At 47.9% G+C, this 132,362-nt stretch overlaps 6 protein-coding genes across 11 annotated transcripts; 4 read left to right on the plus strand and 2 right to left on the minus strand.

Moving 5' to 3' along the window:
* Window positions 1–10,726: 10,726 nt before the first annotated feature.
* Window positions 10,727–45,320, plus strand: SYS1 (SYS1 golgi trafficking protein). Of its 3 annotated transcripts, none has more exons than XM_060284344.2 (4): window positions 10,727–10,966; window positions 11,163–11,425; window positions 12,766–12,833; window positions 45,182–45,320. In XM_060284344.2, the coding sequence occupies exons 1-4, from the start codon at window positions 10,765–10,767 to the stop codon at window positions 45,186–45,188; spliced, it is 540 nt and encodes a 179-aa protein (XP_060140327.2). In that variant the 5' UTR covers window positions 10,727–10,764; the 3' UTR covers window positions 45,189–45,320. The 3 variants fall into 3 exon arrangements, with proteins under 3 accessions (XP_060140327.2, XP_030699412.2, XP_030699413.2); XM_030843552.3 differs by lacking the exon at window positions 45,182–45,320 and adding an exon at window positions 13,987–15,202 and having other exon boundaries at window positions 10,750–10,966; XM_030843553.3 differs by lacking the exon at window positions 45,182–45,320 and adding an exon at window positions 13,987–15,202 and having other exon boundaries at window positions 10,750–10,966; window positions 11,184–11,425.
* Window positions 20,146–23,675, minus strand: TP53TG5 (TP53 target 5). Its single transcript, XM_060284346.1, has 5 exons — window positions 23,628–23,675; window positions 23,264–23,338; window positions 22,933–23,063; window positions 20,904–21,435; window positions 20,146–20,208 (listed from the first exon to the last, which is right to left on the minus strand). Exons 1-4 carry the CDS (start codon window positions 23,673–23,675, stop codon window positions 20,925–20,927), a joined length of 765 nt encoding a protein of 254 aa, XP_060140329.1. The 3' UTR covers window positions 20,146–20,208; window positions 20,904–20,924.
* On the plus strand, window positions 45,190–47,681 carry DBNDD2 (dysbindin domain containing 2). The gene is made up of 3 exons (XM_030843559.2): window positions 45,190–45,328; window positions 45,521–45,658; window positions 47,010–47,681. Exons 1-3 carry the CDS (start codon window positions 45,190–45,192, stop codon window positions 47,213–47,215), a joined length of 483 nt encoding a protein of 160 aa, XP_030699419.1. The 3' UTR covers window positions 47,216–47,681.
* A 212-nt stretch (window positions 47,682–47,893) lies between these two features.
* Window positions 47,894–77,620, plus strand: PIGT (phosphatidylinositol glycan anchor biosynthesis class T). 3 transcript variants are annotated; one of them, XM_060284343.1, is made up of 13 exons: window positions 47,894–53,624; window positions 54,177–54,354; window positions 56,021–56,148; window positions 56,451–56,551; window positions 56,706–56,792; window positions 57,320–57,407; window positions 57,497–57,594; window positions 57,697–57,952; window positions 58,538–58,738; window positions 63,390–63,555; window positions 63,671–63,754; window positions 64,406–64,699; window positions 76,250–77,620. In XM_060284343.1, the coding sequence occupies exons 1-12, from the start codon at window positions 53,438–53,440 to the stop codon at window positions 64,656–64,658; spliced, it is 1,827 nt and encodes a 608-aa protein (XP_060140326.1). In that variant the 5' UTR covers window positions 47,894–53,437; the 3' UTR covers window positions 64,659–64,699; window positions 76,250–77,620. The 3 variants fall into 3 exon arrangements, with proteins under 3 accessions (XP_060140326.1, XP_030699410.1, XP_030699411.1); XM_030843550.2 differs by lacking the exon at window positions 76,250–77,620 and having other exon boundaries at window positions 64,406–65,077; XM_030843551.2 differs by lacking the exon at window positions 76,250–77,620 and having other exon boundaries at window positions 53,178–53,624; window positions 57,697–57,862; window positions 64,406–65,077.
* LOC115845519 (early lactation protein-like) lies at window positions 68,069–72,477 on the minus strand. Its single transcript, XM_060284347.2, is given in 5 exon segments — window positions 68,069–69,392; window positions 69,900–70,072; window positions 70,074–70,113; window positions 71,952–72,115; window positions 72,200–72,477. Coding segments are annotated over 5 exon segments (438 nt in total). The 5' UTR covers window positions 72,238–72,477; the 3' UTR covers window positions 68,069–69,369.
* A 4,725-nt stretch (window positions 77,621–82,345) lies between the features above and the next one.
* On the plus strand, window positions 82,346–87,941 carry LOC115845488 (serum basic protease inhibitor-like). 2 transcript variants are annotated; one of them, XM_030843482.2, is made up of 3 exons: window positions 82,346–83,246; window positions 86,733–86,924; window positions 87,382–87,941. In XM_030843482.2, exons 1-3 carry the CDS (start codon window positions 83,153–83,155, stop codon window positions 87,390–87,392), a joined length of 297 nt encoding a protein of 98 aa, XP_030699342.1. In that variant the 5' UTR covers window positions 82,346–83,152; the 3' UTR covers window positions 87,393–87,941. The 2 variants fall into 2 exon arrangements, with proteins under 2 accessions (XP_030699342.1, XP_069899640.1); XM_070043539.1 differs by having other exon boundaries at window positions 87,611–87,941.
* Window positions 87,942–132,362: the final 44,421 nt, after the last annotated feature.

Below are 132,362 nucleotides of genomic sequence, written 5' to 3' on the forward strand. Positions count from 1 at the left end.
GAGATGAGCAGTATTTCTACCGCACAGACACAATAGTTGCAGATAATATCAAGAGCATAGATAACAGTAAAATGTAGGGAAATAATTAGTAAGTGATGAGTTTTGGGTACTTATTTCCTTTGTTTTAAATACAGTTCATTTAACTGTAAGTTTATATAATTTAATTTTTTGTAATCATTATGTGTTACAACTACCCACAAAATTTCCCTAAATTGAACCAGTACAAGCTGGCTTTGGCACACCACTGTTTGACCGCAAGAAAAAAAGAAAAATGGGCATAAAATTTTTGCTAAAAACCTATCTCATTCTAGCACAAGCAATATTCATTCAGGGATATGTGACTCATGGAGCAGGGAACCTCACTTTTTCTGCTTAATAATTATCTAAGTTTGTAAGACAGGTTTCCCAAGTGTATACAGATGTCAAACGGTATGCTTTAAATACACGTCATTTATTTTATGTCAATTATATCTCTATAAACAGTTAAAATTTTTGTAAAACCTTTTTTTGAATTGTATTTTATTTATTTTTTATACAGCAGGTTCTTATTAGTTATCCATTTTATACATATTAGTGTATACATGTCAATCCCAATCTCCCAATTCATCACACCACCACCACCCCCCCCTCCCCCACCACTTTTCCCCCTTGGTGTCCATACGTTTGTTCCCTACATCTGTGTCTCAATTTCTGCCCTGCACACTGGTTCATCTGTACCATTTTCTAGGTTCCACATATATGCATTAATATACAATATTTGTTTTTCTCTTTCTGACTTACTTCACTCTGTATGACAGTCTCTAGATCCATCCATGTCTCTACAAATGACCCAATTTCGTTCCTTTTTATGGCTGAGCAATATTCCATTGTATATATGTACCACATCTTCTTTATCCATTAGTCTGTCAATGGGCATTTAGGTTGCTTCCATGACCTAGCTATTGTAAATAGTGCTGCAATGAACATTGTGGTGCCTGTGTCTTTTTAAATTATGGTTTTCTCAGGGTAGTATGCCCAGTAGTGGGATTGCTGGGTCATATGGTAATTCTGTTTTTAGTTTTTTAAGGAACCTCCATATTATTCTCCATAGTGGCTGTATCAATTTACATTCCCACCAACAGTGCAAGAGGGTTCCCTTTTCTCCACATCCTTTCCAGCATTTGTTGTTTGTAGATTTTCTGATGATGCCCATTCTACATAGTTTTTCAATAATCATTAGCGAGTAACTAGCAGAAAGGATTGAGGAGTGCTAAGTTGAGACAGTTAGTGAAAGCTCTTCTATAAATCTATCCTAACCTGAAATTAAGAAATTAATCTCAGCTAACCATCAAAAAAAAAAAAAAAACGAAAGAAAGAAATTAATCTCTGCTTGTCCAAGTTCTGAGAATCTCTCTGAAGCCATCCAACATGTTTGAACGTAGTTATTTGTGAATTTGTGGGATTTTAAACTGTGCTCCTTGGATTGGGGATAAAAGTATGTGGATGGTCCCTACTTCTGTTGGGTATGTGTCTCTATGTAAAGTTTTCTGGGGCATAAAATTTGAGTCTCTCTTCAGAGCCACAAAGTCCTGACCCCGGAAGAGTTAAAAACAATTTGACCGGACCCTGGGCCCCTTTAAAAAGTTCTAATCGGTTTTTTCTTGGCTCTCACAAAACAAAATGCAGTAGTCCAAGGTTTGTAGAACTGAACTGAAGTCCCCAATTCCCTGCACCAGACTGAGACACCAAGCTCAAGAAGCTACAACCAATCCTGTGCTTAATGACCCACCTCCAAGGCCTCCTCCTCCAGGAAGCCTTTGAAAATCCCTCATTCTTTCCTTCTACCTCTCATCTCTCCTTCCCCTGAGATAACTTGTATTTCATTTGTCCCTCTCCTTTGGCATACATCCCTTTCTCACTCGTGTTAGAGTTAGAAATTAAGATGCCAGTCTTCAGGGTCAGAAAGATCTGGGCTGTAATCATGGCTGTGTGACCTGGGGCAGGATACTTTACCTCTCTGTGTCACAGTTTCCTCATTTGTAACTTGGGAGTTGTCATAGTTCCCATATCATGAGTGTTGAGAGTATGGTTCTTAGCACATACCTTGCACATAGATGTTACCCGTTGTTATGATAACAGAGGTCTACCTGTGACAGTCTCGAGTTGGGGAGCTCCCTCCGCAACAGGTCTCCACACACAGTAAACAACAGGGAATCATGTCACTATTTTCAGAACATCTGAGAGAGTGAGTCCTGGGGCCTTCTCTCTCCCAGCATGGCACCAGCCCTCTCTGGTCTTCTTTGCTCCATGCAAATCTCTCTTCAGCTCCAGATAATGACAACCTGGGGTTTCCAGAGGCTGTGGAATGTCCAGCCGCTGCCTTGCATAGCCACAGAAACTGGGAACACTGGGCTCAGAAGGATTCTCCCAGCCCATTCAATCCAACAGCACTCCCATTGAGACAGGCAAACCAAGGCCCACACAGTGAGTCAGCATCCACAAGGTATGTTCTCCAAACAGCCCTCCCCTCTTTCAGTCACTCTTTTTCCTTGCTTTGCTTTACTTTTTTTGTCATAACACTTCTCTTACCTGACATCATATATTGATCCTTTTTCTTGTTTATCATCCACTTCAACTTCAGACATAAGCTTCACGAGAGCAGGGATATTGTCTTGTCCACGGAGAGATTCCTGGCACCTGGTCCAAGATCTGGCGCAAGTGGATATTCGGTGACTCTTTGCTCTTTGCTCTGTGGATAAATGGATAAATGCCATTTGAATGTTTTTCCATAGGGGCTCAGACATAGAAATTCACTCATTTGGTCATTTATGTAATAAACTTTTTTTTCTTCTTTTCTTTTTTTGGCTGCGTTGGGTCCTCGTTGCTGCGCGCAGGCGTTCTCTAGTTGTGGCGAGCGGGGGCTATTCTTCGCTGTGGTGCGTGGCCTTCTCATTGAGGTGGCTTCTCTTGTTGTGGAGCACAGGCTCTAGGGGCGTGGGCTTCAGTAGTTGTGGCACGCAGGCTTAGCTGCTCCATGGCGTGTGGGATCTTCCCGGACCAGAGCTCGAACCCCTGTCCCCTGCATTGGCAGGCAGATTCTTAACCACTGCGCCACCAGAGAAGTCCTGTAATAAACATTTGATGAACATCTTCCATGTGAGAGGCCTTTTGAAAAACCATGGTGGATGAGACCCCATCCCTGCTCTTAAGCAGCTCCTTGATTAGTGAACAGTAGCTACCAGGGGCCAAGAACATACTATATGCCAAGCTCAGGGCTGGCAACTTTATATGCATCTTCTCCGTGTTAGTGCAATGCTTCCAAGTGCAGGGAGCAATGTCTCACTCAGGACTCTTTAAGAAAAAAGGGCTTGGGGGTTATTAGAGGGATATAGGGGGGCCAAAGACTGAAACTGAAAGGAAGATATCAATAGCTGAGGTGATTCCAGGGGCTGGCAGACTTATCTTCAGCTCTTGAAGCCTGCCTGATCTTTATTTGAGGGTATCTCCTCTTCCTGGATGTGTGCCTCTGTCTCTTTTACTGACTTACTGGATCTCTATTCTAGTCTGAATTTGGGGGACAGCCAGTCTGATTGGCTTGGCCAGTAGCCTTCATTGTCTCCTAGAGTGAGAGCTTTCAGGTCAGACCACTTCTTGGATTACTAGTGGGTCTAGAGGGTGAACGTCATCTAGCTTCTAACATATCCTGAACAGAGGGTTTGTTTAGTTAAAAGGGAAGGTTGAACATCATCCTCACTCTGACCCTGTAAAGTAGTACTACTTCTATTTTACAGATGAGAAAACAGGCTCAGAGAGGAGAAATGACAGCAAAGCTGTAACAAAGCTGCCCTTGCTGACCTACAAACCCACCATTGAGAAATACATGCTGATTGCCCCTGAGATTTGGGGGTTGTTTGTTATGCAGCAACAGCTGACTAATACAGGATTGAAATCAGGTTTCATTGATTCTGTCTCACTGTGTTGTCCCACTGAGTTCGCAGCTCTCATTCCTGTTCTCCCCTCAAAAACATCTTTGAAGTATACTGTCCCCAAGGGAGCAGAGAGGAAGATGCTAGAAAAGAGGTTGAGAGATTGGTCCCTGAGAACCTTCTGCATACTGCTTCCCCTGCAGTCCCCTACTCTGACAGCTAGAGAAAGGCATAGATATTAGTAATTCCAACCATTCACAGAGTACTATGTAGTTCTACAAAGAGATTTCATCTAGGTTATTGCATCTATACACCCCAAACAGTCCTAGAGGGTAGCCAGGGCTGGTGTTACTATAACCATTTAAAAACGAAAGCTCGGAGAGATGAAGTGAGTTTCCCAGGTTACGAAGCTTTCATCTAAACCCAGATCCCTTGGTTTCTAGCCCTGGGCTCTTTCCACAACACCCTATTGCTTCTGAGTCCCTGATAGAGAGCATCCTCTGAGCACTTAGATGTGGTTGGCTTAGTGCCATGTGATTCACACCCGGCAGCACGAAGGGCTGGAGTGCAGCGCACAGAGCAGGGCACTTCCATCCTCAGCCCATCACCTCCCTTCACCAATCATTCAGCTCAACGTACAATTTTCTCCCATCTTTCCTTGTTTCCATGAGGTCTTTTTCCCCTGCCTCTAGCCACATCTAGTCAAGGCAGAGATAGCACAATTATTTTCTAGATGCCACAGCCATCAGAATCTGCTCTTCGCAAACAGCAAAAGCTATTGGTGCAACAGAAGGTAACAGGGCAGGGAGGTAAAGAACCTCGGTGGAAGCCTGGCTTGGCCATTTGATTTATCACATGGGCGACTGACATCCCATGTCTCAAGTCTGTTTTCTCCTTTAATAAACGAGAATCATTGTGTGATGACATAGGGGCTGGTATAAATGCGCTGACACATCCTTGTCCTGGCTAACTCCACTCATCTTTCAGGGCTCTCCTTTCATACTACTTCCTCAAACAGACCTTCCCCTGAGGCCAATTATGTTCCTGCCCAAATTCTTTTACATGGTTTCTTTTATCACATTCACTGCGATTTATCTTTATTCAATTATTTCTTGATTTTCCTGCTTTATTGTGTATCTCCCCCGCTAGATCAGAAGATCCCTGAAGGGAGGAGCTATGTCTGTTTTGGATACCTATAGGCTAACACAGCGCTTGCTACCTAGTAAGCACTCAATAAATATTTGCGGGGACTTCCCTGGCAGTCCAGTGGTTAGGACTCCACGCTTCTACTGCAGGGGGCCTGGGTTTGATCCCTGGTCAGCAAACTAAGTTCCCGCAAGCTGTGCGGCACGGCCCACCCCCCCAATTTTTTTGTTATTAAAAAAATAATAAATAAATAAATATTTGTGAACGAGTGAATCTGCCCCCTCTTCCCATCCCTCCCACCTACCCCCACCCAGCTACCCCACTCACCTCCCAGGGGTGTTGTAAGTTGAAAATAAACTGTAAGCTGTCCATTCTTGGTCAAGGGTGATGGGGTAACCTCCGTTCCTCCCTCTGTTCACTCAGATCCTGCCACACTGGCCTCCTTGCTCTCCCGTGAATATGCCAATCTCATTCCTGCCTGAGGGCTTTGCCCTTGAGTTCCCTCTATCTGGAATATTCTCCCCAGATATCCAGTTGGCTTCATCCTTTGCTTCAGTCAGATCTCTGCTTCAATGCCACCTCTTCCGGGAAGGCTTTGCTGACTGCCATTTCTGAAGTGACAGCTCTCACCCTCCATCCTCTACTGCCTCTGTCCCCTGACCCTCATTTTTACTCATAGTGCTTCTCTCTGCTTGATGTTCAATTTTACATTGTTGGTTGACTTGTTTACTGTCTCTCTCCTCCATGAGAAAATAAATTCTACGAGGGCAGAGATTTTTCTCTTTATTCTTTTTTGGCTGCGCCGCACGGCTTGCGAGATCTTAGTTCCCCAACCAGGGATTGAACACACGCCCTCAGCAGTGAAATGGCAGAGTCCTAACTGCTGGACCGCCAGGGAGGTCCCCATTTTATTCATCTCTATCTGTATACTCAGACCGGTTCTTGGCACATAGTAAATGCTGAATGAATATTTATCAAATGAATGATTGAATGACTGACTGAGTGAATGAAGACGAAAAGGAAAGTGAAGAAAACATCTTTTCTTCTTAAAATAAAGCCCTGAATCCTTCAACATCAGAGTAAGGAGTAATTTCTAGGGAGGGGCAGAGTACAGTACACGGTGGGGTCAGAAAACCTGAGGGGCTGGGGTAACTGTTTCAGAAAATCTCACTTATCTCCAGGGTGTCTTTGGCCTGGGTAACCAATCCCTGGAAAAGAGTTCTTGATTCAAGAGAAACACCCTCTGCTCGGAGGCCCAGCCACCCACTGGAATGCTTGGCATCGTCCATCCTCCACAGAGAGGTGATTTGTAGAAACCACTGACCACTGAGCACAGAACACAGAAAACCAGTTCCTCGACCCCCTCTGGTGTAAGGAAGTGGGAGGCTGGAGTGGAAAGATTAAAGCTCCAGAGGCTTCTTAACCCTGATCATTCCAACCGACAAGACCAACCACACCTCAGCTGTATACTGAGCTGAGTCACTTCTTTCTCTGAGCCTCAGTTTCTTCATCTGTAAAATGGGGAAAATGTATATACCCACCTCCCCAGAGCTGTTGGGATGATAAGATCATGTAGTTGAAAGCTCTATGTAAACTGTAAAGTCCAGTGCACTTTCTATTGTGCGCTGGGAAGAGGTATGTGTGGAGTCAGGCTGACCTGGGTTGGAGTTCAAGCTCTACCAGTGTGGTCTTGGGTAAACTGTCCTTTTCCTCAGCCGAGGTTCTTCATCTGTTAAGTAGCACCATTCGTTGTACCTACAATTCACAGGCTCGTTTTGGAAATTAAATAAAGATTAAATGGGGACTTCCCTGGCGGTCCAGTGTTTAAGACGCAGGCTCCCAATGCAGGGGGCATGGGTTCCACCCCTGGTCGGGCTGCGCAGCGTGGCCAAAAAAAAAAAAAGAAAAGATTCAATGTGATAATATGTGTCTGGCACACAGTAGGTGCTCAGCAAATATCCTTCCCCAGAAACAGAGGCACACGCAGCCCTTAAAACAGTGGAGGTAACAAAGGGTTCTCAGTCCAGAGGAAAAAACAAGCAGGCAATGAATGAACTCTCTCTGGTTTTCCTTCTAAGAGAGTGACTCACTGGCCAGAGCCCAGGATGATCACCAATGCAGAGGACAGGCAGCCAAACGCTAGCCTCCCACGTGGAGTTTCCAAAAAATGTAAGCACAGAGTTGCATAACCTGAGACATGTGTCTCCCTTAAGTGTTTTCCTGCAAACCTTCCCTGAAAAAGATCACGGAGCGGAGGCTGTAGGGCAGCCTTGGGAGGGAAGAAGGGAGAAGTGGGGGGGTGGGGGTTGGAGAACTCAGGGGTGGGATGGGATTAGGAAGAGAAGGTACCACATTTACTGAGCTCCTATTATGTGCCAGGTAATAGGAGCTCACTCTGCCTGTTATCTACTTAGATCCTTGCCATAAATCTGAGAGAACAGCTATTACCACTCCCACATTCCAAGGGAAGAAATAATAACAGTAATTAATTTGCTAATGTTTACATAATGCTGACCACATATCTGGCAGTGAGACAATGCCCGACACACATTTGATTCTCAGGAAAGCCCAGGACATGGGTAATATTCTGACCCCCATTTCATAGAGGAGGAAACTGAGACTCAGATAAAGTAACTTCCCTAAGGTCACCCAGTAAGACAGTAGTAGAGCCAGTGTTCAAAGACAAGAAGGGTTCCAAAGTCCATAGACCTCTAAGAGGGCATTTCCCAAGGGATTTACAGCGGTGGATCTAGAAAGTGCCCCTAGCAGGAGTTGTCTTTATGTGCTCACAGTGGGAGCCCAATGTGAGAGTGACGTCAATGTCAATGACCAAGTGACCAGAGGCAGTCTCTTCTTCTGCGCCCAGAGGACAGTTTGTCCCAGCTTGTGGCTTTTTGTCATTCTGCCTCTGACCCAAAGTTTAAAGTTTCATTCATAAGTTTGAAAACTACAAACTTGGCAGCGTGGGAAAGGCCCTTGGAGATCAGCTATTTTAGTCCAACCCACTCATATTACAGACAGGGGAAGAAAACCCTGAGGCCCAAAGAGAGCCGTGGACATGGCAAGGTCACAGCACAATTTTCTGTTAGCAGCAGAGTTAGTTTGAGGTCAATTACAGATCATCTTGTTCTGTAATTATCAAAGGCGGATGTTCCTCTGAATCACTTGAGCTCTTTACAGATTTCTGTACTCTGCTCCTGGAGATTCAGACTTCGGTTTGCAGCAAGGCTTGAGAATCTGACTGTATATGTTCCTCAGGTGACTCAGATAGCTCAGGGCCATGGACTGCGTTTGGAAGTTGGAGTCCAACGAACCTCTTTGATTTTATAGTTTGGGATACTAAGATCCAGCGTGGGACTTGCCCAAGGTCACATGGCAAGTTGGCGGGGCCCTAGCACAGGCTTTGTGGTCTGAACCCAAAGTTCATTTTCCTTTTCCAGGCCACCTGTAGTCAAATTCTCAAAATGGGTCACGAAGACTGGCCAAGAGTATTACCGTGGTTTTCCTCAGCTTAGTTTCCTTCTCGTAGCCAAATTAAGACTTGGGACACTGTCCATTTCCGGGGCTTGGAAAGGTAGGAATTCAAGAGCTGAAATTCTACAGGGAAAAGGAAACTGCTGTCTGGCAGGTCCATGGGGGTTTCCCAAAGGCAAGCTCCAGGATCCAGGGATGACTCAGACACCAGCTATCCACCAGTCCCAACGCCTCAGGGCTACCTGCATTTTCCAGGAAGGAAGGTGTTCCCTCCCCTTTCTTCTGTGGGAGAGATGGGGTGAAGAAGGCCCAGATGTGACTTGAGGGGGCCCAACTCAGGAAGAGACACACCATCTAGCACCTGGAAGAAAGGAAGCTGCCTGCCGAAACTAAGTTGAACCTCTCAAGCACTTTTCCTGAGCCTCTCTTCCAACCTCTCCGTAAACCCTCACCCTGAACCACTTAAGCCTAGGGATTCACTGCTCCTTTCCCACTTCCCACTATCCCACACATATTTCACTGTCTTCTTCCTTTCTTTCTTTTTTCTTTTTTAAAATTCTGGAATAGTATCTTGGTGTTTGGAGTCAGGTGTCCTGGGTTTGAATCCCAGCTCAGCTTCCTATGAGCTCTCTGACCTAGGTAGAGTCACGCCCCACTCTCAGAGCCTCAGTTTCCTCACCTTTAAAGTGGGGGATAATATCTAACTTCTCTGATGATTTTGGCCATCGTGGGATCTTAGTTCCCCGACCAGGGATCGAACCCAGGTCCTCGGCAGTGAAAGTGCAGAGTCCTAACCATTGGACCGCCAGGGAGTTCCCATACCTTCTCTGATTATGAGGATGAAACAAGATCACATAGATACTTAATAAACAGAAGATGTTTTCTCAGAAGCACTAGATCATGTAAGTCATTAATACACCAGAGAGATTTGGTGAGCTGAAATGAGGTGCCTAAAAGAATAGTTGAACTGGAAATCACCTCAGAAATCTTTGAGCCTTAATGACTTCCAAGCTGGAGTCCAAGTGAACTGTTTACAATATTTCCAAACGATAAGGGAAATCACACACTTACTCTTGATAGCGTCTCAGGTTTCTTTACCTTTGTCTGGAATTGTAACAACTCAAGGTGATAACATGGTTAACACATGCTGTTCAGAAGTTCTGACTGGCAAGTTACATAGATCTTTGATAAGCTTTTTTTAATGGGAAAATAATTAGTGGAGGGCAGATTAAATGATGGAAAACATTAATCTTGTCTAACTCCTCATTTCATAAACAGGGAAGCTGAGGTTTAAAGAAGAAAGTGGCTTGCTAATCACACAGCTAGTAGAGCAGGCTAGAAAACCTGGACTCTTCCTGGAACCAGTTACTTCCCTTCTTTCCATTCCGGAGAAGGAGAACCTAGGATCAAGGAAATCGATGGGTTTCGGTCGGCTGAGGCAGGAGTGAAATGACTCATCAATTTGCTGTTGCCCTTTCTCTATTCTTGACTCATTCAGCACGTATTTACTGACTGTCCACACTATTTGGACTCAGAAGAGAAGGCAGAGAAAAATAGCTATGGCGGCAGGCAGCATCGGGATCTGCTTCCAGGTATGACTTCAGAACCTGGGCTTTTTCCCCCCATTTTAAATATATATATATATATATGGATATCCACATTATAAAACACCCACTACTCTGCCTTCTAATACAGTTAGGTTGTGTCTGAGGGCAGGGGCTGTCTCATTCGAACGTGTGCAAATTTTCCTGGCACTCAGTAGGGCACGAAATCAGTGCTGTGGTATTGGAAATACTTGAACTCTAATTCTGACTGCCACTAATTCTATGTCTTTGAGACAGTATATTCCTTTCCTTCTCTGGCCCTTAGTTTTACCATCTGTAACCCAGAAACAGTGGCAAAATCATGTGTGGAATTGCTGGCAAGTTCAAGTTATCCCAGGATATAACTAGGAGGAAGAAAACGTCGGGAATCTAGGCTGAAAACAGGGTCGACGTTATCACCTCGTTAATTCCCAAACATCTTTCCCTCGCCCTTGACCCCTCCTCTTACCTTCTACCCTAGCCGTCCTCCTTTTCTTCAAGATTTCCCTCTAGAGGGCACGCTAGCTCTACCGTTCTGGTGCCCCACTTCCGTTCGCCTTCATTTTTTCTTCTGCGCATGTGCACACTTCGCTTCCGGGCTTCCCTACTCTCGTTTAGGTGGCTCAACCGAAGACTGCACCCGCTACGCCTGCGCAATGTCAGCCCCGCCCCTCCACCGCTGTCCCCGGAAACGCTTCCTTCCTACGCAGCGACTACAGTCGCAGCAGCAGCTGGAGCTTTGCCTCTCTAGGCCGGTAGGGCCTCTCCTCCATGGTCCTGCCTGTCAGCACCGTTCCGGGGGCCAGTCGTTGAGGCTGGGCTGCGCTCGGAAGCTTCGATCCTCGAGTCCGTCACCCGGTGAGTGAACCCCACAGGAGCTCGAGTACGAGCGGGGCCCGAGCAGCTGCTGGAACGGGCAGGATTTCCCCTCACTCCGGGAATGGGTCTGTCCGCCCCGGCCTCCCCCCCAACTCCCGGAATGGGCTCGCCCCCTCGGTCCCAGTCCCTCCTCCCGACTGGGCGACTTTGCCATGGTGACGGCCGGCGGGCTGAGGCCCGGCGTGTGTCCTCTCAGGTGCCGGGGCGGCCCGGGGCCCATGGCGCGGCGGTGGCGCTGACCCAGGCCCGGGCGGCGGCCGGGCCCCGCGGGCCGGCATGGCGGGCCAGTTCCGCAGCTACGTGTGGGACCCGTTGCTGATCCTGTCGCAGATCGTCCTCATGCAGACCGTGTATTACGGCTCGCTGGGCCTGTGGCTGGCGCTGGTGGACGGGCTGGTGCGCAGCAGCCCCTCGCTGGACCAGATGTTCGACGCCGAGGTATGGTCCCCGGGCCGGCGCGGGCGGCGTCTTGGCCTCACCGGGTGGTCTGACACTACTGGGCTCTAGACCTGGCTGGGCCACCTTTTCGTTTTGTGGCCCTGGGAAAGGGATATCACCTTTCTGAGCCTCGGCTGCCCTATCCATAAAATGGAATGACAGAGAGGCAGATTAGTACAAAGGAAGGGGCCTGCGTTCCAGGCAACCTGATACATCTCCTTTCTGACACTGAAAAAGTGACTTCACTTCTCTAAGCCCCAGATTCTCGGGTGCCAAATTGGGGACGGGAGGATGGATAAAAGAGCATTCACGGAGTATAATGGGAACTTCCTGGACTTTGGAGTCAGGTCTCTAAGTTCCATGTACTAGCTGTGTGACCTGGGGCGAGTGTTGTCATCTCTCTGAACCTGTTTTCCTGTCTGCAAAATCATGAGACCGCTGGCATAGAGGTCGTGGACTGCAGTACAAAGAGCCTGGCTTTGGATTCAGAAATGCTTAGTGTCCAATGTAGGCTGAAACATACCAGCTGTGGGATTTGGGGCAAGTTGCTTTATCTTTCTGAGCCTGTTTCCTCTTCTGGAATAGAATAATCCTCAGCAAAATGTTATGAGGGCCAGAGGGGCCTAGGAGTAAGAAAGTGCCTTATAAAGTGTAATGGGAGGGTGGAGAGGTGTTTTGCTTCAGAGAGGCAGCTGTGGTATATGGTAATAAGCACAGTTCTTGGAGCCAGGAGATCTGGGATGGAATCTTTCCTTCTGTTGCTTATTCTCTATGTAGCCCTTGGGCAAGTTATTATCCAAAAAAAGGTAATAATAAGCAAGTTATTATCCAAAAAGAGGTAACAGTAACAACAATAACAACTTTATGAGGTTGTTGTGAGGATGATATGAGATAATGAATGTCAAGGCCTTTGAAAGCTGAAAGTGTGCAGATGTTTGGTATTGGATAGTACCGTATGGACAGTGGTGGAGGTCACTCACCCACCAGGTGCCTAGTAGTACCTTCTTAGGAGTCTTGCTGAACCCCATTCTAACTCTTTTGCTGTTTATTTACCCTGTCACTTTGGGCAAGTGACTTAACTTCTTTGAATTTTCATTCCTCCTTTGTAAAATGAGGATAATGATCCCTTCCCGGCTGCTGTGAGGGGTCAGATGAGATACAGTGGTGGACGTCTGTAAAAGCAGCTTGGTGGAAGTAGGCTGCCATACAGATGAAGAGGCCTGTTGGCTTCTGTGGTCCTGGAATGATGTTTGTTCCTGAGCGGGGCTGCTGGGGTCCTGGAGCCTGGGGCTCTGCCAGGCCACTTCTCCAGCATATTTCCATTTGTGATTCCCCCTCAGATCCTGGGCTTTTCCACCCCTCCAGGCCGGCTCTCCACGATGTCCTTCGTCCTCAACGCCCTCACCTGGTGAGTATCACCAGTTTTGCTATCCAGCTTTTGGGGTCTTAGCACTGGAACTAACTTCCTAAATTCGGACGTGAAACAGGCTGGCACTTGTTCCTGGGCAGTGGTGGACTAAAATGGGTGGCAGAGGCCAGTTCTGGGACTGGCTCCACTGTAGGGTTTCTTTGATCGCTGTTTTGACTTAGCTGGAAAGCTCTTATGTCACTCTGTGCATGCTGCCTTGGGACAGCTTTCATCTCAGACCACTTCCCTGATGTGGAATCAGATGAGGAAAGGATTGCACCGGGAGTCAGTCTATTCTTGGCCCATGTGCCATTGGCCAAGTTCCTTCCCTTCTCTCTAGGCCTTGGGTCCTCATCTGTACCCTGAGGGCTTTGACTGAGAGGTGGTTTAGGGAAGTGATTAAGAGCTTAGGCTCGGGAAGCCGACTCACTTGGCTTTGACTCTCAGCTTTACCACTAGTCTAGTGACTGTGGACAAGTTAATCTGTCTAAGCCCCAGTTTCCTCATCAGTAAAATCAGGCTAATAATATTACCCACCTCATAGTGGTAAGGGTTCCATGAGTTAATTCACAGGAGGTACTTAGAACGATGCCTTTCACATTACTGTTCTTGACCTTACACTGGAGGTTGAAAACTGGTGGGGTGACTTTGACCTGAATTTGGCTCCCAGATATGTTCTGTTTGGCTTACACAGTTGTCAACCCATGCAGGGTGTTTAAGACTTTTTTCACTTAGTTGAAAATCAGGATATCTTATGTTAAAAATACAGATTTCTGGCTTCTCTTAAAAAATGGGATGATCGATTGATTCCAGGCCAGCATTCTAGCATGGTGACTTGCCTAGCTGCAGGCCGCACTTTAGATGAAACAGGTATGCTTCATGCTGCCACAGTCCCCACCAATCGCTGGGATCCCTTTGAGTGGCAGCTGCATTGATCATCAAGCTCGTACTTTTTCCTTCTCCCCAGCCTGATCCACTCTCAGCATCACCTGCCAGGTTCCTCTGGGCATCTGATAATGTAACCCCTGCCTCCCACTTCTCTCGCTTGCTTCTGACCACTGTGCTGTCATCCTAATTGTCCCTGCTCCCCCAAATAACCTAATCTAAGGCCAGGACAACCCAGTGACAACTCACTGCTGTCCTCTCCCCACAGTGCCCTGGGCTTGCTGTACTTCATCCGGCGAGGGAAGCAGTGTCTGGATTTCACTGTCACTGTCCATTTCTTTCACCTCCTGGGCTGCTGGTTCTACAGCTCCCGTTTCCCCTCGGCGCTGACCTGGTGGCTGGTCCAGGCCGTGTGCATTGCACTCATGGCTGTCATCGGGGAGTACCTGTGTATGCGGTCGGAGCTCAAGGAGATCCCCCTCAACTCAGCCCCGAAGTCCAGTGTCTAGAGTCAGGTCCTTTGGACACTTGACACCTTGGGCTGCTCCGACTGTCCAGATGAGGTCCAGCCCAGGCCTGAGAGGAACCCGGGAAATGTGAAGTCTCTGTTGGTGTGGGAGAGAGAGTGAGGCCCCGTCAAGAAGGCAGGTAGCAGGCAGGATCACAGCTGCAAGAACGGCCTCCGTTCACTGAAGCCTTGGTATCTGGGAGGTCGGCAAGGGGGACCTCTTTCAGGGTAATAACAGAATCAGAACCATGCCACTCTTGAGCCACCATACCTGTCACCAGCCTGTTATTTTAAAAAGGAAAAAAAAAAATAATCAAGGGTATCTGATCACAGCGAACCACTCTTCTAGCCACCTGTCTTACCTCCCTGGGACAGCTGTTAGCTTTGCCATGCTGCTGGACTGCAGCTGTTCTGTTTGGAGCAACACTGGGTTTCTGGATCCAGAGCCACAGAAAGATGTAGGCGCAAAGTAGCAGGCTGCTGTCGGTGAGAGGATGGCAGGTGGAGGCATCAAGCAGAAAGAAAACGCACAACCTGTGTCCTGCTGCACACGTGTGTGTACACCAGTGAACCCATGACTGACTTTCTTCCGGTTCTCTCTACTGGGCCTCCACCCTGCTGCCAGCTTTCAACATTGCAGGCCGTAGGACCCAGAGAAGAATCTTAGCGTCGCTCCCCATCTAACCCTCGAACTAGAGTCACTGCCTGTTCTCTAGGAATGACCGGGCATCCCAGCTCCCACGGACCTCCGTTCTGGCAATAGTTCCCTTTTCCCGCCTTGTTTGGAATTACACAGTGGGAAGGGTACAGTGGGCGCCCAGACACAGGAAGCCCAGCCTTCCAGCTTGAGGTGCACTTGATAGTGCCGAGGGAGATAGGAATTTGCTACTAAGATTTTTCTTCGGGGTGGAGTGTCCTCTGTGAGGGGCTTACAGCTGCCCTTCCCGTGTACATAAATACAGTATTTTCCACGGTTCTGCCTGTGCTTATTTTGTAATACTGTGCTCGGGAGCTATACAGAATGATTAGGCCACCTTCTTTTTTTCCTGAACCCAAGTATTCCTCCACCTGGTTAAAACACTAAGTGCCGGGGACACCTGTGTCCCACCCCCGCCTGCAGCCTTCTCCGCCACGCCTTGGGTGAACTGCCATGACGCTCAGGGTACCTTTGCCATTTGCCAGTGACTTCTGAACGTGCCCAGTGGAATGCACTGGTCTAGACCCATTTCTGCCTGGAAACCATTGCTGCTCCCCTTTGGGTCCTCCAGAGCCTGCCTGAGAGAGCTGTCAGTGCTCAGCTTTCAGTGTTAGGGCTACACGGCTGGGGACTTTTGCCATCTCCCCAGGAAGCCTTTCTAGCCTCCTGGCTCCCAGCCCTGCAGAATAGGAAGTTGAGGCCGACAGGATGAAGGTTTAAGAGTGAACATGCCTGGGCAGAGGCTGGGAAAATGCTCGGGTGAGGCACCTCAGTAACTCAGGGAACTCTAGCCAAGCTGGGAGGAAGCAGGTTGTTAATGAGATTCTAATCCTGACTGCGGGGTCCAGGAGGTATGACCAGCTGAAATGGCTTCCCCTGGGTGGATGGATTTCCCCCCAGACTCTAAAGGCAGGTGACTAACTATTTTGAGGCAAGCCTCAGAGCACTCACATCGTGTGGCCACAGGCTCCCGTGGCCAGCTCTGGTGGTGGTAGCTCCAGCTGTTGGCACACCTCTTTGGGAGTTTCCCACAAAGGCTGGTGCTGTCCTGCACATCGTCGATGACAGATCTCTGCCCCTTGAGTGTCAGTTGGATTTATGAAAACTACCAAAGGTCAGGGGAGCCAAGGTGGGTTTTTTTTGTTTTTTAACAATATCATGACTAAGCTGAATGACAGTTGGGGGTCAAACATATGTGAGTTTCCTGAGATTTTTATGAATTCTAAAGTGACAAAGCAGTGTCTAGAGGCAAGTTCCAGAGAGGACTGGGCAATGGAAGTAATAAATAACATGCATTGAGTGCTTCCTAAAGAGATGTCCAGCAGTAGACTAAGTGCTCTGCACCTCCCTGCTCACTTAATCTTCACAACAACCCTCTGAAGTAGGAAACAGCATCATCTGTATCTTGCAGATGAGGAAACTGTAAGGAACTTGCCCAAGGTTACATGTTAGGAGCTGGCAGAGCCAGGATTTGGGTTCCGGTAGTGACATTAATAAGCTCATTCTGAAGAGATTAATAGTTAAAGATGTTTAAGTTCTTAGTGGTTAAACAGTCTGCACCTTATAATCATACTTTCTCATCCTACTGTATTGTTTTAAATACTAAGGATGTAAACTGTGTGAATATTACTTGCTTTCCAAGAAAACGGATAGGCAGTACATTAAATATGGCCACAGATTTCCAAGTGAACATAGGAATGTTGGAAATATTTTTATTTCCAAAGGATAAAGGAAAGTACCTAGATTCGAAAGTTACCGCCACCCTACCACTGAGTTGGTGTAGCTCTTGACTTTCTAGGGGTCTGACGTCTAGACGCCCCCCCCGCCCCGCCCCATCCCATCCACTACCATTTGGAGAGACAAGTGAAGACTAGTGCATAGCTGGTACTCAGAATAGTTTATAACCCACAAGAAGGACGGGAAAGGAGAAAGGGATGTCTAGCTCAGAGGGTGCCTCTAACCCCTAGCTCTAGGCAGGCCTGCCCAGATCAGAGCCACATGGGGGTCAGAAGGGCAGCCAGCAGGCACCAGTGAGGCGGGAAGCTCCAGGTCCCCGTGAGTCTTATGTGAGGCACAGCTCAAACAGGTTAGGCTCCCCTGGAAGCAGAGTCTTAGACTCTCTTCAACAACTCCCAGATCAGGGTAGCTTCCTTCTCGCAGTCCCTGGGGGCAGTCAGCCTCTAACCCAGGGACTACAGCCTCAGGGGCAGGGGAAGGAGAGGCCAGTTCTGGGCACAAGAGAGGTTCTTTGTGGAGAGGGAATTAAGAGCTACTGCGTGCTTGAGGTTTTCTGTAGGAAAGTAGCAAAGGATGGTAGAACAACATTGAAGCAAGGGGAGTAGAGGGAGCTGAGAGTTTTAATCCCTGACCTGCCTACCTGGCCAAGGCAGGGAGACTTCTAGGGGCCCAATGTTAGAAGGCTTTAGAGAGCTGCAATGGAGTGCAAGGTTAAGTCCTGGAGTCCCATTACCAGCTCTGAGACCTTGGATAAGCTACTTAACCTTCCCTGGGTTGAACTTCCCTGAGTTTTTGTGAGGATTCAGTGAGATGTCATAATGTAAAGCATTTAGTGCTGTGCCTGACCTATAAGAAAGTGATCCATGAATCTAAGCAGTTAGAATTATGGGACCGCTGCCCCCTTCCCATTTTACAGAGGAGATATCTTTCTTCAAAGCCTCAACTGTTAGGTGGGGGGCAGGCTTGCCCATGACCTAGGTACAGCCACCAAGTATTGAGCTCCTATGTGCCATGCACTGTAAAGTGATTTATGTTTCTAACTTAACCCAATGAGATAGGCACCACCGTTTTCCCCATTTTGCAGACAATGAAACTGAGGCTTAGGAGTAAACAGCTTTCCCCAGCATCAAACAGCTGATAAGAAGCTAGGCCTGTCTGCCTCAGCAACCTCATCCCCATTCATCCACCAATCATGTTTAAGTGGTACATGGCCCAGATTGGGAGAGGGACAGTCTCCGGGATCCAGATGCTATTTTGTGAATGTGAACATAAGATTGGCTTTTTAAACAAGCAGCTAGTTCCCTAAAGGTGGGCAGTTAGGCAGCCGCTCATAAGTGAGAAACAGGGCCAGTACTGGCTTTATTACAGCAAGGAGGCCTGGAAAACAGGCCGAATGTTCAACGTCCCACAAACTGGTTTCAACTACAACAAGCCTGATTTGCGCAAAGCCCTCTGGAATGGCTACTAGTATCCCTCTTTTAATAAACAGATGGAATAGGCTCTGAGAGATCGTGTGACTTGTTAAAATTCAAACATTAAAAAATTTCCCCCAGTTAACTGTTAGGGAGCCATTTCTCCTGCGGTCTCTTATCCCTGAGATTATGGGTTGCAGCAGCCTGCCCAAATCAGGATCTGACTGAGCCCTGAAGAGGGGCCTCAGGTTGAAGTGGTTAAACAATGGGAGAATGGTAGTGGGGAGACCCTAGTCCTGGGATTATGGGAGGCAGGTTGCCTGAGCCTAATGCCAGCAGGTGGAAGGGATGAGGCTGGAAGGAGTGCACTGCTGGAAGTCATTCACATACATGAGGCCTGCATCCTTGCTTCCCCAGCGGCACCCTGGCCACGCTGGGTCCCAGCCTAGGCACACAGGCTTCTGTCTGCTCACTTGATGGCATTGCCCATGGGAAGCTGGGGCCCAGCTCTGGCTCCCAATTGGGCAAAGCAGAAGTTGCCAACCTCGCCTAGGCTCAGGCCATTCGGGCCCCCACTTGGGGCTCCCCGGGGAAGGTTCCCATGAAGACTAGTGCATGCCCCACCCCACCCCGCCACACACACAGGGTTTGGCTTTTTGTTTGGGAGTGCGCTGCCCTAATCGCCCGCTGATAGAGCACGCTGGACAGAAGTTTACTTGAAGGTTGATGGAACGGAAGGTGCTTGGGAGGAAAGATCGAATAGAGGGTTGATGTGATGATGTGATTGTTGATGCCCAGCAAGGGAACCGAAATGGAGACTACCCAGGAAATGGGCTGGATTGCAAGCTTAGCGGGAAGACAGCTTGAAGTGAAGGTTACGGGAGTGGAGGTTGCGCGGAGGGGGTGGGGCGGGGTGCTCGGGAAGGGAGCGCCGCGCCTGGGTGGCCGCAGGTAGGGAGCGCGCTGCGGGGGGCGTTAGGTCGCCATTCCTGAGGCTGAGCAGTGCGGTGCAGAGCGGTCCAGCGCCAGGCCCCGCTCAGGCTGTTCTCGCGGCCCGGTTTCCGCTGGCGGCCTCCTGGCGGATGCTCAGTCAGGGTGCTGAGCCCCAGTGGAGAGGAGGGGTGCGAGCCGGCCGGTTTAGCGGGAGCCTTTCCCATCCTTCTCTCTCCCTCCCAATCTGAGGATCTCCATCAGTGTCCTGGCTCCCTGGGAGTGAGGGTGGAGGGCTCTGCGCCCCTCGATGGCTCTGCTGCTCTCCCGAGGGCGCCCGCTGCACACAGCCTGTCTCCAGGGGAATACGGAGGACCAGGATCATAGTCTTTGTGCAGAGAAAGCCTGGGCCCCCTCTGTTTTCCTCTCCCCAACTGCATATTCAGGGCCCTGTGGCTCCTACCGGACTCGGGGTTGGAGGATGGACGCGCTGTGTCCCACGGGAGCAGTAGGACGAAGTACCAGTTCCCCGCCTGACTCGGTGCTTTCCGTGACCCAGGCGGGGCACATTTCACATTTCCGGCTGGCATTTATTGACACCCGGAGCCGTGATAATCAGGGCGCAATGCACGTGCGTGACGGGCTGGATGCTGCGTTGCACCTTTTCCCCTTCTTCGGGAAATGGAACGGGGAGCAGCCAGGAGACCTAGATTAGAGTTCTTGCTGTGCCACTTCCCAGCGGCGTGAGCTTCTCGGCGCCGCGGTGGTTTCCTCCTCTCCTTGGCCTGCAGGGCCATTGTGAGGCACCTGGCACCCAGGAAGCGCACAACCAACGCCCCCCTTCTATGACTTCATGGAGAGCACCGCTCAGGAGGCCAGCTTGCAGAGGCGGGGGAGGGGAGCAGCCCGCTTGCTTCTTTGTTACGGCTTCTACACTGACCGTAGGGACCTGGGGATGGAGTGGAATTAACCTGAAGTCGTGATTCACACTCTTCCCCACTCCCCCGCCTTACCTCCGCGGAGGGCCTCTTTCCTCCAGCCTTTCCAGCCCCAGATAAAGAGGCAGAGCCAGCGGCAGTATTCTTCAGCGGCATATGGGAGATTTTATTTGTAGACTCGCGAATTTTCCCGCCCATCCCTCCCGTTGAGATGGTTGCGCGATCTCCGCCCTCTCCGCACACCTCTGGCTCCCATCCAAGGTCACACCTGCGAGCAGAGACCTCAGCGTCAGTTAGGAGCTAAGACCGCCCCCAGAGGGCGCTGGCGTCCAGGGAGAGGGCTCAGGGACCAGGGCGCTGCGGTGTCTGGCAGATTGGCGATGCCCGGTTTGCTGAAGGGGCAGCTTCCCATTCAGCTGGACCCCCAGGCCCATCACCCCCTTCCTTTCTTGGGACCTCAGTGGAGGGGCTGGAGTATTTCTACTTTTTCTTTTGCTAAGGAACTTTTGTTCAGAGTAGGTCTTATTTGAGGCACGAATAAATAAAACAAATGCAGAGTTTATCTAAGAGGGGATGAGATGCAGAAGAGCCTTACTTGACCACGCCCCCTCCCCTTAGCCCCACATTTGGAAATCCCTAAACTCACTTACTCAGACTTCTGTGAGATTCTGAGCCATAGCAGATGGCCCCTCCTGAGGCCTCCAGGCAGTGGATGACCCACCTCAGAACCACACTCCCAGTGCCCTCCTTCCCCGGAGCCCCTACTTGGGTCCTGAGAGGACCCAGCCTGGCCACTGCCCTGCTGTGTGGACTTGGTCAATGGCTTCCGCCTCTCTGGGCTTCCCTCTCTGGGCATGAAGGTAGGGCCTCCCAGCACCGCCAGCCACAGCCCCCAAGACTCTGGATCCTAAGCCCTCTGACTCTGGGCCCAGCTCAGGGCCTGGCTTGGGGCTTGTGTCTCACCCTAGCCTGGCAGTGGCATTGTCACATCTTGTATGGACGGACCATTGGCAGCTCAAGTGATGCCGAGCAGAGGCGGGTGCAGCAGCGCTTGACCGAGCGCAGGGCGGATGGTCTGCACATCACTCGGGGCCCTGGGAGGTGGACTCGTGTGGGCAGCCCCTCACACCAGATCCACTGGTCTGCTGTGTCCAGCTGTTTCATGTCCTCCATGGGAGTTCTGTACTGGTGGGTCTTCAGGAAGACGACCCGGGGGTCCACAGTGGGTGATTGCCTCTCCTGGGCTCCAGGGCCAGTGGGCAGGCCACGACCCTTTGACGTCACGGGGACCTCAGGCTCCGGCCACTCCTCCTCGTGCGGCACTGCTTGCTCTGCCGTGTGCCCCTTCCGCAGTGCCGCCTTGGGCCTTGACTGCTCCGGGTCCTCAGGCTCCCTCAGGGGCTCTGATTTCTTGGAGTCCAGTTTCTTGTTGGGACACCCAGCCTCCTGAAGATCTTTGTTATTTTGTTCTACTGTATCCCAGACGTCTTCGTGGCTGGCAGGGAGAGGAGCGGCAGTCAGCAGAGCAAGACCAAGGTCCTGGGCCTCCAGCTAGACCGAGACAACGGTTCTGCAGTCAGCTCAGGGAGCCTGTCAGGAAAGCTAGAGAGGGCCTGAGAAGAAGCTTCTCTACCACTCAGAGGTCTTGTTCCTGGGGGCAGGGGGTGTGGTGATGAGGGCCGGCGGGCAGAAGGGATGTGAGAGGTTGGGAAGGCCTGAGGCAATGGCTAGTAGTTCGGGTGCCTAGAAATATGTGTTGCCTGCGCCGGCCACTCGGTTAGCGTTCTGCCTCTTTGCGTTTCAGCTGATGGACTGGACTGGTCCAGTGTTTTGCTTTTGGGTTTTTTTTTTCATATTGTGTTCCAAGAAATCTTAGAAAATATCTCAAATGACCACCCCCCACCCCTGGAGGGGCAGGGTGAGGGGCAGGATAGCTTCCCTCCAACGACACAGTTGGGGCTTGGGGACAGAAATTTGAAGAGTGGCTCTGCTGCTTTAAAAAGGCTTGGAAATCTCTGGGACTAGATGATCCTGACCCTTCTGGCTCAGTGTTTCCTGAGCACCTGCATCGAGGAGGACGCCAACTCAGAGGGAGGAGCCAGAGGGGTGGAGTTACCTAGAGGGGTTAGGAGACTTTCCCCAGGGGTGTCTGTCGTAGACTGAGTCCCCTGCAATGTGGCAGCCCCTGTCCTAGCTGAGTGTGTGTGGAGAGAGAGAGGCCTCAGGTTCAGGATAATGACAATACAGAGGATAATAATGGCCACTGCCGATTGGGTGCCCACTGGGTGTCAGGCCCAGGACCCTCACAACAGTCCTGCAAAGCAGGAGGCAGGGAAGAGGCAGAGCGGCTTGGAGAGCACAGGCTTTGGAGACAAACTGGGATTCACATTTGCTTCTGCCTCTTACCATCTGTGTGATTTGGGGCAAGAAAGGTAACCTGTCAGAGCCTTAGTTTCCTCATCTGTAAAACTGGGGTAATTCCTTCTACCTAACAGGATTTTTGTGAAGAATAAACTAAGTGGGAAAATGCTTTGCATGGTACCTGGCACTTAGCGGGTGCCTCATGTCAGCTTTCTTAGCATCCTGATGTGACTTGTGAGGAAACTGAGCCTCAGCAGAATGACTAGTTTGCAGGTGAATCTCTGCGTGGTGTTGACTTGGGAGAGGCAGAAGGGGTGGCCCCTCGTGCTCAGAGCACCAGGTGGTGGTTAGTCCCGTGGTTGTATGATTATGACCAGGGTTATGACAACAGCTCTGATATCAGCTGGGAACGGCTTCAAATCCTAGCTCTGCCACTTACCAGTCCAGTTAACGGGATAAGTTACAACATCTCTTGAGCCTCAGCTCCTCAGTAAAATAGGGCTAATAAATAACTACCTTTCTGCCAGAGCCTAGTCAAAATGCAGGTTGCGAAATTCCTTAGCATAGTGCCCGTTCCTAGTAAAGGTGGCTATTGGGCCCATGATGGGGGCCGCGGGTGGGCCATGCTCACCCAGAGGAGACCCTGCGGATCTTCGGAACTCTGAGCAGGGAATTCCAACACCTTTTGGCCAGGTTATGCAGTTCTTGGGTCCGAGGGTTCGAGCTCTCAAGCAGCTTCAAGAGCGCCAAGTTTTTTAGCACCTGCCAGGGGCGAGGAGCCAGAAAAACTGAAGCTTCAGCTTTCCTGGGCTAGCGTCCCACCCCGCTACCCGGACTTTGGCTCAGCTCAGCTCAGGGCAGGGCCACGTGACTCCTCCCGGGTCACTCGGCCTGGCAGCCAGGAGCAACACTGCATGGGGGCTCAGGCTCTCCTAAGCAGACACCAAAACGGGGCGCCTCACCGCTTTAAGTCGGTTCCGCGCAATTACTTTGCTGACAGGCTGCTGTATCTTGTCCCGTGGTTCCTCATCTTGCATCTGACAGAGAGAGAGAGAGAGAGAGAGAGAGAGAGGGAATGCTAACACAGTAGGAACCCCCCGAACGCCTCCATAATGCCTCTCCATTGGGCTGGGCTTGGTGTGACCAACCCTAGACTGGGAGTTTTGTCACCTTGGTTTGGGGGTGGAAACAGGGAGCCCATTCTAACTCTCCTGACCTCCCTTCACCCTTCACCTCTCCCTCTTCCCCCCAGGCTGGAAGGTCCCCATCCTGGGCATGGTTGGACTCTTTGTTGAGACCCCCACTGGGTCTGGTCCCAAATCCAACCTTGGAAACCACTGTATTCTTGAGCCTCTTCTTTGCTGATGGACTCATGCTGGAGCTGTGAGGCCTCAGAGACAGATGGAGCAAGGCACCGCCTGCCCCCCGCCTCTCTCAGCTCAGCCAGCGCTCAGGCTGGGCATGGGGATGATTGTGCTGGGGCTCCCAGGGAGGGGGCTGTGACATCACTGAAATGTGTGACAGTGGCAGGGCTGTCTCCGAGGAGTATGTGGATGACAGGGGTGGAGGGTGAGGAGGAAACTCCTGTCTGTGGAGAAACCTGGTAGGTGCCAGGCAGAGGCATATATTGTCACCATCTCCCTGTGAGGTAGGAAGATTCCCCCGTCTTTTTGTTTGTTTGTTTGTTTGTTTTAATAAAGAAGCCAGAGTTCAAAGAAATTAAATAATTTATCCACGCAGCTGGATAATGTTGGAGCTGGAAACGTAAGGTCTGACCGTCAACCCATGAAACGTGGGTTCCCAACTATGCTCATATGTCCATTCATGTCACATGTGTTGACTGTGTATCTGCTATGTGTTAGGTGTGTTCTAAGCGCTGGATTAAAAAAAAAAAATTCCTACCATCAAGGAACTTACATTCTAGTGGAGCGTGTGTGTGCTTGTAAGGGTTTAACAATAGGCTCTCTGAAACAAAGTGTGTATATGTGTGTGTGAATGTGTGTTTATCATAAATTTTACTGAAAGAAACCTAATAAAATTCTACAATACTCTTTATTGTGAATTCGGTATAGCCAGTTTATTCTTACAGTATACTTTTCTTGAATTTTGCCTAACTCTGGCATCCATAGTCAACCTATGGTTATAACTGATGAACAAGTGTAGTTCCAACATGAATGTTGATGTAAGAAAATGAAAAAGTGAAAGAACAAAGATGTTGGAATTCAACTCATTTCTCAATGAACTGATCGACTTCTTTGCTGTATTAGATCACAGTTTTCAGATACCGGGAGTATATTTGCTCAGCTTTTTTTGCGTGTGTGTGGCTATTTTCAATGTACAGGCATACCTCAGAGATATGGCAGGTTCGGTTCCAGACCACTGCAATACAGCGAGCTACCTGAATCTTTTGGTTTCCCAGTGCATATGAAAGTTATGTTTACACTATACTGTAGTCTGTTAAGTGTGCAATAATAGCATTATGTCTAAAAAAATGTACATACCTTAATTTAAAAATACTTAATTGCTAAAAAACACTGATCATCATCTGAGCCTTCAGCAAGTCGTAGCAGCAACATCAAAGGTCACAGATCACTGTAACAAGTATAATAGTGAAAAAGTTTGAAATATTGTGAAAATTACCAAAATGTGACACAGTGACATGAAGCAAGCAAATGCTGTTGAAAAAATGGTGCCTATGGACTTGTTCAACTAGGGTTTCCACAAACCTTCAATTTGTAAATACCGCACTATCTGTGAAGTGCAGTAAAGCGAAATAAAATGAGATCTGCCTGTAGCAGCTATAGACAGAACATATTTACATATAATCTACATTATTAACATTTCCTCCGTTACTTTCTTAAGGCTAGACCGGGGGTAGGCAAATTTCTTCTGTAAGGAATAAGATAGTAAATATGTTAGACTTTGCAGGCCATGTAGTTGCAACTACTCAACTGCTCTTGGGATGTGAAAGCAGCCACAGATATGGAAATGAGTGGGCCTGGCTGTGTTGCAATAAAGTTTATTTACAGAAATAGTTGGTGGGCTGGATTTGGCCCGTGGCCAACTGCTGGTCTAGACAATCAACAGAACAATAAATCAAAACCTGATCTATCACACTTACCTGTTTCTGTGGTGTAAATACTCCTACCAGGGCCGATTTCAAGCTACCAGTGTGATGTCAATGAATGCAGAGTTGAAAAGAAATGCGCAGTAGCATGCCATTATACATTATATACGTTATATACATTATATACATTATATACATTATATATTTCCACCATATTTCTACAGCTGTAAAGATTCTCAAGGTCATAGATAATAGCAAAAGGCAGTAAAAATTAGAAAGTGATGAGTTTGAGCATTTTTCACCTTTGTTTTTATTTTTTTTAATTAATTTATTTTTTATTTATTTATTTTTGGCTGTGTTGGGTCTGCGTTGCTGCACGCGGGCTTTCTCTAGTTGCGGTGAGCGGGGACTGCTCTTCGTTGCAGTGCGTGGGCTTCTCATTGCGGTGGCTTCTCTTGTGGAGCACGGGCTCTAGGTGCTCGGGCTTTGGTAGTTGTGGCACGTGGGCTCAGTAGTTGCGGTGCATGGACTTAGTTGCTCTGTGGTATGTGGGATCTTCCCGGACCAGGGCTCGAACCCGTGTCCCCTACGTTGGCAGGTGGATTCTTAACCACTGCGCCACCAGGGAAGCCCCTCACCTTTGTTTTTAATATCGTTAACTTGATGAAGTTGGTATAATTTAATTTTTAGTGATGGCATTGCTTAACAACCAGCCAACCAAGTTCCTAAAAATGTCATAGGCTTTTGTAAGCCCTCAGAGTCGGTTCCAGCACGCTTCTGTTAACGTTGGTTGGGAGTAAGTGTGTGGAGAAAAGTAAACAGTGTGGTCCGGAAAGGGAGAACAAAAGTAGAAGCTTTGCTGTATTAAAAAGGATGGAATGGGGCCATTTCACCGACAAGATGAGATGTGAGGAGAGACCTGGAGGAGGTGAGGGAAGGGGGAAGGAGTGGCGTCAGGAGATGAGGGCAGAGGCGGAGTCGTGGTGAAGGGCTGGGGACAGATCATGGGAGATTTTAACAGCTTAGGCTGCTCTGAGTAATCTGCCCAGCTGGCAGCATCTGAATAATCAGAAGAGCTGGTGAGATCCAGCCTCTCGGGCACCACCTCACTCAGTCAGCCAATCTGGTACCACATCCACACCATACCCGGGCGGAGGGGTGTGCGTGCATCTGGGGTGCTTAGCTCTGCCTTTTAGGGGTGATGGACCAAGACCAGACTACCGAACAGCTTCTTACATGTACATGCCCTTTATTATTAGGGCAAAGATAAGCGGGTGGTAAAACACTCTGTGCACCAGGGAAGAAACCCAGGAGGTGACTTGGCAGGGAAGGCGCGGAGCACAGCCCCGCCCCTCTCCCTCTGCCTCAGCACTCTCCATGGCTCCTCTGCTTCCCTCTCCCTGCGCGATTTCAGCTCTTCCTGGACCCTGCTGGGCTCTGGTGGGCTGCATCAGGGTCGTCTACCCCCGCCACTCAGCACCTGGGCACCAAGGGCTGGGGCCCCGCTGTGCGCTCCCCACTGAAGATGGCACACAGGCCCAGGGGGGAGGTCCTTCTAGAATATGCGTTCCTCAGGGGCAGGGACTTCTGGCTGTTCTCTTCGTTGCTATCCCCTCAGAGCCTAGAATAGTACCTGGCCGACAATAGGTGCCCACTAAGTATTCCATGAAAAAGTGAAATCAATGGCGTTACCTATGGTAAGGGCTGGGGGCGGGCGCCGCTGGAACACAGAGGAGCGGTGTGGGGAGGCCAGGGAGTCCTCGCAGAGATGGTGACGAGGAACAAAGGCGGAGTATGGCCTCCAGGCAGAGGGCTGTGGGCCGGGCAGGGCACTCTCAAAAGAGGGGATTTTAAAAGTGCAGGTGTGGGAGGGAATTATGAACTGGTGTATGTGCTGGAGTGGAAAGTAGGAGCCCAGAGCGGCAGTGACCAAACCCGGAGGAGTGAGCAAGGCACAGACTGCTAAGGGCTTGATCACAGGCTCAGGGGCTGGGAGTTTGTCCTGAGGGTCAGAGCATCCTGGGAGCGTTCCAGCAACCGAGGCAACGGGGCTTGATTGAGCTCCAGGGGCTGGCGCCCGCCTCTGCCATTCTGTTCTAGTCTGTTCTTTTCATCGTCACTCACTTCCCTCCCTTTGGAAGCTTAGGGAGTTCATCCCCAAGGGGGCAGGGCATTCTCCCTGACCAGACATTGTACCCCAGCAATGGCTCCTAAAGCAAATTCCCATATTCTGTCTTGTTTGTCTCTTCCGTTTACACAGGAAAAACCATTTATGGGAATAGTGACACCCAAGGACACACAGCTGGTCAGCCTTTTGGACCAAATCCAAGGCACTTGAGTGAGAAACTTCCAGTCTGTTTTTCTTAGTTGTGGTAAATACACATAACAAAATTTACCACCTTAAACATTTTAAGTGGGCAGTTCAGTAGTGTTCAGTACATTCACACTGTTGCGTAACCATCACCGCCATCCATCTCCAGAACTCTTTTCATCTTGCAAAACTGAAACTCAATACTAAATAACAACTCCCCATTCCCAACTCCCCCTCAGCCCTGGCAACCACCCTGCTACCTTCTGTCTCTATGAATTTGACTGCTCTAGGGACCTCATGTGAATGGAATCATACAATATTTGTTTTGCTGTGATGGCTTATTTCACTTAGCATAATATCCTCAAGGTTCATCACGTTATAGCAGAATTCCCTTCCTTTAAGGCTGAATAATATTCTGTTGTACGTATAGACCATATTTTGCTTATCTACTAATCCATTGGTAGGCACTTGGGTTGCTTCCACCTTTTTGGCTACTATGAATAATGCTGCTATGAACATGGGTGTACAAATATCTCTCTTTTTAAAAAAATTTATTTATTTTTGGTTGTGTTGGGTCTTCGTTGCTACACGCGGGCTTTCTCTAGTTGCAGCGAGCAGGGGCTACTCTTCATTGCAGTGTGTGGGCTTCACATGCGGTGGCTTCTCTTGTTGTGGACCATGGGCTCTAGGTGCACAGGCTTCAGTAGTTGTGGCACATGGGCTTAGTTGCTCTGCGGCATGTGGGATCTTCCCGGGCCAGGGCTCGAACCCGTGTCCCCTGCTTGGCAGGCGGATTCTTAACTGTGCCACCAGGGGAGCCCCAATATCTCTCTTTAAGACCCTACTTTAAATTCTTTTGAGTGTACACTCACAAGTGGAATTTCTGGGCCATATGGTAATTCTATTTTTAATTTCTTTTAATATTTATTTATTTAGCCTGCGCTGGGTCTTAGTTGCGGCATGTGGACTTCTTAGTTGTGGCATGCAGACTCTTAGTTGAGGCATGAGGGATCTAATTCCCTGACCAGGGATCAAACCTGGGCCTCCTGCATTGGGAGCTCGGAGTCTTACCCACTGGACTACCAGGGAAGTCCCTCTATTTTTAATTTTTTGAGGAACCACCATTCTGTTTTCTATAGTGGCTGCACTATTTTACATTCCCACCAACAGTGCAGAGGGTTTCAGTTTGCCACATCCTCACCAACACTTGTTATTTTTCCTCCCTCCCTCCTTTCTTTCTTTCTTTCTTTCTTTCTTTCTTTCTTTCTTTCTTTCTTTCTATAGTAGCTATCCTGATGGCTGTGAGGGTCTACCCTTTTTTCGTCATTGTTTTGTTTCATCTCATAGTTTGTACTTTACTTTCTTTAAAGTTAGGTTTATTGGGGTATATACATATATATATATTTCAAAGCGGGATACATATTTAATTTTTTTCTTTTGATTTTCTTTTTTTTAAAATAAATTTATTTATTTATTTTTGGCTGCATTGGGTCTTTGTGGCTGCACGTGAGCTTTCTCTAGTTGCGGTGAGCGGGGGGCTACTCTTCGTTGGGTTGCACGGCCATCTCATTGCCCCGTGGCTTCTCTTGTTGTGGCACGGGCTCTAGGCACGCGGGGTTCAGTAGTTGTGGCTCATGGGCTCTAGAGCGCAGGCTCAGTAACTGTGGCACACGGGTTTAGCTGCTCCACGGCATGTGGGATCTTCCCGGGCCAGGGCTTGAACCCGTGTCCCCTGCATTGGCAGGCAGATTCTTAACCACTGAGCCACCAGGGAAGTCCCCCATCTCTATTTCTATATTTTTATTATTTCAGGAATGTTACATGTATGAAATCATACAGTATGTAACATTGCAGGCTTGGCTTTTTTTGTACTCAGAATAATGCCCTTGATATCCATCCAGTTGTGTGTATCACTAATTTGTTCCTCTTTTGCCAACTATTATTACACAGTATGGATGTACCACAATTTGTTTAACCATTCACCCACTGAAGAACATTTGGGTTGTTTCTCATTTAGGGCTATTACAAATAAAGCTGACATGAACACTCATATACAGGTTTCACATGGACATAGTTTTAATTTCTCTGTAATCAATGCCAAGGAGTATGATTGCTAGATTTTGTGGTAAGTATATGTTTAGTTTTCTAAGAAACTGCCGAACTTTTTCCAGAGTGACTGTATCATTTTACATTCCACCAGCAATGTTTGGATGATCTAGCTTCTTTGCATCCTGACCTGCTTTTAGTATGGTCACTAATTTTTAATTAACTGGTATAAAATAGATGTGTAGTGATACCTCATCATGCTTTTAGTTTGCATTTCCCTACTGCCTATCGATGTTGAGCATATTTTAATGTGTTTATTTGCCATCTCTATGTCCTCTTTGGTGAAATATCTGTTCAAATCTTTTGCTTATTTTCTAATTGGATTGTTTTTTTACTGTTGAGTTTTGAGAGTTCTTTATATATTCTAGATATGAGTCCTTTGTAAGATGTGTGACTTGCAAATATTTTCTTCCCACATCTGTATACCTTTAATTTCCTTTTCTTATTTTATTGTTCTGGCTATGACTTCCAGTACCATTTTGAATAAAAGTGGTGAAAGCAGACATCCTTGCCTTGTTCTTGATGCTAAGGGGAAAGCATCTTATCTTTCACCATTAAGTATGACGTTAGCTGTAGATCTTCTGTAGGTGGTCTTTATCCAGTTCAAAGTTACCCTCTATTCTTAGTTTCTTGAGTTTTTATCATGAATAGCCATTGAATTTTATGATTTTTCTGCGTCAGTTGATATGATCGTGTGATTTTTTTCTTTTGTTAATTACTATGGTTGATTACATTAACTGACTTGAATATTGAACTAGGCTTGCATCTCTGAATAAACCTCACTTAGTTTTGGTGTTTAATTCTTTTTATATTTGCTAGACTCAATTTGCTCATACTTTGTTCAAGTTTTTTTTTGTGTTTTTTTTTTTCGGTACGCGGGCCTCTCACTGTTGTGGCCTCTCCCGTTGCGGAGCACAGGCTCCGGACGCGCAGGCTCAGCGACCATGACTCACGGGCCCAGCCGCTCCGCGGCATGTGGGATCTTCCCGGACCGGGGCACGAACCCGTGTCCCCTGCATCGGCAGGCGGACTCTCAACCACTGCGCCACCAGGGAAGCCCTGTTGAAGATTTTTATGTCGATTTTTATGATGGATATAGGTCCTTTTCTATGGTACCTGTACTACCCTTGAACTGCTATAGTTTGAGAGTGGACTTAAATTAGTTGTAAACATATGTTACAAACTAGGGAAACAGCTAAAAATTTTTAAAAAGAAGTACCATTTATAAGCTAAGGAAGGAGAGGAAAATAGAATTTTATAAAATACTTAATTAAAACAAAAGAAGCAGAAAAAGAGGGAAAGAAAGAAAAAGAAACAAAGAACAAGTGCAACAAATAGAAAAGTTATAAACATGATAGATGTTTATACTAAGTATATCAGTAATCACTTTGTGACTGGCCTAAATATTAAATATTGAAGGACTGAGACTGTCAGAGTAGATAAAAAAAATAAGACCCAACTATATACTGTCTTTAAAAAAATCCCACTTTAAATAGAAAGACACAAGATAGTTTAAAAGCAAAGGGATGGAGAAAGATGTGCCATGCTAACACCAATCAAAAAAAAAAAAAAAGCTGGAGCAGCTATATCTTAACTTCAGTCAAAGCAGACTTCAGAACAAGGAACATTATCGGGGATGAAGGGCATTAAATAATAATAAAGGAGTCCATTCTCCATGAAGTCAAACAATCTTTAATGTGTGTGTCCCTAACAACAGAGTGTCAAAATATGTGAGGTAAAAACTGGTGGAACTCCGGAGACTTCCCTGGTGGTCCAGCGGCTAAGACTCCGTGCTCCCAATGCAGGGAGCCCAGGTTCGATCCCTGCTCAGGGAACTGGATCCCACATGTCACAACCAAGATTTCCCATGCTGCAACTAAAAGATCCCACATGCTGCAACGAAGATCCTGCACGTGGCAACGAAGATCCCGCGAGCCGCAACTAAGACCCGGTGCAGACAAATAAATAAATAAATAGTTTTAAAAAAAATCCCCCAAAAGTGGTGGAACGCCATAGAGAAATAAACAAATCCACTACTACAGTTGGAGACTTCAACACCATTCTTTCAATACTTGATAAATCAAGCAGGCAGAAAATCAGTGAGGATATAGTTGAACACCACCATCAGTCAACTTGATCTAGTTGGCTTTTATACTATAAAATTCTATAAAATTTATAGAATACTTCATCCAAGAACAGCAGAATACCCATTCTTTTCAAGCTCATATGGAACGTTCAAGATAAACCACATTCTGGGCCATAAATCCTACCTGATCAGATTTTTAAAAGTAGGAATCATACAAAGTGTGTTCTCAAGCCAAAATGGAAACAAACTAGAGACCAATAACAGATAGCTGGAAATTCCAAGATATTTGGAGATTAAACAACACACTACTAAATAACACATGGATCAAAGAAGAAATCTCAAGAGGAATTTAAAAATATTTTGAACAATATGAACATACAGCTTCTCAAAATTTGTGGGATGCAGTGAAAACAGTGCGTAGAGGGAAATTTATAGCACTAAATGTGTATATTAGAAAAGAAGAAAGATCAGAAATCAATCTAAGCTTTCACCTTATAAAACTAGAGAAAGAAGAGCAATTTAAGCCTAAAGCAAGCAAAATAAAAGAAGTAATAAAAATTAGAGGAGAAGTCAATGAAATTGAAAATAGGAAAACAATAGAGAAAATCAATGAAACCAAAAACGGATCCTTTGGAAAAATAAATAAAATTGACAGACCTCTGGCCGGACTAACCAAGAAAAAAAAGAAGACACAAATTACCAATATTAGAAATTTAAGGGAGTTCCCTCGTACCCCAGTGGTTAAGAATCCACCTTCCAATGCAGGGGACCCAGGTTCGATTCCTGGTCGGGGAACTAAGATCCCACGTGCCACGGGGCAACTAAGCCAGCGTGCTCTAGAGCCAGCGCACATGGCAGCAAAGATCCCGAGTGTGGCAGCTAAGACCCGATGCAGTCAAATAAGTAAATAAATACATACATATATATTTTTTAAAGAAATTCTTTTAAATTTTATTTTATTTTAAATAAATTTTTTATTTTATTTATTTTTTAAATAAATATTTTAAAAAAACGAAATTTAAGAGGGGCCGTCACTACTGATCTCAGGGACATCTAAAGGATAATAAAGGAACGTCATGAATAACTCTATGCCCTCAAATCTGTCAGCTTAGATGAAATGTGTCTATTGTGTTTTATTTTATTTCAGTACTGTCTTTGTCTGGTTTTGGTATCAAGATAATACTAGCTTTATAAAACAAGTGGAGAGATGTTCCCTTCTATTCCATTTTCTGAAAAAGATTGTATAAAATTGGTATTAATTCTTCTAAAAATGTTGTGTAGATTTCTCCAGTGAAACTCTCTGGGCCTGGGGATTTCTTTTTCAAGAATTTTGTGGTTTTTTGGTGTTTTGTTTTTAATTAACTACAAATTCAATTTCTGTAATAGTTATAGAGTTATTTAAATTATCTGTTTCATGTTGGATGAATTTTGGCAGTTTGTACTTTTTGAGGAATTGGTCCTTTTCATCTAAGTTGTCGAATTTATGTGTGTAGAGCTGTTCCTATTGGTCCCTTATTATCTTTACAACATCTGCAGAGTCTGTAGGGATATTTTCTGTTGCACTCATGATATTGAGAGTTTAGGTCACTCTCTCTCTTCTTTTTTCTTTGTTAGTATTGTCAGAGGTTTGTCAATTTTATTGATCTTTTCAAAAGGGAGAATTCAAAAATAGGGAGGGGGTGTAGTTCTTTGTTAAATTTTGGGAAATTTCAGCCATTATTTCTTTGAATGCTTTTTCAGTTCCACTTCTTTTCCCTCCACTTGAGACTCCAGTGACACAAATGTTAAATCTTTTGTTATTGTCTCACAGGTTGCTGAGGCTCTGTCCTTCCTTTTTCCCTTCCTCCCTCCCTCCCTTCTTTCCTTCCTTCCTTCTTCTTTAAAATCTAATTTTCTTTGTTTTTCAGATTGGGTAATTTCTACTGTTCTATCTTGAAATTCACCAATCCTTTCATATGTTATTTTCATTCTTCTATTGAGCCTATAGAAGCCTATAGAATTTTTGGAGGACACTGTTCAACCCAGTACAGTTACTTTTTCTTCAGTGCTAATATTTCTATGTGGTTCTTCTTTGTATCTGCTATTTGCTTCCCTGAGATTTTTATTTTTTCATTTATTGAGTTGGCCAAAAAGTTCACTTGTGTTTTTCCATAACATCTTTTTGGCCAATCCAGTATTTCAAAAAGTTTGCAATTGCTTGTTTTTTTTTTTTTTGTTTTAAATAAATAAATTTATTATTTATTTATTTTTGGCTGCGTTGGGTCTTTGTTGCCGTGCGCGGGCTTTCTCTAGTTGCGGCGAGCGGCGGCTACTCTTCGTTGCAGTGCGCAGGCTTCTCATTGCGGTGGCTTCTCTTGTTGCGGAGCACGGGCTCTAGGCTCACGGGCTTCAGTAGTTGTGTGTCGTGGGCTCTAGAGCACAGGCTCAGTAGTTGTGGTGCACGGGCTAAGCTGCTCTGCAGCATGTGGGATCTTCCCGGACCAGGGCTTGAACCCGTGTCCCCTGTATTGGCAGACGGACTCTTAACCACTGTGCCACCAGGGAAGTCCTGCAATTGCTTGATGAAGCATTTTTATAATGACTGTTTTTAAATCCCTGTCAGGTCATTCCAACAGCACTGTGATCCACTAGCACCTGTTGATTGTCTTTACTTGTTGAAGTTCAGATTTTCCTGGCTCTTGGTATGGTGAATTATTTTCATTTATGACCTGGATTTCAGAAGTTATGTGGTGAGACTCTGGATCTCATTTAACTCTTCTGTGTTGGTAGGCCTCTATTGTCCTGGGCCAGTGAGATAGGGGCACCAACTTTTTACCACCAGGTGGGAGTGCAGAAAGTCCAGGCTGCCCACATGGCCCCCACTGACACCACCCTGTAGGGGGAGGGGAGGGTTGGAAGGTTGGTTCCCTCATTACTGCTGGGCGGAGGTGAACATCTAGGCTCCACTCTTGGCCACCTTTATGTTGAGGGGAGGGAGCGGTGCCTCCTTACTGTTGGATGGGGAGGGCAGCCTACCTCCCCACATGCCCTCCACTGACATCATGGAAATTGTGGGGAGGGGTACTTGCTACTGCTGAGCACTGATGAAGCCCAGGCTCCCCATTCCGCCTCCTCTCACATAACACCATCTGGAGGTGAGAGGGAGAGGTGCCTTGTTACCATGAGACAAAGACTGGGAGTGAGGTTTCTCCTCTAGTATTTTGCTGGAGGGGTCACTTCATGTCAAAAGCTTTCTGTCTTGCTAGGGTGCCTCTTTCCCAATCCTTTGACAAGAGAGAGCAGGCTTTTCATGGGGGTGATTTTTGTCTGTGCCTGTTTGGCTTCTCCAGAGCTCTAGCAAAAAGAAAACCCAGGGACTCACTGCTATGTCATTTGTGTTCTTGGGTTCCTAGCTCGTCTGCCAACTATGTTTACGTTTGTTTTATATATATAATGCCCAGCATGTTAAGCTGCACTTAGTGGGAGGGAAAGAGAGGAAGGCATCTAATCCATCTTGTTCAGAACTAGAAATCCTTTTTTTTCATTTTATACTCTCTTTATCCCTCTAAGTCCAAGTGGAGGTGTTTCTGGATATAGAATCCTTTTAAGAACTTGTGGGTCACTCTGAATCTTATTCAGATCCACACTATTAGACAAAAGCCATGCCCCCAATTTCTCTGAGATAAGCCCTTCTCTCTATTAGGCTTCTGCTGAATTAGCTAAGGGGCAACACCCTTAAGCTTTCTAGAATCCTTCTTGCTTGATTCAAAGGATCTGTGAGGCACACCCATCATTTCTTTAGGGGTCTTTTATCTGACAGAAGACTACTCGGATGCATTGTCTTGAATCTTCCTGAGATGCAAACAAAAGATTTGATAGTCACATTCTCGGACCATGTTCTTCTGGTAATGCTCTGGATTTGAGCTTTGCTAGGAAACCTTTTTTTTTTTTTAATTAATTTTTATTGGAGTAGAGTTGCTTTACAATGTTGTGTTAGTTTCTACTGTACAGCAAAGTGAATCAGCTCTACATATACATATATCCCCTCTTTTTTCAATTTAGGAAACCATTTTTTAACTTTACTATCATTTGCCATTCAGAGAGAGTGAGAATTTTCTACCATGAAGTCCTGGCTCCTTCATATTTAACAGTCCTTCCTCTTAGTTCAGGATTTCTCAACCTCAGCACTACTGACATTTCAGGCAGGATAATTCTTTTTTGTGGAGGGAGGAGGTGGTGGGTGGTAAGAGGGTTTTGTCTTGTGCATTATAAAATGTTTAGCAGCATCCCCGGCCTCTACTAATTAGATGCCAGTAGCAACCTCTCCAGATTTTTTTTTTTTTGGCCTTGCCATGCGACATGTAGGATCTTAGTTCCCTGACCAGGGATCTAACCCACGCCCCCTGAATTGGAACCACGGAGTCTTAACCACTGGACCGGCCAGGGAAGTCCCCTCTCCACCCGCGCTCCCCCGCCCCCACCCCCGCCCCCCGCCGCCTCCCCGCCCCAGGCGCCATCACTCATTTGAGAGCTGCTGCTTTAGTTTCTCTCTCCCCTCTTGCGTTTTACTATAAGGAGCAAGAAGACACCAGGTGGCACCTTCAACACTTGATTTGGAAATATCCTTAGCCAGATCCCAACTCATTGGGCACATTTTCTGCTTTCCGCTTTACCACAGGCAACAGGGTTGCTAAACTGTGCCACAGCATAACAGGAATTCCTCTTTCCCCAGTTCCCAATAGTGTTTACCTGACTTTCCTGTATACCCTGGCTGCAATCTTATCAAAGGCACGAGGCTTCTTTTAAGAGCTTTCTCAAGGCATTTTGGGCTTTGAGTACACTCTTCCCAAGTCTATGGCCAGTCCACTGCCGGCCCCATATTTCAGAGTGCTGTGATAGTGGCCCCCTGTTCAATACCAAAATCCCTATGTGTTACTTATTGCTGCATTAGCAAATCATCCCCAAATTTAGCAGTTTAAAAAAAAGAAGTATTATCATCTCAAAGGTTTTGAGCATCAGGAATCCAGGACTGCTCTAGCTGGATGGTTCTGCCGTAGTCTCTCCAGAGGTGGCACTCAAGCTGCTGGCCTGGGCTGCAGTCATTCCAAAGGCTCTACTGGGGCCAGTGAATCTGTTTCCATAATCACTCGTGGGGTTGCTGGCCGGCCTCTGTTCTTCACTGGCTGTTGGCTGGAACCTTCAGTTCCTAGGTACGTGGGCCTCTCTGTAGGGCTGTAGACAACATAATAGCCTGCTTCCCCCAGAGTGAGTGATCCAAGCAATAGAGAGAACACACACCCAAGATGGAAGCTCTGGGTTTTCCAATTTTTTTAATCCTAATTTTGGACGTGATGTACCATCATCTGCCATGTCTTATTGACCACATAAAGTAACCTTGATACAGTGCAGAAGAGGACGACACAAAAGTATGAATAAACAGAAGGCAAGGAACATTGGGAGCTTTTTTGGTGGCTGGTTGCTACATTTCACTTTTATTCAGTCAAGATATTTCTCTAATTTCCTTTTGGACTTCATCTTTGACTCATGGGTTATTTGGAAGTGTTGTGTTTTATTTCCAAGTATTGGGGTGTTTTCCAGATCTCTTTCTGTTTTTATTTATATTTTCATTCTTTTATAGTCATAAAACATATTTTGTATGATTTAAGTTCTTTTAAATTTGTTGAGGTTTGTTTCATGACCCAGAAGATGTATCTTGGTGAATGTTTTATGTGCAGTTGAAAAGAATGCTTATTCTGCTGGTAAAAGTGCTATAAAAGTGTCAGTCAGAACAAGCTAGTTGGTAGTGTTCAGGTTTTCTGTATCCTTACTTTTTTTTCCTACTTGTTTTATTGATTACTGAGAGAGAAGCGCTGAATCCTCTAACTGTATTATGGATTTTTCTCTTTCTTATTTTAGGTCTATTTTTATCTCGTGTTTTTGAAGCTCTGTTAACAGATGTACACATACACATTTATGATTGTTAAGTCTTCTTGGTGAAATGAACAACCTTTTATCATTATGTAATGTCCCTCTTCATCCCTGGTAATAGTCCTTCTTTTGAAGTCTACTTTTTCTGATATTAATATCTCTACTCCAATTTACTATGATTAGTGTTTGCATGGTGTATCTTATTCCATCTATTTACCTTTGACTCATATATATCCTTATAGTTAAACTGGGTTTCTTGTAGACAGCATATTATTGCCTCTTGCTTTATTTTTCCCCAGTCTACTAACCTGTCTTTTAATTGGTTGCTGTTCATTCACACAATTGGATGAAAATCTTCCATCGCACTATTTGTTTTCTATTTTTTCACCTGTGCTTTTTTTTTGTTTTTCCTCTTTTTCCCCCCTTACTTTGGATTAATTGATTATGCTTTGTCAGAGAAAAACCTCATGGGTACCAAAAAGAGACAATAAGACTTACTGCATCCAATCAAGACAGTTTGTTACTCATAGAACATCAAACAACATGAACATCAGCATAGTTTTGTGTTGATTCCTTCAGCCCGAAGTTCAACAAGTGATACAGCGGTCCCAGATGCACGGTACACACACAGTGGCTTTGCATCATGGCTGAGGAACCCAGGCCCAGCACTTTTATAGCGAGCAGTCAGCAAGCCTGCCTTTGTCTGAGAAAGACCCGGTCTTATTTCTCAGAGCTGCCAGCTGTATTAATACTGAGCAAGGGCCCAGGTGAAAGAGAAGTCAGATCCTTGCAATCTTGACATGTTGAACACAAAGAGGCCCAGGGAGGATGCCTCCCAATACTTTTATGACTCTATTTTGTCTCCACTATTGGCTTGTTATCTATACCTCTTTAAACATTTTTTTAGTGGGTTGCCCTTGCATTTACAATATATATCTTCAGTTAGTCATAGTCAATCTTCAAATAATATTATACCACTTCTTATATAGCAGAAGGACTCTTTCACAGTGTGTTTCCAATTCCCATCATTTTTACTACTGTGATTGTCATACATTTACTTTAATATGTGCTCTACATCCACCACGTATTGCTACTCTTTTGCTTTAGACACTTATCTTTTTTTAATAAATTTATTTATTTTTAAAATTTATTATATTTTTGTCTGCGTTGGGTCTTCGTTGCTGCGTGCGGGCTTTCTCTAGTTGCGGCAAGTGGGGGCCACTCTTTGTTGCGGTGCGCAGGCTTCTCATTGCGGTGGCTTCTCTTGTTGCAGAGCATGGGCTCTAGGCACGCGGGCTTCAGTAGCTGTGGCAAGCAGGCTTCAGTAGTTGTGGCTCGCAGGCTCAGTAGTTGTGGCACACGGGCTTAGTTGCTCCACGGCATGTGGTATCTTCCGGGACCAGGGCTCAAACCTGTGTCCCCTGCATTGGCAGGCAGATTCCTAACCACTGTGCCACCAGGGAAGCCCAGTTATCTTTTAAGATGATTAAAAAACAAAAGTCTCATATTTACCTTTATTCCATCCATTTCTGGAGATCTTCATTTCTTTATGTAGGTCCAGGTTTTTCTCTGGTATCATATTCTTTCTGCCTTGAGAACTTCTACCATTTTTTGTAATGCTGATCTGCTGGTAATGAATTTTCTGTTTCTGATCATCTGAAAAGAATTATTATATCACCTTCATGTTTGAGAGAGTTTCTTGCTGAGTATAGAATTGCAAGTTGACAGTCTTTTTTTTCTTCCAGCATTTTAAAGATATCATTCTATTATCTTCTAGTCATATAATTTCTTCTCGAATGAGAAATCTGCTGTAATTCTTATCTTTGTTCCTCTGTAGGTACTCTGTCGTTTTCCTCTTGATGCCTTCAAGATTTTCTCTTTATCTTGGGTTTTCAGCAGTTTGAATATGATAGATCATATTGTGTGTGTGTGTGTTTGTCTGTTGGTATTTAATGGTTTTTTTTTTGATTCTATGATTTTCTTCGCTCTGTGGTTCTTTCATTATTTTTGGAAAATTGTTGACCATTATTTCTACAAATGTGTGTGTGTGTGTGTGTGTGTGTGTGTGTGTGTGTGTGTTCCTATCTCTATCTCTTCTCTTTCTGGGATTCAAATTATGCACATGTTAGCTTTGGATCTTCTGGGGGTTTTGTTCTGTTTTGTTTCACTCTTTTTTTTCTCTTTCTGTTTCAGTTTGGGTAGTCTCTGTTGACCTATCTTCAAGTTCACTGATTCTTTCCTCAGCTGTGTTGAGTTTACTGATGAGGCTGTCAAAGGCATTCTTCATCTCTGTTACAGGTTTTTAAAATTTCTAGCATTTTCCATATGACTCCTTTTTATAGTCCCCATCTCCCTGCTAAAACTCCCCTTCTGTTTATGCATGTTGTCCATATTTTCCAACAGAGCCTTTCACATATTGTTATAGTTGTTTTAAATTTTCTGGCAGGTAACTCCAGAGAGTTATCTGGTTCTGTTGATTGCTTTGTCTCTTGACAATAGGGGTTTTTTTTTTGTTTTGTTTTTCTTAAACTGCTTTTGATGTGCGTGTTGTAATTTTTGATTCCTGGACATAATGTGTAGAACAGTAGAGGCTGAGGTCAATATGATTTTTGCCTGGAAATTGTCATATCTCTTCTCTTCTTAGGCCATTAGTGTTGAGAATTGAGCCAATCTTGTCAGGAGTTGAACAAAGTTTGGTTTTGTTGTTTCTATGATTACTTTTAGTGTCTGTGACTCCCAAGGATTCTATACTCTCATGCTAGCCACACCTGGCCTTTAGCAATAAAAAGTGTAGCTGAACTCTCCTTACCTGTTTGCACGGAAACCTTGCCTTCCTCCTACTTCAGAGGTGTGCCGTGCCTACATCCTATTTCTTCTTGGAGGTGCCTGTCCTTCTTTGGAATTCAGGTTAATTGGTTGCTCTGCAGCCTTAGCTCACTGCTGGGTTTGACGAAAGTAATACTTTTATAATTACCTAACAGTTTAAAAAAATTATTAGTGTGGTAATGATGCTCTTCCCAGCTTTGGCATCCTAGATGGAACCCAGAAGTCTAAGCCATCTACTTTTTCACTGATCCTTTCAACTCCTTTTGCCATCCACCCTTGGGTCTGCTGCCTGGGCCTCTCTCTTGGCTAATACCCTTCCAGCTTAGCCCTGTGAATTATTTCTAACTTGGATGCTTTTTCCTCTTCCACCCTTGTATGTGGCAAATATCTGGCAAAGGGACAGAGAGGTTCCTGATCTGTCACCATCTTGGGGACGGCTCAAAATAATCCATGCAGTTCTGTTCCCAGGGATAGGCCTGAAAAGGGGGGAGGTGACTTTGGGAGCTGAGCTCTCATCCACTGTACTTTTGACTTGGCCTCATTCCTCTGTGCTAGAAAACGGGACCAAGTATCTACTCCATCCATTAATGAGGAATAAGAATCAGACTGAGCAAAACATTTCTCGGAAGATGAAAGCTGCAACGGGATAAAAGCGGAGCAGGCTGGGAGCCATGGTTATAAGCACAGTCTCTGGAAGCAGCCTACTTGGGTTTGAATTTCCGCTCCATCACTTAGTTGCTGTAAGGCCTTGGACAAGTTCCTTCACCTCTCTATATCTCAGTTTCTGTATCTGTAAAATGGAAGTAAAAATAGTATTTACCTCACAGGATTATTAAGAGGATTAGAAGAGTTAATACATGCAAAGCACTTAGAACAGTGACAGGCACATAATAAGCTCTGTAGAAGGTTAGAGCCTACTTCCTATAATTTCAGAAATTCATGGAAGAAAGCAGTTTCCTCCCTTTCTCAGAATCGATTACAGTCAAAACAACTAGTGTTTATTGTTTACTGAGCATCTCCAGAGTGCCCAAGTCCTGTACTAAGCATTTTATATGAATTATCTCATAGGAGGTGGGGATTAATTATTCCTACCTAATAGGCAAAGAAATCAAGGATCAGAGAAATTGTTTACACAGCTGGCTAGACACCAGAGCTAGGTTTATCACCCAAGGAATTCAGGTACAAAGCCCACATCCTTAACCTATAAGATAGATATTCTCTTACTTAAAACTGCTAGGAGACTCCCAGGCCTGTGCTCCTAACCACTGCACTTTTTGCCTCCCACAAACTGGTTTCCTTGCTTGTAAAATAATGGGAAAGCTGCTTGCTGTACTTATCTCACAGGATTGTTTAGGGATCTCAGTAACAATAGAAGAGGCAGAGCTTTAGGTATTTGTACTGAGTGCTGGTCTCCTGACAGGGAAGCCTGTATATGTCCGGACTTTTCACACCTCTGTCCCTTTGTACATGCCCTTCCCCCTCTTCTCTGCTTGTTGAACTCATTTCTTTAAGACTCAGCTCAGATGTCAGCACCCGGATTTCATTCTAACAAAGGAGGGATTTAAGCAGGGGGTGGCACATCGGACCTGCGTTTTTGAAATGACTGCTGTGGGATTCCATGGTTAGCACTCTCGATTCTACAGTGACGACTAACTGCTGTGGGGATGGAGCGCCGCAGGACCAGAGTACAAGAAAACCAGAGAGAAGGTTTCCGTAGGAGCCAAGGGAGAGATGGTGGTGGAAACGGAGAGAAGCGGCGGATTGAAAAGATATTTAGGAAAGAGAATCGACAGTTAATGGAGATGTGTTTTAATGTGGGCATTGAAAGACAGGGAGATGCCAAGGATGACTCCTAGTTTCTGGCTTGCTCGTGGATGTTTGTTGAATGAATGATCGAGTGACCCCACGGCAGAAGCATCTCCGACAGACGCCCCCCTACCCTGCCACCCCGCCACCCCGCGGTTTCTGGAGCTACGTACGGGCACAGGGTGGAAGGGAGGAGGAGGAAAATAAGCACAGTGCCTTGATCCAGGAGATTTGTGGCCCTGGTCTGAGCCAGGAGGCACTGCGAGAGGGGCAAGCGTTTCCCCTCTGGGCCCACAGTTTCCGCTTCGCTCCTCCACCCCCGCCAGGCGGGACGCGCAGCGTCCCTCTTGGCACCCCGGAGGAGTTGGCTTCCCGCCGGCGTCCACCCCCCACCCCGCCGGCGTCCACCCCCCACCCCGCCCCGTCCCCGCGCCCACCCCGCCCAGTGCGCTGGAAGGCTAGACGGCGGCCCTGCCCATCCCGGAGCCGGGAACCGGGGGCTGCGGGGTGAGTCCCAGGGTAAGGGGGCCTCCGCCACAGTGCACCTGCCCTGATGGGCGGCAGCGAGTCCCCAGCCCCTCTGACCCTGCATACGCCTTCTCGAGGGGTGTGCGTCTAAGCGTGCCGAACGTGGCCGAGGGTGCTGGGGAGTCCGGGTGCCGGCGCGTGGAGCTTGCGTCGGGGCTGCCTGGGAGTCGGGGAGCAGCCGGGAGCAGGGGCTGAGAGCCCGCGTATGGGAGCGCGCGGAGCCGGGCGGAGCGCCGAGGGGCCCGACGGGTCGCGGGGAGGAGGGATGCGTGCCGGGAACTTTTTGCCCGCCCTGGAACTGCGAACGATCGCGCCCGCAGGGGCTCCTTGCGGCCGCCGGGCGACCGGCAGAAGCGTGTGTGCCCGCCGCCGCCCCTCCCCCACTTCCGCCTCCCGCCGCTTCCTCGTTCCCGGCTCCCAGGGCCAGTCCGTCCCGGGGGAGACCCGGAGGCGCAGCCCCACCCCGGCCGGCGCTGCCCGGTACCACGCCCCCACCGCCGTCGCGCCGCAGCGGACAGCCTGAGTCAGCGGGGGCTCTGGGCGCGGCAGGTAGGGGCTCCGCTGGGCGGGCGCAGGTGCAGCGGGAGGCCGGGGGGGAGCGCGAGCGGAACGGCCGGGGGACCCCTCCGCCTTCCCCCCCTTCCCCCGCGGTCGCGGCGTGTCCCCTTTTAGGGAATTCTTTCGCTCTGGCTGACTCCAGTGCGGGTGGGGCAGAACGAAGAGGGAGCGCTCCATTCCACTGGCCGGGCCCCTGGCCGCCTCCGGCCACCCAAATCTCTACAGCTCTCTCCACCCCTCTCCCCTGCACCTTCAGTTATGTAAACACCCCCCTTCCTCTCCCCAGCGCTTAGCTCCGCACCTCCCCAGGGGGCAGCCCCTCCAGTTTCCTGAGGTTGATGGGGTGAGGGGGAAAGAGAGGGGGCGTCCCGGAGCCCGTGGTCCCCTCCAGTTCCCCGACCCCGACCCTCTTTGTCGCCCTTCCCCGCCCCCAGACAGCCCCAGAGGCCCTGGGTATTTTTAGTATTGTGACCTGGGTGGCAGCGCTAAGAGCCTTTCCCAGGAATCGGCGTCAGCGCCTCCCTCCTCCGCTCCCAGCCCCGGCCACATGGTCTCCCCACACTTCCTTGGCCCTGCCTGGCCCACTTGGGTTTGGGTCTCTCGCGGCCCACCCCAGCGCCGGTGGAGCCGGCCAGGGTCTCAGATATGCCGAGTCCAGATGAGGTGGGGAAGGCAGTAGGCGGAGGATGATGATCTGGTCCTCAAGCTTGATACTCCCTTGCCTCCGGTGATGGGCTCAGGAACGGAATGGAGCGAATCCGAGTGAATGGCGTTCTGGAAAGCTCTCGGCACTGGGGGCCGGAAGGCCTGGTCTGAATTGCACCCTTCCCATTGCTACTCGATGCCTAGTGGGGAGAGCAGACATTGAGATGTGTCAGAGGAGAGGAGCTCAAAGAAACAGCTGTGGGGGGCAGAGAAGAGATGGTGTCCTGTAAATAGCACGGGGACCAGAGCTTTCCGTTTTGCAGAGCACCTTCACCGCCTGTGTCTTGTGCTGGAGGCAGGTAGGAGGATGATGCCATTTTCAGATGCGGAGACTGAGGCTGGAAAGCTGACTTCCTTAGGGGCAGAGCCAAGCCTAGAAGTCACGTCTGTGATTAAAGAGCAGGGTTTGGTAGGGATGCTGGTGGGGGTGGGGGTGTGTGTGTGTGCACGTGTGTGTGTGTGTGTGTGTGTGTGTGTGTGTGTGTGTGTGTGTGTAGAGAGAGAGAGAGGGAGAGTAGGGGAGGGGGTACTTTAGCTTTCGTCTGGGTTTTGAAGAATGGTCAGGAACCAGAGCTGCAGCCTGGAGGAAGGGACCTTCCTCTCTGTCCTCTTCCCCAGCCTTCTGAGGAGAGGCTGGGTCCATTGAGCGGAAAACATGCCTCCCCCATTTGAGCTGAACCAGCCCTTCCAACCCCTCTCCGAAGGGCATGATGCTGAGACTTGGCCATTGACCGCGTTCCCTGAATACAGAGGAGCCTCTTTTGCTGTGCCTGGAACTGGCATCCCCTTTGTGGAGCTAGGGTCAGCCCCGCCTCTGCGTGAGACTTGAAGTTTGTGGTAATGGACTTTGTTTTAGGAAAGGGGAGGAGGTAGTCAAGTCGAGAGGCCCCAGTGCTGGGATGCTGGCTGCAGGGGGGCTCCCCAAGCCCAGGCCCCCACGGAATCCCCTCTCAACTTCATAGCTGTACTTGCTCTTCCAGGAGCTGACATGGACCCAAATCCGCGGGCAGCCCTGGAGCGCCAGCAGCTCCGCCTTCGGGAGCGGCAGAAATTCTTTGAGGACATTTTACAGCCTGAGACAGAGTTTGTCTTCCCCCTGTCCCACCTGCATCTCGAGTCGCACAGACGTAAGTTCTGAATCCTGGAGAGAGGGACTAGGGTGGGGCAGGGAGGAAGTCCTATAGGTCCTGAATCTTGGTACCTCCCCCCTGGTTTTCTTGGCCCTCGAAACGTCTTATCTCCAGACCTGACATATGTCTCTGACCATCCTGTCAGTTCTGACCTGGCTCCTCCTGACTTGCCCCCTTCTTGATCTGCAGCCCCCATAGGTAGTATCTCATCCATGGAGGTGAATGTGGACACACTTGAGCAAGTGGAACTTATCGACCTGGGGGATCAGGACGGAGCTGACGTGTTCTTGCCTTGCGAAGATCCTCCACCGACCCCCCAGACATCTGGTATGCCCCTTTACTTCGGGCACTTGGGCACCGGTTAGCCAGAGCCGGATGTCAGGGCTCTGAAGTGAGGTTGCAAGGCTGGACTGGGGAAGTATGCATGTAGGGGCTGGGAGTGGGCATTTCCACCCATGAAACAGCTGTCTGTTCTGATTTTAGGGAAGTTGACCTTGAGGGAAGCTGGGTTACAGATTCCTAATCCAAAACTCTAGGAAGGCCCAACCCCCTTAGCCTTTGTCAATTTTATATTTGTGAAATTAATGTAGTTAATTAACATAATTAAAATAACATAAAAATATGATTTTTATATTAGACAACTTAAGCAGTTTTAGTCATCTTAATATTTATTTTGCACTTTATTAGGTTTCTAATACTGTGCTAAGCTATTTTACATATATTATCTCAGTCCTTACAATGTCCTATGAGGGCAGGTGGGATTATTCCCATCTTATAAAGAAGAACATTAGAGGGACTTCCCTGGTGGTCCAGGGAAGACCAAGACTCCAAGCTTCCAATGCAAGGGGCGTGGGTTCGATCCCTGGTCAGGAAACTAAGTTCCCACATGGCATGCGGCCAAAAAAAAAAAAAATATATATATATATATATATATAAAAGAGGGACATTAGAGTCAGAGATATTGTTGTCACATAGCCAGAAAGTAGAGAAGCTGGATTCGAACCAGAGCTATCTGACTCCAAAGCCCACATCCTTAACCTATAAGATAGATATTCTCTTACTTAAAACTGCTATTGGGCTTCCCTGGTGGCGCAGTGGTTGAGAGTCCGCCTGCCGATGCAGGGGACGTGGGTTCGTGCCCCAGTCCGGGAAGATCCCACATGCCGTGGAGCGGCTGGGCCCATGAGCCATGGCCGCCGAGCCTGCGCGTCCGGAGCTTGTGCTCCGCGACGGGAGAGGCCACAGCAGGGAGAGGCCCACGTACCGCAAACAAAACAAAAACAAAACAAAAAAGAAAACCTGCTATTTATTGGTGGTCTATGTGCCAGACAGTTTATGAGCATTCTCAGATTTCATCCTCAAAACCCTCTGGAATGTCGGGGTCCCTTTTTTACGGAGGAGGGGCAGAGTCCTTGAGAGGGAAAGTAAGTGACTTGCCCAAAACTACTCAGTAGCAAGGAAGTGACGTAGGTAGAATTTGAACTCTTGACTTGATTGACCAGACTCTAGATCCCAGATGTGGTGCGGTGAAGTGGAAGGAACTGGGAGTCAGGAGCCTGGCCGGGTGACTGGTCAAGTCCCTGCTCCCCTCTGGGCCTCAGTGTCTCCTGGCCAGAGCGCCTCTAAGAGTCCTCTGAAGCCCTGTTCGTGGCCCTGACGGGCTCTTCTCTCTGGGCAGGGGTGGACGACCGTCCCGAGGAGCTGAGCCTGCCAATGCCTACGGCAGACAGGACCACATCCCGCACTTTCTCCTCGTCCTCTGACTCCTCCACCAATCCGCACAGCCCGGATGTCAGTGATGGCGGAGCAGACACGCCCTTGGCACAGTCTGACGAGGAGGAGGATGGGGGAGATGGCGGGGCAGAGCCTGGAGCCTGCAGCTAGCAGTGGGCCCACACCTATAGACTGATTGAGCTGCCTATTCTCCACTTGAGACCGCAGGCCCAGCCAGAGCGCTTCGGAGAAGACCAGACTCTTTACCTGCAGTAGGCACCAGAGGGGGGAAAGGACGGTGGGTGTTGTACCTTTCTGGGAATTAACCCGCTCCTGCTTTACTGCTAACCTTTCCCTGCTGCAACCTCCCTGCCAGGTTTTGGCTTACTCCTGAGGTAGGGCCTGCAAGTGAGGAGATGGAAGACGAGATAGGACAAGATGCCACTGCTTTTCTTAGCACTCTTCCCTCCTCCAAACTATCCTGCAGTTTCCTGCTAGCATCTCCTAAACCAGTGTCTCTAAATGGACGTGAACTCCTTAACACTCCCAGTGAGATGGTACTCCAGCCATCCTGCTTCCTTACATCCTTTTCGGAACAGGGCACGGTATGAATAATAAACAGATAATAATATGCCAACCATTCCACTTCATCTGTTCACATTGTACAGATATCAAACCCAATACATTTCTTTAGCTCTCTGACCAATACCATATTCCCATGACTCATTTACTCCATGTATTCAAGAAGTCGTTATTTGGAATTAGCTGCAGATTTGGAATACAGTTTTGAACAAGACAGGCTGCCTGCCTTCATGGAGGAGAAAATCAAGTCAGCACCACAATTCACAGCGTAATAAGTAGCATGCCGAGGAACTGTTCTGTTACCAGAAAATGGGCATCTTAACCTGGCTTTTATGGTCGTTGAAGAGGTGACTTTTAAGCTGGGTTGCAGAGGCTGAGGAGGAGTTAGCCAGGTGGGGCTGTAACCCAGGCAGAAAGAGCAGCTTGGAAAGACTTTAAATGGAGAGAAAAGTCCCGAGGAGCTGAAAAACATTCAGCTTGACTGAATTGTTGAATTTGAGCAGATGAAGGGAGAGGCAAGATTGACAAAGGTCAGGTCGTAAAACGCTTTGAAGCCTGTATCAAGTTTCAGTTTGCTAGTAAAATACCAGTGACTTAAGGTATAAACCTGGTTTCCTCATGTAAAGGAAGTCCAAAGCGCAGGGCGATGTGGTCGCTCCACAGTTATTGGACACCAGGGTCCTTCTTGGCTCTTTTTGTGCAGCCATCTAAGGCCCATGGCTGGAATTCTCATTGACACCTCATGGCTGAAATGGCTGTTGAGGCCCCAGCCATCATGTCTCTGAAGCTGGTGGAAAGAAGGAGAAGAGATTAAGGATGGGCAAAAAAGGCCCGACCTGCTGCCGAGTCCCACCTCGACAAGCATTCCTGGAAGTTCTAACCAATAGCGTCCACTTACATCTCATTGGCCAGAACTTGGTAACCTGAGGGATGTTTCATTTACAGATGTTTTATAGACTTAGGGACACAACATTATCTAGAAGAAAGGAAATTCTGGCGTTTGGAAAGACAATAACCCTTCAAGTTTCAATTACCAATGCGTCTGATTCCTATACTTCCTGTCAGACCTCTCAGAAGCACCCTGGCTACTGCAGAGGCTGGGGTAGTCCTTTGGTAGGACACACTGCTGTCTTGATAAAATCAGGGTTATGTTACTGAGAAACAAGGGGACAGCAGTCATTGGGTAGATAACTAGCAGTTTACACGTTACGACTTTGAACTTTATTGGGAGTAATGAAGGATTACAAGTGGTTGATGTTGCTTCCTAAAAAGATAATTCTGGCTGCAGTGTAGAGAACATACTGGAAGAGGACAGGCTCCAGACAGACGTAACACAGTAATCCAGGCAAGAGACAACGGTGGCCTAGAAGATAGTGGTGATGATTAGCTTAACTGGGTTGAGGCAGGGTATGAGCAAATAAATGACATTCATTCAATAAATATTAAATGTCAGTGTTAACATGTGTAAGACACTGAGCTTGGCCTTGGGAATGTGGTAGTGGCACAAAAAAAGAAAAAAAAAAGACCCCATCCTGCTCTTATGGAGTTCAGGGTCTATTGGGGACCCAAATGTAAAACTGCAACCAGGACTAGTGCTAGGAAGGAGTTAATAGCCTATTAAGAGAGGTCAAGAGGTGTTTGCCTGGAGGAAGTGGTTTTGAGCTGAGATCTGAAAGTGGAGTAGGAGTAGTTTAGGAGGAGAATGGGTGCAAGGACTCCTGGTAGAGATGTACTGATTGGAGGGGACCAGAATGGATGCCTGGAAGCCAGGAGATGATTGTAGCCATCTAGGTAAAAATGGAATAGCGTGGAGGTGGGGCGGCTGTAGAAAAGTGGAAGGAATGGAGAGATATCGGGGAGGCAAATTTCAAACTATTTTCATAGGTAGGTGTGAGAGAGGACGGGCTCAGGGGTGCCACCCTTGCTTCTGCCCTGTGCTGCAGGATAATTTGGAGGGTTCTTCATCCAGATGGGGAGTTTAGGAGAGCACTAGGTTTGGGGAAGAGGCCATAAATTGGGTTTTGGACATGTTGAGTTCGAGTTGCTTTTGAGACCAAGAGGACATTTTGAGTAGGCACTTGGACGCATGAGAGTGGAATGTAGATCAGAGGATTGGGCTGGAAAATCAGTAGGTGACTTATCAGTACGTAGGAGGTAAGTTTAGGTATGGGTGCAAGTGAGCTTGCCCAGGGAGAGACTGGAATAAAAGGAGGGTTATAGGACCTAGCCTTAAGGAACATCAAGTCATTTTTCATATTAGAAAAACTAAATCATTCCACCTCCCTTCATACATCAAACCATCCATGGAGTCAGTGACCTTCGGCCTAAATCCCAAAGCTCTTTGTACCATCCAGGCTGAGTGACAGGGGTGCAGTCTTCCCAATAGCCCCATTTTGCTTCCACCCCTGTAGGAGGCCATTGTAAGTGACAGTTCTTAAGTGCTTTTCCTAGCGCTACTGAAAAACTTGTGGGAGTTCTGTGTTCCTTTTGTCTAAAAGTGTCTGTGTCCAAGTTGAGATCATCCACTGTGCTGGGCCAGGGCCCGGCCTCATGTTAAATTTTGTGGTTTTTCTGGTTGCCAATGACTTTGCTGCACACAGAAGACATGGTCTCCGCCCTCTTGTTCTTTGTCCTCTTGTCCCTTCCTTTGGAGTAGCGAGGCTCAGCCTCCGGTCTGACTGCGGCTGAGCCTTCTCCTGGGGTGCACCCCATAATATCCACAGGTCAGCTCTGAGGGCTTCTCAGCTCCTGGGATCTCCCCATTCTCCTCCAAGGTGAATGATGGGATGCTAGCCTAGCTTGGTTGCTGTCAGCATGTCAACAACCCCAGGCACACAATGCTAAGATCTGTGGGGTCTGGGGCAGGGAGCCTGTCCAGGGAGAGGGATCGGCAGCCCTCTGGAGAGGTGGAATTGTTTGTGAGCCTACGGGGAGCCTCCAGTTCAGCTGCTATGAGCCCCAGCCCCGCCTGGGAAAATCTAGGGTCAGCTGAGACCCCAGGACCACTTCCTGTTTGGACAATGACCTCTTCTTCTGCCAAACCACAGGGGCTTGGCTGGCCTTCAGAGCCAGAGCCAGCATCTCCAGCTGACTGTTTTATTTGAGGCCACACAGGGCCCTTGGAGATGGGGGATGATTTGGCTCCAACTCCGAGGCAAGCAGCCCAGCTATCAGTCTCCAAGCCACAGTGTGGTGTCTTCTGTCCATTGCATAGACTTGTCATAGACTCTTGAGAGGAGGGAAGAAGACAGACTCCTCCTGTAGAATCCTGTGCTGTGGAGGAAATAGGAGGGACCACATCTCAGGGGAAGATTCCCAGGACGGCTCACACTGTAGTAGTCCCCAGGGGTGCACAGAACTTGATACTGTGAACAGTATGGCGGTGTGGGGACAACATGGAACGGTGTTATGATATTTTCTTGTTTGTTCATTCAAATATTACTGAGCCCCCACTATGTGCTAGCCTCCTTGCTTATGTAACAGAAACACTAAGGTGGCCAAGAGCTCTTCCAGGAAGAGACATGGCCACAGATAATGGAACTATAATGTGGGCTGTAGCACACTAGAGAGGGAGAAGGCAGGTCTTCTCTGGGGGTGGCTGGGTCTTGAGTGATGGGGACAGGCAATTTCAAAAGGAAACAAAGCATAGAAGTACAAGGTAATCATAATCATAACAGCAACTCCCTTAAAAAATTTGTTTTTGAAGTTGATAGTGTGGACTCGAGTTCTGGCTCCATCACTCACTGTGATCTTAGGCAATTATCTCAGTTTCTGTACTCAGTTTACTCATCTGTAAGATGGAGATAATAGTGCCTGCCTCATAGAGCTCTTGGAGTAAAGGTTAGTTGAGGCTATTAAGCACTTACTACATTCCAGATTCTACATGTACCTGATTTCTGATCCTTACAACAACCCTGAAAGCAGGTTTATCTGTTTTACAGAGCAGGAAGAGTGGCACTCAGGTTGCTCATGCTCATATGGATTAAAGGCTGGTGTGGGGATTTGAACCCACGTCTGTCTGACATCTAAGCTCGTGGCCTTCCTTCTATTCCATGTCTAGTGGGGCAGGAACACTGGATGTAAGTAGAATGAGAGCATAATGAGACAAAGACGTCTTTTTGACACTTCCTCTCCAGTTGGTCAGGGGTATATCTAGGCAGACCCGGCAGACACCAAATCTCTGGTTCTTCAGAGCCAGATGGTTGTCAGTTTTACCAAAAGACTCTATAAAATCCTTCTTGAATGTGTACCCCATTGGGCAGGTGGAAAAACCAAAGCAGGAATTGCTTGGAACTCCTACAACTCAAGTCAGCACAAAAGGGGAGAGGTGGAAAAAGATTTTAACAGATCTTTCGCAAAAAAGATATGAATGGCCAAGAAGCACATGAAAAGCTGTTCAACATCACTAGGTACCACGGAAATGCAAATTAAAACCATAATGAGATACTACTACAAACACGCCCACGTGGCAAAAACGAAAAAGCCCCGCAAATTAAATGTTCACCAGGATGTGGAGCAATGGGGACTCTCATACATTGTTGGTACAAGTATGAAATGACATGTTTTGGAGAAAGATCTAGCAGTTTCTTGTAAAATTAAACATATACCTATTCTTTGACCACTCCTAAATATTTACCTAAAAGAAATGTAAGCATATGCCTACAAAGAAACTTGTATAGCAGCCTAGCTCATAAGAACTAAAAACTTGAAAGAGCTCAGGTGTACATGGACAGGAGAGCAGATAAACTATGGTATATTCAGACAATGTATGACTACTACACAGAAATGAAAAGACACACACTGCTGATACATGCAAAAACATGAATGATTCTCCAAAACATTCTTCCCATGAAAGAAGCCTTTTACAAAAAAAGTACACATACTATATGATGATTTCATCTATACGAAGCTCTAGAACAGATTAATCCATTTTCTGGAGAAAAATCAGAACAGTGGTTGCATCTGGAAGGCAGGGGTCACAGACATTGCCTGGCAAGGGGCATTAGCCAACTTTCAGGGATTTTCCAAACATATCTTGAAGAGTTACACAGGTGTATCCATTTGTTGAACTCAATGAATGTGCACCTCAGAGTTGAGCATTTCATTGTTTGTAAATTTTACACCAAAAGAAAAATGTAAACAGCTATGGAACTCTAGTTAATGATATGCATGCTGAACCATTTAAGGGGAAGTGTCCTTATGTCTGAAATTTCTTTGAAATGCATCAAAACATAAGATGAATTGGGGGAGATAGAAGCTGATATGTGATAAAACAAGTGCAGTAACATGTTAATAGTGGAATCTGGGTGATGCGGATACAGATGTTCATTTTAACAGGTATTCATCCTTTCAACTTTGTTGTATGTTTGAAATTTTTCATAATAAAAGGGTGAGTTATTTGAGGGTTTTGCAGTAAAGTTCTTGGCTAGGCTTAGGACAGGGCAAATAGAGACACGAAGCTCAGGGAGACAGGAGCCTGGCAGTGTGACCTTGCAAAAGTAATAATTTTTCAGTCTGTTTCTTCAACTATCACGGAGGCACAATGGCGGTCGGTATTATTAAGAACTTTGTCGTGGGGAAGGGGGGGTCCTCAATCCAGGTCCCAGCCACGCCACGTGCCCACTGCCCTTTGTGCCCTATCAGCGCCCCTTCACACCCAGCAGCCCTTCAAAGGCCTATCCTGGCAGTCGCTGTCGTAGCCGCACCCCGGCTTCCGGGACGGCACCGGAAGTCGCTTCTCAAACGCTCTTCCTATTGGAAGCCGGCCTTTCGCGGGGGCGGGGCCATTGGGAGGCGGAAACAGCCGCAGCTATGGCGGCGGCAGCGCTGCTTTCTCTGTTGGTGCTGCTGCTTCTCGGGCCGGGCGTCTGGGGCCAGACGGAGCCCCCACGCGACAGCCTGCGGGAGGAGCTCGTCATCACCCCGCTGCCTTCTGGGGACGTAGCCGCCACATTCCAGTTCCGCACGCGCTGGGATTCGGAGCTGCAGCGGGAAGAAGGTGAGAAGAGGACACTGACGGGAGAAAGATATCTGTGGCACCTGCTGGGAGTGGGGTGGAGGCTAGCCTTGGGGGCGAGGACTGATCCTTGGGTGAGGTTCTGGTCCCTGGGCTTGGGGCCTGACACAGATGGTCCTTGTAGAAGGATGGGATAGTTTTTGAAGAATTCCGTTATACCAGTGAAGAAACTGAGCCCCGGAGAGGAGCAGTGACTCTTCCTGACTTCTAGTCCAGTGCTCTCTCTGCAGCTCCAGGCTGCCACTCTAAACATTTAGTTAAAACCCTCTGTTGACAACACTGATGATGATGCTATTGACGGTTACGGTTTATCGTGGGTGCTGAGCACGGTGATAAGTTCTGTGAATGGTTACAAGGAAGAAATTGGAGATATAGAGAGGTAAGGCACCTGTCCAAGATCACATCACTTGTAAGTGACTGAGTCTGGTCAGGAATCTAGATTCCTCTGACCCCAGAACTGGGGTGTATTGTCTCTTTGGGGTGGCTGAGAACCCTCCCTCCAGGATCATCACTCACCTGCACCTCCTTCTCCAGTATCTCATTATAGGCTCTTCCCCAAAGCACTGGGGCAGTTGATCTCCAAGTATTCTCTACGGGAGCTGCACCTGTCCTTAACCCAAGGCTTCTGGAGGACTCGATACTGGGGGACACCCTTCTTGCAGGCCCCATCAGGTGCAGAGCTGTGGGCCTGGTTCCAAGACACCGTCACTGAGTGAGTGCCCACCTTGAGGGCTGTGGCAGGCTGTGCTGGGAACATGGCAGGGCAGGTGGTGTCCTCCTGCTACTGCCCCTGGGGGCAGCAGTTCCATGGGGGTAAATATGGCGTTGGAAGTAAGAAATATTATGACGTAGTGGCATTCTTGGCTGAATATACTTCCTTCCCCTAATACTTCCAGACCTGAGGTAGCGTATGTGTATATCTACAGATGTAGATAACAAATATGTGAAGCTTACTTAGATGTAAGGCAGTAGGAAGCTGTGGCAAACTGGACAGCCTTTTAAAAGACATTCATTCACATAATAATAACAAAATGCCACAAGGGCCAAACAAAGTATATGTGGGCTAGAATTGGCCTACAAGACACCAGATCTCTGTATTAGAAAAATTGCTTTTATTTGCGGGGCGGAGGGAGGTGGTTAGGTACTGTGGTTGGACCACAGTATCCTCTTAATCCGACTGTGGGAAATCAGTAGCACGTGTATGATTAAAAAAAAAAAATTGGAGTCAGAATAGGGAGTGATGAGGCCTATGGCAGAGCTTGGGAGGACAGCTGCTACTCAATCCTATGGATTGTTGCCACGTGGGAATAGGGGCCTAGGGTCGTCAGATACTCTCATTTTTAACGAGTTACCAGCAATCTGGATTTTAATGTGAAAATTGGCAAGTTTAAGTATCAGCAAGTAATTAAAAAATTTAAGAAATGCCACATGGGTTAATGTTGTGCACGTCAAATGAAACATGGCTATGGTTTTGGGTAGAGCTTTCAGGCTTCCAGTTTGCAATCTTTATTTGAGGCCTAAGGATTGGAGCAATTGGAAAGCTCTGAACAGAGGACTATTGAAAACCCCCAGGACAGCTCTAAGGTGATGTCAAATGAGGAGCAAACCCCACAGTAGCCAAGGCTTCCTCTCTTGTCTGAACCCTGGCTTCTTTGCCTTTTGTCCCATCTGCTCTGCTGTCACTGTCTCCCCTCATAATTACCTATAATATGGAGGTGATGTGCAGAATTCTAGTTTTATTCTGTTATTAGTATAAAGAGCAAATCTGTTTTGGTATTTCTCTAAGAAAAAAGTCTAATTTAATTTGATGTTTCTGTGGGGTCCTAGAATGCTTGTTTTCCCTTGCTCAGTGAGCCTCTGTAGATGTAAGACTTCCCAACCCTGAGCGTAGAACCAGGACTCACCCAGGGTTTTCACAGGGAAGTATGTCGTTTTGCCCAGCTGAGCACACCTCAGGTTGGATCAGTGAGCTGATCTCAGCCTCTGGCGTGTGGGGCGTTTTGCATAGCATTGTGGGAGGTACGTGGGTGACCCAGACTTGCTCCCTGTCCTCAGGTTGCTCACAGCCTAGTTGAGGAGAAAAGATGCTTAGGACGAGATGCTGTTGCCACCCAGCCATTTCCCAGGAGGACCCTGGTGAGAGGCTCGGATGGTCAGAACTGCAGCAGCCCAGGAGGAGGCTGTGGTTGAGGAGGGCGGCAAGGCTTCCTGGAGGAGGGAACCTCTTCGAAGGGGAGCAGAGAGGAGTTAGGAGGGCATTACTAGGCGGGAGGAGGAACCACCCAAGCAGAGGCCTCTGGGGATGCAGGGGTGTCCAGAGGGGAGTGAGGAAGCAGACGCAGCCCTGGGACAGTGAGTGGGTTTGTGTCTCCGTTTAGTGTGGATAAGTCCTGGAAGGAGCTCAGTAACGTCCTCTCGGGGATCTTCTGCGCCTCTCTCAACTTCATTGACTCCACCAACACAGTCACGCCCAGCGCCTCCTTCAAACCCCTGGGGCTGGCCAATGGTGAGACAGCCTCCACGGCCCCTTCCTTCTTCCTGTTCCTCCTACCCAAGCCTTTGCCTCCTTTCCCCTCTGCTTCCTTCTTCCTCAGCAGGGCCAGGTCATAAATCCCCTGGGTGTGCAGGCCCCAGAGGAAGGTTTCCCAAGACTCTGCTGTCTCCGCATTGCCTTCTCCCAAAGGGAGGAGGGTGTCCTCCCCGCTTCCCCCTGAGCTGACACTGTTAGGGCGGTGGTACTAGAGAGTATGTGTGGGTCCTGAGGAGGGGCGCCCCGAAAGCCTCCCCAGACAGGCTTCCATCTCTCAGGCACAGATCACTCCTTCCTGCGCTATGCGGTGCTGCCTCGGGAGGTCGTCTGCACTGAGAATCTCACCCCGTGGAAGAAGCTCTTGCCCTGCAGTTCCAAGGTGAGGCCAGAGGGGCCTCAATGTAGGTGGGAGCCCCAGAGAGTGGATGGAGTCGGCAGATGCCCCCTCACTGCCTGACAGATAACCTCGGCCCCATGCCCGGGTGCCCTGCCGTGTGGGACACTGACGTTTTCTCTCTTGCCACCTCCTCCAGGCAGGCCTCTCTGTGCTGCTGAAGGCTGATCGCCTGTTTCACACGAGCTACCACTCCCAGGCAGTGCATATCCGCCCTGTTTGCAGAGTAAGTCACGGGGAACAGGCGATGGGGGCCATCCAGGGGCTCTGAGAGAAGGTGCAGGTAAAGCACATAGCCCAGTGTCTACCGAGGGCTGAGCCAGTAGTCAGTGGGAGATGTGATGATGATGAGTCAGGGCACTGGCCACGCACCCAGGAAACCGAGTGGTTGCCTGGCAAGCATTCACTCAGTCTCCGTCGTGGTTAAGAGTGATAGCCATGCGGGTGCAGCTGCTAGCTCAGCCACTCACCAGCTGACTTGACCTTGAGTGAGTCATTTTAGTTCCCTGGTTTTCTCATCTGTCAAATGAGAATAATAGTAGTATCAGTTCCTCTGGTTGTCGGCGATGGTTCATCCCAGTGATGCGCGTTAAGCTGCCGGCACGAGGGCAAGTGCTCGGTAGTGGGTGGTAGCAAACTGATGGATGGGGAGGTACAGGATGGACAAGGGACTGAGTCCGGGTAGTAGTCCCTGGGGCTGTGCGGCTGGGGGAGTGGCAGGTCCTCACTGCTGCCTTCTGGCCCTCGTGGTAGGATGCACGCTGTGCCAGCATCTCCTGGGAGCTGAGGCAGACCCTGTCCGTTGTATTTGATGCCTTCGTCACGGGGCAGGGGAAGCAAGGTAAGCTGCCCACCCACTGCCAGCCCCACCCCATCTACGTGGAGCAGGCCTAGTCCCGCCCCTGCTCAACCCCTCTCTCTGCTCCTCAGACTGGTCCCTCTTTCGGATGTTCTCCCGAACCCTCACAGAACCCTGCCCCCTGGCTTCGGAGAGCCGAGTCTATGTGGACGTCACCAACTATAGCCAGGTACTAAGACTAAGGCCTCCAGCCACACACATCGCCCCACCCCAGCCCCCAAGACCAGCCTGCCCCTCCGCTCGCTTCTCAGCCCTGCCGTTGTGTCCCCAGGACAATGAGACATTGGAGGTGTACCCGGCCCCGCTCACCACGTACCAGGACGTCGTCCTGGGCACCCGGAAGACCTATGCCGTCTACGACCTGCTGGACACGGCCGTGATCAACAGCTCGCGCAGCCTCAACCTCCAGCTCAAGTGGAAGAGACCCCCAGGGAATGGTGGGTGGGAGGTGGGCAGCCGCAGCCCCCATAGGCTACAGAGGGTTCAGCTCGTGGGGAAGACTCACAGTCCTGCCTCTTCACCGCGAGGTAACAGGCTTGTGTTTAGACCCAGAACTCTTGAGTCAGACGTCCTGATTCTAACTCCACCTCTTCTAAGCTCTGTGCCCTTGGCAGGTTCCTAACCTTACTGCCTCGTCTTGAAAGCGGGGACAGTAATACCTAGCGGATCAGGTGAGGTAATTAATGGAAAACATGGAGGTCAATCATGCATTCATTCATTCAGTCAACAAAATTTTTTTTGAAGACAGAAGTACCCTGCTTTCGAGCAACATTAATATCTGATAGTTGAAGCAGGCATCAAACAATTGTGATTATGTTCAGTGTTACCAAGGAAAAATGTGAAATATCGTGAGGAGCACTTGGTTTGGGGGCACAGAGCTCGGCCTGTATAAGTACTTAGTAAATATTAGTAATTCTGTTATCATTGCTGTGGGTTGGGGAAGCCAGGGATGGTTCCAGAATGCAGGTTTCCCAGTTCTGAATGCAAAGCATTACCCCCTCCCCCTCCTTGGCTTTGAGACTCTGAACCTGGCCCAGGGAGTGAAGGTGGGGAATGATGCTTTTTTTTTTTTTTTTAAAGGAGTGGTTAACTGTTGACTTTTCTCTGAACAGAGGCCCCACCCACGCCCTTCCTGTACGCCCAGCGGTACGTGAGCGGCTACGGGCTGCATAACGGGGAGCTGAGCACACTGCTGTATAACACCCACCCGTACCGGGCCTTCCCCGTGCTGTTGCTGGACACTGTGCCCTGGTACCTGCGGCTGTACGTGCACACCCTCACCATCACCTCCAAGGGCAAGGAGAACAAACCAAGTAAGTGCCGAGTCCCGACCCAGCCCCCCACCTCCCCTCCAGGTCCCCCAAAGCCTCAGTTCTCAGCGTCATTCCGGAAGTGCCTTGGCAGTCTACACAGGCATCACGAGTTAGGAATAGTTTGAGAAATGGAAAGGGTAACCTCACCAATGCCAGATCTGGAAGTATTTATAAAGCCAAAAGAGTTAAACCACGTAGTTCTGGTGACTCTTAATAGGACTTGATAAGGGCAGGAGTTTCCATATCTTTTTCATTTGCTTCCTGGTGCTCTGGGCACATGTTTTTGTTTTCTGATGATTCATAGGCTCTTTCAGGTGGAGAATGGGTTAGCAAGAAAAACAGAGTACTGGAAACAAAGAAGATAACAGCTGGAATAGATGGTTTTGCTTCCTCGGGTGGGGTAAAGAGGTGTGATTTTTAAAATTTGTTTTTATTTTCTATTATTTTTCTAAGGAAGAGTTAATATTTACTGAGTGCTTTCTAAGAGATGCCAGGCATAGCACAAAAGCACTTGTTTTCGTTTGGAGTGGAGGGAGACTAGTAATACAGAAGACGACTTCCTAGGAAGAGGTTACAGCACATCCCAAACAGCTAGACTTACAATCTTCTCTAAACCCCTCTGTTGTTTACCATATTTTCAAGCCTGTGGTTAATAGTTTTACTTATTTTCATGTCCACTATCTGTACCACCTTCAAAATCTCTACTTCGAACATCCTACCAATGTATTTTGTAGGATTTTCGGGGTTTTTTTGTTTGTTTCTTTTGTTTTTTTAACCGTTCGCTCTGGAAAATTTCAAACGCATACCCAAATGGAATAGTGTAATGAACCCCCCATGTACCCATTATCCAGCCTCAGCGGTCTCCAGCTTCATACACTATTTTTTGTTTGTTGTTGTTGTTGATGTCTTTCTTCCAGTTTTATTGAGATATAATTGACATATAGCACATTATAAGTTCAAGGTGTTCAGCATACTTATTTAACTTACATCTATCATGAAATGATGACCACAGTAAGTTTAGTGAACACCCACCATCTTGTACAGATACAGAATTAAAGAAATAGGAAAAAAATTGTTTTTTCCTTGTGATGAGGACTCTTAGAATTTACTCATAACAGCTTTCATACATAATGCACAACAGTGCCTATTATATTTACCACGTGGTACATGACATCCCTAATTCTTTTTTTTTTTTTTCCTAATTCTTATCTTAGAACTCGAAGATTGTGCCTTTTGACTGCCTTCATCCAATTCCCCTTCCCCCTACCCCTCACCTCTAGTAACCACAAATCTGATCTCTTTTTCTATGAGTTCGTTTATTTCTTTATTTTTTAAATTTATTTATTTATTTGGCTGCAGTGGGTCTTAGTTGCGGCACGCGGGATCTTTGTTGCCGTGTGCGGGATCTTCATTGCGGCATGCAGGACCTTTAGTTGCGGCATGTGGGGTCTAGTTCCCTGACCAGGGATGGAACCCGGGCCCCCTGCATTGGGAGCGCGGAGCCTTAGCCACTGGACCACCAGGGAAGTCCCCTTTTTTGTTTATTTTTGAAGTATAATTGACCTATAACACTATGTTAGTTCCTGGTGCATAACATAGTGATTTAGTGTTTCTGTACATTTCAAAATCACCGTCATGATAAGTCTAGTTACCATCTGTCACCATACAAATATTATACGTAGTTATTGACTATATTCCCCACACTGTGCATTTCATACCTGTGATTCATTTATTTTGCAACTGAAAATTTGTACCTCTTACCCTCCCTCACCTATTTCTCTCCTCGCCCCCCACCCCCCCAGCCTCTGGCAACCACCTGTTTGTTCTCTGTATCTCTGACTGTTTCTGTTTGGTTATGTTCGTTCATTTGTTTTTATTTTTTAGAGTCCACATATAAGTGATATCATACAGTATTTGTCTGATTTATCTCACTTAGTGTAAGATCCTCTAGGTCCTTCCACGTTGTTGCAAATGTCGAGATTTCCTTCTTTTTTATGGCTAATATTCCATTGTTTATATGTACCACATCTTCTTTATCCATTTGTCTATCGATGGGCACGTATGTTGTTTCCATATCTTGACTATTGTGAATAATGTTTCAGTAAACGTTGGGGTGCATATATCTTTTTGAATTAATGTTTTCATTTTCTTCAGATAAATACCCATGAGTGGAATTGCTGGATTGTATGGTCGTTCTATTTTTAGTTTTTTGAGGACTCTCCCTGCTGTTTTCCATAGTGGCTACACCAATTTACGTTCCCAGTGCAGTGCACCGGGGTTCCCTTTTCTCCACATACTCACCAACACTTGTCATTTGTTGTCGTTTTTTTTTTTTTTCTTTTTTTTGTCTGCGTTGGGTCTTTGTGGCTGCACACGGGCTTTTCTCTAGTTGTGGTAAGTGGCGGCTACTCTTCATTGCAGTGCGCGGGCTTCTCATTGCGGTGGCTTCTCTTGTTGCGGAGCATGGGCTCTAGGCACATGGGCTTCAGTAGCTGTGGCTCACGGGCTCAGTAGTTGTGGCTTGTGGTCTCAGTTGTTGTGGGTCACAGGCTTCGGCAGTTGTGGCACCTGGGCTCAGTAGTTGTGGCTCGTGGGCTCTAGAGCACAGGCTCAGTAGTTGTGGTGCATGGGCTTAGTCGTTCCACAGCACGTGGGATCTTCCCAGACCAGGGCTCGAACCCATGTCCCCTGCATTGGCAGGTGGATTCTTAACGACTGTGCCACCAGGGAAGTCCCTGTTTGCTGTCTTTTTGATGACAGCCATTCTGACATGTGTGAGGTGATAATCTCATTGTGGTTTTGATTTGCATTTCCCTGATGATCAGTGATGTTGAACATTTTTTTGTGTGCCTGTTGGCCATCTGTATGCCTTCTTTGGAAAAATGTCTGTTCAGGTCCTCTGCCCAGTTTGTAATTTTGGGTTTTTTTTTTTATGTTGAGTTGTATGTGTTCTTTGTATAGTTTGCATATTAACCCTGTATCGGATATATCGTTTGCAAATACCTTTCCCATTCAGTAGGCTGTCTTTTCATTTTGTTGATAGTTTCCTTTGCTGTGCAGAAGCTTTTTAATTTAATGTAACCTCATTTGTTTATTTTTGCTTTTGTTTTCCTTGCCCGAGGAGACATACCCCCCAAAATATTGCCAGGTCAAAGAGCATACTGCCTATGTTTTCTTCTAGAAGTTTTATCATTTCAGGTTTTACATTTAAGTCTTTAATCCATTTGGAGGTTTTTTTCTGTATATGGTGTGAGAAAGTAGTCCAGTTTGATTCTTTTGCATGTAGCTATCTAGTTTTACCAGTACCATTTATTGAAGGGGCTGTCTTTTCCTCATTGTATATCCTTGCCTCCTTTGTCATAGATTAATTGCCCATATAAGTGTGGGTTCATTTCTGAGCTCTCTATTCTGTTCCACAGCTTCCCGTCATTTTTGTTTCATCTCTCCCTTTATTTATTGGTTTGGTTATGTTTCTGCTGGAGTATCTTAAATTCTAGACATTGTATCAATTCACCTTTAAATACTAAAGTACACAAATATATAATCTATCATTGTCACTCCTGTTTCCCCAGTGTTCTTGAAAATAATTTTATAGTTGGTTTGTTTGAATTGGACCAAAGTAACCTCGTCACATTACATTTGCTTGATATGCTCTTAAGTTTCTCTCCCTCTCTTTTTTAAGGTAATAGACTTTTAGGTTTTAGGTTTATAGAGAAGTTGAGCAGAAAGTACAGGGCTCCCGTATACACTCCCCCTCACCCCCATTTCCCTTGTTATTCACGTCTTGATTAGTGTGGTACTCTTAAATCTCCTTTAACCTATAAAACAGTTCCCAGGCTTTTTTTTTTTTTAATTTATTTGTTGGCAAAACTGGGTCATTTGTTGTATAGGATGTTCTGCATTCTGGATTTGCCCGTGTTTAACATGTTCCTGTCCCTTGTGTATTCTTGAGTATCAGTGGTTAGATTTAGAAATTTGATTAGATTCAGGTCTTATATTTTTGGCAAGAAAACTTCCCAGGTGGTTCTGTGGACTGCCTTTCGCATCACGTGAGGCACCTGATGTCTGGTGGCCCAGTTTTCATGATGTGAAGATGGATTAGGTTGAACACGTCCTGGGATGGCGGCTGCCCTGGAAACACCTTTTCCCTTTTCTGCGATCCTCCTCCCTCCTGTGAGCCTGCCTGGCTTCTGTGATCCAAAGCCCTCCTTCTGGGCACCCCGATCCAGACCCCAAGGCCTTGATAGGTAGGGATGAGAGGTGCAGGTAGTCTGAGCCCAGGAAAGAGCTATGGGTGGGATTTCCCTGGTGGCGCAGTGGTTAAGAATCCACCTGCCAATGCAGGGGACACAGGTTCGAGCCCTGGTCCGGGAAGATCCCACATGCCGCGGAGCAGCTAAGCCCGTGCGCCACAACTACTGAGCCTGCGCTGTAGAGCCCACGAGCCACAACTACTGAAGCCCACGCGCCTAGAGCCCGTGCTCCGCAACAAGAGAAGCCACCTCAATGAGAAGGCCACGCACCGCAATGAAGAGTAGCCCCCGCTCGCTGCAACTAGAGAAAGCCTGCGCACAGCAACATAGACCCAATGCAGCCATAACTAACTAACTAACAAAAAAAGAGCTATGGGTGGCCCCTACCTCTCCCCCAGGTTACATCCACTACCAGCCTGCCCAGGACCGGATGCAGCCCCACCTCCTGGAGATGCTGATTCAGCTACCGGCCAGCTCGGTCACCAAGGTCTCCATCCAGTTTGAGCGGGCGCTGCTTAAGTGGACCGAGTACACCCCGGACCCCAACCACGGCTTCTACGTCAGGTGGGCTCCCCGACCTGCTGCCCCCACCCTCCTGACCCACCCCCTCTGCCACTTACCCTTGATAGAGGAGCCGTGAGGAATACGGCTCACAGAATATCTGTCTGCTTCTCTGCAGCCCATCTGTCCTCAGTGCCCTCGTGCCCAGCGAGGTGGCCGCCCAACCCGTGGACTGGGAAGAGAGTCCCCTCTTCAACACCCTGTAAGTGTGACCTCAGCCGTGACACCAGCACAGAGGATCAGGTTCCTGCGGGCTGGGCTGGGGCTACATGCTGCCTCTTCCAAAGTAATGAGTGGGTTCCCTCAGTCCTAATTAAAACCCTAGTGGTCTCTAATATTTGTACAGCCTTTATGGAATGATCCTAAAGAGCTTCTAGGAGAATCAATAGGTGAGAAGCGCAGTATGTATAGCCCAAGTTTACTCATTATTTCCCTTAACAAATATTTAATTGAGCACTTACCAGATGCCAGGTACTTCAGAGAGCACCATGTGTACCACAGTAAACAAAACAGACTTGCCCCTGCCCTTCCTGTGCTCAGTCTAGAGGGGAGCTGCTAGGGTCACTGGGGAGTAGTCTGGTGGGTCATTCAGGAAGGCTGCTTTGAGGAGATGGCCTTTAGGCTGAGACCAGAAGGCTAAGGAAAAGGCAGCCAAGTGGAGGCAGGGCCCCTTCCCTCTCCCTCAGCACCGGAGCTGCTGTCCTGTGATCAGATTTCTGTGTTGAGCTTTGAGGCTAAGAAGGCTTTGAAAACCCTTACTGCCAAGACTGGCCCAGTGCGGTCCGAGGAGGGGGTGGCGAGACGGCGCGGGGTAGCAGCCGGTCCAGCCTCACCTCTCCCTCCCAACCCCCAGCTTCCCAGCCTCCGACAGCTCCAGCTACTTCGTGCGGCTCTACACGGAGCCACTGCTGGTGAGCCTGCCCACGCCGGACTTCAGCATGCCCTACAACGTCATCTGCCTCACGTGCACAGTGGTGGCCGTGTGCTACGGCTCCTTCTACAACCTCCTCACCCGAACCTTCCAGATTGAGGAGCCCAGCAAGGGCGGCCTGGCCAGGCGGCTGGCCAACCTCATCCGGCGTGCCCGAGGCGTCCCCCCGCTCTGAGGCGCGCCCTCCTCACAGCTGGGCTGCTGCTTCTCTCCGAGGTGGGTGGTGACTGACCCCCAGGGCTGCTTCTGCCGCGTGCCCTCCCCCGAGGCAGTTTTTGAACCAGGCTGACCCCTGGATTGGGCCAGGGCCTCAAGTGGCGCTATCAGGACGGTAGCCACTAGCCAGATGTGTGTTTGAATTGAAATTAATTGAAATTGAAAGTGTACTTCCTCAGCCGTACTAGCCCCATTTCAAGTGCTCGGTAACCAAAAGTGATCAGCAGCTGCAGTACTGGGCAGCGAGGACAGATGTTTCCATCACTGCAGAAAGTTCTGTTATACGATGGCCTGGATAATAGGATGTGCTGAGGAATTCGTATCATGCGGTAGGTGGAGTTCACTGGGTGTGGAATAAAAAGTGCCTGTTTCCTTGGTTCTTTGCCTCCTGTCCCTGAGGCCTGGGAAGAGCTGGGGACTAGGGCGTGTTTGCTGGGTGCCTGAACAGGACCTCCTACCCCATCCCCTCCTCCCCACCAAAGAAACAACCAACCAACCAAATAAAATTCCCCTACCTCCTCCCACCCCTGCCAGAAATTCCTTCCCGTCTCCTGCTTCCCTCCCCGCCCACCATGTCTGACTGTAATTCCCAGAACTCCCTGGGTTTGGCTGGGAGTGTTTTACATCAACATTTCCATGACCATGAAAATGAATCATCCTGCGCCTTTTAGGAGCCCTGAGAACCAGTCCCCATCACCAAGGGTAGGGCTGGAGTGACGGAAGAACTCCGTGTGGTGGTTTTCCAACCAGACTGTGTATTAGAATCATCTGGGGCTCTTGTGAAATAGTGCAGATTCCTGGGGTCCAGACCCTGTGAATTCAGTCGTTCTGGGTGTAGCCTAGACTTCGAGTTTTTATGTTTTTATCAGGCTCCTCTGGAGCTTCTGTTGCAGGTGGTCCTTAGACCACCCACAGGCTTTGAAGCCCACCCCTGCCTACCTCTCCTGGTTGTATAACCCTGGATTCCTGTAAAACAAGTCCTTAGGCAGATGTCTGCCCTGCCCCCATCGTCTGTCTCTTCTTCTTACACACTTGGCATCAACTGTATAAGCTACTTGTGGTCTGCCCCTCCCTCCCCCAGTTCTCCCATCATAGTGGTTTGGTGGATTGCCCATCAAACAGAATGCCCTGCTCCACCAACCACATGCCCCCCTCAACTGCTAGGTTCACTCTGACTTACAAAACCAGGTGAGATGTTCCTTCCTCCAGGAATTCTTCCCTGATACACCGAGCTGCTGTGTGCCCCTCCCCTCCTTGGACTTAGCTTTCATGTTCCTTATCACCCTGGCTGTTACTGTCCTTTAACTTCCATTAGACTAGGAGCCTCCTGGAGGCACAGGGGCTGTCCTCCATCTGGACCTGACTGCACTCAGGACAAGTTGTAAGTGCTCAGTCAACAGACGTAAATGTATGAATGGGTGTGGGCTATTCTGGCTTGGGATCTGGGGTCTAGAGGTAGGGATGGGTAGGGTGAGGGGCTTTCTAGAAACCCCACAAGTATGAGTGCAGTCTTTAACATGGTAGGATTGGTCATGTCTGTACAGCTAACATAGATGGGGCTGTTCAGGTTACCTCTGAAGGTTTTCCAAGAGCCTCTAGAACATACAAACGACGTGTGTGTGTGTGTGTGTGTGTGTGTGTGTGTGTGTGTGTGTGTGTGTGTGTGTGTGTGTGTGTGTGTGTGTGTGTGTGTGTGTGTGTGTGTGTGTGTGTGTGTGTGTGTGTGTGTGTGTGTGTGTGTGTGTGTGTGTGTGTGTGTGTGTGTGTGTGTGTGTGTGTGTGTGTGTGTGTAGGAAGGGAGGTGATATGAGTGAGCTAGTCCAGACCATGGGCAAAAGCAACTGGGTCAAGATGCTTTTACTCGTTTACTTCCAAGCAGTAAATACTCAGGGTGTAGGCGAGATAAGAATGCAGGTGGGTAGATAAGGGAAGTGGTCTTGGCTGCCTGCGTGGAGCAGGGTGTCTGCCAAGTCAGAAGAGCACAGAGTTGTGGCCTAGCTAGCTGCCTTTTATTCCCCCAGCCAAGTCAGCACCTAGAAATGCCCTCCACTACCATGTCTTATGTAATCTGTGTACAGACAGCACCCCATATCTTTAGTCTAGACCGCCTCCCTGAATTCCAGATTCATTTACCCAGCTGCCTACTTGCCATCTCCACTTGGATGTCTAAAGGCATCTCAAATTCAATATCCCCAAAACCAAACTTGTGATAATCTCCACCCCCACCCCAAACATGCTCACCCATCGTCAGCTCATCTTTGCTAATGGCAGCTCTCATCATTCCAGTTGTCAGGCCAGAAACCTTGACTCATCCTTGATCCTTCTTTTCATTCCCCATTGTGCTCTGTCAACAAATCTGTTTGCTCTCCCTTCAAAATAAATGCAGAATCCAACTCCTCTCCACCACCTCCACCATCAAGTTATTCATGAGGTCTTCCTGGCCAACCCGATTTTAAATTGCTGCTCCAGCTACCAGCTCACCGCTTGCCTATCTTGTTTTCCTCTGTAGCCCTCACCACCATCTAAAGTGCTGTGTGTCTTACTTATCTTGTTTATTAACGATTACTCTCTGTAAGGGCCAGGATTTGTCTTTTGTAGCTGCAGTGTCTGGAACAATGCCTGGCATGTCGTTAAGGCTACCCTCACTCTTATCTTCCAGAGCTCAGTCTCTGGTAACAGTTCAGAACACGACAGAGAGTGGGGAAATAAAGAGAAAAGCATGCCCTTTGTCTCAAATATATATGTACTCATGTCTATTTAATTTAAGTATTTCAGGCCTTTGATAAAGCCCAAGGGTCCATTCAACTTTTTTTTTTTTAAGATTTTTTTTTGATGTGGACCTTTTTTTTTTTTTTTAGTCTTTATTGAATTTGTTACAGTACTGCTTCTGTTTTATGCTTTGGTTTTTTGGCCGTGAGACATGTGGGATATTAGCTCCCAGACCAGGGATCAAACCTGCACCCCCTGCATTGGAAGGCGAAGTCTTAACCACTGGACCACCAGGGAAGTCCCGGTCCATTCAACTTTGGGTTCCCACTTTGAGCCTGGGGCAAGGCTGGCTACTCAGCATGTCCTTCCTGATGTGATTTCACATGATCTAGATTGGCTCCTGGGCAATAGGATATCTGAAGGGGATGGAGGTGGGAAGGGCACACCAAGGGAACCAGTGACATCACCAGGACAGGGATCTAGCCTAGGGATTCCAGGTTCTGGCTTCTAGTATTGCTCTTTGACTTTGGGCAACAGTTTCCCTTTCTTTCTTTCTTTTTTTTTTTTTGCGGTACGCAGGCCTCTCACTGTTGTGGCCTCTCCCGTTGCGGAGCACAGGCTCCGGACGCGCAGGCTCAGTGGCCATGGCTCACGGGCCCAGCCGCTCCACGGCATGTGGGATCTTCCCGGACTGGGGCACGAACCCGCGTCCCCTGCATCGGCAGGCGGACTCTCAACCACTGCGCCACCAGGGAAGCCCAGCAGTTTCCCTTTCAGCAAGAGGAAGTGGTTAGATTAGACGCAGGACAGGAGGAGACAGTTACAGGGGGTGGTGGGCATGGTGGTCAGGCAGACCTGTCTGGTTTTCAAAAATGTATATAAGAGTGGAATATTATTTAGTCTTTAAAAGGAAGGAACTTTTGGGAATTCCCTGGCGGTCCAGTGGTGAGGACTCCGTGCTTCCACTGCAGGGGGCACAGGTTCAATCCCTGGTTGGGGAACTAAGATCCCTCATGCTGTGCGGAGCAGCGAAAACAAAACAAAAACAAACAAAAGAACAAAAACCAAAAAAGGAAGGAAATTTTGATACAGGCTACAACATGGATGATGCTAGGTGAAACGAGCCAGTCACGAAAGGACAAATACCGTGTGATTCCACTTCGCTGAGGTTCCTAGAGCAGACTCACAGAGACGGAAATTAGAGCTGTGGTGTCCAAGGATTGCAGGGAGGGGGAAGAGGAGTTAATTTTTAATGGGTACAAGTTTCAGTTTGGGAAGATGAAAAAGTTCTGGAGGTGGGTGGTGGTCACGTTAGCACAACAGCGTGAGTATACATAATGCCACTAAGTTGTACACTTAGAAATGGTTAAAATGGTAAATTTCATGTTGTATGTATTTTACCACAATTTAAAAAATATGTATAAATTTCATTTTTCCAGTATCCCCCTGGGTGGAGAGGGGAGTGCCACCCTAGCTGGCCAAGATTCCCTGAATTTCCACCCCTCTCCACACTCCTCCAGGCCATGGTTCCTGCTGGACAGGAAGAACCTTCTGGCTCATCCTGCAGCCCCGGGCAGGAAAGAGCAGCAGGCCAGGATCTAGGGACAGACACTCAAGGTCCCCAAATTTCCATTCAGTCTGGCCTGCGTGAGGACCCCTGGCGATAGGGGAACTTGTGTCCTCTGTCCTCATCTTCATTCTGGGGACACAGGGCAATGCGGGTCTGAAGGAGGTTAGGGGTGGGGGTGATGCAGGTTTGATTGCCCCTGTGGCTGTGAGCAGTTTTGGAGGACAGGCCCAGGGCCCTTGTAGGAAGGCTTCAGGTCACATCAACTTTGAACACTTTATTGACTCAGTCCCGGAGGGTTACAGGATGGGCTCAGAGCAGGGCCTCTTCTCTGCGCAGGAATGGCAGCTGAGCCAGCTTTCGGTCAAGGCCTGGGAACGTGCAGGTATCACCTTCAGCTGCTCTTGACCTTGGTCTCTGTAAGGGAGATGGCAGCCAGCTCCCTATTTGGCTGGCCTGTTGGCGACCTAGAGCCAGAGCCATCAAGCTGGACTCCTTACCCAACCCCTTCAACACCCACCAACCTGGGGGCCTCCTCATTTCTGTCACCTCCCACCGTGATCAGTGCTACAATCACGTTCATCACCTCTGTCAACAGGATCCCCCCTGTGAAAGTTACATTGCCGTCTTCACCTTTACCAGCCCCACCATGTATTTTAAAAGGGCTTACTGCAATAACCAAGCTTCCTTTCATCTTTACTATCCATGCCACCATCCACCGCAGCCTTACTGTCTACACCTCATTACCACCATCACCAGCCCACGGTGACCCATCTCTTATTCCCATTATTCCCATCATCACCAACTTCCATATTTACATGATCATCTGAATCACTGCCAGCATCCTCGCCAACACCACCTCCCTTCACATGCCCAGCATGCTGTCAGCTCCATTACTCCTCCCGTTTCCATCAGAGGACTCACCAGGGGGTTTGCAGACCCTCACACAGACCTCTGTGGTCTCAAAATTGTTGGCATTGCCCTGACAACCGCCATAGATAAAGGGCTCACACTCAATGGACGTGGAGTTGTAGAAGTATCGGCGCAAAGAGGCTTTGCAAGGGCCCCTCACTGCGGGGAGCTGGCAGGGGGCAGGGGGTTTGGAGCAACTCCTGGGAAGCCTCTTGCTGAAGATTGGCTGCAAGGTAAAGGAAGAACAGGATTGTCACTTACGTGTCCTTTTAAAGAACTGATGAGTATTTTTCCCCCAGCATTTATTCTACACCAAGTACCCTCCTAGGTGTTTGCTATACTTGCCATTATTTAACCTAATGGAGAGGATATTACTGTCCCCACTTCACAAATGAAGAAACTGAGGCTCGGAGAGGTTTGGTAATTTCCCCAAAATCATAAGACCATAATTTCCCCAAAATCACATAGCCTCTCATAACTTGACATCAAGGTGTTTGTTGTAGATTTGTTTATAATTGCAAAGAATTATAATTTGGAAAATATGTAAATGTTCACCAACAGGGGATCCATGGGCCATTATGCAGTCACTAAAAAGCATAGTGTTGGGACTTCCTTGGTGGTCCAGTGGTTAAGACTCTGACTTCCACTGCAGGGACACTGGGGAAGTTAAATCCCGCATGCTGCAGAGTGTGGCCAAAAAACAAAAGCATAGTGTTGATCTATACGCATCAGCATGGGGAGAGGTCCATAACTTTTGTTGAATAAAAAAAACAAATTACAAAATAGGAGATCTGGTATGATCTGCGGATGTAAAATATATGTATAAACCGGTAGAATGATGACATGAAAGTTGTTCACCAATATATTTAGGGTAGTTATCTCTGGGTGGTGGAATTTGAAGGGATTTTTATCTTCTAAAAAAAATTTTTTTTTTGGCTGCGCCACGTGGCTTGCGGATCTTACTTCCCTGATCAGGGACGGAACCCGGGCCCATGGCAGTGAAAATGCCAAGTCCTAACCACTGGACTACCAGGGAATTCCCTAAAAATTCTTTTTAGTATCATTTGAATGCCAGTGAACAAGTATCATTTTTTATAACTAGGAAGAAGATATTTACATTAAATAATCTTAAATATCCATGAGTAATCAGCAAATAAGGAAACTGGCCTCTTTTACTGAATCACTTGTTATTTTAACTCCTAACTACATCCAAGTCCAGTTATCACACAAAGGAATTTATCAAACCCTTACACACACCCTCCCTCAACAATTAGCCTTGGACACTCAGGACTTCTTATGGGATGCAACAAACTCCACTTTGATAATTACACTTTCCCTAATAAGGACAGCATCCCTCACACAAATAAGCACGTGGGTCAACTCACCTCTACCGAACCATTTTGTGCATCTTCACTGCGTGTGACACTGACCATGCTGAATATACTGGGAGAAACTTAACCCAGAATAGGGAAGAGACTATTCTAGGAAGGGAATTCGAGACCTTCTGTTAGGCAGCAGTTCTCAATCTTGGTTAGAATATTAGGATCTCTTGGGGAACTTTAAAAAAATGTCCCAATGCCCAGGCTTCATCCCAGACCAATCAAATCAGAATTTCTGAGTGTGAGACCCAGAGACTCCTCAGGGGACTTCAGTGTGCAGCCAAGTCTGAGAATCTGGCCTCATTTTCAAAGCAGTATGAACATTTATTTTCTTGCTTAAGAATTCTAGGGAGTAGGATTCTGGAGAGCAGGATTGTTGGCGCTATGTAAAACAGGGGACCCACTTTTTAAACTTCATACATTTACATATGGTTTGTCTTTAACACAAACATGTGTATTGCTTTTTAAGAAAAATTAGAATTTGGTGAAGATGTCACATAGACACCGGGGAGGTCTGGTCCCACATTTTCCTGAGACCAGATGGTGACCCTATGGGAGCCCCTTCCCATACCTAGGCCCTGGTTTCCTCCTGAGGGGGAAGTGACCAGGTGGCCTCTTGGATCCAGCATCCTCCCACCCCATAGGCTATGATCTCAGGGACCCTTTTCCCAACCCCTCAGCTCACCTGAGGTCTTTCCTGAGCTGGCCAAGCCCACCAGGCAGAGGGTGAGGCAAAGGGCAAGGAGGCGGCTGAGCTTCATGGTGTGAGTAGCTACTTGTTCTGGGCTGAGGCTAGGAGGCGGGAACTTATATCTGCAGCTGAAGGAGAAGGGGTCCTCTTCCCCAGGGCTGAGGAAAGTACTCGCTTTCCATTACTTGGAATAGGAAGCACCCTGGGCAAGGGGTGTGGGCTGGAAGAACTGGACTTCTTACCTGGAGGCTGTGCCACTGGCCTTGGATGGGCTCTTCATGGCTATTGAGCAAGTCCCCTAAGACGGTGCTTCTGTAGCATCCGGAACGCAGTCCCCAGCCTCATGTACTGCAGACTTGAGTCTCTGTGACCTTGGACTGAAAAGGGACCTTTGGGGGCCTCGGTTTCCCTATCTGTAAAACAGGTGGGCTAGACCACATGGTCCCTAAGGGCTCAGCACAGCTATTCTCCATTCTGTTATTATTGGTTCCTATCCAGAGCCTCCCAGCTAGTGTCTCAACATCCCAGGAGAGAGAACATAGCTCTTTGTTCATTGGCTTATTTATTTAATTTTGGGATAATGAGTGTATTGTTTCATAGAAATCATCATATTTATTTTTAAAAGATCAAGCTATACTGAATAGCATAAACAAAAGGCAAAGTCACTCCCCACAGATTCTACCATAGTGCTGTGCAGCAGAAATATAATGCAGGCCGCAAGAGAATTTTAAATTTTCTAGAAGCAGCATTTTTTTCCCCACACTGCGTAGCCTGTGGGATCTTTGTTGTTGTTGTTATAAGTTTCACTTATTCATTTATTTTTGGCTGCGATGAGTCTTCGTTGCTGTGCATGGGCTTTCTCTAGTTGTGGTGAGCGGGGGCTACTCTTCGTTACGGTGCGCGGGCTTCTCATTGCGATAACTTCTCTTGTTGCGGAGCACGGGCTCTAGGCACCCAGGCTTCAGTAGTTGTCACACACGGGCTCAGTAGTTGTGGCTCGCGGGCTCTAGAGCACAGGCTCAGTAGTTGTGGCGTACGAGCATAGTTGTTCCGCAGCATGTGGGATCCTCCTGGACCAGGGCTCAAACTCATGTCCCCTGCATTGGCAGGCGGATTCTTAACCACTGCGCCACCAGGGAAGTCCCAGCTTGTGGGTTCTTAATTCCCCAACCAGGGATTGAACCCGGGCCCACGGCAGTGAAAGCACTGAGTCTTAACCACTGGACTGCCAAGGAATTAGCAGCTTTTTTTTTAGCAGCAGCATTTTAAAGATTAAAAAGAAAGAAGTAAAACTAGTTTTAATAATAGTTTATTTAACTCAATAGATCCAAAATAGTATAATTTCAACATATAATCCACATGTAATAAAGATCAATATGATACTTTACTTTTCTTCATACTAAGTCTTTGGAATCTGAGTGTATTTTGCACTTGAGGCGCATCCTGATTCATACTATTCCTATTTCCTGTGCTCAGTAGCCACGTGTGGCTAGTGGCTACCAGAGTGGACGGTGAAATTCCACCACGTGAAATAAGTATCTTTACTTCAAGTTATCCTCATAAACATTTTATTAGGTAGATAAAAAAATAATAATTCTAAAAAACAAAGGGTTTACAGGTGTTTTTTTCTCTGAATTTTTGCATATTGCCTTTATATTTCAAGGACAATTTGATGGGATAAAAAATCCTGGATGAGACTTTCTTTTCCCAGAACAATTGTGGACCTGGTTCCACTGAATTCTGCCATGGAGTGTCGCTATGAAGTGGCCTGAATGTTTTTCTCCCTTAGGGGTGACTTTTTTCCTACCTGAAAGCTTGAAGACCTCTTTGCTTATCCTTGAGATAACGTATTTTGGTATCATTCTGCATCATTTTTTTTTTGTACTGGAACATGGAATGCTTTTTCCAACCTACAGATTTTTGTAAGGGAAATTTCCTTGTATTACATCTTGAAATAAAGTTTCTTTTCCAATTATTGAGTTTTCTATATGAGACATCAGTTATGTTAGATTATCTTCACTTGTGCTTCAGTAGTTGTTAAAAACCTCACCATTGGAGACAGAGAAATTCAAATTCCAGCTTTGCTATTCACTATCTGTGTGACCTCAGGCAAGTTATTTACCTTCTATGGATATAGTTTCTACTTGGAGATAATAACGGAAACTGTTGCCGAAAACCCGGCCTCTCTTCACCAGTACAGAATAGAAACCCGGAGACAGAGCTTTGGAGGAGTAGAAAGGAGTAGCTTTATTACTTTGCCAGGCAAAGGGGGCCACAGCAGGCTAACACACTCAAGGCTGTGCCCCGCTTCCTGGGAAGTAGAAAAGGGTCTTACAGTTTCAGGGTGGAAAATAGGGCTGTAGATAAGGATCAGGGCTGATGTAGTTTGCATCCTTCTTTCCTCCTGGAGACATTGAGATCATTAGGGCTGGCGTCACGTGGTTCCGGAATAGGTTCTGGTGGTCCTCGAGATTATCGTTCCGTGACCTTTTCGGAATGAAGAATGCTCACGAGGGAGAGGAGTGTTCGGGAGTGTTGTCATGGAGAAGTAAACATCAGGCGCATGGTACAACCTTAGCTAGAGGGCAGTCGTTTTCAGAGTGCAATTAAGCAAGAAAGAGAGGGGGAGAAAACATCTGTAGGAGACAGGTGGAATGGGTGGAAAGAATAAGGGCTGAATAAGGTCTAACATAATGGGGGTGCCTCAACTAATTTCTGCTGCAGCAAGACTACTTGTGTTTGGAGTTCACAAGACCACACTCAGGTTTAATTCATAAAAGGACTCACGGGACACAAAGGTGTTATACTTGAGTTTATATCAAATGGATGCAGAGTAGAATCGCCAAAGGGGGAAAGTGCATGGGGTGAAGCTAGAGGAGCACAGGCACAAGCTTCTGCTTGATTCCCTCAGCCCAGCACACCCGAGGTGTTGCCAACCAGGGGAGCTCACTTCTGTCTGGGAGTCTTGGGTTTTTACTGTGGTCAGGCATGCAGGTATATACTGCCTGCACAGCTGACCTCAGGGAAGCCCCAGACCCCAAAGGGAAAGCAGGCATTTCCCTTGTCTAAAACGATTAAAGAAGACAGTTCAGGTGACACAAACTTAACACTTCATGAAGTGAGCGGTCTCCATCCCCAAGGGTCCAAAGAACTGTAGGTCATTTACAAGAACACAGAATTAAGTTTCAACGTGCTGACATGGCACCCCAGACATCTCGGGTCTAGATGTTTATTTCAACACGGGCCTGAGATCAGATCCAGACGTTCCTACTGGGAGTTGGGTGTCATGTTGATGATCACAAGAGGAGCCCTGAGTCTTTGAGTATTTACCCCCCAGGGGCACAGAGCTGAGCATTCTCTATTCATTAGTCTCAAATGCATTCACAGCATCCCAAAGAAATGGGGTTAATTTTATAAACAATCCCGTTTTACAGATGAGGGCGCCAAGGCCCAGGAACACTAAGTAATTTGCCAAACCCAGGTCCTCCTACTGTTGTTGGGGAGGAAACCTTTCTTTGCTTCCCTTCTAGGTTCCTTGTCTTGTTTGGTAAGACAAACTAGACATAAGACAGATGAACAGGAGAAAACCAAATTTCATAGGTAGAGCATCCCCAAAGACATGGGACCCAGAGACAGGCAGTTGAGGCTTATATGCCATCCTGAGTGAAGGAGAAGGGGATGGGGATCTAATCAATCATCTCATCCTCGGGGAATGGAAGGAGACTCACGTTTGTTTCTGCAAAATAAGTCCAGTGACTTGTACTTGTCACAGGCCACCAGTGTGTGATCATTGCAATGAATTAAGGTGAAGGCAGAGAATTAGGAAGAGGCGCAGGTTAGTGGGAGAGAATGCGGGGCTTCCTGAGATTCAGCCCTTCCCGACCTTGGCTTCTCTGCTCTACTTCCCAAGGTGCGTGGGAAAGGCAGCTTTTCCCTGTGCCTGCTACCCTTCTCCTCCACCCCGGTGAGTCTCCTCCAGGCTTGCTATCAAATTGTGGTCCTGTGGACCATCTTATAGGAGGGGAAACTGGGGCTGGGGACACACCTGTAACGGTGAGTCTGCTAGGAATGCAGCTTCTCAGGCGTCACCCAGACCTGGGGGATCAGAATGCGTATTTACTTCCACAAGACCCACAAGCAGAGTCAAGTCTAAGAAGCGCTGTTACTGGGCATTTGGCCTCAGCAGGCAGAGGCAGGAAGCCTGATTACGTGGGAGGTGAAGCATGAACAGCACTTACCCCAGCTCCACCCCCTCCTCACTCCCCTCCTCATTACCTGATCCCACCCCTCAGCTGGGATATGAAAAGCTCTGTCAGCCCTCCTGCAAGGCCACGAACATGAGCCGGCTCTGCCTCTCTGACCTGCTTCTCATCCTCCTGGTTACCCTGGTGGCTGGCACCCCGGGCGGTAAACACAAGAGCCGTGCCAGAGGTAAGTCCCGGCTCACCTCTCCTCCACAGGCTGGGGGAGAAATGAGGCTAGTCCATTGTCGACTGAAAAAAAGTGTGCAACCTAAAAGTTGAGAGTTGGAGGAAATTTTTAGAACTTCAAGCCCGGGAGGCAGCATCTCAAGTAACCGTGAGAGAACTGCTCTGAGGAGGTGAGCGGGAAGCCAGCATATATAGAAGGAAGTTTTCCAACAAAGGGCAGGTAGTCTGAATGTCAAAAGATTATTGTATATGAAAGAAAACCAGATATCCCAAGTTAAGGAATTTAGCACTTTTCTTTTTAAATTAAAACAATTTTTTAAAATTTTTTTGTTTTTTACGTTTTTTCCCCTGTAATTTATTTCTAATGTCATAGCATTGCAGTTGGAAAAGATGCTTGATATGATTTCAATTTTCTTAAATTCATCGAGGCTTCCTTTGTGACCCAAGATGTGATCTATCCTGGAGAATGTTCTGTGTCCACTTGAGAAGAAAGTGTCATCTGCTGTTTTCGGATGGAATGTCCTATAACTATCAATTAAATCTATCTGGTCTATTGTATCATTTAAAGCATGTGTTTCCTTATGAATTTTCTGTCTGCATGATCTGTCCATTGGTGTAAGTGAGGTGTTAAAGTCCCCCACTATTATTGTGTTACTGTCGATTTCCTCTTTTATAGCTGTTAGCATTTGCCGTATGTATTGAGGTGCTCGTATGTTGGGTGCATATATATTTATAATTGGTATATCTTCTTGGATTGATCCCTTGATCCTTATGTAGTGTACTTCCTTGTCTCTTGTAACATTCTTTATTTTAAAGTCTATTTTATGTTCTGAAGAACCTAGGGTCAGGACAGGAATAAAGACGCAGGCATAGAGAATGGACTTGAAGACACGGGGAGGGGGAAGGGTAAGCTGGGACGAAGTGAGAGAGTGGCATGGACATATATACACTACCAAATGTAAAATAGATAGCTAGTGGGAAGCAGCTGCATAACACTGGGAGATCAGCTCAGTGCTCTGTGACCACCTAGAGGGGTGAGACAGGGAAGGTGGGAGGGAGACACAAGAGGGAGGGGATATGGGGATATATATATATGTATAGTGGATTCACTTTGTTATACAGCAGAAACTAACACAACATTGTAAAGCAATTATACTCCAATAAAGATGTTAAAAAAAAAAAGCTAGAACAATATTATCCAAAAAATAAAAAAATAAAGTCTATTTTACCTGATATGAGTATTGCTACTCCAGCTTTCTTTTGATTTCCATTTGCATGGAATATCTTTTTCCATCCCCTCACTTTCAGTCTGTATGTGTCCCTAGGCCTGAAGTGGGTCTCTTGTAGACAGCATATATCTGGGTCTTGTTTTTGTATCCGCTCAGCGAGCCTGTGTCTTTTGGTTGGAGCATTTAATCCATTCACATTTAAGGTAATTATCGATATGTATGTTCCTATGACCATTTTCTTAATCATTTTTGGTTTGTTTTTGTAGGTCCTTTTCTTCTTTTGTGTTTCCCACTTAGGAAAGTTAGAAAAGTTCCTTTAGCATTTGTTGTAGAGCTGGTTTGGTGGTGCTGAATTCTCTTAGCTTTTTTTTTTTTTTTTTTTTGAATTCTCTTAGCTTTTGCTAGTCTGTAAAGCTTTTGAGTTCTCCATCGAATCTGAATGAGATCCTTGCCAGGTAGAGTAATCTTGGTTGTAGGTTCTTCCCTTTCACACTTTAAATATGTCATGCCACTCCCTTCTGGCTTGCAGAATTTCTGCTGAGAAATCAGCTGTTAACCTTATGGGAGTTCCCCTGTATGTTGTCATTTTTCCCTTGTTGCTTTTAATAATTTTTCTTTGTCTTTAATTTTTGTCAGTTTGATTACTGTGTGCCTTGGCATGTTTCTCCTTGGGTTTATCCTGCCTGGGACTCTCTGTGCTTCCTGGACTTGGGTGGCTATTTCCTTTCCCATGTTAGGGAAGTTTTCAACTATAATCTCTTCAAATATTTTCTCAGGTCCTTTCTCTCTCTCTTCTCCTCCTGGCACCCCTATAATGTTAATGTTGGTGTGTTTAATGTTGTCCCAGAGGTCTCTTAGGCTGTCTTCATTTTTTTTCATTCTTTTTTCTTTATTCTATTCCATGGCAGTGAATTCCACCATTCTGTCTTCCAGGTCACTTATCCGTTCTTCTGCCTCAGTTATTCTGCTATTGATTCCTTCTAGTGTAGTTTTCATTTCAGTTATTGTATTGTTCATTTTGTTTGAACTTCTAGGTCTTTGTTAAACATTTCTTGCATCTTCTTGATCTTTGCCTCCATTCTTTTTCCAAGGTCCTGGGTCATCTTCACTATCATTATTCTGAATTCTTTTTCTGGAAGGTTGCCTATGTCCACTTCCTTTAGTTGTTTTTCTGGGATTTTATCTTGTTCCTTCATCTGGTACATAGTCCTCTGCCTTTTCATTTTGTCTGTCTTTCTGTGAATGTGGTTTTTGTTCCACATGCTGTAGAACTGTTCATCTTGCTTCTGCTGTCTGCCCTCTCTATTTTTTATTTTTTAATTAATTAATTTATTTTTGGCTGCATTGCTGCATGTGGGCTTTCTCTAGTTGCGGCGAGTGGGGGTTATTCTTTGTTACGGTGCGCAGGCTTCTCATTGCGGTGGCTTCTCTTGTTGCAGAGCACAGGTTCTAGGCATGCGGGCTTCAGTAGTTGTGGCATGTGGGCTCAGTAGTTGTGGCTCGTGGGCTCTAGAGCAGAGGCTCAGTAGTTGTGGTGCACGGGCTTAGTTGCTCCACGGCATGTGGGATCTTCCCAGACCAGGACTCAAACCTATGTTGCCTGCATTGGCAGGCAGATTCTTTTTCTTTTTCGTTTAAACATAATTTTAAAATAGAACAGCATAGAGATAGAAACTATTTATATATTTTCCAATGCCTATTGTGCCTCAGCAAGGTTCATGCAAGGGCTGTCCTCCCAACAGTTTCCTGAATTCTGTATTTTCACCATTAAATTCCACAATAAAGTTGGAAATCCATTCACTGTTTTTAAATACATACTGATGTATTTAATAGAACGGCATGGACTATATCTTTTTCATTCCTGAATCCCAGCATTAAGTACGGTGCCTACCATGGGCCAGGTTCTCACTACTTGAATGACACATAAAGAGCCGAGACCGGCAAGTGTTTTCTGTGTGGGCTTGACAGAATTTCCGTACTTGCTGGGGTCACCATGAAATCCATGGCCTTCAGCTTTGCATTTTCAGCAATGTAGCTTTATCACGTTATCCTTAGGTGAGTAGTGAGACCCTAGGGAGCTGATTCATGGCAGGGTGGCTTTGTAACGTGTCACCTTGACTAGGCTACGTTTCCCAGTACTCCCTTCCTCGTACGCTTCCGGTTAGGATGGGCCACAAGAGACATTTTGCATGATAACTGGAGGGCAGCAGTGAAGCAGCAGTGCACTCGGAAGGTTGGCGACGTGGCACGAGGCACTGTTGCAGTTCACATATGTCATTTGTCTGCTGGCTCACCTCGTTGGTGTGGGGCAGCAGTCAGGCCTGCAGCAGCTTCACCTTCCCCAGGATCTTCCTTCGGCTTCTCTAATTCCTGGCCCAGATGCGTATTTAACTCTGTGATGAAGGGCACCAGCTTCTTCTGCAGGAAACCCACATCATCGAAGTTAGGGGTGGTGAGAGGCTGACATGGGTTCTGGGCCATCCGCGTGGTCTCCAGCTTGTACTCGTGGGTGCCAGTGTGTCCTCGGTCTCCCACTCTTTACATCCGTCTCCCCTTTCCGATTGCCTGTCCTTGGCAACCATACTGCTGTGTCCCGGAGGCGGGTTCCACCAGGCTGAAAATCTCCGTGATCACGGGCGTGCCAGCCCCTCCTACCTCCTCGTCTGGGGCCAAGTCAGAGGTGCAGTCATCCTTGTTTTCCTCAGGGTCAGGTGGCTCTTGCTTCACAGGTGGCAGGCCAAGGGTGGCTTCAGGGTCTGACCCAGACAGGGCCTTCGGGTAGAGCCAGGCCTGTTTCGACGCGGGTAAGGTGTGGGTGGCCCTGTGCCATCCTCGGACCCTGGCAGGCAGATTCATAACCACTGTGCCACCAGTGAACTCCCCAGACTAAGACATCATGCTGGAAATGGATAGCATCGGCCGTGGAATGTGAAAAAACTCTTTATGTGACGATGGGTAATCCCTTCCTAGAACCTGCGTGGCAGGTGTCACCTGTCTACATGGGGAAACTGCAGACACGTGAGTGGCCTCTTGTCACTTCGTGGTGAGTGGTAAGTTCAAGTCAAAGTACTATTCTGTCAAAATCCAGTCAGTGAAGCACCTGACATCTGCAGGGAATTGTTAAAATGCAGATAATGGGTAATCGTTTCTGGATGCACTGCCCCACACTCATTACTCCCCTGTCCCGAAGCCGCATCTCAGCCACCAATGCCCAGCGACGAGTGGGTCTGGGTTTTTTTCCCCCAGACACCAAATCCATGGTATCTCCACCAACACCAACCAACTCTCCGACACCCACTGGGCATCCCCCAAGTCGATTCCCTTCTGACATTAAATCCCCAGAGTTAGACTAGAGCCCACAGGCAGAAGACTCTGTGCCACAAAACTGCCCCACTTCAAGGGCCAGCCACAAACCCGTCCCGCCCTCTACAGCTCATCACCCAGCTGTGCGCCCGCTTGACACTAGGCTGGGCTTGCTCCTGGGGCTTCTGGGCATTGAGCCAGCTCCCTTCTCCTTGACCCTGGAAGTGGAGCACAGGGTGTGTGTGTGTGTGTGTGTGTGTGTGTGTGTGTGTGTGTGTGTGTGTGTGTGTGTGTGTGTGTGTGTGTGTGATTGCCTACAAGGCTGGGCTGTGGTCTTGTTTTTACTGCTGATCAGCAGTTTGGTGATGCCTTCACCTCTCTGTGCTGCATTTTTTCTCCTCTGTGATAGGTGGTAAGGTAGAAATATACCCTAGAGAGGAGAGATTTCATGTGATCATTAAAGGAGATAAAAGATGTACACAGAGGGAATTGTAATCATCACATCTCAGCAGTGTTAGCTGTTAGTGTGTGTGTGTGTGTTAGCGGGAGGATGCTTGTCTGTGTGTGGATGAGTGAGTGTGTATGGGGGGGCCTTGCTGTACATGGTTGTAATTGGGAGTGAATAGATGGGACAAGTGAAGAGGGGAGGGTATGTAAGCCTTCACACGTGCCTGCACTTTATACCTTACAAAGCAGCCGAGTGCATGGTCCGCAGACTCTGAAGCCGGTTTCCTGGGTTCAGGTCCTGTTCCTACCCAGCATGACCTTGGGCAAATTACAGATTTCCTGTTGCCTCAATTTTCTCCTCTGTATTGTTAGGAAATATTAAGATTTCCTCACCCTCTATTAGGATTATGGTGAGGATTAGATGAGTTAAATGCTTAGGATAATGCCTGGCACATGGAAGGAGCTAAGTGTTTACTGCTGTCATTACTCATTATTATAATTATTTTTTTTAAAAAAATTAATTTTCAGCTGTGTTGGGTCTTCGTTGCTGCACGCAGGCTTCTCATTGCGGTGGCTTCTCTTGTTACAGAGCATGAGCTCTAGGCGTGCAGGCTTCAGTAGTTGCAGCACGCAGGCTCAATAGTTGTGGTGCACGAGCTTAGTTGCTCCGTGGCATGTTCGAGTCTGGACCAGGGCTCGTATCCGTGTCCTCTGCATTGGCAGGCGGATTCTTAACCACTGCGCCCAGGGAAATCCCTATTATTCTTATTACAAGGACTGACTTTGCAGGGAGAAGGAATATATGTCTGTTGACTCCACTGCTTCCATAGCAACCCCACGACGTGGGCAGCATGGATCTCAGATGACACCTGACGACACAGGGCTGTGGGAGATTTCTGGCCACAGGTCACAAAGTTAGGGAAAGGGAGAGCTGGGATGCAAATTGACATCCTCCGACCCCAAAACCACAGGTGGAGAGACCTGAGAACGGGAGATGTTGCAGGCGATCTTTCCAGCCTCCCACAGATCACTCCAGCCCCTGAGGTCTGCTCAGGCAGGCAGCTCTCCTGTTGGTGTATCCAGGTGAGGGGTGGTAAGTGGTCATGCTGTGGAGACGTGTTCATTTCCCTGCTTCCCCTCTGCCCACGCCCCTTACTCTTTTTTCTACCCAGAAAATCAGGGTTTGTCTCCCAGGAGAACATTGCCCCCCCCTTCTCAGCTTCTGCTTGGACCAGTGCCAGGTAAAGAGCACGTTCCATCCAGCTGAGAAGCTGTGGCAGTGGTTGCAGGAAGGTGTCCTGTGCCACACCTGTCTTCTGAGGTTAGTGAATTTGGGGTGGGGGGTGAAAGGCTTTGATGCCCAGATGTGGTGACATCAGCAGGAGGCTGAAAAGGAGGACCTGAGCTAACACACTCCCGTTCACTTATCTGTCCTTTGATTTGCTCTCATCCACCCACTGACCGTCCATCACCTGTCATGCACTGCTCTAGGTGCTGGGACGCTCCCTGAGTCAACATATTGGACAAAATTCCACCTGTGGAATCACAGTCTGTGTTTCCATGAGACCCACAGGCAGAGTCAAGTCTGAGAAGTGCTCTTACTGGGCATTTGGCCCCAGCAGGCAGAAGCAGGTTAGGTGGGGAGATTACGCAATAAACAGGACCCGGCCCAGCTCCACCCCTTCCTCACTCCCCTCCTCACTGCCTGTCCCACCCCTCAGCTGGGATATGAAAAGCTCTGTCAGCCCCCAGCTTTCCTCAGAAGCCCTCTTGCAAGGCCACGAACATGAGCCGGCTCTGCCTCTCCATCGCCCTCCTCGTCCTCCTGGGCACCCTGGTGGCCTGCACCCCAGGGGCTGAACACAAGAGCCGTGCCAGAGGTAAGTCCCGGCTCACCTCTCCTCCACAGGCTGGGCTGGGGGGTGGGGTGGAGTGGGAATGAGGGGAGTCCATGGAGGGGCTGGGGAGCAGGGGTGGGGTGGGTGCTGACAGCCTCTCTGGATTTCTCCTGGGAAGTTGGGCAGTTGTAACTCCAGGGACATTTCATGACTCTCAAAAGGAATCATTATGTTTCTGCTTTTTAAAAAAGGAACCCACCAAACCGTACCAGACCAGGGACTCTATCTCTGAGACTCTCTGTTCCTGGTCACTGCCTGTCCCTGAACCTCACTGTAGTGTAATGAAAAGATCCATATTTGATCCTTGTCCTGGTTCCTGGCCCAGATGTCCTGCAACCCTTGGAATTTACTGTCTTCTGTATGGTAATGCGATGAGTCAAGGAAGGGGACCCAGGATAACTTAAGGATGGGGCCGGTCTCCAAAAAGTCTCTCAGGTGATTAGAGAATTAGAACTTTCAACCTGTAGTACTTCTGGGGAGAGGAGAGGGTAAGTACTGAGTCTGAGTTCAATCGTCAGTGACCAATGATTCAATCAATTTGCTGACCTATTGAAACCTCAGTAAAAACCCCTAAACTTTGGGGTTTTGGAGAACGTCCAGAGTGGTGAACATTCAAGGTGATGTGAGGGGAGAGTGTCCTGAGAGGGCATGGAGGCTTTGCACCCCTCAACCCCCCTTTGCCCTATGCGTCTCCTCCGTTCAACCTGGGCTTCAACCTTTGTAATAAACTGGGAGCAGTAAGTAAGGGGCTTCCTTGAGTTCTGTGGGTGGTTCTAATGAATTACTGAAGATGGGAAGTGGGGTCATGGAACCTCCGAATTTATAGCAAGTTTGTCACACGTATGGGTGACCCCGGGACTTGTGACGAGCATTTGAAATGTGGGACGGAGCCCTCATATTGTTGAATCTGCACGAGCTCTGCGGTTTTAGTGTCAGAAGTGAATTGACTCGTGGGACGCCCAGTTGGCCTTGCAGAATTGGTTGGTGTCAGTAGGGACACCACATGTTTGCTCTCAGGGACGAAACCCGGAGTCACTCTCCCCTTTAATTTGGTGACTGTGGTTGTGACATGATAGTATCATGGTGACCTAAATACTTACGTGCTGTGTGTGCTGGGGCAAGTCGTCTGTGGTTTCCTCACCTGACTGGGGACACCTGTTGCACAGGTTCTCTGAAGGGATAACCAACCGATCATGAATTTCATAACCAATGATGTCCATTTTCCCCCAAGATGTATTTATCTGGAAGACGTAGTCTACTTATCTTTCCCTTCCCAGCCCAAAATATTTACGTGTCAAATAATGATTATTTCTCTATTATTAAAATTCATCAGAAAAGTGTGGGGCAGCTGAGCTTCTGCTCTGCCTGAGGCAACTACAGGGAGGGCAAGACATCTAGCACTGCTGTGAGTTTGTTCGTGGGCCTAAGGCTGTTTTTTTTCCCAGGCTGGAACAATATTACTCAAAACTCAATGCCCTTCCCCTTGCCCCCCTGTCTATCACTTTACTATCCTCTCAAAATATAGAATGTTAGAGCTAGATTCATAGTTATATAGACTTGCCTCATCATTAAATAGACTTTTCACTAACAGCAATTCAATGCTATCCATTCTATTCAATGAACGTACCCTTAGCATGAGCATGAAATGGGAGGTCAATTCCATTAACAATATTTCTCAAGTCCTTACAAGCATAGTTCTTGATGTGGGGAAACAGCTGTACACAAAATAGCAAACTAACTTGCCTCCTAAGGGGGAGACAGATCACAGAGAAAGGGGAAACTAATATGCCAGGTCGTGATGAATATTTTGAAGAAAGAGACTGATGGGGATAAAGGAGGCTGTGCTCTTTCCACAGACTGGTCGGCAAACCTTCTGTGATAAGCAGGTGCTGGAGCAGCCTTCAGTAAAACGTGCCTGGTGTGTTTGAGCAGCAGCCGGGACCAGGGTGGCTGGAGCTGAGTGGGGGGCAGGTGGGGAGCGGAAGGGGATGAGGCAGAGGGGCCATGGGGCAGGTCGTGTAAGATAAGAGTCAGAATTTGACTGAGAGAGATGAGGGCTTGGTCATGGGAGCAATGGGATAGGATTCAAGTTGTAACAGGGTCCCTGCGGCTGCAGTGTGGAGAGTGGCCTCTAGGGGGCAAAGGGCAGAGACAGAAGCTCATGGGCAGGCTGCTGCAGGGGTGCAGGTGAGCCACGGTGGAGTGTGTACCTATGTTGTTCCCTGGGTCGATGCCAATTCTTCTGAATAACATGAATGCCTTGGTCTGTTGAGGGTTTTATGCAGGTTTTGCTACCTAGTCATGATTCATTAAATCATTGGCCTCTGGTGACTGTTCAACCTCCAGCCCCTTTCCCCTCCCTGAGCGGGGCTGGGGGAGGCCATAGAGGAGGGTGGGAATGTAAGTTCCAACCCTCTGGTCAGGCAGTTAGCGCCTGTGGCAACAGCGCCCATCCTCGGGTTACTAGGGGCTTCCCAATAGTCAGTCACCTCCGTCCCATAACAAAAGACAACTTACAGCTCTCTTCACTTTGGCAATTCCAGGGGTTTTAGGAGTCTGTTACCAGAGATGTGATGAAGGACAAATATATATTTATTATAAGTCACAATATCAATATTCCCTCAATATTCCATTATTCCAGTCCCTATGAGGTAACCAAAGCTAACACACCGTTGTGTTTTCTTTCATGCCTTTCTCCGTTACATCGTGATTCCTTCACACTTTTTTTTTTTTTTTTTTTTTGGCTGCACCACTCAGCTTGTGGGATCTTAGTTCCCTGACCGGGGATCGAACCTGGGCTCTCTACAGTGGAAAAATGGAGTCCTAACCACTGGACCACCAGGGGATTCTTTTCACACTTATTTTTTTTTAATAGTGGAAACTTTCAACCATTCAATTAAGTACAGAGAATAGTATTATAAACCCCATTTACCCATCATCCAGCTTCAACAATTATCAGCATGTGGAGAATATTATTGATGTGGGTCCTCTTTTCTTTGTAGACTGTTTCAAAACTAATCTAAGATATTATGGCAATTAATCCATAAATATTTCATGAGGAAGATATAATTTTTTTTTTTTTGCTGTACGCGGGCCTCTCACTGCCGTGGCCTCTCCCGTTGCGGAGCACAGGCTCTGGACGCTCAGGCTCAGCGGCCATGTGGGATCTTCCCGGACTAGGGCACGAACCCGTGTCCCCTGCATCGGCAGGCGGACTCTCAACAACTGCGCCACCAGGGAAGCCCAGAAGATATAATTTTTTAAGATGATTACTATATCATGGTCACACCACAACATTAATAGTAACGTGTTGGAGCACAGACCCTCGACTGGCCTTTTCACATTTCACACCCCTGCACCCCAACATTCTCTATTGCAAACAAGCAGGGTGTTGCTGTTGTTGACCTTATAGACCAAGCTTTGATGACCATCCTCATAACTGACCTAGAGTCCCTCCCATCCTTGCAGACCCACCGCCCGCCTTCTGCCTGGAGCCTCCCTTCAAGGGTCTCTGCAAGGCTATCTTTATCAGGTACTTCTACAACGCCACCTCCAGGCTCTGCGAGACCTTCAAATATGGCGGGTGTGACGCCAAGCAAAACAACTTCTTGACGTCAGAGGACTGCATGAGGACATGCGGTGGTGCCGAAAGGCCCTGGAGTAAGACAGGGGCAGGCAGGGTGGGAGGGGAAGGGCTGGGGAAAGAGGAGGGGCTCAGGGGGCCACCCACCATTCACAGCTGCACAGTGTCTTTCCTCCTCGCTGCCTCCCAGGAGAAGTGGCTCAGTGTCCTGTGAAACCACACACTGAGCACATCCTCCATGGGCCAGCTTGGCAGAAGGTCACCCTAGAAGCCCCGTCATGAGAATCGGAGCCTCCTCACATGCTCCCCTTTTTCAGATGGGAACACTGAGTCAGCCACCCTGCAGAGCAGGTCTGCAGAGCTCCTGAGCTCCCCACCTAGGCTTGGAAAACTCACTTCCTTCTTGTTGGTCATCCTGGTCCTGGGAGGACTGTGGTTGCTCATTTCTGGGATGGTCTAGGACCCAACAGAGTGTACCGTGTCCAAGTCTGGGGCTTCAGAGATGTCATTCAGCCAGTCCCTTTCTTTTTGCAGAGGACCTGTGAACCGTGCTCCCCCAACATGCTGAAGTCCAAGGAGGACCCACGCAGGGCTGGGCTGTGGCTGCTTCTGAAACAGTTCAGCCTCCCCGGCTTCCTTCTCAACCCTACCCTCCTCAGCAGAACGCTGCCTCTTTCCTCCCCCCATGGGTCTACTTGCTTTAGCTCTGTCTCATCCAGTCGGCTCTAAGCGCCATGAGAGACAGTCTTCCCTTTATCCCTAGTGCTTAGCATGGTTCCTGGCACAAAGGAGACGGTCCATAAATATTTGAGGAAGGAAGGAAGGAATACAGGAGCACATTCCTCATGACTGGAGTGACTGCAGGGCCTGGGATTTGAAGCAAGTATTCTAACCCTAACCCTCATCCTCACTGCATCCTCACCTTCATCCCCCACCCCACCATCACTGCTCTCCTTGTGGGTATCGTTGGTGGAATTTCTGGAATCTAGCTCTGAGAATCAGTGATGGCAGAGGTCTTTTCATTAAAGAAGTCCCTTTCCCCCACCGCGATGTTGAACATTTTCCTATCTGTCATTTAAAATTCTACATCCTTATAATCAATAAATTAATTTCCTAATTGAGCTAACTTGCATGGAATCTGATTTTTGCACCGAAGAACCTTATCCAACACTGTCCACAGACATAGTGGCCCTTCTCATTATTCTGCAGAGCAGTGGACTCCTCCCCTTTTTCTGCCCTTAGACTGGGCCCTACAAACTATTGGAAGAAAACCTATTGCAATGGCATCTACCTCTTAATGGACACCCCAAGCTACAAAAATATCTGGGAGACACCTCAACATGAAAGCTTTCTTTCTTTACTTCTTGGGCCAGGTCAAATTTTGGGGCAAGTTGTTCTCCTGGCCTCTTAGAAGGACAAAAGAAGAAGCATGAGGTTCAATTGTCCATTTTTCCAAGGAACACCCTTCCGCAAGGTCATCTGTATGGAGAGGGGGCTTCTTCTGTTAAAGAAGGACAACTACCCTTTTTTGTGAGACTGGCCATGTGCCAGGCTCTGTGCTTGTCATTTTCCCCAAATTATTTGTTTGTATTTTCCTAATGATACTGAGAGGGAGGAAATGGGAGCATGGAGATGTCAGTTAGCTGGAGGATTAGTTTCCTGGGGCTACTGTGGGAGCCGAGGTGGAGGCCCTGGCTGTCACCTGAAGAGGTCAAGGCCACCCTCCCTGAAGATGTCAAGGCCAGTTTCCCAGAAGAGGCGATGTCTGAGCTGAGTTTGGAAGGGTGAGTTGGATTCTGTCAGGTAGAGAGAAGAGGGCAAACAGGAGCTTTGGGGCAAGACAAAGAGGCAGAGATGAGAACAGAGATTCTACATCCGTCCATGTCCCAGATCGGAGTCTGTGTTGGTTTCCAAGTAGGCTTTGAGCATCACGAGGAGACCCCAACTTGTTCCTCGAAGTCCACCCAACCCTGAACACGATGAACCTGGGAGTCCCCCTGTACAGAGTAGGGGAACAGAAGTTCCCTAGGAGGGGTGGGGGAACCACCGTATTTGCATGCGAGCCCTGGTTCCACAGCTTGAGTTTTCCGCTCCCTCCTGCTAAGTCCCAGCTCCTGAGGGGAGTGAGGCGGCCGCTTTTGTCATCTCTAAGAAACAGACCCATTAGAGCTGAGCGATGTGGGTGTGTAGAGGTACCAGTGGAAGAGAAATTAGGTTTTGGAAAAACACTGGAGAAGGCTTCTGAATAACTAAATGTTAAATTTTCACAGAAGGTATCTAGTCAACCAGCCTCAGTGTTTTTTACCTCCTGCTAGGGGGAGCTCACTTTCTCTTGGGTAGCAGGTGCCAGCCGGTAGCATTCATGAATAGAACCCTCTTCCGTCCTATTGAACCTATAAGAGTCCCCCTCCTCTCTGGCCCTGTGTTTCCACATTGGTCCTGACTCTGCTCCTAAGAACCTACAGACAAATTCTGCTGTCTTTGTTAGTTCTACAGACATTGGGAGATGGCCGTCAGGGAAGTACCCCTCCACCACCACCCAAGTCTCTTTTTTAGTTTCTTAACATTTGCTAAGTCCCTTTCACCATCTTTCAGATTCTCAGGACTGAGTTAAGGGAATGACTCTTTAGAGCTCCCTACAATTTATGCTGCTAGGATGGTTGGCACCTTCCTGAGGTACCCCCTCACTGGGCTGGAGATGAGGTTAGTGGAGGAATAAGAGGATGGTCAGTAGGATCACAGCTCCCGGGTCACCCTCCAGTCTTTTTTTTGTAATTTATTTAATTAATTAATTTTTGTCCGCGTTGGGTCTCTGTTGCTGCGCGCGGGCTTTCTCTAGTTGCGGTGAGCGGGGGCTGCTCTTCGTTGCGGTGCGCGGGGGCTACTCATTGTGGTGGCTTCTCTTGTTGCAGAGCACGGGCTCTAGAGCGCAGGCTCAGTAGTTGTGGCGCACGGGCTTAGTCGCTCCGCGGCATGTGGGATCTTCCCGGACCAGGGCGCGAACCCGCATCCCCTGCATTGACAGGCGGGTTCTTAACCACTGCGCCACCAGGGAAGCCCCACCCTCCAGTCTTGCTTTTCCCAGTAGGTCAAGAGCTGTGGTAATCAGATACTGTGGAAATATGAACACCTAAGTGAGGGTGGCTGAGAGGAGCGGGTAGGATGTAGGTGGGGCAGGAATCCAAGGCTTATGGAGGTATCTCCCAGGATGCACCCCACTTCAAGTTCATTATTAGACCTTCCCCGCTGCAAGGCGTTGTGGGAATGACTTGTTTAGAATCCACTGGGTTCTCAGTCAAAAGGAGGTCCCAGCTCTCCCAAGCCAAGCCACTTTGACAATGTTTTCATGCCTCTGCCTCTAGGAAGACGTGAGCTGGAGAGACCTTTGGAGAACAGTGTCTAACTGCATCACTACAGATAAGGAAACTGATGCATAGAGACTCACATAGCAGGGTCTTTAAATATGAGAAAATAGAAAGCTGGTTCTGTCACTTACTACCTTATAGTCTTGGGAATATCTCTCCAAATCTCTGAGTTTCTCATTCCTTTTTTACAAAATAAGGCTAATGATTCTACCTGTCAACGTCTCTAGCCACACACACACCTCCAGAAACACTCCTGTTCCTGGTTGAACCAGTTGGGTTTATTACTCACTACAGCAAGGAGAACACACACCTTGGGGAACCACCTAGCATCTCATTAAGAGGATGTTAGAAAAGACCTAAAGAAATGTGCTATGGTTGGGTGATTTGGGGAAGGTTTCAGGAAGCTGGCTCTGCTCTGGATGGATGCTGTCAGGAAGTGGGGCAGTTCTCTGACTGTGTATCCTAATCTTAACTCTAAGAAGAGAGGACAAGATAGAGTTTAGAACTGTATTTGGTAAAGCAGCATCAGTCACTCATATGAGGCAGAAGAGGGAGATGCTTGGTCATTTTGGTGGCTTGTTAACTTAGCTTCTTTTGTCTGTGTTCAACCACGATTACAGGGTGTCCATTTATTTATTTATTTAGTTATTAGTTAGTTAGTTAGTTATAGCTGTGTTGGGTCTTCATTGTGGCATGCGGGCTTTCTCTAGTTGAGGTGAGCAGGGGCTACTCATCGTTGTGGTGCGCGGGCTTCTCGTTGCGGTGGCTTCTCTTGTTGCAGAGCACGGGCTCTAGGCGCGCGGGTTCAGTAGCTGTGGCTCACGGGCTCTAGAGTGCAGGCTCAGTAGTTGTGGAGCACGGACTTTGTGGCTCCATGGCATGTGGGATCTTCCCAGACAAGGGCTTGAACCCGTGTCCCCTGCATTGGCAGGCGGATTCTTAACCACTGTGCCACCAGGCAAGTCCCACTTTTTGTCTTAACCCATCATGGGCACAGAATGACGTTGTCTGATACTGACATCCTATAAAATAGTTTATGTTCAGCAGGAGACATAAGGCCAACTGTGGTGCCGGTCAGCTCCTGGAAATCAGGGCTCAGTAGTTGTAGCTCGCGGGGTTTAGAGCGCAGGCTCAGTAGTCATGGCGCATGAGCTTAGTGGCTCTGTGGCATGTGCGATCTTCCCGGACCAGGGTTCAAACCCGTGTCCCCTGCATTGGCAGGCAGATTCTTAATCACTGCGCCACCAGGGAAGTCCCATGGGTTTGTATATTTGTGAGGACCATGTTGGTTATGGTGCTAAAGTGTTTTGAATACCATAGACCAAAGCACTTGCCTAAAAGCACATAGACTTTTAGTTTTCTTGATTCCTGACTCCTTTGTAAATGTGCCGCCTACTGCATTAAAGAAAGGAATAAATAGCCTTTGGTTTGTAGTGTCACCCACCTTTCATAAGCCCCTCAGGGAGTCCCTCAGTGTCCAAGGGGCGTCACCGTCTGTTTCCTGAAATGGTTCCTTTCTTCCTCAGAGGTAACCTAAAGCCGTCTTGCTTCAGTGATAGGTCTCATCCAGGTCAAGTCCCTTGCCCACCCCATCCTGCCCTTTATTTGACCCTCTGGTTCCTCAAAAATGTAGGTGGGGTTGGGGACTTCTGCTGGTTCTCTTTGGGCTCAAGTCACCCATACCTCAACCATTAAGAACCACATTTTAAGGAAGGCCCTTCCTGCCCCCTGGTGGCAGCAGTGGGGCCTGGTGGGATTCTCTGAAGGCTGTAGGGAGGCACCCAGGGCCAGAGACGGAGATATCCAGGGAGACTGAGTTTTGTGGTCCTAGGACAGGAGCTGGGCATCCTCTGAGACTAGGACTCTGGTCCCTCACTGCCCAGCCGCCTCCCAGGCACAGGAGCAGAGAAATCAGGCATGTGCTCTGCACTAGAGGTGGACCTGAACTGCACGCAGGAGTGCCTCTCAGGTGGGGAATGCGTGGCCGACCTCAAGTGCTGCCAGGCCGGCTGTGCCACCGTCTGCCAGATGCCCAGTGGTAACCCCGGGGGCCTCCACCAGGCAGGACGGGAGATGGTACTGGTAGGAGGTAGGAGCATCTGGTTCGGGGAAGTGGGGTGCTCCCAACTCTGGGACATCTGGCTGGGTGGAAGGAGACAGAAGCAGTTCAGCTGAGGCACTCCCTCCAGGGACCTTGGGGAGACAAGGCATCTGAAGTGCAGCAGGGGGAAGGGAGACCCCCGCACCCGGCTGGATTCAGTGCTCTAGCGCATGTCTTTGCTTCTGGGACACAATGTGGGGACTTTGTTGCCTGAGGTCTGGGGACCTGGTCTGAAGATTCCTCCCTGTGGGTCAGAGTCACAGAGAGGCCAGAGGCTGCTGAGGGGACTGACTCCCAAGGCCTAGGACTCTCGTCCCACTCTGAGTCCCCCTCCCGGGCCTCCCCCACTCCCAGCACCTGGCCTGGCACCCCGAATTCCTCCATTCAGGCAGAAAGAGACTTTACAGATTTCAGAGACCGCCCAGGCCATCTTAAAGATGTGGAGTGAGCATCTGAGAGAGACGGGTTCTTGCCCAAGGTCACACCGCCATCCCTGGCTGGGCAGCAGTCCCAGCAAGAGGGTTCAGCTCTTGCCTGAGTGGTTTGAAGAAAGTCGGGACGCCTCCCTGAGCACCCCTCCCCCTTCCTCCTCTTTAACACCCTCTCTTCCACTCTAAGGATTGAGTGAGAGAAAGCATGTGAAGCTTGCCTGTCATAAAAAGCACTTTCTGGAGTTTAAGACTGGCCAGCAGGCCATGGCAGCTCCCATCAGGGAAGGATGCGTGGAATCCAAGCTTTTCATTTTTCAGAGGCAAAAACTGAGGACCAGAAGCAGGGATATGACCTGGGTCCCAAAGTGCTGGTGTCACTGGTCTTTACCCAGAATCTAGCCCCTGTGATGCTCCCTGCTTGTTATTTGTCTGAAGATGCCCCCAGGGGATGGGAAGGTTTGTAATTAGAGACTCAGTCACTTGAGCAGGGAGGTGGGAGGTGGAGGGAGGACAGGCCCGTCCGGGGCTCCTGGGTCTGGGGGCCTCTAACCTGGACCAGAGGGAGGAGGACATTGGGAGAGAAAGACAGACACATGAGAGAGGAGGGGGCAGAAAAGAGGAGTCTCTGCTGTTAGGGGGAGTCTCTGCTGTTCCCTGGTCTCAGATGGACAGACTGAGGCAGGAAGAGGGGCAGGACCAGAGGGCCTCCTGAGCTAGAATCCTAGTTGTGCCGTCTGCTGGTTGTGGGTCCTGAGCAAGTCGCTTCACCTCTCTGAGCCTCTGCTTCCTGGTTGGCAAAATGGGATGAGAATCCCAGATGTTGTAGGGTCGACATGAGGCTAAATGAAATCATACATGTGAAATGGCTCAGGAGAGAGCAGACCCTCCACACACAGTGGCTTGTTTTGCAAGTACCCCACTCGCTCTGAGGGATTCTCCATCTCTGGCCCTGGCGCCCCCTATGGGCCTTCAGAGAGCCCCACCTCCAGGCATGGGGTCCCTGCACCCCACACAGGACTGACCTAGCCCTTGGCCTCAGAGCCCTCAATCCTTAGGTGACCCCGCACAGCTGAGTGTCTAGGAGCTTCTGATCTTTAAGCCGGAGGTCCCCTCTCTGGCCACTGAGTCTCAACCCTTAGCACAGAGCCTGCTCTCAAATGTCAGCCTTCAGTGTCTCCCCACCTCCAGCACATTGGACCCTACACCTGAAGCTCCAAGGCTCACCAGTTTTAGGCACCAGAGACCCCCAAATTCTATTCACCATGGGTCTCCCCACTCTGGCCCTGGGGAGGCTCAGTTCTCTGTTCCCAGAACTAAGCCTTTGCCAGACTGTGCCGGGCCTCTGCCCGCCCCACTCACCTGGGAGCTGGGGGCAGGCTCAGCAGCAGGCCAAGGAGGGGGGCGGCAGCGAGGGGACCAGGGCTGCACGTAGGCACGGTGCTTGCTTGCGGCGGGCGCAGGAGCGAGGGGCTGCCCAGGTGGAGGTTTTAACGGTGTGCCTCGGGGGTAGGTGGGGGGGGGAGTAGCCTTGGGGGGGCAGGTCTGAGTCAGCTGGAGTAGAGGGCTCAGCAGACAAGGCAGGCAGGCCGGCTGCCACCTTTGCCATTTCCCAGTCCCCGGGGATCAGGTGTCACCCTGGCCCCAGTGGGAACCAGAAACCTCAGCTGCTTCCAGGCCGGTGCAGCTCGACCAGCTGCAGCTGGACCCTTGTCCACTCCTGCTTCCCCACCTCCTTCCTGGGGCCCGTGGGCAGGGCAGCAGGAGGCCAAGAGCTAGACTCAGGTGTTCCCATTCTGAGACCGAGAGGTCCCATGGGAAGGTCCTACCCAAGTCCCATTTGAAGCTGTAGAGAAAAGGTTTGAACCCAGGTCTCTATCCCACCAAGCCCTTGTTTTTCCCTTCCATCATATATATTGCCCAGGTGTCTCCTTCGTGACACATCTAGGGTGCACAGTTGGTGTACAGAAAGTAACAAAAGGAGCCCTCGACACTAGCCTTGGGGTGAAGGGTCTGGGTTTGTCTCCCACCTCCACCACCTCCCAGCTGAGGGACCTTGAATGAATCACTTCCTTGTTCTGAGCTGCCACGTTGTCATCTCCAAAGATTGGTGAGTGGTGGATTTCCCTGGGTGGCGCAGCGGTTAAGACTCTGAGCTCCCAATGCAGGGGGCCCGGGTTCAATCCTTGGTCAGGGAACTGGATCCCACACTCATGCCACAACTAAGAATTCATATGCCATAACTAAGGAGCTGGCGAGCCACAACTAAGGAGCCCGCCTGCTGCAACTAAGACCCAACTCAACCAAATAAATAAATAAAATATTTTTTTAAAAAAAGATGTGTGATTGGTCCAGAAATGGTGTCTCCTGTTAGTAAGGAGACTGCTGGGTACACACCAAGCTTTAACGTGCAGGCTGCTAAAGGCCAAAACACAGTTACCCAGCAAGAAGAGCCTTCAGACTTCCTTCCTGACCCAAAATCCGAGGCCCTTAAGCCCCAGGAGGTCTTTGCTGCTGGAGGGCACAAGGGGGCGGGGGCAGTGACCATTGGGATGACAGGTGAGTCGCAGCTGGTGACAGAAGCACATCCAGCCACTGTCCCCACAGATGGGTCCCGGGGGAAAGAGGCGAGAATGCCTCCCCAATTCCCATGTTCAGCCTGGGGACTGGAGACAGGTGCTGGCTGGGAGGGGCCAGGGCTGTTTACTGTGAGCACAGGGAACAGTCCACAGCCATGACGCAGGAGCCAGGTAGGGGCACAGCCCAGGGCGGCTCCTGGAACTCAGTCTAGGGCAGCAGAGGACACTTTGATGAGCAAATGGTCTTAGCCTGTGGACCCAGCTGCCTACTGGACCTTCAGCCTCAGGCACTGCTCTCCACAGCCTTCTCCTGCCACCTAGCCAGCTCCCCAGGCCAGGAAACTGCTTGGCCTCGCCCCTCCCCAGCACTCTTGGGCCCCCCTGCTGACTTGATCTCTTTTACAAGAATGTGGATTTTGTGAAGCCAAGGGGATGGGGCGGGGCACACAGATGGAGGAGAAAGTTTTTGCCTAAATGTTTTACCGGCGCTGTGGACTCAACGTTGACCAAACTGAACTCTTTGCCCTTCCCGCAAGGACTTGCTTCGCCTCCCTTCTCCCAGGAAGCTGCCTGCTGTCAGTGCTTCTTCCCTTTCCTCGCCCCCGGGAGCAATCTCGTAGCAAAGCCTGTTGGTCGTTCCTCCTCACTGCCTCCTCTGCACCCCCTGCTCTCTGCTGAGTCCAGGCCACTCCTGTCTCCCCTCTGGACACTTGTCACTGAAACAGGAGGAAAGGGGGCAGTGTACAACCTTTAAAAGAATGACATAGTCATAGGACATGACAAAAACTGGTTAGGTCCAAGATGGCAGAAGATTCGACTCCGAGTAGACCTTGAGCCTCATTATACGCTCATTGTAATACATTAGCATACAGCAAATGACACACCCACCAGCTCCACGACAGTTCCAAGGCCGACCATCAAAGGTCAAAAAGTGGGCGGTGAGGGGGTTTCCCTGGTGGCGCAGTGGTTGAGAGTCCACCTGCCGATGCAGGGGACACGGGTTCGTGCCCTGGTCCGGGAAGATCCCACATGCCGCGGAGAGGCTGGGCCCGTGAGCCATGGCCGCTGAGCCTGCGTGTCCAGAGCCTGTGCTCCGCAACGGGAGAGGCCACAACAGTGAGAGGCCCGCGTACCGCAAAAAAAAAAAAAGTGGGCGGTGGCCCAATTCTTGGAAATCTCTGCCCCTTCCCCCAAATAGTTGGAATAATCCTCCCACTTCGAAATTACCCAGCCCATAAAAACTAACCACACCATATTTCGGGGACTTTTGCCTCCTGAGATGACCCACACTCTGTACGAGTGTGCTTCTCCCAAGGCCGTTCTCGCATTTTGGGATAGACCGAATTCTGTCTATGGAATGTGTGTCTCTCTAAATAAATCCACTTCTTATCTATCACTTTGTCTCTCACTGAATTCTTTCTGTGATGAGACTTAAAGAAACTGAGCTTCATTAAGCCCTGAGACCAGGTGTGTGATTGCAATTAAAAGACCATGGGTTCAAGTCCCAATCTGGGTCACACGGTTTCATCACGACCCCACTGCCTCGACCCCGCCCCTCCTCTCCATCCTCCACCAGGGCCTCCTAAGATGTCCAGGTCCTTCCTGTGGCCTCGGGTAAAGCCCCAAACTCTTAGCTCATCTCACAGGGCTCCTCAGGCCTGGTCCTTCAAGTCTACACCCAGTGCCATGTCGTCCAGTCCTCCCACACATTCTCACACACCTTCTCCTCCTCGTTCCTCTCTTGCTTTTCCATGTGTTGAGAACTTTCCCCACCTTCCTCTCAGGACTCTTGCTCATCCCTCAGGCCTCAGCTGAAAGTTCACTTCCTCAGGGCATCCCTCCATGCAACTCCCACCACCTCCACACTTGTCCAGCCCCCTGCTAACCCTCCCTTCACACCCTGTGCTTCCTTCTCAATAAAGTGATCACATTTCTTTCTTTTCTAAAAATTAATTAATTTATTTACTTTTGGCTGTGTTGGGTCTTCGTTGCTGCATGCAGGCTTTCTCTAGTTGTGGCAAGCGGGGGCTACTCTTCATTGCGGTGCACGGGTTTCTCATTGCGGTGGCTTCTCTTGTTGTGGAGCACGGGCTCTAGGCACGCGGGCTTCAGTAGTTGTGGCTCGCGGGCTCTAGAGTGCAGGCTCAGTAGTTGTGGTGCACGGGCTTAGTTGCTCCGCAGCATATGGGATCTTAGTTCCCAGACCAGGGCTCGAACCCAAGTCCCCTGCATTGGCAGGCAGATTCTTTTTTTTTTTTTAATTTTTAAATTAAATTAAATTTATTTTTTATACAGCAGGTTCTTATTAGTTATCTATTTTATACATATTAGTGTATATATGTCAATCCCAATTCATCCCACCCCCACCCCCACCCCGCCGCTTTCCCCCCTTGGTGTCCGTACGTTTGTTCTCTACATCTGTGTCTCTATTTCTGCCCTGCAGACCGCTTCATCTGTACCATTTTTCTAGTGGCAGGCGGATTCTTAACCATTGCGCCACCAGGGAAGTCCCGTGACCACATTTCTTATTTGTACATTATCTCAGAATCTCTTGCTGGAAAATGGACTACAGGAGAGAAGAGACTGAGTCAGCTTTGTGTACTTCAGTAGCTGAATAAATATTTTAAATTAATTATTCATATTAACCTATGATTTATAAACCTACATTGTGTACAACAACAACAGCTTTTAAAGGCAGCTACCAAAAGACTTCAATATTCCTGCCTCACAGGGAAGTGGGTGTGTGCAGCTTCAGGTGGAGGGCGCACTTCCCCATGCTGCCTCCAGGGGGCAGGCAGGGCCTTCCTTAAAGTGTGGTTCCTAATGGCTGAGGAACAAGTGACCTGATCCCAAAGAGAATCAGCAGAAGCCCCCAATCCCACCTACATTTCTGAGACACCAGAGCGTCAAATAAAGGGTGGGATGGGGTGGGCAAGGAACTGGAACTGGGTGAGACCTATCACTGAAGCAAAAGGGCTTTAGGTGACCTCTGAGGAAGAAAGGGACCATTTCAGGAAACAGTGACACTCCTTGGGCACTGAGGAATTTCCTGAGGGGGCTTATGAAAGGTGACATCCCCCCAAATTCTATTTGTTCTTTTTTTTTAAATGCAGTGGACAGCACACTTTAAAAGCAGCCGGGGGGCTTCCCTGGTGGTCCAGTGGTTAAGACTTTGCCTTCCAATGCAGGGGGTGTGGGTTTGACCCCTGGATGGGAAGCTAACATCCCACATGTCTCGGGGCCAAAAAACCAAAACATAAAACAGAAGCAATACTGTAACAAATTCAATAAAGACTTTAAAAAGTCTGCATTAAAAAAAAAGAAAAAAGAATCTAAAAGCAGCCGGAAACGAAGGAAACTAATACTCCATGTGCTTTTAAAAATGAGGTGGTCACAAAGCACTGAGCTGATCTCCCTGCGCTATGCAGCTGCTTCCCACTAGCTACCTATTTTACATTTGGTAGTGTATATATGTCCATGCCACTCTCTCACTTCGTCCCAGAGGGGTGGGATAGGGAGGGTGGGAGGGAGACGCAAGAGGGAAGGGATATGGGGATATATGTATACATATAGCTGATTCACTTTGTTATACAGCAGAAACTAACACAGCATTGTAAAGCAATTATACTCCAATGAAGATGTTAAAAAAAAAAAAAGTGGATTGGTCTGCACACACAAAAATAAACTCAAAATGGCTTAAAAACTTAAACATAAGACATGATACCATAAAACTCCTAGAAGAGAGCATAGGCAAAACATTCTGACATAAATCGTACAAACGTTTTCTTAGGTCAGTCTCCCAAGGCAATAGAAATAAAAACAAAAATAAACAAATGGGACCTGATCAAACTTACACGTTTTTGCACAGCAAAAGGAACCATAAAAAAAAAAAAATGAAAAGACAACCTATGGAGTGGGAGAAAATATTTGCTAATGATGCAACAAACAAAGGATTGCATCTTTGTAAATGCAAATCAAAACTACGATGAGGTACCACCTCACACCGGTCAGAATGGCCTTCATTAAAAAGTCTACGGGCTTCCCTGGTGGCACAGTGGTTGAGAGTTCACCTGCCGATGCAGGGGACACGGGTTCGTGCCCCGGTCTCGGAAGATCCCACATGCCGCGGAGCGGCTGGGCCTGTGAGCCATGGCCGCTGAGCCTGAGCGTCCGGAGCCTGTGCTCCGCAACGGGAGAGGCCACAACAGTGAGAGGCCCGCATACCAAAAAAAAAAAAAAAAAAAAAGTCTACAAATAACAAATGCTGGAGAGGGTGTGGAGAAAAGGGAACCCTCCTATGTTGTTGGTGGGAATGTAAGTCCATGCAGCCAATACGGAAAAAAGTAGGAGATTCCTTAAAAAACTAAAAATAGAAGTACCACACAACCCAGTGATCCCACTCCTGGGAATATACCCAGATAAAACTATAATTCAAAGAGATACATGCAGGGAATTCGCACAGCGGTTAAGAATCCGTCTGCCAATGCAGGGGACATGGGTTCGATCCCTGGTCTGGGAAGATCCCACATACCATGGAGCAACTAAGCCCGTGAGTCACAACTACTGAGCCTGAGCTCTAGAGCCCGTGAGCCACAACTACTGAAGCCCACGCGCCTAGAGCCCGTGCTCCACAACAAGAGAAGCCACTGCAATGAGAAGCCTGCACGTCACAACGAAGAGTAGCCTCTGCTCCCTGCAACCAGAGAAAGCCCACGTGCAGCAATGAAGACCCAACACAGCCAAAAATAAATAAATTTATCAAAAAAAAGAAAAGACTATAGCCAAAAAGACTTTAAAAAAAATGCACAGCTATGTTCATAGCAGCACTGTTCACAATAGCCAAAACATGGAAACAGGGGCTTCCCTGGTGGTGCAGTGGTTGAGAATCTGCTTGCTAATGCAGGGAACACGGGTTCAAGCCCTGGTCTGGGAGGATCCCACATGCCGCAGAGCAACTAGGCCCGTGAGCCACAACTACTGAGCCTGCGCATCTGGAGCCTGTGCTCTGCAACAGGAGAGGCCGTGATAGTTAGAGGCTCGTGCACTGCGATGAAGAGTGGCCCCCGCTTGCCACAAATAGAGAAAGCCCTCGCACAGAAACAAAGATCCAACACAGCAAAAATGAATAAATAAATAAACTCCTACCCCCAACATCTTCTTTAAAAAAAAAACAAAAAGCATGGAAACAACCTAAATGTCCATTGACAAATGAATGGATAAAAAAATGTGATACATATATACAATGGAATACTACTCAGCCATAAAAAGAATGAAATAATGGCATTTGCAACAACATGGATGGACCTAGAGATTATCATACTAAGTGAAGTGAGTCAGAAAGAGAAAGACAAATGCCATATGATATCACTTCTATGTGGAATCTAAAATATGACACAAATGAACTTATCTACAAAACAGAAACAGACTCATAGAACAGACTTGTAGTTGCCAAGGGGTTGGCAGGGAAGGGGAGGGATAGGCTGGGAGTTTGGGGTTGGTAGATGCAAACTATTACATTTAGAATGGATAAACAACAAGGTCCTACTGTATAGCACAGGGAACTATATTATATCCTGTGATACACCATAATGGAAAAGAATATAAAAAAAAGAATGTCTGTGTGTGTATAACTGAGTCACTTTGCTGCACAGCAGAGACTGGCACAACATTGTAAATCAATTATACATAAATTTTTTTAAAAAGTGGGTTGGTCAGAAGTATTCAAAGAACTTCAGCCCCATAATCCATATAGTTCCCAAAGTACCTGTGTTTTTCTTAAGGCAGATACCAGAATCCTATTTTGCAAAGAAAGAAACTGTGGCTCAGAGAGGTGAAGGGATTTGCCCAAGATCACACAGCAATATCCATACCTACTGAAGTCAAATTCTTCTAATTAGTAATAAGTCCTCTTCCATTACACTGTTATAAAATAATAATTATTAATATATTAAATTATTTGTTACAATTTGCAACTTATTTACTACCATTATTGTAATCAGAACAGTCATTCATTGAGGGCTTAGTCTCAACACTTGTGCAAAGCATTTTACAAATATCACATCCTCTTAATTCTCACCATAATTCTCTGAGATTGATAGAGAAGGAGAAAAGCAACCTCTGATTCGGGGGCTGACGGGGCACCATCACTGGCCTTAAGTTCTCCTGATGAATGTAAACACTTCACAAGACATCAACATCAAACAAGGCCATCCTGGGACCATGATATATCATGACAAAAATAGGACACTCTGTAATCATGTTTAAACACAGACAAAACCAGCTAAATTATACAAGCCACCCAAATGACCAAGCATCCCCCTATTCTGCCTCATATAAGTGACTGATGCTGCTTTACCAAATACAGCTCTAACTGCTATCTAGTCTTCCCTTCTTAGAGTTAAGATAAAGATACCCATTCGGAGAACTGCCCCACTTCCTGACAGCATTCATCCAGAGGAAAGCCAGCTTCCTGAAATCCTCCCCAAAATCACCCAACACAAGCCCACGTCCTATAAGTTCTTTCTAACATTCTCTCAATAAGATACCATATTGTTTTCCAAGGTGATTCCTATTCCTTGCTGCAGTGAGTAATAAACCCAACTAGTTCAACTAGGAATGGGAGTGATTTTAGTGGTCTCTGGCTAGAGACATTAGCAAGTACAAGCATTATCCTTATTTTATAATTAAAGAATGTAAAGCTCAGAGATGTTGAGAAATTTGCCCAAGACTACAAAGAAGTAACAGAACCAGCACCAATCTGTATCCTTTTTTATTTAAATACTACACTTGCTGTGGTCCCCGTGACTCACTTTCCTCGTCTGTAGTGAAGCAGATACTCTCTGTTCTCCTAAGGTGCGTTCATCCCACATCTTCCCAGAGTCAGGAATAGGAAAACATTGTCAAAGTCACTCTACTTGGGAGAGCTGGGACCTCCTGTGTTAGGAAACTCATACAGCAGTTAAGTGACATCACTATGTCGCCATTTCCTCCCTTGAAGGATTCTTAGGATGATTAATCGAAGAATGCAGGCAAAATGCTAGCACAGAACCTGGTGCACAAAAAGGGTAGTTGCCCTTCCTTAACTGTAGTAAGAAGCCCCCTCCCCACATGTGACCTCAGGCAAGGGGCTGCCTCGGAAAAATGGACAATTAAGCCCCATGCTTCTTCTTTTCTCCTTCTGAGAGTCCAGGAGAGCAACGTGCACCCAAATTTGACCTGGCCCAAGAAGTAAGGAACGAAAGCTTTCATGTTGAGGTGTCTGTCCCACGGGTTTTTGTGTAGCTTGGGGTGGCCATTAAGAGGTAGATGGTGCTGTAATGGGTTTACTTCCCATACCTGGTAGGGCCCAGTCTGAGGACAGGAAAAAGGGAGGTGACAACTGCTCTGCAGAATAGTGAGAAGGACCACCATTTCCATGGACACTATTGGTTAAGGTTCTTAGTTGCAAACAACAGAATCCACTCCAGTTAGTTTAATTTGAATATGAATTTATTGGAATATAAGACAGACAGCTTGAAGCCACAGATAGGAAAATGAGCAACATCACTGTGAGGGAAAGGGGCTTCTTTATTGAAAAGATCTCAGCCACTGTGAGGAATGTGCATCTGCATTCATTCTTTCCTTCCTCAAGTAATTATGGACCGTCTCCTTCGTGCCAGGAACTGTGCTTAGTGCTAAGGATAAAGGGAAGACTTGTTCTCATGGTGCTTAGAGCTGACTGGATGAGACAGAGCTAAAGCAAGGAGACCCATGGGGGAAGGAGAGAGGCAGGGTTCTGCTGAGGAGGGTGGGGTTGAGACGGACTCAGAGGAGATCACACTGTTTCAGAAGCAGCCACAGCCCAGCCCCGCGTGGCTCCTCCTTGACTTCAGTGTTTCGGGAGAGCACAGTTCGCAAGTTCTCTGCAAAAAAAAAGGAACTTGCTGATTGACATCTCTGAAGCCCCAGACCTGGACACCGCTCATCTCGACAGATCCTAGACTTTCCCAAAAATGTGCAACCACAGTCCACCCAGGACCACAATGACCAAGAAGAAGGAAGTGAGTTTTTCAAGCCTAGGTGGGGTGCTCAGGAGAACTTCGGACATGCTCTGTAGGGTGGCTGACTCAGTGTTCCCATCTGAGAAAAGGGGAGCATGTGAGGAAGCTCAGATTCTCATGACGGGGCTTCTAGGGTGACCTTCTGCCAAGCTGGCCCGTGGAGGATGTGCTCAGTGTGCGGTTTCACAGGACACTGAGCCACTTCTCCTGGGAGGCAGCGAGGAGGAAAGACACTGTGCAGCTGTGAATGGTGGGTGGCCCCCTGAGCACCATCTCTTTTTCTCAGCCCTTCCCCTCTCACCGTGTCCTGCTCCCTTTCTTACCTATGGGTCCCCATGTGACCACCGCAGGTCTTCATGCAGTCCTGTGCTGTTGGGAAGTTGTTCTTCCCTCGGCAGCCGCTGTATATAAACATGTCGCAGTGCCCGGACTTGGCGTTGTAGAAGTACCTGACCTTCCGGGCCCTGCAGGGACCCGTGTGATGAGGTTCCAGGCAGAAGGCAGGCAGGGAATCTGCTGGAATGGGAGGGGCTCTGGGTCAGTTATGAGGGTGGCCATCACAGGTTGGTCTACAAGGTCAACAACTGACACCACCAGTTTGCGATAGAGAATGTTAGCGTTCTGGGGGCTGGTCAAATTGAAAAGGCCATTTGACAACCTGCTTTCTGGGACATTAGTATTAATGTTGCTAGGCGTGACCATGATATGGTAATCATGGAAAAGTTTATATCTCCTTCATGAAGTATTTAAGATTAATTGGTATGATGCCCTTGATTAGCTTCAAAAAACTACCCATGTTGGGGCTTCCCTGGTGGCGCAGTGGTTAAGAGTCAGCCTGCCAATGCAGGGGGCACGGGTTCGAGCCCTGGTCTGGGAAGATCCTGCATGGGGCAGAGCAGCTAAGCCCGTGCGCCACAACTACTGAGCCCGAGATCTAGAGTCCGCCAGCCACAGCTACTGAAGCCTGTGTGCCTAGAGCCCGTGCTCCACAACAAGAGAAGCCACTGCAATGAGAAGCCTGCGCGCCGCAGCGAAGAGTATCCCCGCTCACCACAACTAGAGAAAGCCCGCGCGCAACAATGAAGACCCAACGCAGCCAAAAACAAACAAACAAAAAACTCTACCCATGTCAATTATATCTCAATAAAGTTGGAAAAAAAAAAACTCTACCAAAGAAAAGGAGGACACAGGTAAAAAATATTCTCCATATAACAATAATTATTGGAGCTGGTACATGGGTTTTATAATACTATTCTCTGCACTTACTTGTATGGTAAAAGGTTTCCACCATTAATAAAAAAGTGTGAAGGAATCAGGCTGTAATGGAGAAAGGCATGAAGAAAACATACCAGTGTGTTCACTTTTGTTACCTCATGGGGACTGTATAAATTGAATATTGACACTATATTGATATTGTGATTTATAATAAGAAATATATACATTTGTTCTTTGTCATTTTCCTGGCACGGAGTTCCTAAAAACCTTGGTATTTCTTTTTCTTTTTAAGGAATTTTTTTGTTTGTTTGTTTTGTTTTATATTTATTTATTTTGGCTGCACCGGGTCTTAGTTGCAGCATGCAGGATCTTTTAGTTGCAGCATGCGGACTTCTTAGCTGTGGTATGCGAACTTCTTAGCTGTGGTATGCGAACTCTTAGGTGCGGCATGCATGCGGGATCTAGTTCCCCAACAAGGGATGGAACCTGGGCCCCCTGCATTGGGAGCAAGCCGTCTTACGAACTGGACCACCAGGGAAGTTCCTAAAAACCTTGGTATTTCTTAAATGCTGAGAGCAATAACGGTGTCTTTTGTTATGTGAAGTAGGTGACTTTTGGGAAGAAACTAGTAACCCCAGAATAGGCTCTGGTTGCCAGGGGAAACCACTGCCTGACAGGAAAGTTGCAACTTTCATTCCTACTCTCCTCCAAGGCCTTCCATCCACAGTTCCCCAGCCCCAAACCTCAGAGATTGGAGAGGAGCTGGAGGTCGAATAGTCACCAATGGCTAATGATTTAATGCATCATGACTAGATAATGAAGCCTCCATAGAAACCTAAACACAGCAAGACATTCATGTTATTCAAAAGGACTGGCATCGACCCAGGGAACAACATAGGTGCACGTTCCATCATTGCTCACCTGGACCCCTGCAGCATCCTGCTCCCTGGGCCTCTCTGTCTCTGCCCTTCGCCCACCAGAGGCCATTCTGCACACTGCAGCCGCAGGGATCCTGTTACAACTTGAGTCCTACCCCATTGCTCCCACGACCAATCAGTGACTCCCCATCTCTCTGAGTCAAATTCTGATTCTTATAAAGTCCTACTTGCCCCCATGGCCTCTCTGCCTCATCTCCTTCCACGTCCCGCCCCCCCGCACCCACTCAGCTCCAGCCACCCTGGTAATTGCTGCCGCTGGTTCACAGCAGGCACGTTCTTTCTGCAGCCTCTGCTCCAACGCCCCCTTATCACAGAGGGTTTCGCTGATCAGTCTACAGAAAGAGCACAGCCTCCTTTATCCCCATCACTCTCTACCTTCAAAACACTCATAACCTAGCAGAGTATTCCCCCCTTTTGCTATTGTCTGTCTCCCTCCTAGAAGGCAAGGTATTTTGCCATATTTTGTCTACAGTTCTTTCCCCACACCAAGAACCATGCTTCGTAGGGACTTAATAAATATATGGCAAGGGAATAAATCTTCCATTTCATGCTCACGCCAAGTGCACAATCACTGAATAGAATGGATATAACTGAATTCCTGTTAGTGCAAAGTCTACCTGATGATGGGGAAGGTCTACATAATTATCAATCTACCTTTAACATTCTGTATCTTAAAAGGATAATAAAATAATAGTCAAAAGGGGACAAAGGCGGGACTTCCTTGGTGGTCCAGTGGTTAAGACTCTGTGCTCCCAGTGCAGGGGTCTGGGTTCAATCCCTGGTCAGGGAGCTAGATCCCACATGCTGCAACTAAGAGTTTGAATGCCACAACTGAAGATTCTGCATGCCCGCATGCTGCAACTAAAAGATCCTGCATGCTGCCACTAAGACCTGGTACAGCCAAATAAATAAATATTTTTTTTAAAGGTTGGCGGGACAAGGGAAAGGGACTTGAGGCTTTACTAAGATTATATCAGCCTTGGTGCCAGGAGAAACTCACACAAGCATTGTGTTTCTTGCTTTCCCTGCAGTTGCTCTGCTCAGTGGTCCCACGTCTTTCTGATTAATTTTAATCCTAGAGGAATAATCATTATTTGACAACTAAATATTTTTTCTTGCCCAAAGGAGGTGGGTAGAGAAATTTTTTCAGATTAACACATCTTGGTGGAAAACGGATAAAATTGGCTGTGAAATGTGATTAAACTCTTTAAATTCATGACTGGTAAGCTGTTCAAAGAACCCATGTAACATGGTTCCCCTGTTCAGTGAGGAAACTGCAGAAGACTTGCCCCAGGACACACGGCATGTGGGTCATAGGGTCAGGACAAGATACTACCATGTCACAACCCATTTGATAAACTATGTGATTCTGCCAGGAATTCTGAAAATACAGATAACTGGTAAGAGTTTCTGGGTGCAGTGTCCCATGTTCATTACTCCCCTATCTCTGAGTCTCACCTAAGTCCCTGAATCACAGGGAAGAGTGAGTCTGGGTTTTTCCCTGACAGAAAATATGTAGTGACTCTACCAACATTAACCAAATCCCCAAACATCCACTGGGCATCCCACAAGTCAATTCACTTCTGACACTAAATCTGTGGAGTGAGTGCAGATCCCACAGGTTGAGGGCTCAAGACTGTCCTTACTTCAAACGCCAGCCACGTGATCCCGAGTTACACTTGTAACCCACTGGCTAAAACTCAGAGGTTCCATGACCCCACCTCCATGTTCAATAACCAACAGAAGTGGTGACCGAAATCAGGAAAACCCTTTACTTACCGTTCTCATGTTATTATAAAGGGTAAAGCCCAGGGACAGCAAAATGGAGGAGATGCGCAGGGCAAAGGGGGAGCAGAGGTGTGCGGAGGCCCCGTGCCCTAGTGGAGCGCAACCCCTCACAACACCTCCATGTGCTCACCACCCCGAAAGCTCTCTGAACCTCAACGTTTATGGATCTTTATTGAGGTGTCAATAATAGGCGTATTGATTGAATCATCGGCCATTGGTGATTGGTCTCCAACTCAATACCCTCCCCTCCCCCCAGAGATGCTGGGATGTGGGGTGATGAAAATTCTAGCCTCTAAACACATGATTGGGTTTTTCTGGAGATGAACCCCACCCTGAAGGTCTCTCGGGTCCCATTCCTTTACTCACCTCATTGCCATAAAAAAGACAGTAAATTCCAGGAGTTTCAGGAGGTCTGTTCCAGGAACCAGGGCAAGGATCAAATATTGATCCTTTTATTACACTACAGTGAAGTTCAGGGACATGGCAATGACCAGGAATAGAGAGTGTCAGAGATGGGATTCCTGATCTGGTAGAGGTAGGCGGGATATATATTTTAAAATTTTGACTTCTAATTTTTTTCCTGTTGAGAGTCATGAAATGCCCCTGGAGTTACAACTGCCCAACTTCCCAGGAGAAATCCAGAGAGGCTGTCAGCACCCACCCCAACCCTGCTCCCCAGCCCCTCCATGGACTCCCCTCATCCCTCCCCAGTCTGTGGAGGAGAGGTGAGCCGGGACTTACCTTTGGCATGGCTCTTGTGTTTACCCCCTGAGGTGCAGGCCACCAGGGTGCCCAGGAGGACGAGAAGGGCGATGGAGAGGCAGAGCCGGCTCATGTTCGTGGCCTTGCAGGAGGGCTTCTGAGGAAAGCTGGGGGCTGACAGAGCTTTTCATATCCCAGCTGAGGGGTGGAACACGCAGTGAGGAGGGGAGTGAGGAAGGGGTGGAGCTGGGCTGGGTCCTGTTTATTGCTTAATCTCCCCACCTAACCTGCTTCTGCCTGCTGGGGCCAAATACCCAGTAACAGCGCTTCTCAGACTTGACTCTGCCTGTGGGTCTCGTGGAAACACAGATTGTGATTCCACAGGTGGACTTTTGTCCAATATGTTGACTCAGGGAGCGTCCCAGCACCTAGAGCAGTGCATGGCAGGTGATGAATCGTCAGTGAGTGGATGAGAGCAAATCAAAGGACAGATAAGTGATCAGAAGTATGTTAGCTCAGGTCCTTCTTTTCAGCTCCTGCAGGTGTCATCCCATCTCAGCATCAATACCAGTCACCCACACCCCTACCCCTACCTAACTCAGAAGAAAGGTGTGACGCCAGGACACCTTCCTGCAACCATTGCCACAGCTTCTCAGCTGGATGGACCCTTGCTGTTTACCTGGCACTGCGGTGCAGGCTGAAGCTGAACTGGAAGAAGGCGTGTCCTCTGGGGAAGGAACCGTGTTTTCTGGGTAGAAAAAGGAGTAAGGGGTGTGGGCAGAGGGGAAGCAGGGAGCTGAACACGTCTCCACAGCATGACCTCCCACCGCCCCTCACCTGGTTTCAGAAACAGGAGAGCTGCCTCTCTGAGTGGACCTCAGGGGAGCTTGGAAGGTCGCCTGCAAGAGCCCCCCTCCTGCTGTCTCTCCGCCAGTGGTTTGGGCATCCTTGGACCTCAGTTTGGGTACCAGCTCTGTCTTTTCCTAACTTTCTGCCTGAGGACTTAAACCTCCCAGAGCCCCAGTATCATCAGGTGTCACCTGAGATCCGTGCTGCCCACATCACAGGGTTGCTGTGGAAGCAGTGGAGGCAACAGACATAAATTCCTTCTCCCTGCAAAGTCAAAGTCTTTGTAATGAAAATAATAGTAATGACAGCAGAAAAAACTTAGCTTCTTCTATGTGTCAGGCATTATCCTAAGCACTCGACACATATTAACTCATCAAATCCTCAAAAACCCTAAAAGAGGGAAAGAAACTGTTGGTATTTCCTCATGTTACAGAGGAGGAACCTGAGGTAACAGGAAATAATTTGCCTGAGGTCATACCTTGTAGAGAGAGTATCTGAACCCAGGGATCCGGCTTCAGAGTCTGTGCACATGCACTCTGCTGCGTTGTAAGCTGTAAACGATAGTGCACATGTCAGGGCTTACACACCCGCAATCTCTTCACTCCCATACATTCACTCCCAGTTACACACATGTAGCACCAAGCCGCACACCCCCTCACTCATCTACACACAGACACGCATTCTTCCACAAACACACACACACACACAGACACACACACACACACACCCTGCGCTCCACTTCCAGGGTCAAGGAGAAGGGCGCTGGCTCAATGCCCAGAAGCCCCAGGAGCAAGTCCAGCCAAGTGTCAAGCGGGCGCACAGCTGGGTGATGAGCTGCAGAGGGCGGGAGGGGCTGTCTTCCTCGCACAAAGTCCCCCTTTCCACTGAGAAGGGCAGGAGCTCTCAATACCGAGCTGCCCCCGGACAGAAGGGCTTCAGGAGCGGGGTACTCACAAAACAAGCCACTGTGTGTGGAGGGTCTGCTCTCTCCTGAGACATTTCACATGTATGATTTCATTTAGCCTCATGTCGACCCTACAACATCTGGGATTCTCATCCCATTTTGCCAGCGAGAAAGCAGAGGCTCGGAGGGGTGAAGCGACTTGCTCAGGACCCACAGCAAGCAGACGGCACAACTAGGATTCTAGCTCAGGAGGCCCTCTGGTCCTACCCCTCTTCCTGCCTCAGTCTGTCCATCTGAGATCAGGGAACAGCAGAGACCCCCCGCCTAACAGCAGAGATTCCACTTTTTTCCATCCTCCTCTCTCATGTGTCTGTCTTTCTCTCCCAGTGTCCTCCTCTCCTCTGGTCCCCCTCCCTCTGGTCCAGGTTAGAGGCCCCCAGACCCAGGGACCCCCGAGGGGCCTGTCCTCCCTCCACCTCCCACCTCGCTGCTCACGAGTGACTGAGTCTCTAGTTTCAAGCCTTCCCGGCCCCTGGGGGCATCTTCAGAGAAATCGCAAGGCGGGAACATCACAGGGGTTGTATTCTGGATAAAGACCACTGATCCCAGCACTGTGGGACCCCAGGTCATATCTCTGCTTCTAATCCTCAGTTTTTCCCTCTGAAAAATGAGAATCTTGGAATCCATGCTATCTAGGGCCCCTTTGTGAAATGGATGGAATGCACCCGGGGCAGGCAGAAGATGTTTATCTGTTTGTGATGCTGTGCCCTGTGAGAGGTACATTCATATCCAAGACATGGGTGGCCACTTTCTGGCTATGCGATATAACAGCACCTCACTTTTTGGAGGTACGTAGTCTTCCTCCTTCCTTATTTTAAATTTTACATATTTATTTGGCCTGGTCGCGCAGCACGTGGGATATAGTTCCCCAATCAGGGATCTAACCCGCACCCCTTGCATTGGAAGCGCAGAGACCTAACCACTGCACCGCCAGGGGAGTCCCTTAGTCTTCCTCTTTAAAAGAGGTGTCATGAGTACTGGGTTTTTAGGATTATTTTAAAGATTGAAAGGAAAAGCATAAACCAGAGCTTGCAATCTGGCTAGAATATATAAGTATTTTAAGCCAAATAGTACATTTTATAATTTTGAAACATTTGCCAAAATTTAACAGTGGGGGATTTCATATAAAAGAGAATTTCTGGCATTGTTGGGAAGGTAAATGATTTGGCAACACAGTCCTGCAATTTAACAAGAGCTGTGAGTCTCAAACTTGAGTGAAAATCAGAATCACTTAGCCAGGCGTTCAGACACAGGTTTGAGATCTCCACCCGCAGAGTTTTGCTTCAGTAGGACAGGGGCGGGACCTGAGTTTCTGCATCAAACAGGTTTCTGGGGCTGCTGATGGTACCGCTCAAGGGACCACACTTTGAAAAACATGAACTAAGCTAAGTAGAGCTGCTCTCTTCTCACGAGGGGAGCGTCCTCTCCAGTTTCCATAATCCCCACCATGCCTTATTGTCCCCCCAGCCCCACTCCCACTCCAAATATTTCCATCCACACCAATCACCTGGCCTGGAAGGAATTCAAATTTGTGACCCCTGGGGTGGGCTCACAGTAAGTGTTCAGTAAAAGGTAGCTTGTTCTTATTTAACAATCTTCTGAACTAAGTATTATTATTCCTATTTTACAGATGAAGCAACTGAAATTCAGCAAATGGAAAGTGACTTGCTGGAGGTTAAAACAGCAGAAAATCAGAAAGGAGACACTTGCCAGAAACTATAAGTCATGTGGCCCCGTATATTTCAATGTTACAAATACACAAACACACAAACAACACACAGGCAAATGTATCTGCTATTAACATAGATGATGCATCAAAGATTGTGGACAAGACGTCATGAGAGTAAAATTACATTTATCAAAAAAGGAAGAAAAGAAATAGAAAGGGAAAAGGAAAGGTTAAAATAGGAGGACACATGAGTCAGATGTAGACATGCCCACTCTAAGATGACTGTAAACAAGTGACATTGAAGATATGAGAAATTCCCAGGAACAAGGATTATGCCTTTCACCATACAATGGACATTCCCCTCTTGGACTGTTGGACCCATTCGAACTCCCTTCTCTCCATGGAAACTTCTCTCTCTCAGTATATGGGCTATTTTGTTGCTTTGTCACCTAGCATCTCTTTGTCCTTTTCCTGATACAGTAGCTGATTTTGCTTGAGGAATGACTCTTCTCCCACCCAGGACTGATGGGATTGGGTGTCAGTCAAAGTGCCTGCTCTACCCCCAGACCAAGAGTGGCCAATCAGATGCTCTCCCTGGAATTTAACCTTGATCAATGAATCCCAAAAGACCTAAAAATGGAGGTCATTCAGAGATGGCCTGGGAAGACCTTAGTTCTTCCTTGTTTACCATCCTTTCCAAGCTGGGACCTTTTAGCACTCCCCTCAGTCCGTGAGCTGAACTAAATCAATTAGTGCTATGGGTGCCAACAGAAGAGTCCAAAAGGATCTCACTTAAGGGTACAATCAGGAAGGGAGAATGGATGCCACTACATCCCCACACCGTTGCCACAAATTCCTTCTCTGCCAGAGTCAGTTTCTAGTGCTCATAACCAGCGAGATCTGCTGCCTTTACCAGGGTCACCACCAAGTTCCGCATTTTTCTATCCAGTGGCCTTTTCTCAGCCATCCTCCTCCTCTAACTCACAGGTAAGGCCCTCATGGCATAAATGCGAACAAAATTCTTTACCAAAATTTGTTTCCAGTTGGTCTCAGTACACACAAAAAAATAATAATGAAAAGCAGAGGTTCCCCATTTGAAGAACTTTGAATATCTTCTGGGGAATCTCCGGGGCTTTTGAACGCACAGATCTCCAACGTCTTTCAAGGAAAATCATGGGAGACAGAGAGTGATAAGCTTGGATATCAGCCCCTGCCAGTATTGGTTATGTGACCTTGGAGAAGGGCTGAAACCTCTGAGCTTCAGCTTGTATCACTCTAAAACAGAAGCAAAACTTATTACAATTGTTGCAATATTGAGAGATTAGGATGTATGTGCAGGGCTTGGCACATAGTAGGTTGTCAATAAGTGGTAACGGATGTTTTATATTATGAATTCTACCTCTCAGAGTCACTTAGACATTCTCATCCACTCAGTGACTTTTACCAACACATCGCGACAGGGAACTGCCTCTTCAACTTTCACCCTCTGAGGTACTAGCAATACTTCCACATTCTCTGAGCCTCAGTTTCCTTCTATGTAAATGGAAGGATGACTCCCTCTCTATGGACACAATTCAAGATCTATATGTGCTCACAGATGTATAATGCTAGCAAATTGATTAGGCCACACTGCTAGTAAATTGGCAGAGCCAGAGTTTGAAGCCATGGACTCTGATCAAAAGTTTCAGTCATCACATATTTTATCCCTAATAAACATTTCATGAACAAGTGAATGAATGAATCAATGTCTACTCAACTTCTTTGCCTATGTGTTCTCCAAGCACCATGGACTCAACATTGACCAAACTGAATTTATTGTCTTTCCTTCTAAAGACTTCCTTCCCCTACCTTCCCCCAGAAGGCTGAGTGTTGTCCTTCATTCTACCTTTTCCTCACCCCCCGTGAGCAATCTCATAGCAAAGCCTGTTGGTTGTACCTCCTCAGTTCTCAGCTGAAAGTTCACTTCAGAATAAGATGAAGACACCTGATCATAGAACTGCCCCACTGCCTGACAGCATCCATCCTGAGCAAAGCCAGCTTCCTGAAACTCTCCTGCAAGTAACCTCGTGGTAACCCACATCCTGTAAGTCCTTCAAACAACCTCTTAATGAGATGCCATATCATTCATTGTCCCTTGCTGCAGTGAGTAATAAACCCAACTCGTTCGGTTTGTAAGTGGACTGTTTCTAGTGGTCTGTGGTTGGAAACATTGACAAGTATAAGCCTTTTTCCTTATTGTGTAATTATTGTCTCCCCACATAAGCAGGCTTCCTGCTTCTGCCTGCTGGGACCAAATGCCCAGTAACAGCACTTCTCAATGATCCCCTGCAAACCACCCCCCACTCTGATCTCTCCACCAGTGGTTTTGGGATTGGAGGACCTCAGTTTGCGTCCCACCTCTCCCTTTTCCTAACTTTGTGACCTGGGGCCAGAAATCTGCCAGAGCCCCTTGTCATCAGGTACCGCATGAGACCCGTGCTGCCCACGTCGTGAGGTTGCTGAGGAAGCAGTGGAGGCAACAGACATATATTCTGTCTCCCTGCAACGTCAAAGTCCTTGTAATAAGAACAATAGTGAGCTATATGACAGTTAACTCTTAGCCCCTTTGATCAGGGGGTATAATAAAGGCAAGGTCGGGTGGGAAAAGGGCAGAATAGGGGTAAGGTCAATCACTGAAGCAAGAGGGGTTTTGGTTACCTTGACAAAGAAGGAGACCTATTTGGAAGAGAGACTGTGGCTCTCCTCTGGCACTGGGAGAACTTCATGAGGGTGGACTTCTAGAAGGGGACACTTCAGCAATCAATGCTATTTGTTCCTTTACTACAGTCGACAGCACATTTAAAAAGCAGTCAGGAACCAAGGAAACTAAACCTCTATGTGCTTCTAGAAAATTTGCTTTTGTAAGTGGTGTGCAGAGAACTTTAGCAGCCTAATCAACATGGTCTTCAAAAGGACCCAAACCTGGGGATTTCTTAAGGCACATACCATCATCCTCTTTTACAGAGAAAGAATCTGTGGCTCAGAGAGGTGAAGTGACTTGCCCAAGATCACACAGCAACACAGTGAGTTACTGAAGCCAATCTCTTTTCATGAATACCAAGTCATTTCCCCATTCACTGTTATAAATTAATAATTATTAAATAAATATATTTATAGTAGTACTCTTACCGTTATCTGATTACACATTCACTAAAAGGTTACTCTGCCAATACTTGTACAAAGCATTTAACAAATATCATATCTTTTTAACTGTCATCACAACTTTATGAGATTGATAGAGAAAGAGAAATGCAGCCTCTGAGTTCTAAGACCTGACCTGACATCACAGTGCGCCTTATGTTCTCCTACTCAACAGCACTATTTCAGAAACCTTCAACATCTGACAAGGTCATTCTGTGTGCATGATGGATCAAAACAAAAATAGGACATTCGGTAATGATGTTTGAACACAAACAAAAAGAGGTAAATTATACAAACCACCAAAATATCCAAGCATCCCCCTGTATTGAGTGACTGCTACGTCTTTACCAAGTACAGCTGTAACCTCTAGCTAGTCTTCCCTTCTTAGAGTTAAGATACCCATTCAGAGAAATGCCCCACTTCCTGAGAGCATCCATCCAGAGCAGAGTCAGCTTCCTGAAACACACACCCCCGCCAACCAAATCACCTAACACAAGCCCGCATCCTATAAGTTCTATCTAACATTCTCTTAATGAGATATCATATTGTCTTCCAAGGTGATTCTTATTCCTTGCTGCAGTGAGTAATAAACCCAACTAGTTCAACTAGGAAAGGGAGTGTTTCTAGGTGTCTCTGGCTAGTTAAAAAGTACAAGCTAGGGCTTCCCTGGTGGCGCAGTGGTTGAGAGTCCGCCTGCCGATGCAGGGGACGCGGGTACGTGCCCCGGTCCGGGAAGATCCCACATGCCGCGGAGCGGCTGGGCCCGTGAGCCATGGCCACTGAGCCTGCGCGTGTGCAGCTGTGCTCCGCAACGAGGCCACAACAGTGAGAGGCCCGCGTACCGCAAAAAAAAAAAAAAAAAAGTACAAGCTAGAGACGTCTCTGGCTAGTTAAAAAGTACAAGCATTATCCTTATTTTATAATTAAAGAAAGTAAAGCTCACAGATGTTGGGAAATTTGCCCAAGACTATAAGGAAGTGAGTAACAGAATCAGCGCCATCTGCGTCCTTGTTTATTTGAATACTATGCTTGCTGTGGTCCCCGTGCCTCCCTTTCCTCATCTGCAGTGAAGCAGATACTCTCGGTTCTCCAAAGGTGCCTGCGGCCCACATCTTCCCAGAGGCAGGAGCGTGAAAACATTGTCAAAGTCGCTCTATTTGGGAGAGGTGGGACCTGCTGTGTTACAAAACTCATAAGGCAGCTAAGTGACATCTCCGTGTCACTGCTTCCGCCCTTGAAGGATTCTTAGGATGATTAACAGAAGAATGCAGGCAAAATGTTAACACAGAGCCAGGCACACTGAAAGGGCAGTTGCCCTTCTTTAACTGAAGTAAGAAGCCCCTCCCCACATGTGACCTCAGGCAAGGGGATTCCTACTGCAAATGGACAACTGAGTCACAGACTCCTTTCTTTGTTCTTCTGAGAGTCCAGGAGAGCAACCTCTACACCCAGATTTGACCTGGCCCAAGAAGTAAAGAAAGAAGCTTTCATGCTGAGGTGTCTCTCACCCGGGTTTTAGTGTCGCTTGGGGTGGCCATTCAGAGGTAGATGGTGCTGTAATGGGGGTGCTTCCTATAACTGGCAGGGCCCAGTGTGAGGACAGGAAAAGGGGAGGTGCCGGCTGCTCTGCAGAAGAGTGCGAAGGACCCGCATCTCCGTGGACCCTAGTGGTGAAGGTTCTTAGGGGCAAACCACAGAATCCACTCCAGTTAGTTTAATTTGAATTTACTGGAATATAAGCCAGACTGTTTGAAGCGACAGAAGGAAAATGTACAACATCACTGCGAGGGAAAGGGGCTTCTTTATTGAAAAGACCTCTGCCACCACTGATACTGAGAACTGGATGCCAGAATTTCCACCTTGGCCACCCGCAAGGAGAGCAGTGATGGTGGGGTGGGGGATGAAGGTGAGGATGCAGTGAGGATGTGGCTTGAGACAAGAATCCTGACATGAGGAATGTGCTCTTGCATTCACTCCTTCCTTCCTTAAATAATTATGGACCATCTCCTCTATGCCAGGACCTGTGCTAAGTGCTAGGGATAAAGGGAAGACTTGCTCTCATGGTGCTTAGAATCCACTGGATGAGACAGAACTAAGGCAAGTAGACCCATGTTGGGAGGAGAGAGGCAGGGTTCTGCTGAGGAGGGTGGGGTTGAGACGGACTCAGAGGAGATCACACTGTTTCAGAAGCAGCCACAGCCCAGCCCCGCGTGGCTCCTCCTTGACTTCAGGGTTTCGGGGTGGTACAGTTCGCAGGTCCTCTGCAAAAAGAAAGGAACTTGCTGATTGACATCTCTGAAGCCCCAGACCTGGACACCGCTGACCTTGACAGATCCTAGACTTTCCCAGAAATATGCAACCACAGTCCACCCAGGACCACAATGACCAAGAAGAAGGAAGTGAGTTTTTCAAGCCTAGGTGGGGAGCTCAGGAGCACTGCAGACATGCTCTGTAGGGTGGCTGACTCAGTGTTCCCATCTGAGAAAAGGGGAGCATGTGAGGAAGCTCAGATTCTCATGACGGGGCTTCTAGGGGTGACCTTCTGCCAAGCTGGCCCGTGGAGGATGTGCTCAGTTGCGGTTTCACAGGACACTGAGCCACTTCTCCTGGGAGGCAGCGAGGAGGAAAGACACTGTGCAGGTGTGAATGGTGGGTGGCCCCCTGAGTTTCACCTGTTTTTCTCAGCCCTTCCTCTCCCACCCTGTCCTGCCCCCTTCCTTACCCGTGGGTCACCACAGGACCACCGCAGGTCTTCATGCAGTCCTGTGCTGTTGGGAAGTTGTTCTTCCCTCGGCAGCCGCTGTATATAAACATGTCGCAGTGCCCGGACTTGGCGTTGTAGAAGTACCTGACCTTCCGGGCCCTGCAGGGACCCGTGTGATGAGGTTCCAGGCAGAAGGCAGGCTGAGAACCTTATGGGATGGGAGGGGCTATGGGTCAGTTATGAGGACCGTCATCGCAGTTTGGTCTACAATGTCAACAACTGAATCCACCAGTGTGTCTTGCAATAGAGAATGTTAGGGTTATGGGGACGGGTCAAATTGAAAAGGCCATTTGACAACCTGCTTTCTGGGATATTATTATTAATGTTCCTAGGTGTGACATGATATGGTAAACATGCACAAATTGATATCTCCATCATGAAATATTTTAAGATTAATTGGTACGATGCCTTGGATTAGGTTCCAAAAACTCTACCAAAAAAGAATAAAAAACGGCAGACAAGGTAAAAAATATTCGTCATATGTCAGTAATTATTGGAGCTGGTACCTGGGTTTTATAAGACTATTCTCTGCATTACTTGTATGGTAAAGAGTTTCCACCATTAATGAAAAAGTGTGAAGGAATCAGGCTGTAATGGAGAAAGGCATGAAGAAAACATACCAGGGTGTTCTCTTTTGTTACGACACAGGGACTCCCTAAATTGAATATTGACGCTATATTGATACTGTGACTTATAATAAGCAATATATATATATATATATATATATATATATATATATATACACTTGTTCTTTGTAATATCCTGGCACAGAGTTCTTACAAACCTTGCTATTTCCTAAGTGCTGAAAGCAAAAAAAGTGTCTTTTGTTATGTGAACTAGGTGACTTTTGGGAAGACCCTAGTAACCCCAGAATGGGTTCTGGTTGCCAGGGGAAACCACTGCCTGACAGGAGGGTTGCAACTTTCATTCCTACCCTCTCCCTCGTGGCCTCCCATCCACAGTTCAGCCCGCCACCCAACCTCAGGGATCGGAGAGGAGCTGGAGGTTGAACAGTCACCAATGGCTAATGATTTAAGGCATCATGACTAGATAATGAAGCCTCCATAGAAACCTCAACAGAGGAAGAGATTCATGTTGTGAACATGCATCTGGCATCGACCCAGGGAACAACATAGGTACTCGTTCCATCATTGCTCACCTGGACCCCTGCAGCAGCCTGCTCCCTGGGCCTCTGTCTCTGCCCTTGGTCCCCTAGAGGCCACTCTCCGCACTGCAGCCACAGGGATCCTAACCCATTGCTCCCATGACCAGTCCCGCAGTGACTCCCTATCTCTCTCACAGTCAAATTCCGATTCTCATCCTACAAGGCTGGTCAGGACCTGTCCCCATGGCCTCTTTGGTCTCATCCCTTGCGCCCTCCTCCCCTCCCACCCACTCAGCTCCAGCCACCCTGGTAATTGCTGCCGCTGGTTCACAGCAGGCACGTTCTTTCTGCAGCCTCTGCTCCAACGCCCCCTTATCACAGAGGGTTTCGCTGATCAGTCTACGGAAAGAGCACAGCCTCTTTTATCCCCATCACTCTCTACCTTCAAAAACTCATAACCTAGCAGAGCATTTCCCCTTTTGCTATTGTCGGTCTCACTCTGAGAAGGCAAGGTATTTTTCCATATTCTGTCTACAGCTCTTTCCCCACACCAAAAACCAAGCCTGTAGGGACTTAATAAGTATATGGCCAGGGAACGAATCTTCCATTTCATGTTCATGCCAAGCGCACAGTCATTGAATAGAATGGAGATAATGGAATTCCTGTTAGTGCAAAATCTCCTTGATGATGGGGCAGGTCTACGTGATTATCTATCTACCTCTCATTCTATATCCTGAGAGGGTAATAAAATGATAGTCAAAAGGGGACAAGGGAAAGGGCCTTGAGCCTTTACTAAGACTGTATCAGCCTTGGTCCCAGGAGCAGCTCACACAAGCGCTGTGTTTCTTGCTTTCCCTGCAGTTGCTCTGCTCAGTGGTCCCACGTCTTTCTGATTAATTTTAATCCTAGAGGAATAATCATTATTTGACACCTCAATATCTTTTCTTTCCCGAAGGAGGTATGTAGAGAAATTTTTTCAATTTAACACATCTTGGTGGAAAATGGACAAAATTGGCCATGAAATGTGTTTAAACTCTTTAAATTCATGAGTGGTAAGCTGTTCAAAAACCCATGTAACGTGGTTCCCGTTTTCAAGTGAGGAAACTGCAGAAGACTTGCCCCAGGACATATGGCATGTGGGTGATAGGGTCAGGACAAGATACTTCATGTCACAACCCATTAGATAAACTACCTGATTCTGCCAGGAATTCTGAAAATACAGGTAACTGGTAAGAGTTTCTGGCTGCAGTGTCCAACTTTCATTATTCCCCTGTCCCAAGCCTCACTGGAGCCCCCAAATCACAGGGAAGACTGAGTCTGGTTTTTCCCTGACACCAAATAGGTGGCGTCTCTACCAACACCAAACAATTCCCTAAACACCCACTGGGCATCCCAGAAGGCAATTTACTTCTGACACTAAATCCATGGAGTTAGTGCAGATCCCGCAGGTTGAGGACTCAAGACTGTCCTCACTTCAAATGCGAGCCATGTGGTCCGGAGTCACTCATGCTTGTGACCGACTGACTGGCTAAGAATCGGAGGTTCCATGACCCCACCTCCATGTTCACTAACCAATAGAAGTGCAGACAGAACTCAGGAAAACCCTTTACTTACCGTTCCCAGGTTATTATAAAGGGTAAAGCGCAGGGACAGCGAAATGGAGGAGATGCACAGGGCAAAGGGGCAGAAGAGGTGTGCGGAGGCGCCCTGCCCTAGTGGAGTGCAACCCCTCACAGCACCTCCATGTGTTCACCACCCCGAAAGCTCTCTGATCCCCAATGTTTATGGATCTTTATTGAGGTGTCAATAATAGGCGTATTGATTGAATCATCGGCCATTAGTGATTTATCTCCAGCTCAATACCCTCCCCTCGCCCCAGAGATGCTGGGACGCGGGCTGTTGAAAGTTGTAACCTCTAAACACATGACTGGGTTTTTTTGGAGACCAGCCCCATCCTACAGGTCTCTCCGTGGCCTTCCTTTTCTCACCTCATTACCAAAAATAACCCCAGTAAATTCCAGGAGTTTCTGGAGGTCTGTTCCAGGATCAGGGCAAGGATCAAATATTGATCTTCTTATTACACTACAGTGAAGTTCAGGGACATGGCAATGACCAGGAATTGAGAGTGTCAGAGATGGGATTCCTGATCTGGTAGAGGTAGGCGGCATATATATTTTTTAATTTTAATTTTTTTTCCTATTGAGAGTCAGGAAATGTCCCTGGAGTTAAAACTGCCCAACTTCCCAGGAGAAATCCAGAGAGGCTGTCAGCATCCACCCCACCCCTACTCCCCAACCCCTTCCACGGACTCCCCTCACTCCCCCCTCCCCCCAGCCTGTAGAGGAGAGGTGGGTCAGGACTTACCTTTGACCTGGTTGCTGGTTTCATCATCGGTGTGGTTGCTGGTTTCACCCCCCGGGATGCCGGTCACCAGGGTGCCCGGGATGCCGGCCACCAGGGTGCCCAGGAGGACGAGAAGGGCGATGGAGAGGCAGAGCCGGCTCATGATCGTGGCCTTGCAGGAGGGCTTCTGAGGAAAGCTGGGGGCTGACAGAGCTTTTCATATCCCAGCTGAGGGGTGGGACAGGCAGTGAGGAGGGGAGTGAGGAAAGGGTGGAGCTGGGCTGGGTCCTGTTTATTGTGTAATCTCCCCACCTAACCTGCTTCTGCCTGCTGGGGCCAAATGCCCAGTAACAGCGCTTCTCAGACTTGACTCTCCCTGTGGGTCTCGTGGAAACACAGATTGTGATTCCACAGGTGGAATTTTGTCCAATATGTTGACTCAGGGAGCGTCCCAGCACCTAGAGCAGTGCATGGCAGGTGATGAGTGAATGAGAGCAAATCAAAGGATGGATAAGTGAACAACAGTGTGTTAGCTCAGGTCCTCCTTTTCAACTCCTGCAGGTTTCATTACAGCTGGGAACTATGCGCTTCACCCTCACCCCTACCACTGCCTAACTCAGAAGACAGGTGTGACACAGGACACCTTCTGCAACCACTGCCACAGCTTCTCAGCTGGATGGACCCTTGCTGTTTACCTGGCACTGGCCCAGGCAGAAGCCCTCCTGAGGCAGCAACCCTGTTTTCTCAGTAGAAAAAGGAGTAAGGGGTGTGGGCAGAGGGGAAGCAGGGAGCTGAACACGTCTCCACAGCATGACCTCCCATTTCCCCTCGCCGGGTTTCGGAAACAGGAGAGCTGCCTGCCTGAGTGGACCTCAGGGGAGCTTGGAAGATCGCCCACAATAGCCTCCATCCTCCTGTCTCTCCCCCAGTGGTTTTGGAACCATAGGACCTCAGTTTGGGTACCAGCTCTGCCTTTTCCTAACTTTGTGCCCTGAAGACTTAAATCTCCCAGAGCCCTGTGTTTTCCAGTGTCACATGAGGTCAATGCTGCCAGCATCATGCGTTTCTGTGGAAGAAGTGGAGGCAATAGACATATTCTTCTCCCTGAGAAGTCAAAGTCCTTGTAATAATAATAATAATGTCATTACAGCAGATAAAACTTAGCTTCTTCTATGTGTCAGACATTATCCTAACTACTTGACATATATTAACTCATCTAATCCTCAAAAATCTTAAAAGACGTGGTGAAGAATTTTTGATATTTCCTCATGTTACAGAGGAGGAACCTGAAGTAACAGGAAAGAATTTGCCTAATGATATAGGGTGTAGAGAGAGTATCTGAACCCAGGGATCCGGCTTCAGAGTCTGTGCACCATGCACTCTACTGCTTTGTAAGTTGAAACTATAGTGCACGTGTGAGGGCTTACACACCCACAATCTCTTCACTCACTCCCATATATTCACTCCCAGTTACAATCATGTAGCACCAATGCCCCCTCAACTCACTCATCCACACATACTCAAGCAATCTGCCACTAACACACACACACACACACACACACACACACACACACACACACACACCCTGTGCTCCACTTCCAGGGTCAAGGAGAAGGGAGCTGGCTCAATGCCCAGAAGCCCCAGGAGCAAGCCCAGCCTAGTGTCAAGCGGGCGCACAGCTGGGTGATGAGCTGCAGAGGGCGGGAGGGGCTGTCTTCCTCGCACAAAGTCACCCTTTCCACTGAGGGGCTGTCTTCCTCGCACAAAGTCCCCCTTTCCACTGAGAAGGGCAGGAGCTCTCAATACCGAGCTGCCCCCGGACAGAAGGGCTTCAGGAGCGGGGTACTCACAAAACAAGCCACTGTGTGTGGAGGGTCTACTCTCTCCTGAGACATTTCACATGTATGATTTCATTTAGCCTCATGTCGACCCTACCACATCTGGGATTCTCATCCCATTTTGCCAGCGAGAAAGCAGAGGATCGGAGGGGTGAAGCGACTTGCTCAGGACCCACAACTAGCAGACGGCACAACTAGGCTTCTAGCTCAGGAGGCCCTCTGGTCCTGCCCCTCTTCCTGCCTCAGTCTGTCCATCTGAGACCAGGGAACAGCAGAGACCCCCCGCCTAACAGCAGAGATTCCACTTTTTTCCATCCTCCTCTCTCATGTGTCTGTCTTTCTCTCCCAGTGTCCTCCTCTCCTCCGGTCCCCCTCCCTCTGGTCCAGGTTAGAGGCCCCCAGACCCAGGGACCCCCGAGGGGCCTGTCCTCCCTCCACCTCCCACCTCCCTGTTCACGAGTGACTGAGTCTCTAGTTTCAAGCCTTCCCGGCCCCTGGGGGCATCTTCAGAGAAATCGCAAGGCGGGAACATCACAGGGGTTGTATTCTGGATAAAGATGTATGATCCCAGCACTGTGGGACCCCAGTCATATCTCTGCTTCTAATCCTCAGTTTTTCCCTCTGAAAAATGAGAATCTTGGAATCCATGCTATCTAGGGCCCCTTTGTGAAATGGACGGAATGCACCCGGGGCAGGCAGAAGATGTTTATCTGTTTGTGATGCTGTGCCCTGTGAGAGGTACATTCATATCCAAGACATGGGTGGCCACTTTCTGGCTATGCGATATAACAGCACCTCACTTTTTGGAGGTACGTAGTCTTCCTCCTTCCTTATTTTAAATTTTATATATTTATTTGGCCTGGTCGCGCAGCACGTGGGATATAGTTCCACAATCAGGGATCTAACCCGCACCCCTTGCATTGGAAGCGCAGAGACTTAACCACTGCACCGCCAGGGGAGTCCCTTAGTCTTCCTCTTTAAAAGAGGTGTCATGAGTACTGGGGTTTTTAGGATTATTTTAAGGATTAAAAAGAAAAGCATAAACCAGAGCTTGCAATCTGGCTAGAATATATAAGCATTTTTAGCCAAACAGTACATTTTATAATTTTGAAACATTTGCCAAAATTTAACAGTGGGGGATTTCATATAAAAGAGAATTTCTGGCATTGTTGGGAAGGTAAATGATTTGGCAACACAGTCCTGCAATTTAACAAGAGCCGTGAGTCTCAAACTTGAGTGAAAATCAGAATCACTTAGCCAGGCGTTCAGACACAGGTTTGAGATCTCCACCCGCAGAGTTTTGCTTCAGTAGGACAGGGGCGGGACCTGAGTTTCTGCATCAAACAGGTTTCTGGGGCTGCTGATGGTACCGCTCAAGGGACCACACTTTGAAAAACATGAACTAAGCTAAGTAGAGCTGCTCTCTTCTCACGAGGGGAGCGTCCTCTCCAGTTTCCATAATCCCCACCATGCCTTATTGTCCCCCCAGCCCCACTCCCACTCCAAATATTTCCATCCACATCACTCACCTGACCTGGAAGGAATTCAAATTTGTGACCCTTGGGGTGCGCTCACAGTAAGTGTTCGGTAAAAGGTAGCTTGTTCTTATTTAACAATCTTCTGAACTAAGTATTATTATTCCTATTTTACAGATGAAGCAACTGAAACTCAGCTAAGGGAAAATGACTTGCTGAAGCAAAAACAGCAGAAAATAGAAAGAAGACACTTGACAAAAACTGTTAGTCATGTGGCCCCAGTTATTTCAATATTACAAATACACAAACAACACACAGGCAAATATATCTGATATTAACATAGATGAGGCATCAAAGATTGCAGACGTGACTTCATGAGAGTAAAATCATTTTTATCAAGAAAAGGAAGAAGGGAAATAGAAAACAGAAGAAGGAAAGGTTAAAAGAGGAGGAGACATGAGTCAGTTGTAGACATGCCCACCTTAAGGTGACAGTAAACAAGTGACATTGAAGACCTGAGAAATTCCCAGGAACAAGGATTATGCCTTTCACCATACAACGGAGCATTCTCCGCTTGGACTGTTGGACCCATTCAAACTCCCTTCTCTCCATGGAAACTTCTCTCTCTCAGTATATGGGCTATTTTGTTGCTTTGTCACCTAGCATCTCTTTGTCCTTTTCCTGATACAGTAGCTGATTTTGCTTGAGGAATGACTCTTCCTCCACCCAGGACTGGTGGGATTGGGCCGCCTGTCAATCAAAGTGCCTGCCTTACCCCCAGACCAAGAGTGGCCAATCAGATGCTCTCCCTGGAATTTAACCTTGATCAATGAATCCCAAAAGACCTAAAAATGGAGGTCATTCAGAGATGGCCTGGGAAGACCTTAGTTCTTCCTTGTTTACCATCCTTTCCAAGCTGGGACCTTTTAGCACTCCCCTCAGTCCGTGAGCTGAACTAAATCAATTAGTGCTATGGGTGCCAACAGAAGAGTCCAAAAGGATCTCACTTAAGGGTACAATCAGGAAGGGAGAATGGATGCCCACTACATCCCCACACCGTTGCCACAAATTCCTTCTCTGCCAGAGTCAGTTTCTAGTGCTCATAACCAGCGAGATCTGCTGCCTTTACCAGGGTCACCACCAAGTTCCGCATTTTTCTACCCAGTGGCCTTTTCTCAGCCATCCTCCTCCTCTAACTCACAGGTAAGGCCCTCATGGCATAAATGCGAACAAAATTCTTTACCAAAATTTGTTTCCAGTTGGTCTCAGCACACACAAAAAAATAATAATGAAAAGCAGAGGTTCCCCATTTGAAGAACTTTGAATATCTTCTGGGGAATCTCCGGGGCTTTTGAACACACAGATCTCCAACGTCTTTCAAGGAAAATCATGGGAGACAGAGAGTGATAAGCTTGGATATCAGCCCCTGCCAGTATTGGTTATGTGACCTTGGAGAAGGGCTGAAACCTCTGAGCTTCAGCTTGTATCACTCTAAAACAGAAGCAAAACTTATTACAATTGTTGCAATATTCAGAGATTAGGATGTATGTGCAGGGCTTGGCACATAGTAGGTTGTCAATAAGTGGTAACGGATGTTTTATATTATGAATTCTACCTCTCAGAGTCACTTAGACATTCTCATCCACTCAGTGACTTTTACCAACACATCGCGACAGGGAACTGCCTCTTCAACTTTCACCCTCTGAGGTACTAGCAATACTTCCACATTCTCTGAGCCTCAGTTTCCTTCTATGTAAATGGAAGGATGACTCCCTCTCTATGGACACAATTCAAGATCTATATGTGCTCACAGATGTATAATGCTAGCAAATTGATTAGGCCACACTGCTAGTAAATTGGCAGAGCCAGAGTTTGAAGCCATGGACTCTGATCAAAAGTTTCAGTCATCACATATTTTATCCCTAATAAACATTTCATGAACAAGTGAATGAATGAATCAACGTGTACTCAACTTCCTTGCCTATGTGTTCTCCAAGCACCATGGACTCAACATTGACCAAACTGAATTTATTGTCTTTCCTTCTAAAGATTTGCTTCCCCTACCTTCCCCCAGAAGGCTGAGTGTTGTCCTTCATTCTACCTTTTTCTCACTCCCTGTGAGCAATCTCATAGCAAAGCCTGTTGGTTGTACCTCCTCAGTTCTCAGCTGAAAGTTCACTTTAGAATAAGATGAAGACACCTGATCATAGAACTGCCCCACTGCCTGACAGCATCCATCCTGAGCAAAGCCAGCTTCCTGAAACTCTCCTGCAAGTAACCTCGTGGTAACCCACATCCTGTAAGTCCTTCAAACAACCTCTTAATGAGATGCCATATCATTCATTGTCCCTTGCTGCAGTGAGTAATAAACCCAACTCGTTCGGTTTGTAAGTGGACTGTTTCTAGTGGTCTGTGGTTGGAAACATTGACAAGTATAAGCCTTTTTCCTTATTGTGTAATTATTGTCTCCCCACATAAGCAGGCTTCCTCCCTCTGCCTGCTGGGACCAAATGCCCAGTAACAGCACTTCTCAATGATCCCCTGCAAACCACCCCCCACTCTGATCTCTCCACCAGTGGTTTTGGGATTGGAGGACCTCAGTTTGCGTCCCACCTCTCCCTTTTCCTAACTTTGTGACCTGGGGCCAGAAATCTGCCAGAGCCCCTTGTCATCAGGTACCGCATGAGACCCGTGCTGCCCACGTCGTGAGGTTGCTGAGGAAGCAGTGGAGGCAACAGACATATATTCTGTCTCCCTGCAACGTCAAAGTCCTTGTAATAAGAACAATAGTGAGCTATATGACAGTTAACTCTTAGCCCCTTTGATCAGGGGGTATAATAAAGGCAAGGTGGGGTGGGAAAAGGGCAGAATAGGGGTAAGGTCAATCACTGAAGCAAGAGGGGTTTTGGTTACCTTGACAAAGAAGGAGACCTATTTGGAAGAGAGACTGTGGCTCTCCTCTGGCACTGGGAGAACTTCATGAGGGTGGACTTCTAGAAGGGGACACTTCAGCAATCAATGCTATTTGTTCCTTTACTACAGTCGACAGCACATTTAAAAAGCAGTCAGGAACCAAGGAAACTAAACCTCTATGTGCTTCTAGAAAATTTGCTTTTGTAAGTGGTGTGCAGAGAACTTTAGCAGCCTAATCAACATGGTCTTCAAAAGGGCCCAAACCTGGGGAGTTCTTAAGGCATATACCATCATCCTCTTTTACAGAGAAAGAATCTGTGGCTCAGAGAGGTGAAGTGACTTGCCCAAGATCACACAGCAACACAGTGAGTTACTGAAGCCAATCTCTTTTCATGAATACCAAGTCATTTCCCCATTCACTGTTATAAATTAATAATTATTAAATAAATATATTTATAGTAGTACTCTTACCGTTATCTGATTACACATTCACTAAAAGGTTACTCTGCCAATACTTGTACAAAGCATTTAACAAATATCATATCTTTTTAACTGTCATCACAACTTTATGAGATTGATAGAGAAAGAGAAATGCAGCCTCTGAGTTCTAAGACCTGACCTGACATCACAGTGCGCCTTATGTTCTCCTACTCAACAGAACTATTTCAGAAACCTTCAACATCTGACAAGGTCATTCTGTGTGCATGATGGATCAAAACAAAAATAGGACATTCGGTAATGATGTTTGAACACAAACAAAAAGAGGTAAATTATACAAACCACCAAAATATCCAAGCATCCCCCTGTATTGAGTGACTGCTACGTCTTTACCAAGTACAGCTGTAACCTCTAGCTAGTCTTCCCTTCTTAGAGTTAAGATACCCATTCAGAGAAATGCCCCACTTCCTGAGAGCATCCATCCAGAGCAGAGTCAGCTTCCTGAAACACACACCCCCGCCAACCAAATCACCTAACACAAGCCCGCATCCTATAAGTTCTATCTAACATTCTCTTAATGAGATATCATATTGTCTTCCAAGGTGATTCTTATTCCTTGCTGCAGTGAGTAATAAACCCAACTAGTTCAACTAGGAAAGGGAGCGTTTCTAGGTGTCTCTGGCTAGTTAAAAAGTACAAGCTAGGGCTTCCCTGGTGGCGCAGTGGTTGAGAGTCCGCCTGCCGATGCAGGGGACGCGGGTACGTGCCCCGGTCCGGGAAGATCCCACATGCCGCGGAGAGGCTGGGCCCGTGAGCCATGGCCACTGAGCCTGCGCGTGTGCAGCTGTGCTCCGCAACGAGGCCACAACAGTGAGAGGCCCGCGTACCGCAAAAAAAAAACAAAAAAAGTACAAGCTAGAGACGTCTCTGGCTAGTTAAAAAGTACAAGCATTATCCTTATTTTATAATTAAAGAAAGTAAAGCTCACAGATGTTGGGAAATTTGCCCAAGACTATAAGGAAGTGAGTAACAGAATCAGCGCCATCTGCGTCCTTGTTTATTTGAATACTATGCTTGCTGTGGTCCCCGTGCCTCCCTTTCCTCATCTGCAGTGAAGCAGATACTCTCGGTTCTCCAAAGGTGCCTGCGGCCCACATCTTCCCAGAGGCAGGAGCGTGAAAACATTGTCAAAGTCGCTCTATTTGGGAGAGGTGGGACCTGCTGTGTTACAAAACTCATAAGGCAGCTAAGTGACATCTCCGTGTCACTGCTTCCGCCCTTGAAGGATTCTTAGGATGATTAATAAAAGAATGCAGGCACTTCCGGGAAGATGGCGGAAGAGTAAGGCACGGAGATCACGTTCCTCCCCACAGATACACCAGAAATACATCTACGCATGGAACAACTCCTACAGAGCATCTACTGAACGCTGGCAGAAGACCTCAGACCTCCCAAAAGGCAAGAAACCCCCCACGTACCTGGGTAGGGCAAAAGAAAAAACTAAACAGAGACAAAAGGATAGGGACGGGTCCTGCACCAGCGGGAGAGAGCTGTGAAGGAGGAAAAGTGTCCACACACTAGGAAGCCCCTTCGCGGGTGGAGGCTTCGGGAGGCGGAGTGGGGGAGCTTGGGAGCCGCGGAGGAGAGCACAGCAACAGGGGTGCGGAGGACAAAGCGGACAGATTCCAGCGCAGAGGATCGGGCCGACCGGAACTCGCCAGCCGAGAGGCTTGTCTGCTCGCCCGCCGGGGCGGGCGGGACTGGGAGCTGAGGCTCCGGCTTTTGTCGGAGCGCCGGGAGAGGACTGAGGTTGGCGGCGTGAACACAGCCTGCAGGGCGTTAGTGCACCGCGGCTGGCTGGGAGAGAGTCCGGGGAGAAGTCTGGAACTGCCGAAGAGGCAAGAGACTTTTACGTCCCTCTTTGTTTCCTGGTGCACGAGGAGAGGGGATTAAGAACGCTGCTTGAGAGAGCTCCAGGGACGGGCGCGAGCCGCAGCTAAAAGTGCGGAGCCCAGAGACAGACATGAGACGCTAGTGCCGCTGCTGCCGCCACCGGGAGGCCTGTGTGCGAACACAGGTCACTAGCCACACGCCCTTCCGGGGAGCCTGTGCAGCCCGCCACTGCCAGGGTCCCGGGATCCAGGGACAACTCCCCTGGGAGAACGCACAGGCGCGCCTCAGGCTGCAACTTCTCGCCGGCCTCTGCCTCCGCAGGCCCGCCCCACACTCCGTGCTCCTCCCTACCCCCGGGCCTGAGTGACCCAGAGCCTCCGAATCAGCGGCTCCTTTAACCCCGTCCTGTCTGAGCAAAGAACAGACGCCCTCCGGCGACCTACACGCACAGGCGGGGCTAAATCCAAAGCTGAGCCCCTGGGAGCTGTGAGAACAAAGAAGAGAAAGGGAAGTCTCTCCCAGCAGCATCAGAAGCAGCGGATTAAAGCTCCACAATCAACTTGATGGACCCTGCATCTGTGGAATACCTGAATAGACAACCAATCATCCCAAATTAAGGAGCCCTGTGGATGAAAGGCTCTTGGTGCTGCAGCCAGGAGTCAGTGCTGTGCCTCTGAGGTGGGAGAACCAACTTCAGGACACTGGTCCACAAGAGGCCTCCCAGCTGCACATAATATCAAACAGCAAAAATTTCCGAGAGATCTCCATCTCAACGCCAGCACCCAGCTTCACTCAACGACCAGCAAGCTACAGTGCTGGACATCCTATGCCAAACAACTAGCAAGACAGGAACACAACCCCACCCATTAGCAGAGAGGCGGCCCAAAATCATAATAAGTCTACAGACACCCCAAAACACACACCAGACGTGGACCTGCCCACCAGAAAGACAAGATCTAGCCTCATCCACCAGAACACAGGCACTAGTACCCTCCACCAGGAAGCCTACACAACCCACTGAACCAACCTTAGCCACTGGGGACAGACACAAAAAACAACAGGAACTACGAACCTTCAGCCTGCAAAAAAGGAGACCCCAAACACAGTAAGATAAGCAAAATGAAAAGACAGAAAAACACACCGCAGATGAAGGAGCAAGATAAAAACCCATCAGACCTAACAAATGAAGAGGAAATAGGCAGTCTACCTGAAAAAGAATTCAAAATAATGATAGTAAGGTTGATCCGAAATCTTGGAGATAGAATGGACAATAGAATGGACAAAATGCAAGAATCAGTTAACAAGGACCTAGAAGAACTAAAGATGAAACAAGCAACGATGAACAACACAATAAATGAAATTAAAAGTACTCTAGATGGGATCAATAGCAGAATAACTGAGGCAGAACGGATAAGTGACCTGGAAGATAAAATAGTGGAAATAACTACTGCAGAGCAGAATAAAGAAAAAAGAATGAAAAGAACTGAGGACAGTCTCAGAGACCTCTGGGACAACATTAAATGTACCAACATTCGAATTATAGGGGTTCCAGAAGAAGAAGAGAAAAAGAAAGGGACTGAGAAAATATTTGAAGAGATTATAGTTGAAAACTTCCCTAATATGGGAAAGGAAATAGTTAATCAAGTCCAGGAAGCACAGAGAATCCCATACAGGATAAATCCAAGGAGAAATATGCCAAGACACATATTAATCAAACTGTCAATAATTAAATACAAAGAAAACATATTAAAAGCAGCAAGGGAAAAACAACAAATAACACACAAGGGAATCCCCATAAGGTTAACAGCTGATCTTTCAGCAGAAACTCTGCAAGCCAGAAGGGAGTGGCAGGACATATTGAAAGTGTTGAAGGAGAAAAACCTGCAACCAAGATTACTCTACCCAGCAAGGATCTCATTCAGATTTGATGGAGAAATTAAAACCTTTACAGACAAGCAAAAGCTGAGAGAGTTCAGCACCACCAAACCAGCTCTACAACAACTGCTAAAGGAACTTCTCTAGGCAAGAAACACAAAAGAAGGAAAAGACCTACAATAACAAACCCAAAACAATTAAGAAAATGGGAATGGGAACACACATATCGATAATTACCTTAAATGTAAATGGACTAAATGCTCCCACCAAAAGACACAGATTGGCTGAATGGATACAAAAACAAGACCCATATATTTGCTGTCTACAAGAGACCCGTATGCTAACACATATATATGGAATTTAAGAAAAAAAAAAGTCATGAAAAACCTAGGGGTGAAACAGGAATAAAGACACAGACTTACTAGAGAATGGACTTGAGGCTATGGGGAGGGGGAAGGGTAAACGGTGACAAAGCAATAAAGAGGCATGGACATGTATACACTACCAAACGTAAGGTAGATAGCTAGTGGGAAGCAGCCTCATAGCACAGGGAGATCAGTTCTGTGCTGTGTGACCGCCTGGAGGGGTGGGATAGGGAGGGTGGGAGGGAGGGTGACGCAAGCGGGAAGAGATATGGGAACATATGTATATATATAACTGATTCATTTTGTTGTGAAGCTGAAACTAACATACCATTGTAAAGCAATTATGCTCCAATAAAGATGTTAAAAAAAAAAAAAAAAAAAAAGAATGCAGGCAAAATGTTAACACAGAGCCAGGCACACTGAAAGGGCAGTTGCCCTTCTTTAACTGAAGTAAGAAGCCCCTCCCCACATGTGACCTCAGGCAAGGGGATTCCTACTGCAAATGGACAACTGAGTCACAGACTCCTTTCTTTGTTCTTCTGAGAGTCCAGGAGAGCAACCTCTACACCCAGATTTGACCTGGCCCAAGAAGTAAAGAAAGAAGCTCTCATGCTGAGGTGTCTCTCACCCGGGTTTTAGTGTCGCTTGGGGTGGCCATTCAGAGGTAGATGGTGCTGTAATGGGAGTGC

Source organism: Globicephala melas, chromosome 15, assembly GCF_963455315.2.
Source record: "Globicephala melas chromosome 15, mGloMel1.2, whole genome shotgun sequence".
Classification (NCBI taxonomy): Eukaryota; Metazoa; Chordata; class Mammalia; order Artiodactyla; family Delphinidae; genus Globicephala; species Globicephala melas.

What these genes read in the sequence shown, in the direction of transcription:
- LOC115845488 (XM_070043539.1), top strand. Translation starts at nt 83,153, where the DNA reads ATGAGCCGGCTCTGCCTCTCCATCGCCCTCCTCGTCCTCCTGGGCACC. An exon ending in ACACAAGAGCCGTGCCAGAG is followed by an intron (nt 83,247 to 86,732) that starts GTAAGTCCCGGC and finishes CCATCCTTGCAG; the next exon opens with ACCCACCGCCCGCCTTCTGC. An exon ending in TGGTGCCGAAAGGCCCTGGA is followed by an intron (nt 86,925 to 87,610) that starts GTAAGACAGGGG and finishes CTTTATCCCTAG; the next exon opens with TGCTTAGCATGGTTCCTGGC.
- DBNDD2 (XM_030843559.2), top strand. Translation starts at nt 45,190, where the DNA reads ATGGACCCAAATCCGCGGGCAGCCCTGGAGCGCCAGCAGCTCCGCCTT. An exon ending in GCATCTCGAGTCGCACAGAC is followed by an intron (nt 45,329 to 45,520) that starts GTAAGTTCTGAA and finishes CTTGATCTGCAG; the next exon opens with CCCCCATAGGTAGTATCTCA. An exon ending in ACCGACCCCCCAGACATCTG is followed by an intron (nt 45,659 to 47,009) that starts GTATGCCCCTTT and finishes CTCTCTGGGCAG; the next exon opens with GGGTGGACGACCGTCCCGAG.
- PIGT (XM_060284343.1), top strand. Translation starts at nt 53,438, where the DNA reads ATGGCGGCGGCAGCGCTGCTTTCTCTGTTGGTGCTGCTGCTTCTCGGG. An exon ending in GGAGCTGCAGCGGGAAGAAG is followed by an intron (nt 53,625 to 54,176) that starts GTGAGAAGAGGA and finishes CTCCTTCTCCAG; the next exon opens with TATCTCATTATAGGCTCTTC. An exon ending in TCTTGCCCTGCAGTTCCAAG is followed by an intron (nt 56,552 to 56,705) that starts GTGAGGCCAGAG and finishes CACCTCCTCCAG; the next exon opens with GCAGGCCTCTCTGTGCTGCT.
- TP53TG5 (XM_060284346.1), bottom strand. Translation starts at nt 23,675, where the DNA reads ATGAGTCCATCAGCAAAGAAGAGGCTCAAGAATACAGTGGTTTCCAAG. An exon ending in CGCGGAACCGACTTAAAGCG is followed by an intron (nt 23,064 to 23,263) that starts GTGAGGCGCCCC and finishes CGCCCCTGGCAG; the next exon opens with GTGCTAAAAAACTTGGCGCT. An exon ending in ATCCGCAGGGTCTCCTCTGG is followed by an intron (nt 21,436 to 22,932) that starts GTGAGCATGGCC and finishes TCTCCCTGCCAG; the next exon opens with CCACGAAGACGTCTGGGATA.
- SYS1 (XM_030843552.3), top strand. Translation starts at nt 10,765, where the DNA reads ATGTCAGCCCCGCCCCTCCACCGCTGTCCCCGGAAACGCTTCCTTCCT. An exon ending in ATCCTCGAGTCCGTCACCCG is followed by an intron (nt 10,967 to 11,162) that starts GTGAGTGAACCC and finishes CGGCGGGCTGAG; the next exon opens with GCCCGGCGTGTGTCCTCTCA. An exon ending in GTCCTCAACGCCCTCACCTG is followed by an intron (nt 12,834 to 13,986) that starts GTGAGTATCACC and finishes CTCTCCCCACAG; the next exon opens with TGCCCTGGGCTTGCTGTACT.